This window comes from Ruditapes philippinarum, unplaced genomic scaffold (genome assembly GCF_026571515.1).
Source record: "Ruditapes philippinarum isolate M1 unplaced genomic scaffold, ASM2657151v2 ctg1157_1_1_1_1, whole genome shotgun sequence".
NCBI lineage: Eukaryota > Metazoa > Mollusca > Bivalvia > Venerida > Veneridae > Ruditapes > Ruditapes philippinarum.
The window spans coordinates 1-132,481 of NW_026851538.1; the positions used below are offsets into that span (position 1 = coordinate 1).

The 132,481-nt window shown below is 33.6% G+C and overlaps 5 protein-coding genes across 7 annotated transcripts; 4 read left to right on the plus strand and 1 right to left on the minus strand.

Moving 5' to 3' along the window:
- Positions 1–4,365: 4,365 nt before the first annotated feature.
- On the minus strand, positions 4,366–39,979 carry LOC132739949 (BRCA1-associated protein-like). Its single transcript, XM_060727832.1, has 16 exons — positions 39,774–39,979; positions 38,920–39,093; positions 38,059–38,392; positions 37,000–37,110; positions 36,493–36,571; positions 34,680–34,793; positions 33,551–33,616; positions 32,214–32,296; positions 31,356–31,431; positions 30,676–30,743; positions 27,576–27,756; positions 26,648–26,737; positions 25,833–25,946; positions 9,511–9,667; positions 8,071–8,099; positions 4,366–4,596 (listed from the first exon to the last, which is right to left on the minus strand). Exons 1-16 carry the CDS (start codon positions 39,847–39,849, stop codon positions 4,420–4,422), a joined length of 1,929 nt encoding a protein of 642 aa, XP_060583815.1. The 5' UTR covers positions 39,850–39,979; the 3' UTR covers positions 4,366–4,419.
- Positions 39,980–42,911: 2,932 nt separating this feature from the next.
- On the plus strand, positions 42,912–65,417 carry LOC132740046 (major vault protein-like). 3 transcript variants are annotated; one of them, XM_060727995.1, is made up of 14 exons: positions 42,912–43,064; positions 48,166–48,311; positions 51,712–51,907; positions 52,956–53,079; positions 53,499–53,851; positions 54,217–54,327; positions 56,668–56,787; positions 57,342–57,491; positions 58,214–58,449; positions 59,024–59,221; positions 59,849–59,993; positions 61,127–61,338; positions 61,744–61,963; positions 64,019–65,417. In XM_060727995.1, exons 2-14 carry the CDS (start codon positions 48,178–48,180, stop codon positions 64,397–64,399), a joined length of 2,580 nt encoding a protein of 859 aa, XP_060583978.1. In that variant the 5' UTR covers positions 42,912–43,064; positions 48,166–48,177; the 3' UTR covers positions 64,400–65,417. The 3 variants fall into 3 exon arrangements, with proteins under 3 accessions (XP_060583978.1, XP_060583917.1, XP_060584048.1); XM_060727934.1 differs by lacking the exon at positions 59,849–59,993 and adding an exon at positions 60,044–60,188; XM_060728065.1 differs by lacking the exons at positions 42,912–43,064; positions 59,849–59,993 and adding exons at positions 43,999–44,139; positions 60,044–60,188.
- An 8,692-nt stretch (positions 65,418–74,109) lies between these two features.
- LOC132740267 (beta-1,3-glucan-binding protein-like) lies at positions 74,110–90,835 on the plus strand. Its single transcript, XM_060728169.1, has 13 exons — positions 74,110–74,260; positions 74,591–74,745; positions 76,366–76,467; positions 77,465–77,590; positions 77,898–78,301; positions 78,654–78,728; positions 79,908–79,974; positions 84,345–84,527; positions 85,036–85,113; positions 85,698–85,815; positions 87,378–87,449; positions 88,199–88,331; positions 90,537–90,835. The coding sequence occupies exons 2-13, from the start codon at positions 74,601–74,603 to the stop codon at positions 90,756–90,758; spliced, it is 1,725 nt and encodes a 574-aa protein (XP_060584152.1). The 5' UTR covers positions 74,110–74,260; positions 74,591–74,600; the 3' UTR covers positions 90,759–90,835.
- Positions 90,836–94,555: 3,720 nt separating this feature from the next.
- LOC132740356 (kelch domain-containing protein 8A-like) lies at positions 94,556–101,867 on the plus strand. Its single transcript, XM_060728277.1, has 7 exons — positions 94,556–94,654; positions 95,984–96,210; positions 97,179–97,331; positions 98,092–98,256; positions 99,467–99,673; positions 100,409–100,501; positions 101,019–101,867. The coding sequence occupies exons 2-7, from the start codon at positions 95,985–95,987 to the stop codon at positions 101,273–101,275; spliced, it is 1,101 nt and encodes a 366-aa protein (XP_060584260.1). The 5' UTR covers positions 94,556–94,654; position 95,984; the 3' UTR covers positions 101,276–101,867.
- A 16,308-nt stretch (positions 101,868–118,175) lies between these two features.
- On the plus strand, positions 118,176–122,622 carry LOC132740439 (uncharacterized). Its single transcript, XM_060728379.1, has 4 exons — positions 118,176–118,335; positions 120,003–120,215; positions 120,705–120,857; positions 121,413–122,622. Exons 1-4 carry the CDS (start codon positions 118,209–118,211, stop codon positions 121,589–121,591), a joined length of 672 nt encoding a protein of 223 aa, XP_060584362.1. The 5' UTR covers positions 118,176–118,208; the 3' UTR covers positions 121,592–122,622.
- Positions 122,623–132,481: the final 9,859 nt, after the last annotated feature.

Genomic DNA, 132,481 nt, shown 5'->3' on the forward strand with positions numbered 1-132,481 from the left:
TAAGTTTTGGGGAAAAACAAAAAAAGTTCAAAAGTTTTATAATTTTCAAAAGGGAACTAAAATAATAATAAAATACAAAAAAATTTTTTAATAAATAAAATTGATCACAAACCTCTGCCCCTTTTTTTCGAAATCCCTTTAAAAAAGGTATTTGCACGGCCATGCATATAAATTTTTTACGTTTACGTCCCTTTTTAAATTATATGAACAAAAGGATAAGACCCCAAACCAAAAGTTTTTTGGGTTATTTATAGGCGTGTAAATGAAAAAATTGGGGGCCTTTTTTAAACTACAAAACAGTTTTTTATTTTTGTTTTTTGAAAAAATAGAATAATTTTAAAATTTGTGTTTGTTCATTACAAGAAATTTAAAATTTAACTCGTTGAATAAAAATAATAATATTGAGCCTCTTTAATAATTAATGCCAGCGGCCCGCAAAATATTATTTTATTCAACAAAGTTCAATAAATTCAGTATTAAAACTTCCACTCATTCAATATCCTCTATTTATCACATACCCGTGCCTCTTTCACGACTCCGTAAATTCTCAATTGCATGGCCTTGCATATAGTTTGACGTGACGTCATTTGCAATACTTGCAAACATAGCGTTAAGATGCTCTAAATGTTACCGTTACAGTACACTACATAGGCAAGTGAGTAAAAAAGGGATTCTTTTCACCATAAAAAACAGTTATTATGTTGGTTATGTGATATATAGAATATTATATATATGTAAATTCATTACTTAATTTATTGAACTCGTTGAACAAAATGATATTATACAACTTATTCAATAAATTCAGTATTGAATCAACACTCATTTAATATCCTCTATTTCTGTCTGCTTTTAATGCTTCATAATATTTATTATATAAGTTCATGTCACCAAGTTTCTAGCTTTTAAATGACAGAGAAATGTCAGCAGGTGCAATTAGATACAGCCACATATGTATGTCTCAATTTATTAAGTTCATATTCTTTGAATAATGTTCACAAAAAAAACTTGGGCATGGCTTCGACCGAATAACATTCTATAGGCAATAAAAAGAAAGAAAAAAAACAGTTACATGTATATATATTATTGAGAAAATATGGAAAGACTATAAAATGAATGTATAAGATATATATCTTATTAATAATAGGTTTGTGAAAAATATTTGCATCTACAAAATACCTTTCAAAAACACTGGATCCAAAGAAGGATACAAGAACGTGGAAAAAAACAATAAATTTGGAGAAAATAAACGTTCATACAGTGCTAAAGTATAAATACCCAAGTACTTTCGGCGTATTATGCCTTCATGAAGGCATAATACGCCGAAAGTACTTGGGTATTTATACTTTAGCACTGTATGAACGTTTATTTTCTCCAAATTTATCTTATTAATAATATATATACATGTAAAACAAAAACTAAAATAAAAAAATAAATGTCAATGTATCTTTAACATTTTGTGTTTGTCAATTTCATAATAAAATGTCATTGAGTACCAGTACAGGAATAATATCTTCACTCTATGAATAAAATGAATTTGGGTCCACATATGGTTTATTGCTTACAAAATTACACTTTTCTGTCACAAAAACAAATCAATAAAGTTAATAAGACTTGTCAAAAAAATGACCTTCTTGTAATGTATATCTGGGTAAGATATTTTGATAAGATAAAAAATAATCCTAAAAATTATCAAATGTGCATTGAAAGAAAAAAAAGGAGTGTTTTGTAAAATTTATTAAACAATAGCATGCAACGGTGCTAGTCACACTGGTTTGACCTAATATTTGTTTAATATTGTTATTTAAAGATCCTGTATGTTGTAATCAGGATGTAACAACACTTAAGTAAAATTTTATATATGTATATAAATTATGCTTCTAAAAGATTCAAAACAGTAAAGAATATGTTAAATATGTAATGCAAATGTTTATAAGCAATATAACTAATCATTAAAATATATGCATTCAGTTCTGATTGAAAGATTTGGCTTAGACTTTACCGAAATAAATTTCTAATTACCTCCCTTTATTACTTCGGCAATATATTTACAAATAATGCCTTTTGGAACTTACAATATTGATAAATCTCCATTTGAGTATCATATTTATGATATAAAAGCATAAAAAAAATTTAAGTTACAGGATCTTTAATATGTAATACCATGATCTTTAATATCATATACACATATTAAGAAAATTTAAAATCTGATTTACTTATTTTTGTCTGTACCAAGATACATTGTAGCAAAAACTTTTTTCTTCTTCTTCTATTAGTATAAGTTAATATAATACTCATCTAATTTCATGTAAGCACTAAAGCCTGTGGTGTAATTGTATCTAATGAAAACATAAATCTTATCTTCTCTATTTTGGTAAGGTTTTAGCATGGCAATGAATACAGTAATAGGCCATATGGCGAATATTTCACTTTTTTCTGGTGGAGGAAGGGAAGAAAGGCCTCAGGTGCCCCTCCATGTATCAAATTTCAGGGCATGAACGGGCCACCCAAGTAAACCACTGTAGAACCATCAACGTTTTTGATATGCTTAGCTGGATAGCTTTTTTCACTAAAAAGATTTTCCAAAGTTGTCTTGCAGGGTTTGAACCTAGAGTGGTAAAGGTCATGTGCTTTGAAGTCAACAACCTTAACTGCATGGCAACAGCGTGTTCTATATTCAATTTCAGAATATGGGAACACAGCTTTAAAATTTAGCTTCAACTACATATGTATGTCTTGGCTTTGGACTTACATCTATCAGTGAAACAATGGGATGGGTTTAAAACTATGCTAGCTGGCATCAGCATTTTTCGTACTGCATACATATGTCTCTAGCTGGTGATTAAAATCATTTATTTTCCAGAAATATACTGATTAATATCAGTTATTATTACTCATATAAAAGTTACTCAGTCCAAGTATGTATGGTATTTTTGAAATTGTTTGATAAGAAATAAAGATATGCATGTATTAAATAATCATCAATGCTTTTATTCACATCTGTTGAGAAATAGAGGATTTTCATACAGAAAATACTGTTTTACACTCAGCCGCCCACACTCCACATTCACCTAGAAACTAGTTTCCCTGTGGAAAAAACCTGGCAATAAATTAACAGGTTAAAGTGAAACAAGAGCCATGTCAACATGGCCATCCCCTGCCGAATGTGTTTGCTCGTTGGAAGAATGTATATGTAGTAGAGCAGAATAACTCCATTTTAAGAGGTCTTTTGGTAATGAAAACTGATGGCTATAGTGATTACAGATTTGAAACCTATGTGAATACTAATGGCTGAAAATAACAAAGGGCAATAACTGAAAAATAATGCAGAGTAGGTTATCATTCTTGTGTGCTGCATTCCTCCTCAGTAAAATCTATCCACCTATGAAGTTTCAAGTTGATACCTCAAATACTTTTTGAGAAAAAAATTGAATTGAAAAATTAAGTATGAAAAATAACAAAGGGCAATAACTCAAAAATAATACAGGGTAGAGTTATCATTCTTAAGCACTGCACTCCTCCTCAATGGGATCCATCCACCTTTGAAGTTTCAAGTTGATACCTCAAATACTTTTTGAGATAAGCTCTGGACAAAATAGCATGAAAAAAAACAAAGGGCAATAACTCAAAAATTGTATAGGAAAGAGTTATCATTCTTGCGCACAACATACCTCCTCAATAAGATCTATCCACCTATGACATTTCATGTTGATATCTCAAACACTTTTTGAGTTATGCTCCACTCAGGTGAAAAATTAGGTATGAAAAATAACAAAGGGCAATAACTCAAAAATTATGAAAGGTAGAGTTATCATTCTTGTGCACTGCACACCTCCTTAGTGAGATCTATGCACCTATGAAGTTTCATGTTAATATCTCATAGGCTTTTGGAGTTATGCTCTGGACAAAAATCAATTTTGAAAAATAACAAAGGGCAATAACTCAAAAATCATGCAAGATAGAGTTATCATTCTTGTGCACTGCACTCCTCCTCAATGAGGTCTATCCACCTATGAAGTTTCAAGTTGATAACTCAAATACTTTTAGAGATATGCTCCGGACAAAAATGTCGGATGGAAGGACGGACGGACGGAAGGTCGGACGGACGGACGCAGACTATTTCTATATCTTCCGCCGAAAATTTTCGGCGGGGGATAATAAAATCTTGAAATACCGTATGATGATAATTTACTAAAAAGAAATCTCCAGATCAAGGAAGAGGTATAGGTAAACTGAACATTTTTTACCAGTAAAATAAATTTCTAAGGTCACAAATTCCTTTTTACAAACAAAATTTTTCTGTCTTTCTTTCTTTCCAAAGATCATGCCCTCGCAAAAGTAGGGTAAATTGTTTTCTCTTTAGAGAAATGTGTAATGCTTTTTTTCATAAGACCCAACAAAATGATAAACACATTTAAACTTTCATCTTTGTTTTTTTCTCGTTTTACGATTTTGTGGTGACGTCTCCGAGGAGGCCCCGACCACAACTTGACTGCCTTGTATTTCCTCTTGTGACACGCCCTCGGCATTTTTAAGTTTTCCTTGTGCTTCAACATAAAACATGACATCACGTAGCTGCTCCCTCAATTCCTGAATCTCCTATAAATAAACATGAAATTTCTGGTTTTATTATAATTGGATTGACAAGAGTTTTTCAATTGGTATCTCTCTGTGACATTGACCTTTGACCTAATAGCCTACTAATTAAGTCCAATCCATGGGCCTTGGGCAATGTCCCTACCAAGTTTCAAATACTTATAACAGTATGCCTCCAGATTCAAACTTCTATTAGTGAAATTTTAAACAAGAACTGTCGGAGGACAGTACCGCTCGACTATTTGAACAGTTGTCACAAGGTTGTTTCATTGAGTATAACTAGAACTATCACTAAATGTGATTAATACCCCACAAGACTTGCTTCGGAAATGAGGATGTTACTAGTAACAGAATACCTTGTAAAATAATTAAAATATAGAGTTTATGGTTGTGGGCAATTAAAGATAGTTGTGGTTCTTATATGTTGCATTTCCTTTCAATGTGGGTTGGCCATTGATGAAGTTTAATTGAATTACTCTGTAATAAGTCCAGAAAGACAAAGAAAAGGAACAAAGGGCAATAACTCTATAAGTCTGTATTTTGTCAAATGGAGTTATTGTTCTTGTGCACTGCACTTCCTCTTAATATCCTTGACAACTGTATGAAGTTGTATTGAATTCCAAACAGTAGTTTTCAAGTTATGCTCTGGACAAAGAAAAGTAACAAAGGGCAATAACTCTGTAATTAGTCAAGATAGAGTTATGGTTCTTGTGCACTGCACTTTCTCTTCAATGTGCTTGACCATTGTTTGAAGTTATATTATTTCCAACCATTAGTCTTCAAGTATGGTCCAGACAAAAAAAGGCAATGGAAAAGTAACAAAGGGCAATAACTCTGTAATTACTTTTAGATAGAGTTATGGTATTTTGTGCACTGCACTTCCCCTTATTGTGTTTGACAATTGTATGAAGTTGTTTTGAATTCCAACTAGTTGTTTTCAAGTTTATGCCTCGGACAAGGAAAAGTAACAAAGGGCAATAACTCTGTATTAGTCAAGATAGAGTTATTGGTTCTTATGCACTTGCACTTCCTCTCAATGTGCTTGACCATTGTTATGTAGTTATATTGACATTCCAACCATTAGTCTTCAAGTTATGGTCCGGACAAAAAAGGAATAGGGAAAGTAACAAAGGGCAATAACTCTGTAATTACTTTAGATAGAAATTATGGTTCTTGTGCACTGCACTTCCCCTTTTGTTGTTTGACAATTGTGCGAAGTTTGTTTTGAAAATTCCTAACAGTAGTTTTCAAGTTATGCACCGGACGGAAAAAGTAACAAAGGGGGCAATTACTCTGTAATTAGTCAAGATAGAGTTATGGTTCTTGTGCACTGCACTTCCTCTCAATGTGCTTGACCATTGTATGTAGTTATATTGAATTCAAACCATTAGTCTTCAAGTTATGGTCCGGACAAAAAAGGCAATGGAAAGTCAAAAACTCTGTTTAATAACTTTAGATAAAGAGTTATGGTTCTTATGCACCTGCACTTCCCCTTATTGTGTTTGACCAATTGTAATGAAGTTGTTTTTTGAATTCCAACCAGTTAGTTTTCAAGTTTATGACCCGGACAAGGAAAAAGTAACAAAAGGCAATAACTCTTGTAATTAGTCAAGATAGAGTTATGGTTCTTGTGCACTGCAACTTCCTATCTATGTGCTTGACCATTGTATGTAGTTATATTGAATTCAAACTATTAGTCTTCAAGTTATGGTCCGGACAAAAAAAAGCAATTGGAAAAGCAACAAAAGAGCAATAACTCTGTAAATTTACTTTAGATAGAGTTATGGTATTTGTGCACTGCACTTCCCCTTATTGTGTTTGGGCAATTGTATGAAGTTGTTTTGTATTCCAACCAGTAGTTTTCAAAGTTATGCCCCGGACAAAGGTGGAAAAGTTAACAAAGGGCAATAACTCTGTAATTAGTCAAGATAGAGTTTTATGGTTCTTGTGCACTGCACTTTCCTCTCAATGTGCTTGACCATTGTATGTAGTTATATTGAATTCCAACCATTAGTCTTTCAAGTTATGGTCCGGACAAAACAAAAGCAATGGAAAAGCAACAAAAGGGCAATAACTTGTAATTACTTTAGATAGAGATATTTGGTTCTTGTGCACTCCACTTCCCTTATTGTGTTTGACAATTTGTATGAAACGTTTTGAATTCCAACCAGTTGTTTTCAAGTTATGCCCCGGACAAGGAAAAGTAACAAAAGGGCAATAACTCTGTAATTAGTCAAGATAGAGTTATGGTTCTTATGCACTGCACTTCCTCTCAATGTGCTTGACCATTGGTATGTAGTTATATTTGAATTCCAACCATTAGTCTTCAAAGTTATGCTTCCCGGACAAGGAAAATGCAAACGGACGTCTGGACCCGACCCCGACCGACCAAACCGACCGACCGACCACCGGGTGACTCCTATATACCCCCCCAAACTTCGTTTTTGGGGGTATAATAATGCTTACCTATATGAATACAATAAAAATTATTTTTAAAGGTTCAAAGGCTTGTTATTAAGATGCTTTATCGAGTAGATCACTGCTTTATTATTATGAATGCATAAAAAATTGTCCCAAAAAAGGCACAAAATTTTCAGTAGTTTATGGAAAATACCAGCTTACAAGCAAAAACCTTTACCAAGAATTTCTAAGCCGCAAAAAAGAGGCATAATTATGAAAAAAAATAAGGGTTATGGGACTTGTGCCAATCATGTTAAATAATCACTGAGAAACAAGTGTGTAAAATTCCAATCCATTCCCTTTCAGTATTTATGGAGATACCAGCTTACTCGCATAAACTTAACCAAGAAATTTTCTAAGTCGAAAAAGGGGCATACTTATGCAAAAAAGCAAATCAGAGTTATGAAACTTGTGTCAATCATGTTAGATAATCACAGAGAACAAGTGTGTGAAGTTTCAATCCATTCCCTTCAGCTAGTTATGGAGATACAACCTTACACGCAAAAAACTTAACCAAGAATTTCTAAGTCGAAAAAAGGGGCATAATTATGCAAAAAAAAGCAATTCAAAGTTATGGGACTTGCGCATATCATGTTAGATAATCACAGAGAACAAGTTTGGTGAAGATTCAATCTATTTCCTTCAGTAGTTATGGAAATACCACCATACACCGCATAAACTTAACAAAGAATTTCTAAGTCGAAAAAGGGGCATAATTATGCAAAATAGCAAAATCAGAGTTATGGGGACTTGTGCCAATCATGTTAGATAATCACAGAAAACAAGTGTGTGAAGTTTCAAATCCATTCCCTTCAGTAGGTAAAAAGAATACCAGCTTACACGCTTACATTTTTTTTCTCAAGTTTTTGCTTTTCTTGAAATATTTTGGCTCATCTGGAGGCTGCATATGCAGCTTTAAGTTTTCCTTCTTCAAGTAATTGAGCAAACATGAATTTTACACTAAGTTTCGCTGTGACCTTTACCTAATGATCATTAAATCAATAGAGGTCATCTCACTGGATAGACCAATCTCCCAGAGTGTAAACCTAGATGTTATAAAGTTATTCAGCAGAAATCAATGGGTTGCTGACAGATCAACAGATGTTATTTATATTATGTACTGATAGACAGATAAGAACAAAAAACCATTCAAGAGCCAATTTGCTTGACTAGAATTTATGGAAAGAGAAGGGGGGGCTAATTCCTTAAAAACTGCTTGCAGAAATTACCTGCCCTTGATAAATAAACAACTTAACCCCTTTCCCTCATGAGTTATATTGGTCGAAACAAGAGGGCCATGAAATGCCCTGAGGTCGCTCAACCTGTTTATAGGCCCAAGACGAAGACGGTTGAATCCACTAGGTCACCCTTGAGAATATTTCAGGGGAGGCTTATAAAAATGGCCTTTTTCATTGAAAAGCCCCCTGGGTTACAAGTTAAAACTGATTAATGAAAACTATTGAAAAAATTTGCCCTTAAATACTAATCAAAACTTGGGCACACCATGTTGAACTGGACCATTGCCTTTGTAAACGACTGCTTCAGTTTAAATTTCCGTTTACCAAAGCAACGAGGGGACGTCCTCAAAATACCTAAATTCCCATATTTTGCCTTCGGATTTTTTTCCATCAAGTGCTGAACTTCTAAGGGGTTTGAGATAGAGTCAAAGGCTTTTCAGCCCTTGGTTACACATTACCCTTTTTGATCGATCTGGGATCATTTTCAACCTCTCACAAGTACAAAATTTCTTTTTGGGCGATGGGAAAGGGGATTGCCCCCCCCCTTCAAACCCCCCAAACAGAAGGGGCACCACATCCCCCCTTCCTGGCAACCCCCTGATGTATCTTTTTTGGATGGGGGAACCGCTCCGGAAAAAATTGCTTCACTTTTCTTAAGCAACATATTCTCCAACGAAAACATATAATTTGGGGCCCCCCAAATAGGACATTTTCTCACTATTTGAGGCCTAAAAGGGGGGGGGGTCGAAAGTGTGTTTGTTTTCGCGTATATTATAGGTAAAGGGTTAAGTGAAATAGTGATCTTGATTTTGTTTGTTTTTATTGTTTTTTTTTTGTTTTTGTTTTTTTCAATAAAATTAGAAAAAAATAACAAGACCTGTCAAAAGGACAACAGGTTCCTCGTTTTTTTTTCAGTGCTGGGATAGTGTAATTTAAAATTCACAATATAAAAAGGGGACCATAATTTTGCAAAACTGCTTGGCAGACCCTTACCTAGCCTTAATAGTGAACTTGTTTTCAAGTTTTGAACATTAATTGTTCTTTTTATATAGATAAAGGCAAAACACTCTAAATAAAAAAACCGGAGATGGTTAACAAAATATTGCTTTCCAGGATTATCTTCCCTTTAGAAATGGCCATTTCAAAATTTTACCAGGTGAAAAAGAAGTAGAAGGCAAGAAATGAATGAAGAAGACTGTTTTTTATTTTTGCGACTTACTTATCTTTTTTGGAAGTTGTAAAATCTTTTGGAATTCTGGACTCCCAATGGTAGTAACTCGTTTCTGCCAACACTTTTTGATTGTCAAGTAACACTTATTCATCTCTTTCCTCTTTCTTGCAGATCGTGTAGTGCTTTTTTCAAGACGTGTCTGTAGCTAAAAAATTTAAATAAAGTTAATAGAAACATGATTTTCCCTGTTAGTTTCAGTCCCATTTATATATTTAGGAAAATACGTTGGGAGGACTGAAACAAGGTCGGATAAGACAAGGGAGTCGTTGAAAATCAGGGGGTGGCTAAGGCAGTCTTGACTGTAACTTGTAAATTTTTTCTTAATCAGCTAATAATTCACCCTTAACAGATAAACGAATAATTAGCTTTGCTTGATAGTAACACCAAGATCCTTGATAACAAAGAACTTTAAACAAATGGGTCATGATGGCCCTGAAATCACTCACATGAATTTTAAAAACTCTTCCATGACAAGGAACAAGTAAAATTGTAAACTATAAAACAAAAGCAGATATAAAATCTAAATCTTAAACTGATATCACAAAGTTCATATTTGGTATCACAGAAATAGTGCATGTGTAAAAACAATACTGGTTGCTATTGCAAAGGGAAAACAACAGTTGCCACAGATGTGTACAATAGGGAAAAATCAATGACCCCATGGGGCAAATTTTCACCAAAGAGCTTTTATTTAAACAACTTGGTAAACTCTTATGAGACAATGTATCATGCTTAATATCTAAGCTCTATCTATTTGGTTTCTTTAAAAGAAGATTATTTAAAGTTTTTACTATATACATATAAGGAAATCAATGACAGCCCAGGACAGGGCCAATATTGACCCAAGTCTTTTTATTTGAACAATTTACTTGGTAAATATTCACTAGAAAATGTTTCATTTTTAATATCAAAGCTCTAGCTATTTGGGTTTTCTCAAAACAAGATTTTATTTTTTTTTTCTATGTGCATATAACGAAAATCAACTACCCACTTAGGCAGGGCCAATTTTGACCCCAGAAAATTTATTTGAACAAACTTGGTAAACACTCACTAGAAAATGTTATATCCTTAATATCTAAGCTCTAGCTCTTTTTTAAAAGATTTTTTTTTTACTATATGATGATATACAAATTAGGAGAATAAATTACCCCCCCCCCCCCCCCTCCCCGGGGCAGTGCCAATTTTTTACCCTAGAGCTTTTATTAAATAAACTTGGTACAATAAATTTAGTAAATGTCTCAATTAGTGATTGCTCTAGCACCTAGCTCCTTTGGTTTAAAAAAATAAAATAAATAAATTTTACTATATACATATAAGGAAAATCAATGACTCCCAGGGCAGGGCCAATTTTGACCCAAGGCCTTTTATTTGAACAAACTTGGTAGACACTCACTTGAAAAAGTTTCATGCCTAATATCTAAGCTCTAGCTATTTGTGTATTTTTTCTGAAGAAGATTTTTTTTAGTTTTTCTTATATAACATAAAATAACATTAAGTATATTCAGTACTTTTGCATCATCACGAAATCCAGTCGGATGGATGGACAGAAGGTAAACCTAAAGTCCCCCTGGTTAATCTAGTAGGGGACCAATAAAAGCTAGTTGGGAGCATAATAAAAGGAAATAATTGCCTCAAGCTAATCATTAAGTGTAGTACTATACAATTGTTTTTCTGTTAAGGATAATATCATCTTGTGTAACATGATACTTCCTGGTTTAAAAATTAAATAAATCTATCGCTACAAGTTTACACAGGTTAAATACATAGCAGTGGATAGACGGGAAGTGACTTGTCAGATAAGAAACTAAAGACGGCAATATCTTTAATATTCTAGACAGCAGTATAAATACCTGGTGAGTCAATTTACTCAATATCTATGTTTAAAAATTAAATAAAACTTATCAAGTATTTATATTACTTTAAATTGATTTAAGTTTGCCCTACAGTTTAAATAACCTTGAGAGAATTTTTTTATACCCCACCCACACTTCAAACTAACTTTAAATGGTTAATATTTTATTTTGATTGGTTAATGTGACAACATGATCTGCATATTCTTAAAAAAGGAATAACCTGAACACGTCAGTCACTAAACTATTACAAAAAGGTCATCGTAATCCTGTATTTCTCACCTGAGATATATTGCTAGGAAAGGTCACATTTTTTATTTTCCAAGAATGACTTCCTATTTCATCTGCCTTTAATATTATTTACCCAAGCTGCATTATTCTTCAGATATTTGTAGATGTCTGCTATTAAATGCTTAATGACAAATATCTAAGCTATTGGCATTGTAGTTTTACAAAACAAGAGGGCCCTGTATCACTCACCTGAGAAACAGGTCAAAGTGGAGCCCGTTTTCACCGCAGAAGCACAATTTGAAAACAAGGGACAGCTTAACCTTAACAATTTTGACCCTAAAGCAATTATTTAAACAAAGATGGCAGACATCCACTAGAAGATGTTTCATGCCAAATATCTAATCTATAGTGCTTTTGGATTGTCATAAGAAGATTTCTTAAGTTTTTACTATATACATATAAGGAAAATCAGTGACCCCCTGGGGTGGACCAATTTTGACCCTAGGAATTTTATTTCAACAAACATGGTAGACATACACTAGAACATGTTTCATGACATTGTCCTCATGTGAGCTTAAAAAAAAGCAGATATTAAATCTAAATCTTAAACTGATCACAAAGTTCAAATTTGTATGTGAAATAGTGCATGTGTAAAAACATTACTGGGAGAACAACAGTTCCAACAGATGTGTACAATGACAACTTGGGGCGAGGCCAATTTTCACCCCAGGGCTTTTATTTGAACAAACATGGTAGACACCCATTAGAAGATGTTTCATGCTTAACATCTAAGCTCTAGCTATTTAAGTTTTTTAAAAGAATTTTTTTAAGTGTTTACTATTTTAAGTTTTTTCTTTTGGTTGCCATGGCAACCATGGCAACCAGAGTTCTGCAAGGAATTTAATTCTTTGAACAACTTTGGTAGATTTTGACCCCATGGGCATGATTTACTTCACTTTGTGTAATTCTACATACCAAATATCTAAGCTCTGGGCATTGTAATTTCAGGGAAGAAGATTTTTTAAGACATTTTGACTGTACAAATCTATGTAAACTAAGTTAACCTTATTGCTTGGCCATTTTTTACTCCAGGGGTATGACTTATACAACTAGTGTAGAGATCCATTGAGCCATTGCTTCCTGCCAAATATCTGAGCTCCTGGTAATCATATTGAAGACTCACAAAAAAGACATAAATGTATTTTCCTTTACAAGTCTACATAAAGTAAGTGACTCCAGGGAAGGAGGCAAGTTTGATCACAAATGAGTCAAAATGTGATCACCAGAGTGTTCACAAGGTTTTTCCATATTTGGGCGGCGTGACCTAGTTTTTGACCCCAGGTGACCCATATTTGTCCTTCACCTAGAAATTATCAAAACAAACTTTCAGAGCAATTTCAAGTACTTTTTATTAAAACAGTAGTCACTAGAGTGTTAACAAGATTTTATATTTTTAGCTCCTGTGACCTAGTTTTTTCATCCAAGATTACCCATGTTCGAACTCATTCGAGCAATAAAGCTAGACAAGCGTCCTAAAAATCCTGAAAAAGTTTAATGATGATTGAGGCAAAAATGTGACGTTAGAGTGTTAACGAACAAATGTGGACGGACGACAGTCGACGGACGACTGACATTTAACAATCCTAAAACCTCACCCTGAGCAAACTGTAAAATCTAAGCTTTGAGCATTATAGGTTGAAACAAGATGAAATAAATGTGTTTTCCTAGGATATAAGTCTACATAAACAAAAGGGCCCTGATTATGAAGGCTCAATCCCATATTATTTGGGCTGACCTGTGTGACCTAGTTTTTGACCCCAGATGATCCATATATACAATGTACTTGACCTCAAAATTTCATTTAAACAACCTTTCTGAACAATTTTCCTGGATATTTGGATCAAAAAACAAAAGCTTCTATAGTGTGTTTACAAGGTTTTTCCATAATATTGCTGTGTTGCCTTGGTTTTTAACACTAGTTGACCAATATTTGAGATTGACCTAGAAATCACCAATACAACCTGTCTGACTGATTCCTAGATATTTGAATCATAACAGTAGTATCTAGAGTGTAAACAAGGTTTTTCCAGATATTGGTCTGTGTGACCTACTTTCTGACAAAAAGTGACCCATATTTAAACTTGACCTAGAAATTATCATAACAACCTTTCTGACCAATTTCTAGGATATCTGGACTGGAACAGTAGCCCCTAGAGTGTTTACAAGGTTTTCCAATACTTATGCTGTGTGACCTAGTTTTTTGACCCAAGGTTGAACCCATGTTCTTACTTTGCCTAGAAATCACCATAACAACTTTATTGACCAATTTCCAGGATATTTGGTTCAAAACAATAGCCTCTAGACTAGCAAGGTTTTTTCATATCTGGGCAGTGTGACCTAGTTTTTGACTATCGATGACCTATATTCCAATTGAGATGGAAATGATATAAACAACCTTTCTGACCAATTTCAAGGATATTTGGATCAACATTGTAGCCTCTAGAGTGTAAACAAGGTTTTTCCATATTTGGACAGTGTAACCTAGTTTTTGACCCAAGGTAACCCATATTCAAACTTGACCTTGAAATTATCATACCATCCTTCCTGACCATTTTCCATGACATTCTATGATAGCCCCTAGACAAGTGTGTACAAAGTTTTATGTTGATATCTCTTATTGTTTCAGAGTAATGTCCCGGACAAAGTTCAAAGTGTAAAAAGGGAACCTTTGTTGCAATATACCTGTTAAGTTAAATCCAACACCTTATTAATGCTAACGCCAACACTAAATAAATATATTTCACTTTAATGTATGGTCATAATCAACAAAGTAACTTCATTATTCCAATCCTAACGTTGCTAAGCCAGTTGATGACGTCGTGACGTTATGACGTCATAATGACGTTATATAAAGTTTACTAAACAAAAATAAGATGAAATTAACATTAATTATACTTTCTTTCTTTTCTTCTTTTCTGTGATGTTTTGAGTCATTAAAAAAACTGATGTTTTGAGTCATTAAAAAAAATGTAAGATATAAAAATGTTAAAATTCTACAAGTCTATATAAAATCTTTTGAAATTGTTCCTTCTTGTATTACACACAGCAGATCATATCCGGATGCCCCACGCTTAGTCATACAGTCAGCCAAATGATGTTTCCCTGGGCACCATCGAATTTCTTTGACTTCATTTCTGGACAAGGATTCGCTGATTGCAGCTATATCTACACGAAGACGCTTGTCATCTACTAGCTTGGTTGAATTCACAGCTTCTATTACACTTCTATTGTCCACATAAGCAATTATTGGTATTGTGTGATTGGGTATCCTTAGAGCGTTTTCGATCATTTTGTCTGTAATAATATCCACATTCTAATCCTTCTTGTAAACTGAGAGCTTCAGCAGCAATTGTTGATCGTACTACCCTTTTTATTTTGTTGGTATGCCAGAAAAGTGGACAACATTTTCCAGAAGTGTCCATTAACCATACTATATAAGCCGCAGTGCTCCCTGTTCCAGAATTTATGTTGCACAAAGATGCATCTGTGAAGACTGCAATCTTCCAATCACCTACAAAGTTGCTCAATTGTGGGAATCTTATAAAAGACTTGAAGTTTTTCAATCTGTTCACTGCTTTGATCGCCTGAGATAGATCACTCATTGTAGCTTCCTTGAGTTTAGTGCTCAAGTCTATCAACTCAAATGCCATATCGGGCCTTGTTCCTTGCACTACCCAGTTAATCTGACCAATGATTTTCCTGAAAAGAGTCTGTTCTTCAGATGTTAATACTTCCTGTTTATTCTGGACTCTCTTTGTGTCAATCTGTCTGCTCTCTATGTTTTCCACATATCTAGATTGGTCCAGAATAATTGCATTGCTCTCCTGAGAAATCCTGAAACCAATATAATCAAACTGTCCTTTTTCAATTTTTCCTGCAACAAATCGTTTTCGTAATTTAGTCAGGACCTTCTCCAAACATTCATCACCAGCATGAAGAAAATCATCAACATGACAACAAATAATGCCGTTAAGCTTGTCTCCAGTGTGCAGAAAGAACATTGCTGGATCCATCTCTGATATATGACACCCTAATCTAATTAACTCGTCTTTCACACTTAGATAGAATTGTCTTGCTCCGTCTTTGAGGCCATAAAGTCCATGTTTAAGTTTCCAAATTATTCCAGCGATAGTGTCACTTTCCTTTGGAGGTTTAATGTAGACTTCCCTCCGAATTTCTTTTCCCTGTAGAAACGCCGACTTTATATCTGTGGTTTTTACAATCCAATTATTTACAGCTGCAAGTGCAAGAAATGTTCTAAGTGTTCCTTTTCCCACTGTTGGACTGTCACTTTGCATCACATATTCTTCCTCAAATCCGCGTACAACAAGTCGAGCCTTTGTTTGACCATTTTTTGTGAGTTATCACCCATCTTGTTGATAAAGTTACCTGACCATAATCTTGAACTTCTTCATATGTGCCAAAGTGTTGCAGCTTCTGAAGTTCACAAATTTTAGCAGATGTGACTTCATCATCAGCACAAGTCTGTTTCATTACCAAATTAACCTCATTTGTTAACATTTTCCATTGAACTGCCTCCAGATTAATACTCTTCTTCTCTTTGCTGATATCTTCCTCTATATTATACCAAAACTTGTTTCTGCCTGTTGCTTTTCCAGCCCTTCCTAGTATTTTTGCTTGTATCCACTGATCTGTATCCTGTGCTCTATATTGTATGTTGTCATTTGCCTTCAATGTCCTTTCTTCAGGTGGAATATTTTGAATGTTGTTTTCCAAACTAGCTGATGATCTATCTGACATGTTTGACTGCAAGTTCTTAAATGGATCTGAGGATGGTATGTCCTCGTTTATGGTCTGCATACTTGTCTGATCTGAGGTTTGCTGGTCAGCTAATGTGCCCTCATTAGCATTGCTTCTTTCTTCTTCCAGACTTTCATAACTGTTTGCCTCACGATTATCAGAACTCATATAATCATTTACCCTCTGCAGCCTATTAGGCGATACTCGCACAAACACTGCTCCATGTCTAACAAACACCACTTTTCCATCTTGAAATACCACCTTTCCAGGTCCAAGCCAACGCTCTTTTCCCTCTCGCTTGTAGAAAACATTATCACCATGTTCAAAAACTTGTTCAGAAGCCCTTACTTTATTACGTAGAGCTCTCCTTATTCTTTCGTCAGCTTCCGACTGAATGAATGCTCTCCGAGCAGCATGCAAAACATTCAAATGCCTTGCAAATTCCTCACTGCTGGTGGTCCCTTGTAATGCAGGCAAGTTTTCACTCATAATATTGGGAATATTGGGGTTCTGCCCAAAAACAAGCTGATGACTGCTAAAACCATTCCACATCTGTAAAGAATTTCTTGCCATATTCGCCCATGATAGTAACGTCTGCAAGTCTACTTTCCCACAATCTGCCTGTAACTTAATCAGCATCATATCTGTTATAGCATGCACTCTCTCACATAAACCATTCTGAAATGGACTTTGACCAGATGTTGTGCATAATTTAATGTTCAGTATTGACGTGATCTCTCTTACTTCATCTGAATTGAATTCACCACCGTTGTCAGTCATTAATGAGCCCATCATGCCAAACTTACCTACCCATTCCCTCATCAGTGCATCTATAATCTTTTCTGGCTTCTTTCTGTTGATAAACGTTGACACCGTATATCTGGACCACATGTCTATAATGTGTAAAATCCAGCAGCCGTTCCATTGCTTAAGATCCATCGCAACTTTTTCATTGAACTTGGAAGCCATAGGCATACCTACGACAGGCCTTGATGGAGTTTTTGCATACATCTTGCAAAGTTCACAATTGTTAGTAATGAGATCAAGAGTTTCCTCAAATTCTTCTCTCCAGATAACTGCATCTTTCATAAGTGCTGACAGCCGTTTCTTAGGTGGGTGTGCAAATTGCCTGTGCAATTTCACAAATGTTTTGTATCTCTCATTTTTGCTTAAATCATCAAAGTTTACAGCACAAACACTTTCTACAGGTACCTCTACCGTCTTATCTATCGGAATACAGTAATGACCTGATGTTGTCAAATTTAAAGCCACCTCTTTTCCCATAATGCTAGCTGTGTCGTTTTCTAGATCCATTTTTATAGCAGCCCTCTTCATTGCTGTCCGAGACAATAACAGGGGAATGTCCGACTCCACAACATCTGTTTTGATGAAAACATCTTTGCCAGCAATCACTGCAGGTATACAGTATTCTCCTTTTGATGTTAGGCATGTCCCACCACCAAACTTGAAAACTCTCTGACTATCTAACTGTGTTACTCTCTGTTTATCTCCTACATCTAATGACTGTATATAGTTATTTATCCAGTTTTTACCACACACTGTACTGCTGCAAGCACTATCAAGAACAGCACAATTTCGAGCATCTACACCCAAACGCTGAATCTCATCCTTATTGTAACCTGTAAACAATACTGCATGTTCCTCTTCAACAGCATTCACTTTCTTCATGTTTTCCCAGCTATGGGGGCATGCCTGTAGCAGATGCCTATATGAACCACAAGACTTGCAGGTAAGCGTTCTTCCATCTGGACCAATAGGATTGATGTTCTTTGCAAGACCTTTTCTGTGACTGTCTTGAGCAATGTCTGAACGCTGAAACTCTTTCATGCCTGATTTTCCTAATTTCCCCTTTTCCAGTTTCCTCTGCTGCCTCCATTATAATTCCCTTGTTGAATTCTTAATTTGGAGTAACCTGCAGCAAGTAGCGCCTCTTCATTTGCTGCAAGAAAAGCAGGTTCTAGTTTGATACTTGAGCTGCCACTTGACATATTCATGTCATTACCCTTAAACTTTTTCAGTGACTTCTTAGCCTGTTCGTACAATGTAGCTTTTTCATCATAATTCACCACCAGTCCCAAAGACTAGCACCGCCCTCCCCTTGGAAATGTTCCGCCCTCAGAAAGTAGTTTTAAAAGCCAAAAAATTCAGCAGGCAAATGTCCCTACTTTTCCCTTTTAATTTCCCTATCTTTTAATCAAAACGTACCATATTTATTTAAAAATTTGGGTTGGAGAAACTTAATAAAATCCTTTCCAAAAAAACCTAATTTTTTTAAATGTCCCGTTAAAAACCAAACCCCTTTTTGGAAAATGTGGTCCCCGAAATAAAGAAAGTCCCAAACCAAACATCATTTTTAAATCCCCGTTTGTATTGGTTTTAAAAAATTTCAGTATTTTAGATTCATCATCCCCTTGGGGAATGATAAAGCCCAAAATTAAAACCCCCTTTGTCTTTTTTAAAATTCTGGAATTTTCCCCCCATGCCAAAAAATTTCCCGTTTTTAAAAACCTTAAAACTTCCCTTCCCCTTTTTTTAGTTTTGGAGGATTTATCCCCGGTGCCCCTATTAAACCCCTTTAAATGTTAAAAAATACCCAAAATGTTAGAAAATAACAAATGTCTAACTTTTGTAAAAAAACCTGGAATAGTTTCCCCTCCCCTTGTTAATTTAAATAACATATTAATCTAGAACACCTAAAAAATATTTTTCATTAATGAGGTATAATAAAAGTAACTTCATTATTCCAATCCTAACGTTGCTAAGCCAGTTGATGACGTCGTGACGTTATGACGTCATAATGACGTTATATAAAGTTTACTAAATAAAAATAAGATGAAATTAACAATACCCCCATCACAGAAGTTTTTGACAGAGATGTGGGCATTATAAATAAGCATATAGGAAATATGCATTGGGCATCTGGAAAATATCTGGATATTTTATCATCTCTAGTGATTTTTTATCTGATTTTTCACCCCTATGTGTGACCTTGACCTTAGCCGCAGGGACCTAAATTTTGTGCGCGACACTCCGCTTTACAATGGTGAACATTTGTGCCCGGTTATATTGAAATCCCTCTATGCATGTAAATTTTTGCTCCGGACAAGCCGTTTTAACAATGATCCTAAAAAACACTTGAAAACTTCAAAGCATGCTTCAAACAACGACTAAAATCTAAAAGATAATTTGGTTTTCCTAATTGAATTAAGGGTGTCATAAAATAAAGGAAAGAGGCACTGATGGCAATTACGTATTAGCATTAAAATCTTAATGAGTAAAATACATAATAACCAGTATTGAACATTTATAAATAACTTTCTATTCTAGGTTACATTATGGCTGTGCCTGGTAAAAAGTCATCTCAGAAACTGTCATCTACACTATCTCAAGGTGGTGCTGAAGATTTTGACATTTTCTGTGAAATATGCAACCAAGATGACATCAGACTACCTGCCTTTGGTTACTGTGTCGATTGTGAGGAACATTTATGTCAAACTTGCTTTTACACTCACAGACGACCAAAACCACTACGTCATCACCAACTTCTAGATAAAGATCACATGCCACATAAACAAAACCTCCATAAGTCATTAAAATCTACTTCTGGTGGAAAGACAGCTGATTTGACAAAGTCTTGTCCTAAACATACAAATGAAATTATCAAGTTTTTTTGTCATGACCATAACGCACTTATATGCAGTGTTTGTGTGACCCTTCAACATACACCAACATCCTGTCAAGTGGACTACATACCTGATATATCAGGACAGATTTTAGACAGCATGGAGTTCAAAGAAACTCTAAAAGATATTGACAAATTAACAGACAAATGCTGCCAGATTACAAAAGATCTGAAACATAGAGTTGCTAAATCAACAACTTCTCTGAAAGATGCTATAGTAGAAATAGAAAACTTTAGAAAAGAGATAAACAAAAGATTAGATGAACTAGAAAAGGAAGTTAAAGATACTGCAACAAAAATCCAACATGACAACAACAACAAGTTGAAAACAACAGAAACAACATGTGATGACATCAACAAATCACTCCAAGCATCAGCTGATACTCTAAAACATCTCAACACCAACAAGAAAACTGACCAACTGTTTACTGAATTGAAAATAGCTCAGCAACTGATATTACACAATGAAAATATAATTACACAACTACCAACAACCAATGATGTTGATGAATACACTTTTGAACCAAATCAAGCAATCAAAAAACTCCTTCAGAATGAGAAATCATTAGGAACATTGAGAACAAAGGAACCAAAGAAACTACCTCCACCAATGGATAAGGCTGCATTACCAATGAAAATGTCTACCCCTAGAAATATCAATGTTAAAACTTCCTCAGATATTGATGAATGCTGGATTACTGGAATAACTGTCTCTCCTCGGAACAAATTATTTGCAGCAGATTACCAAAATGAATCAATTAAAATGATAGACATAAAAAGTGGAGCAATCAAACAATTACTGCTTGAATCAAACCCCTGGGATATCACCATGGTGACCAGAGATACACTTGCTGTTACATTACCAGTCATTAAAACAATACAGTTCATTTCCTTCTCCTCAAACTCTCTCTCATTGAAAAACAAACAGAAAGTAGATGGATCTTGCTACGGAATAAGCCATCATCAGGGGAAACTTGCAGTTACCTTTATATATCCTGGTGAACTCAAAATCATGGACTTGAGAGGTAATATTAAAACTACAGTTGAGAAATATTCCAATGGCGACAGTATTTTCAGTGGCCCTTCGCATGTCATCACAAACAGCAATTCAATCTATATAACTGATAGAGGCCAAAAGGAAGTTACATGGTTTAACTGGCAGGGAGAGATGATAGGAAGGAATGTAGACATTAAAAGTCCAAGGGGTATTTCACTGTTAGATGACGGGTCCCTCTTTGTGAGTGATGGCGGGAATAATTGTATATATAGAGTAAGTGGTGACTTTAAAGATAAGACAACTATACTGGAGGGTGTAGAGGATCCTCGAGTTGTATGTTGGTGTGCTGAGACCAGTACACTTTATTTTAGTACACACAGCAACACAGAGAGTGACAATATTATCAAAATATATAAAATGATGTAGAACCAAGCAATGGATATCAATGCAGACATAACAAAACATATACAATTGTAAAATGCTAAAAGCTTTAATACAGCAAATTTAAATACCATACTAATGCACATAGAAATATCTATTATTTAATGCACATTGAAATATCTATTATATAATGCAGTGTTAAAATTGTTTATTCTTGCTGCTACTTTGACCTTTCACTTAAGTAAAATGTTTGAGTTTCACACAAATGAACAAGATTTCATAATATTAATAATAACAAAGTTCATGTACTATGTTTATATAAAGCACTATAGTCTAGAATATCACTATAGTTATCACTGTGGTGAATCATCTAAGAGTCACATGTCATCATTTATAGAATCATTGTACATTTTCATTCACATTCATCATTTATAGAATGATGGGTATTATCTTGTTTATGTTGTTAGTTGTTATTGTTCAGTGAACTGTCATATGTTGTGTCCAGTGTTGTCAAGTGTTGTCTTGTATGTGTGTGGCAAGAGCATACATTTGGACAGGAAGATAATTATCATTGATTGACATTGAAGTTTATCATTTCTTACCTAACGAAGTCAGAGTTAGAACTTAGTTTGAGTTGAAATCTGCAGTCTATATAGTGATTAATTCTTTGCTTAATTTAATTATTTTATCTAATTTTATCCTTTTACAAAACATAATTTTTTGGGTTTTGGTTTTTTTTGTAGAACTTATTTGAGAAATTCAGAAATGTGCACCTGGTAAGATATTTTTGTAAACTTCAAAAGAAATACCTCATTTCCTTTTATTTGTTTGTAATATAAAATGTTGAGACAATATCCTATTCAAAAAATAATATCGGTCTGAGCGGTGTTTATCGGATATTTAACACCAGTTTGGAGTTTTGATGCATAAGAATTGACCACGAAGGCTGTAGGCCTGTGTGGTTAATTTTTTTTCATCAAAACGACAAAACCGATGTTAATTAGCCGATAAACACTGCTAAGACAGATATTATTTCGATTCTAATAAGACAAAATAAGGAAGTTCACCAATGTTATTTTTTCAAGTGGAGATTACTTCCGGTGCCGATTTTTGTATAACGCTGTTCGATTTCGCACTCTCCTGTTGCTAAGATATAGAAATTACTAAACAAAAGTTATTACACAAAAAAAAGTTATTTTATCAAGTTTTCAACAATTAAAACTTACGTCTCAGACTGTATTGTATTGAGTTTACATCAGTGTTTGATTAATCATTTGGCGTCATTCATGAGTTGTTTACAAACAATGACGTCATTATGCCGCAAACGGATTGGCACCGTTTTGTCAAAATATTTATTAACTGATATGGGTCAAATCTGTGACGTTAGTGTGTGTGAGATATTATTTCTGCATTATATGAAAAGAAATCATTATAAGAACAGAAAATATCAATAAAAATGTTTTTTTGTTGTTGCTTTAAAAGGCTTTGTAAACTATAAAATCGACGGAGAAAACATAACAGCCACATATACAAGTAGTCCCTAACCAGTGTTTATTGGCAGTTTAACACTGTTTTTTTCTTCTTTGTCTATAGTGATAAAATCAAGAAGAGAATTTATTATCTATTTTTTTATGTAATTTGTTCTATTGCTTTATATTTGTCAATAAAATTTGAACCCTGGATGTTGAGTTGTTCTCTTCACACAAGAACTGGTTGAACCGGGTGATGCTCCTAGTGAAAACAGAAAAGTATACCTCTTGAAGTGTCAGAGTTATATCCCTGACAAAGTTAAAAGTGTAAAAATGAACAAAGGGCAATAACTACAAAATTAAGCAAGGCAGACTTAAGGTTCTTTTGTGCTGCACTTCTATTTAATGATCTATCTACCTACAAACCTCTTATGGTTTCAGAGCTATGTCTCGGACAAAATTCAAAGTGAAAAAAATTACTAAAGGGCAATAACTCCAAAATTAGGCAAGACAGAGTTATGGCTCTTTTGCACTGCAGAGATCTATCTACCTACAAAGTTTCTTGTTCATATCTCTTATTGTGTCAGAGTTATGTCCCAGACAAAGTTCAAAATGTAAATTTAAACAAAGGGCAATAACTCCAAAATTAGGCAAGGCAGAGTAACCATTCTTGTTCACTGCACTTCTATCTAATGAGCTCTATCTACCTACAAAATTTCATTTTGATATCTCTTACAGTTTAAGAGTAATGTCCCAACAAAGTTCAAAGTGTAAAAATTAACAAAGGGCAATAACTCCAAAATTAAGCAAGGCAGAGTTACGGTTATTATGCACTGCACATCTACTCAATAAGATCTATCTACCTACAAAGTTTCATGTTGATACCTCTTGTTGGTTTAAAATTATGTCCCGGACAAGAATAGTGGACGGACGGACGTCTGACCCAATAGGGATAAAGGGCCATTTCTATTGTTATTTTCTTTTGTTATTTAGAAGGCCATGGTTCTTTATTCTATTGTTACTGAATGAATTCTATTGTTCTCTTTTGTTCTATTTACAGTTAGATAGCCCCCTTTCCCTATTTGGTAGTGCGGACAGACAAAAGGCTGGACGGTCAAAGTGGCGACTATATGCTCATCCTTTGGGGATCTTAAAAATCAATTACCACCCCAGGGCGGGGCCAATTATGACCCAAGGGCTTTAAACTTGGTAGACACTCACTAGAAGATGTTTCATGCTAAATATCTAAGCTCTAGCTCTTTGGGTTTTTTTTAAAAATAGCAACCAGAGTTCTGCATGGAATTTAATTCTGTGAACAAATTTTAAAGGTGTCCACCAAATGAACATTCTTGTGAAGTTAGGATGAAAATTGCTTAGTGGTTGATGAGGAGATATTGTTTAAAGTAAATGCTATCGCACGGGGACAGCTGGCTGGCGAGACGAAAAGCAATCACAAAAGCTCACCAACAAGTGAGCTTAAAAGGGCAATATTTATGTTGAAATCCATAATAGAGTTATGGGCCCCCAATAGTGACCTATCATGCTCTTAAATACAGTCAAACTTTGTTCGCTCGAACTCGTAGGGCCTGTGCAAATTTGTTCGAGAGATTGGTAATTCGAGCCAACCAAGTTTTAACTATTATCACATAGGACACAGACCTAAAGGTTTTTCAGTTTACATCGGTCTATGATAAATAAGTCAATTATATAATTGTTTGTTAGTATATCAATTCATCGAATACGTCAATTCTTTTAAATATTAAGTGTCCCAGTGGTGTCAAATGAGTATTAACTGTATGCTGTGTCAATCTATATCCATGCATATTGTTACTGGTTGAGTTCGATTGGGCAACCATTTTCACAACTTGTTGAACATTGTTCAAAATATATTTATATCTTTATTATGGGATAAATGACCAATTTTATTTTAAACAATGAATTAATAAAATATTTACAAAAAAACAGAAGCATTTGTAGTCATTTACGTAAATAAACACACATACAAGTATCATTCTATATAAAAAGATAACACTGTTACAATTCACGTTACATGCAACACCATGTGTTAAATAAAGGACATTTGACTTGACTTGACCACGGCTGTATTTAAAGATCATTTATTTATTTACTTTTGCACATTTAACCATTTCACAAGTTATTTTCTTTTTATCTAAAGACGGCAAACTCATAACAAACAAATTGGTAACAACAACTTTAATTTTGTATCAATTAACTTTAATTGCCTTTAAAAACATGTGTCCCTGGCTGTCACATATTTAGAACATATCTAACTGCAACTTTCGAGGGATGTTGCACGTATTCATTATCCCTCATGTACAGACTCAATTAAAAACAAGTCTGCAATTCTCGTGTAATTTTGTTGTTATTAATGCTTCCGAGGGATCACTTTGTTTCCAGTTTTTTGTTGTTGTTTTTTTGTTTAACCAAAAAGGTGTGATTTTCACAATATTTCTGCCGAAGGTACCAGAGATTAAGTTTGTGAGTTTGAGGGATCGGTGTTCGAGCGATTCCGAGGTAGAACAATATATATTATGAAGGAATTTTGGCGGGACAAGCGAGTGGGGTAGGGGTATTCAAGCTATCCGAGTTTGAGGAAACAAAGTTTAACTGTAAGTGTAGGAAGTTTCAACTCATTCCCCTCTGTAGTTTGGAGTTACAAACTTGCATACATAACTTAACCAAAGTGTCATGTAAATGCCATGGTAAGTACAATAGCTCTCCTTATTCTTTGAATACTTGAGCAAAAAATTAAATTATAATTGAAAAATATATTCATTTTTGTTGTAAAGAGTGCATTATTAGAAAAGGGGAGCTAATTTTGTTCATATTATACTCACATGGTTACATTTTTTCTCCATGAGTTGTTTCTCTTTGTTAGAAGCCTCCAATGTGACGTGTAAATGACTACATTGTTCTGCTAGATACAAGTTCTCTTCCTCCAGCAAGTGTACCTATGATGAAAGTATACATTCTGAACATGAAAAAGTAAGAAATCTTCTTAACTCATGAAAATTTATATATTTTTTAGTTAAAAATGTCTGTTACTTTGTCTTTTTCCTGTGATTTTGATTTGAAAATACATTTTTATTTGATTACGAAGATGTGCTAAACCTGGGATTGATCACTTGCAAAAAACTGACCTTGTGCTGACGTATTCAGTGGGAAAGCAGTTTAGCCTGTAAAAAGGTTGCATAACTAAGTGGTTAACAAATCAGACTAGTAATCAGAGGATTGCTAGCTGCGAGGGTTCAAACCCCATACGGGACAAGTTGTTGTTTCCTTGAGCAAGATACTTTACACATTGTTCAGTATTGCATGATTCCAGGAACAGCTATAAGCTTACGGCTTCCTACATAATCAAACTGAAATGTGAATTCTGTATAAACTAAGTAACTCAGTCAGTAACTATGTCCTGTACACTATAAATATACGAAGTAAAGGTCTTCATTTTTTTCCTTCAAATCAGATTCATTTTAGCCCCTGTTACAGTATAAAGTATATGTGAGACATACTGGTGAGCAGTAAATCAAGTTTTTTTTGTTGTTGTTGTTCTTTTTTCAATTTAGAGTTAATACAATCTTTCTCAAATCATTCTTTTGTGACAGAGCAAATTTGCAAGGAGAATATTATCATCTATGTTGTTATTTAATACCTTTCCTAAAACAGTTTTTTCAACTTCTTCCATCTTGTCCTCGAAATACAATCTCTGTGACTCCAGCTGATTTGTTAGCAAATATGTGTACTGAAAAAAAACAAAGTATTATCTAATTCCTAGAAAAAACTACAAAACACATGTTTCTAAAAAAAAATGAAAAATTTATATTTAACCTTTTAAAGCATTCACCATCTTATCAGATGTTAATTCTAATGGTGTTTAGAATTGAAGTAATATATGCTCAAAATATTGGGGAAATTATAGAAACAATAATATGGAATTATGAATTTTAAACAATTTTGTCATTTGGGAACAGGCCTAAATTTGACCTATATGCAAAAATGTGACAGCCATAACTATTACAATATAAGACTGTGAGCTGCTATCAGTATCTTGTCATAATACAAACATAAGGATATAAAAATCTATGGCCTGAGTAACATACCAGAAATGAGTGTAAAGTTTACAATGTATTGAATTTCATTGTTTCAAAGTATAGTTCCAAAAAGTTCCAAGAAAACAGGAGTGGTGCCAAAAAATAAAACAAATTGTGATGCCTACAATGAAAATCATAGACACAAATACTCGGCCAACTACAATAGCTCATTATCTCCATAAATCAAACTAAGAAGTGCTATAAAATTAACTCATAATTTTTATACATAGTAAATTTCACTACCACTTTAAGCCTCTCAAAAATAATTTTATGTTTAATTTGTTAAGTTGGGTTTTAAAGACACAATGGCACTGCAACAGACATGAGGCCCCTTTCAAGCTTAAGTGGTGGAGGACGGCCACAGACACACCTTCAAATATTTCAAGCACAACCAAACACCCGAGAAAATGATCAACCTTCAGTGAGCTAACCAGATAATACTTGAAAGAAACTTAAATCTCGCACAAAAAAATTTTAAATCACAAGTACCTCTAGATTAAGAGCATCCATTTTGTCATTTTCTACCGGATTTCCTCCCTCGTCAACTTGTACCAATTTACCGTCTGATTTATTTTGAACCAGTCGGTGGACGTAGTTATCACCTATATAATCCCACACTTTATTGTTACCTAGCTCCATAGCATACGTATGATGTGTCTCTTGAAAATGTCTAAAATAACATAATATGCAAATTATACTTTAAAGGGACTCCACTGAGATTTTTTTGACACTGGAAATATTATTAAAAGATTTGTGTACCATTTGATGAAGGTTTGGCCCAAATACTTGTGTGCAAACTTTCAGATTATTCACTCAATGAATAATCATTTTTGTAATGCAAAATGGCCAAAAAGTTGAAAAGTTTTTAACTCAAATCTGGCTTGCACAAAAATTAATTTAAACTTTATATACAAAGATATTTCTTTATAATCTTTTGTATATTTTACTATTTTAAGTGCCCCATTTAATCTACGTTAATTTAATGATTTAAGGCTTTTGACCTCAGTGGAGCTCCTTTAAGAATTTACAAAATAGAGTGTACCTTAAGGAGATAGAATTTAGAGGAGTAAACACTGGCCAACTTTTAACAGTGACAGACATTATCTTGTGTGATCAAAATATCCATTACTCCACCCTACATTTCATTGAGAAATGTACAACTTAATTTTTTAAAAAATGGATGAAAACAAAACATTTTTGTGTGGCTCATAAATTATTTGGATTATAAATCACATGGACGATATTTATTCCTGGATCTTGCTGCTGTTGACCCAAATCCTGCCATGAATACAGCATAAACTGCTACCTAAGGTCTTTAACTAGTGAACCTTGAAGGTTGCCATATGGCTTTTACAGTTCCCCTGTGACTAAAATCCCAAGCAAACAAAGATCTTTTTAAAAATTACACAATTTTTATGCCCCCACCATGTAATGGCCGGGGCATATAGTGTTACCCTGTTCCGTCATTCCGTCCTTCCGTCATTCTGTCATTCCGTCATCATCAGTTTCCGTTCATTATCTTAAGAACGGTTGCACACATTCAACTCAAATTTGACATATGAATATGTCATGACAAAATACAGGTCAAGTTCGAATTTGGTCATGGTTCGATGATTTTTGACAGAGTTATGCCCCTTTTACTTTGAAAATAATATGAAATTTTCAGTTTCTGTTCATTATCTCCCCAACGGTACAACACATTCAACTCAAACTTGACATATGGATATGTCATTAGAAAATACAGGCCAAGTTCGAATTTGGTCATGGTTCGATGATTTTTGGCAGAGTTATGCCCCTTTTACTTTGAAAATAATGTGAATTTTCAGTTTCCGTTCATTATCTCCCCAACGGTACAACACATTCAACTCAAACTTGACATATGGATATGTCATGACAAAATACAGGTCAAGTTCGAATTTGGTCATGGTTCGATGATTTTTGGCAGAGTTATGCCCCTTTTACTTTGAAAATAATGTGAAATTTTCAGTTTCCGTTCATTATCTCCCCAACGGTACAACACATTCAACTCAAACTTGACATATGGATATGTCATTAGAAAATACAGGCCAAGTTTGAATTTGGTCATGGTTCGATGATTTTTGGCAGAGTTATGCCCCTTTTACTTTGAAAATAATGTGAAATTTTCAGTTTCTGTTCATTATCTCCCCAACGGTACAACACATTCAACTCAAACTTGACATATGGATGCGTCAAAAGAATGTGCAGGTCATGTTCAAATTTGGTCATGGTTCAATGATTTTTGGCAGAGTTATGATCCTTTCACTTTGAAAGTAATATGAAATTTTCAGTTTCCGTTTATTATCTCCCCAAAAGTACAACACATTCAACTCAAATTTGACATATGGATATGTTTTTGGAATGCCCAGGCCAAGTTGGAATTTGGTCATGGTTCAATGATTTTTTGGCAGAGTTATGCCCTTTCACTTTGAAAATAATACGAAATTTACAGTTTCTGTTCATTATCTACCCAACAGTGTTACATATTCAACTTAAATTTGACATATGGATATGTCAAAGGAATGGGCAGGTCAAGTTGAAATTTGGTCATGGTTTGATGATTTTTTTTGCAGAGTTATGTCCCTTTCACTTTGAAAATAATATAGATACATCTTAGGAATAAAGCAGTTTAAGTATGAATTTGGTTGTGGTTCAATGATTTTAGACAAACTTATCTTTCCTGAATGTTGGAAAAATTTTGTACTTTCAGTTTCAGCACTCATACTTTTAGCCATTATTTTGGCTACAAATATGAAATATGTTATTTTTAAAAGGTTAAGACTGAATAATTTCAGTGTCTTGAACATTGTATGAAAATGGTTTGTGTTAACATTTTAAAGTTTTAAGGGCTTTGAACTTAAAATGAAAAAAATAATTAATGCACCATCTGAAATTTTGGCTGCATGCGGGGGCATCCGTGGCATGATGACACATTTCTAGTTTCCCTCTAAAACCAAACTTACTAGCTGCAAGAGTCAGACAACAAAATTTATTCTTTGACAAGTCAACAAACTTCAGGAATACAGTGAACAGCAAAAATTTGTTTATTAAGGAAATTATGTTTATGGATTTCCAAAAAAATGCACACTCTATGAAGCAACTAGAAACCATTCTTGCGTTATATTAAAAATTAATTGTTAAAGCGGCTTCAGCTTTTATTTTCTGTTGGAAAAACAATTCTGTGTAATTTCAAACTAAGTATTTCAGTAATTATATCTTGGAAAAGTACATCCTATCACTGTAAAGCCCTTTTCAAAACAGTGTCCAGAGAGTTATTTATAACACACCAGTGATGTTCGTTGCTTAAAATAGAAGATTGGGAAAGGAATCATCCACTTAACTAATTTAAATATAGAAAGCAGATCCATAGATTAGAGTTATCAAGGGCTTTTCTTATTGTTTATGTATTTTATCCTTGACAAATATCATTTTCCACCTTAATTCTTTTGATTTGAAAATTATATGAAATGATTTATCTAAAAATAACATATTTAATCTTTAGAAAAACTGAACGCCTCTTTATAAAGTATTGAAAATATCTCTTGTATTAAGCTAGTGTAATTTAACAAACCTGAAGGCATGTAAACCAACATAACGTCCACAACCAATGTTTCCGCAGATTAGACAGATCCATAAACTCTGTAATATATATAATATAATTATATGTATTACTATAAAAGTATGATGTGGTTAGTTTCACTCCGGATCATGGCAGTACCAAACACTGAATTTACCAGAGCACAGTTCAGTCTGCGCAGTACTAGTTGGCTTCACTTTTACTAGGAACTGATTACTTCTGTACATGCCAGAGCAGAGGTACAGTGCAAATGACCGTTGTAAGGATTTCAAGTGACCCGCACCATCTGGGAATCGAAACCCGGGTTGCCCTATTCACATTCTAACTCTTTACATGTAGCTATTGAGCTAACTGTAGGGCTACAGGTAGGTATTCTGATAAGTGGCCACAATACATATGACAATTTTAAAACAATGTTGTTGTTTTTTTTGTAGTTTTTTTCATATACTTCAAAATATATCATCTCAAATTGGTTCAATTTAAAATAGCAACAGAATATTTTGCTTAATTTTGTAACATTGGAACGTTTATAATTCAGATTCTTTTATTTGATGATTCTAGCATTTTTGACCTTATAAATACTGTGTGTTCAAACTCAAATGGTACAAAATATTAATAATATTATGCAAATATTATGTAATCAAAGATTAAATTTGTTTTCAAATCATACTAACCTCTTGTGAACCACATTTCATACATCTATTATCAGCGGCCTCTTCTGGTGTTTGACAGTATCTACACACCGGACAACTAAAAAATACACTTATATTTTGTTTTGTTTGTTTTTCTGTTGTTAATGCTAATTTTTAATCATGTTTTTGGTTATTATCTAGGGGCTCGGTTTACCTAACCAGCTTTGCGGGTTACCTTAACAGTAATTACCAGTTTCTCCACAATTAATCAACTACAAGTCCAACATGATTTCTGAATCAGCGGCCAAAGATAAAGGACAATTAGACTCAATGTCTAAAATAAGACGTCACTGAAAAATAACGCCTCGATCAAGGTTCGAACCAGAGACCCCTGTATTATTTATCTTATTCTTTCCTTATTGAGCTAAGCAGGCTAACGGTAGCCTTATAATATTAGTTCTATAAAACACACTGTATAACAAGAAATACATGAAGCAAATCCTATGTTATTTAACAGTAACCCTATAATAGCTAAATACAACACTATGTTGGCCTATTTTATGTTATATACAATAGACTCCACTTATGAGGATATGGTGGTTTAAAACGATATACTACTTATAACAGTGCTGCTAGTTGCTTCATGGATATAACAATATATTGATATTATAATAATGATATTCAGGTTGTGCCCTGAATATAAATATAAGGGAAGATTACTGTATGTGACTTTTAAGTGCTGTATGCTAACAAATATATATTTGTATATTGGTACATTAAAGGACTTAATATAATAAAATTGTGAATGCTGCTTAAAAAGCAAGGAAACAAGTATGATCTAAGTTATACAATATGTGCAGTGGTGTTATAAAGTAATGAGAAAATTTTAAAATTATCAACCTTGTATCTCCCCACTGGTCCAAACACTGCATATGGAATGCATGATTGCACAATATAGTTAAAATACCATCAACTGACTCATCCTGAAACGATCATGAAACAATCAACTCTTAACTTACTGGAAATTATTAAGCCATTGCCACCAGTATAGAGCCAGGCCAGCCTGCACATCCGTGCAGTCTGACCAGGCTCTATACTGTTGGCAGCTAAAGTATTTCTATTTTTGATGTTGAAATCAGTTTAATTTTCACTTTAACTTCTAATAAAATGTTCCAAAAAGTATGAAAAATCAATTAAATTAATACAGCAGGTGAAGTGTTATGTAAAGAAATTTCTTGACATCATATAAATGAGTAAGTGTTTGAAAAACAGTATCCATTATTCCACATAGACACAATCTAGACATGAGATGTAGACATGTTTTTGTTAATTAAATTGCTATTATTACATAGAGAAGACTTCATCTAAAGTTCAACACAATACAGTCAGGACTCAATACATCGGCATCCATTATACTGACAAATTCGAATAACGACAGTGAATTGGTGGGAACAAAATTTTTTCAACGTTATTATAATCCTTTATAACGGAAAATTCGTATTCCGACTCCGACACAATAAAATTGGAAACCAAACATGTTATTTTCTATACAATCAGTACCCGTTAAACTGACACTTGGTTAGTCAAGCGCGCGTATAAAACAAAAGAAACAGGTATTGTAGCTTGGTCAGTTGATTGTTACACCTTATTAAAATACCAAGTTGAACGTGTTGTTGTCAGTTGAATTTTGTTACACTTGCCAACTTATGACAACAAACAGTGTGCAATCAATTTTTAAAGGTTTAACTTTTAAAAGTCCTATCATTGTATGTGCTTTTTATTTTATAAGGTTTAATCATTTTCATAAAAATCTTTAACTATTTAAGTTGTTATTATTTTAATGAAGTAGTTGTATTATGTGTATGATATGTAATGTGTGTAATGAAATGAACACATAAACACAAAAATCTTTTTCATTAGATGTTTATTTTAGTGAATAAGCATATCATTACATGATGAATGATGAAATTCACTATACTGACAAATTCGATATACTGACATATCCTTTGGGAACCAACAGTGTCGTTGTAATGAGTCCTGACTGTATTCAAATATTGCTTGAAGACTTTTCACATATAATTTCTGTTAAAATCTTTTTAATATTTTTATCTATCATAATTATAATACCTTTAAGGGTTTTTTTCTTCTAAAAAGTTGATCATGACTTTGTAAATTTAATGTATATATAAAAATTGTAAGATTATTCAATTCTTTATGTATTATTACTAGGTTGTTACCATTCTTTCCAGACACACTGGACAATTCGGTAGCTCAGTCATCCCAGGAACTGGTAAACAAGCATTCTGTAACATAAGATAATCACTGCATCAATATATAACAGCTAAATAACAGGACATATTATGTAAGAGACACATCTAGTTTAGTGGACAACGGAAAATAAAACAATAATAGCACACTTACTTATTGGCAGCATAGGCCCCCTCACTCATGCATTTTTTTTGTATTTACAGTAATTTACTTATAAAACTAAAACAATATTCAGAATAAAAATCTAATTAAGCATTAATCACAAAAAAAATTACGAGAAAATAACTGACTCGGTTAGAGTATGTACATGAGGGATAATGAAAAGGGCAACATCCTAGTAACAGATTAAACGTATAGATACAGAATCACATGTACACTTGATTTTTTTCTGCCTTCAGCTACACTAAATTCTATCTTCCCTTCAGCTACACTAAATTCTATCTTCATAAATATGCTTTTCTGATAAGCTGTATCACTCAAGTAGATAATGTGGCTCCTAGCAACTGCACAAATGTGTTAAAAACATCATTATAGCATAAAATCGGCTATTTTCGTCCCTTTTGCCCATGTTTAAACGGGACTAAATCTGTGTTAACTGAGTCAAGCGCTTTTGTTTCAGCCCGGTTTTACATATGCGTTATACATTAAACAGGGCCTGGTAAAGCTTGCCGAGCCCTTCCTGCCCATATCAAGCGAGTCTGATAAAATTGATATGAAAAGACAGTAGCACCTTTTTCTATTTATCATGTAATACATAAAAACAATTCTTTTACTACTCTTTAAAAAAAACTTGTTTGCTTTTCATACCACATGATTTCAAAAATCATATTCCTCCTTCAAAATAAACAAATCATCACCTTAGAGCTGTAACGGGTTAACTACTTATATAATTTTAAAGGAGTTAACCCAATATTGCACTAAAAAGGTGAAATGTATATTCACTGAGTTATATTCACTGAGTTCCTTTAGAAGTCAGGTAATATATAAAATAAAGGCATGACAGATATGGTATTAATTCCTATACTAGTGTTTTCTGACAGAGTTACGGACATGTATAAAAAAAAAAAAGAGTTGTGACGACATATGAGAAAAACTGACCTCAGATTCTTTGAGCATTTCAACTCTACCAACATACACCAGATGACATATATCTGTCTCTATGCTGTTGAATGTTGTGTTGTTATATGCTGTGTAGTACTCATCTGCCAGTTTCTGCAACACGACAGTTAACATACAGAATATATATACATGTACTAGATACAAGATAAATGGAGCAAATTATGCCTCAACATATAATATATTATAGATATAATGCACATCACACATATAATCACCTGACAAAATTGCTCAGCTTTATTGTAAAGTAAGAAGCAACAAGTCCGTTCGATAAAAAGGTTAAATAAGTACCTATTGAAAACAACCTGCAGTTAAAAGGGGTATTTAACTTTTTTTATTGGCAGTTTTTCCAATGATGATAATAATCAAGGTGAAGGGTTTGATACTGAATGACTTTTTCATATATAGGATTGAACAAAGTATTGAATTACTTCATTGCTTAATTGTTAGAAAGGTATTTATATACCATCTAATGTAACACCTTTATAGTCTTTATACAAGCAAATTCGTTGAATTTATATCCCCCGCCGAGTACTGGTTATTATTAACACAACAACTGAAGACATAAGGCTTTATTCATATATTAATCATGGCATAAACAGTAATATTCTTTGAACTTGATAAATATTCAGGGCAATAACAGAGCCATACCTTTGTGTTAAATAGTAAAATCTGGAAATGCCAAAGAGATGTATGCATACTACATAACTACTCAAGGGCCATAAATCTGAGTTATAAGTATCTGACTGGAACAAGGCGACTATATGCACATCTCCTCTTAGTATCCCATAAAGTTTCATTGAATTCCAGCCAGTAGTAGCAGAGAAGTAGCGAGGAAACAAAAATTTTTCTATATGGATACTGCATAACTAATCAAGGGCCATAACTCTTAGTTAAAGTGTCTGACTGGAACAAGCCGACGATATGCGCATCTCCTCTTGGTATTGAAGGTTCCCATAAAGTTACGTTGAATTCAAGCCAGTAGTTGCAGAGAAGTAGTGCAGAAACAATTTTTACTCTATATGCATACTACATAACTAATCAAGGGCCATAAATCGGAGTTAAAGGGTCTGACCGGAACAAGCCGACGATATGCGCATCTCCTCTTGATATTGATGATTCCCATAAAGTTTCCTTGAATTCCAGCCAGTAGTTGCAGAGAACTACTCCGGAAACGATTTTTACTCCATATGCATATTGCATAACTAATCAAGGGCCATAACTCTGAGTTAAAGTGTCTGACCCTAACAAGCTGATGATATGTGCATCTCCTCTTGGTATTGAAGGTTCCCATAAAGTTTCGTTGAATTCCAGCCAGTAGTTGCAAAGAAGTAGCGCGGAAACGATTTTTACTCCATATGCATGCTGCATAACTAATCAAGGGCCATAACTCTGAGTTAAAGTGTCTGACCGGAACAAGCCGACGATATGCGCATCTTCTCTTGGTATTGATGATTCCCATAAAGTTTCGTTGAATTCCAGCCAGTAGTTGCAGAGAACTACTCCGGAAACGATTTTTACTCTATATGCATACTACATAACTAATCAAGGGCCATAACTCTGAGTTAAAGGGTCGGACCGGAACAAGCTGACGATATGCGCATCTCCTCTTGATATTAATGATTCCCATAAAGTTTCGTTGAATTCCAGCCAGTAGTTGCAGAGAACTACTCCGGAAACGAAATTTGGACAGACGGATGGACGGACGGACAACGCCAAAACTATATCCCCCTCCCGATTCCATCGGCGGGGGATAAAAACTAGCAACCCAGTTACAGTATGTATTTTCACAAACCTGATTTCTGAATTTGACTAGCACCATATATTGGTTAGGTGAACCATCTCTTATAATTCTCATATACTCTATGCCAGACCTGCAATGAACCAAACATGCATTTTTAGCTCAGTGTTTTTTTTTAACCTTAACTACCACAGACCTATCAAACGCCTCTTCTCAATGGAAATTTTCTTCAAAATCCTGCAGTTTTCCCTAAAATCTGAACTTACATTAGCCTTTTTACTTTCCAAATAAATCAATTTTAGCAATAATTTTTCCCAAACTGAAGAGGCTAGGGCATCTAAATTAAGTGAGAAAAACCACTATAAATAAACTGATGGAAACCTATCCAAGCATGTAAATGATAATACAGTGGTGAGTGTCAATCTGGTATCAGAGGCCTAAAACACTCAGCAATGGAGACTATCCATATCATGTACAGTACTTGAATCTTTTAAAGATTAATAATAAATAACTGATAAAAAAATATTAATAGACCTATTTGTTACCATCTTACAAACTTACAGGCATGGTCCATTAAACTTTAGTAGATCATGTATGGTGTATTTGGCAGGAACCGCTAGCATACAGATCAACTCACTCCTCTGGGTCTCCTCTGATAGGCTGGTTAAATGGCTAAAAATAAAATATTTTAATTAAATTGCTAAATATATCAATGGTTAAAAATAGAAAACATGCATAAAAAAAAATTTGGACAAAAAGCTAAATGATATTTTCTTGTTTCGACAGCTATAACAAAATTCATTAAAGTAAATGTTTGGGTTTTTTGGTGTGCTCACAAATCGATAAATGACATGAGCCGTGTCATGACAAAACCAACATAATGCGTTTGCGACCAGCATGGATGCAGACCAGCCTGCGCAGTCTGATCAGGATCCATGCTGTTCGCTATCAGCTTCTCTACTTGTAATAGGGTTTGTAAGTGAACAGCATGGATCCTGATCAGACTGCGCTTTGTACATGTAAATGACCAAAATGATGTGTATTCTGATCTTTTTTTTTTCAATCTAAGGCAACTTAAGTAAGGTTACAAAAATTAATTTAATGTAAGTTATACAGTACTCCTCTAATGTGTTGACACAGTAGCAGAATCTTTGTTTCTCTTATGAATTCAAATTCATAATCAATAAGTGAATTGAGATCTTACATATATAACTGATCTGGAAGCAAACTGCATATACATGTATGTCTCAGCCTCTTATATAATACAAGTATTAACATCACTGTTCTTTTTATGTAACATTAGAACCAACTTAACCCATCCAATATCTATCATTATTTACAATGCTGCATGTTTGTAATGTCACTTTTCATTGGATAATCATGATGTTTATATAGTTTTTATATATATGTCTGCTAACAATTTATGAAGAAATCTCACATTTTCTCTCACAAAAGACTTTCTCTCAAAAAAGATGCTTGCTGTATTATAAATCTGTTATAAAGATTTCTGACAGGTTATATGGCTGTACATGTATATGAAACGGCGGTTTGCAATACATACAAAAAGACCATATAATGTGTCAAGAATCTTTATAACTAATAATATTAGCCTTTACTTACTTATCCTTGTAGATATGCAGTATCCCTTTCACCTTTTCCACAGCAGGATTACCAGAGTAGAAATGGATTGCAGATAAACCTGCCTTGGGTGTTGGACTTTGTGATTTGGGTCTCACTCCACTATCTTGTATTACCTTTTCTGAAACATGCTCAGAGTCTGTTACTACCTTCTCTAGAAGTTCTTTCTGCTCCTTTTCATCTTTATCAATAGATTTAGCCTTTCTTACTGATAAATCCTTTTTCAATACACCAGCATCTGTTTCTGAAGCGAGGTAAGAGGTCATTGAACTATGACTCGCTTCTAAATACGCTTCAATTCCCAGAAGGTCAAAGTCTGCAAGAAATGAAAATAAAAAGGAAATTAAATAATAATTGAACAAAGCTTCACCTCTTACTTTAATAAATGCACTATTTCATATTATAATAACATAAGTGTTACCAAAATATTTCCTATGTGAGACATGATGTTATGCATCCCATCCTTGTTAACTTAGTAAATATTTTCTAATAATGTACTCCCTGAAGGTATGGCGTCCTTGTCAATATGTTATTGGTAATTAGAGCATGTGTTAATTTGCATTTGTAGCACCACCTTTGAACATTGTAGATGGATCATCTTCTTTCTATTATTGGCTTATACATTTAAGCCAGGGGCATGTATACTTAACTAAAATTAATACCAGTAAAATGCCAGATAAAGACAATTAGTTCGTTTATATAATAAAAGTACGGAAATAAAAAGTATCCCAGAGTCGTTAGTTTTGATGCCCTGCTGAGTGTAAAAACACATGACTGAGCAATACTGCTGTACCAAAGGACACCATCCTATTCAATATACCGGTATATGATGTAAAAATATACCTTCACAGTTGTAAGTCTCTATCTGTATTTCATGTGGTTTCCGACAACCACGATAATCACTTAGGCCAATGGATCTCTCTTCGTCAGGGGTTGGTGGGGGTGTTTCTTCTTGGACAATAGATGCGTAACTTGGTTTATTCACTGAACTGTCAACAGATACAACAAACCCCTTTGCTGAAATGAGGAACAATTAAAGACTATAAAAAATTAGTTAATCCCAATGAGTGTGATAATTTATATCATAATGTCACAGTTCAGAACTGTTCATTTTTTAGGGGAGAAGATTGTAAGCGGCCAGATAGCTTAGTCTGCAGAGCCACAGTACTGTATTCTGAGGGTCCCGGGTTCAAGTCCCGGTCAGGCTGCACATTTTTCTCACCCTGTGACATTTGGCCCCCGACGTTGGGCCTTGACTGAATATAGCTCAGAGTTTAATTCACATTGCTCTGTAAATTCAAGGACAAATTTCAATATAGCAGGGGAGTATGTCATGGTTAAGAACTGTTCACTATTTCAGAGAGACCATGTGTAAGCGGCCACAAAGCTCAGTTTGTAGAACTGTAGTACGGTATTCCGAGGGTCCTGGGTTTGAGTCCCAGTCAGTGACTCAGTCTGCACATTTTTCTCACCCTGTCACAGTAATTTTAACATAATTTCCTCATGTTTATCAGTTTATTAATTTGGCGATGTTATAAAGTGTATGAGAAGAATTAACATTTGAATAACATAGTTATAATTGTAAGGAAAAAATGAAAAATATTCAGTTTTTTTTATCAGAATAGATTAAATAGATCATGATTTTTGATAGATATTAAATAAAATTGACACTTCTGTCAGATAAGGAAACAATTTACCACTAAATTTTATGTCTGGAACTGAGTCAAATTGATTACAGATTTCAAAACGAATATTTAAGAGTGCGACAGTCATTTGTAAACCGCACAGATCATAAGAATTTTTGTCATAAACCAGTAGAGTTTAATAAACAACCACTTTCTTTTTTTATTTTCTCTCAGGCAACTAAAAAAGCCGTACAGTATCCGTACCTAAACCGTATACAATAACATAACGATTCGCCCAAATGACAATTCGCTCCTTTGAAGATTCGTCCCTATTTAGTGACGATTCGGCCCTTTTCAAACACATTTTCATTAATTTGTAAAATATTTTCCTTTTCGGTAAATTTTCCATAAATGTTTTTTTTTGATAAACAATATTTTATTGTGATTTGGAGATAAAGTTAGAAAATCATCAATTTAATAGAACCACAGATACATAAAACAATATATAGCTTATATTTAGCTCCATGATAGAACTGATAAATTGAAATTTTGCTAATTGCCATTTGTGTGATTTTTATTTAATTGCTACAGTAGTGTTATTAAAATAAAAAAAATGCTTGATATAAAGTCATACCTATTTATTTAATTTATTTAATAATTTTGTAAAGCATGGCCACATCAGCGTTGTTTGTGTCGTGTGGAGGCTGTAAAAAGTCGCCCCGTACATTCAATCAGGGATGTATATTTCCGATCCTTAAAGATAGTTCAGCACAACATAATTGTTGTGCTTGTGGTATTTAAGTTCTTTCTATGTTGGGTGGTTCCAGTATTCCTTACTTGAATACTGTTGAATCACCCTTAGGATATGTGGCCTGCTTTTTAAATTTGTCTTTTGACGTCATATCTGTGATATGCAGGCTTCATAACCTCAGATCCCCTTTCAAAATTCCATTTTATTTAGTTCCGCCCATTGTTTTCTCGTTTAGGGCGCAGGCATTTTTTTTACTTGGGGACCATATGCCGCTTTTCATGGAATGGTACTAACGTGTCACATTGTAGGTTCCATGATAACCTCCATATGAACACATCTGCGGATGTTTCAAAATTCTAAATTTTACCAGTTCATGTTAAATGTTGAATTCTGCTTAAGCCGGTGCTAGGGGCGTGGACGGTAGTTTGCACTTGACAGTACCGTCCATGAACAGGCTCAATCAAACCAAGCCTGCAACATTTTCAATTTTGCGGCGTTGGGATTTTTATTTCACTCTATTTTAATATTCTATATATATTATTTGTTGATAATTCTGGTAATTCCAGCATATATTTTGCAGTTAATTGAAGTATTTCTATAAGCGCAACAACCAATGTCCTTAACCATTACATTACATTCTTTTTGGGACATAATATAACGTTGCGCTTATTTTCAGGATTCTCCAAGATTCTTCTCATAGATAATTATAAGATGACAACAAAAATAAGACAACAACAAAACAACAAACAAAAAACAGTAGTCAGAGACCTGGTAAAGAATAAGGCCTTTTGTTTAACATATTTATTGCGTTTGTTCGTGTAGAGTGCAACAACTGAAGTCATCAACCAACAGCCAGATAAAATCATTCCAAGGTAATTAACACTTTCAACTAGACAGATAAATGTAAAAGTAAAACGAGAGAAAGTTTGTATTTTTCCAACACATTCAAAACAATATTTATGTATGTAATGCACCTGGGTTACTGAAAATATCAGAAATGCAGAATAAACTTATGTAAAAATACCGTTTTATATGTATTTATGTGAAAAATTAAAGTGTATGTGGGAAATACATTGTTAATAATGTTTGTCCAAATCTTTTTTTATTTTGGTCGATCTTATTTTGCACATTAGAATATTACCTAAATTATATCACTCGGTATATATAAACATTTATCTCCCTTTAAATCAACCTCTAATAATCCCCCAGAAGTAAACATATATGTATAATTTCTTATTTTGCATTTTCAAATCTTTATTGACAATTTCTATTCCTCTTGTCATTGTAACGGAGTAACAGAGAAAATGTTAAGTAAGAAGTTCCTGCTAGGGGTAGGGTTAATTGGTTAGTGAAAATCTATTTGTTTAAAAGCAAAGAATCGCTAAATTCCTCATCAAGGGATTGTTCGGCAATATCATTTTATTGATTAACCTGTCCATGCCCCTCCTGTTTTTGTTGGGTCCGCCTGGGCTCCTTGCCATTGGTTCTTGTTGCTGGGTCGTGTGGGGTTGCGTTCATTGAACGCCTTTCCTTGTTGATCTTGTTTATCATATTTGCTATACTTGATATACGTCTTGATGTACTTGATAAAAACGTTGCCAGACATTTTGCAAATCATAAAACTCTACATGAATGTTAATCGGATTCTGAATTATGTGATATTCAAGCACTGCATGAGGGTCTCATATATAGGTATTCAGTGACCAATCAGTCAGCCCGCAAGTTGGAGGATGAAGAAGGTTCAATGTTTTGGGCTGACTAGGAGGCCACAATAATATGACAATGGGTCTAAAGTACAATATGCTATATATATCATACCACCCTTTTCAAAAATAATTTGGTGAGGAAAAAATCATATCGTTTAAATATATAACAACATATCTAATAAAATGCACTGAATACTTTTGGAACTAGGCGCCTCTTTCTTTAGGTTACTCGCCGCAAATTAATTTTAATAGCGGTCAGACAAAAGGTAATAGTGCCCGTTTTCATTTTCATAGTCAAAATATGTATATATCAAATGCTATCTTACTCCATATCTATTCAGGATCAAAGAATTCATATCAATTCATTAATTATTGTACCTGAAGTAACAAAGGTCTGTCAAAATGTCGAAGAAATGTGAAATATAGAGGTCATTGTACATAGTTGAGAACAATAAGTACTGATTCTGTTCGACTCGTATACAGATACAAATCAAAACCTATGCGCTTTGTCTAATTAAGGTTTATATTCTCGTCCATTGTACTTTAACGATGTATAATAACCTTCATTGCAGAGACGTTAAAATACATGACTGTATCTGGTCATTGGTGGGAACCTGTTATAATGTACGTCATACTTTTGCGGTTACTGTAATATATATTACAAATCAAGGTAATTTACGCAAATTCACGCGGTTATTGTTGACCCATTTCGTCAGAACAGCTATGTTCGCAAATTAAACAAATCATTTCTAAAAATAAATTACTGGTCCCTCGCTTTTGGCGGGAAAAATTCTCCAATGCCGGTGTCTAGTAAGAGTGTCACTTCTATTTATAATCTGTGACGTCAAAGTCGTGTCTTTTCAGGAAGTGAATGTTTTAGTTTTGTGCAGGAGCCAGGAGCAACCGGTGAGAATTATCTTATTTTTGAAGTAAATATATAGAGTTTTATGTTCGGTGTGTGTTTTCTTGTATCAGTTTATTGAAGAGAAAGTATCTCTATGGTAAAACTCGACTGTCATTTCACTTTATTCTCGCCGTAGGTGTTTTAATGAGCTCGCTGATTCGCAAAGAGGCCCTGGAAGGGGATTTGTAATTTCTGGTGTACATGTCTTAATTAATTTAATTAGCTAATAGATAGAGCTGATAAGATCTATATGCTTTTTCTGTTTTATCAGGAGATAATTTAAACTTAAAATTTAATGCAAGTAGTATTTAATTTGAATTTTCTTGTCTTAAAATAAATAAAGTGAATAAAAAAGATATTTTATTTTTCTTAATTTATAACTTGGAAAGTTCTAAACAGTGATCTCTAAATCCAATGGGATGAATTAATCAATCAAATTTGTCCAAATGTACTGATTTTTTAACTTTCAAGTTTGTTTTTCATGCATGTTTGTATGAATATATTAACAGGTGATAAACAGCAGGTTTTAAGAAAAAACATTTTGTTAAAAAATCATTGCATTCAGTTATGTACAGGTTCTACTGATTACATGTATCATTATAGTCAAAAAGGTGTTCATTCATAAATAAATTATTAAATAGAATCTAATCCTATCATTTCAATGTATAAACTTAGTTTGAACTAATATCTGAAACATTACTTTTACCTGCTTTTATAGTGTACAAGGGTAGATCAAAGTGGATTTCACAATAATTTGCAAATTGTGAAATAAGATAAATCTTTCTTACTGTATGATATACATGTACCAACAAATAGTTCTGTCTATGCATGTCTATAAATAGATCCTTTATACTAACAAACGAAATACAAGCTTGAGGTTTCTATTTGGTTGTGAAATATTTGTTGTAATAGTAGAGGATTGATTTTCTCCTTGCTGACAGGGCAAAATCTATCGGGAATATATATTGATCAAATTTTTGCAATAATCTATTCCTATACTGTAATTTACAACCGGTCAAAATGTGGCAGTGAATATAGACTGAACTTCACTTCAATCTTTTTACATTTTTGTAACAGGTAAATTAAAAATATTTTATGTTTGATTGTATACATGTACCTGTACATGTAAACATAATATGCATTTGTGTATTAATAATTAATGAGTTAGTGATTAAATAATTTAGACTAAAGGCAAAATTATAATCAACAAAAACTGTTAATACTCGAGAAAATCATTTCAAATATTGTACATGTATACAGAATAACTTAGTTCTCTCAAGACGTGTAAAGGTTTTAGATAATTTTGACATATAAGGGTACATATGTAGCTTACAGTAAAGGGACTGTTTTATATATGTGAGGAAAATATATGTGCTTGTTACTTAAATGTATTATTATGATTATCATGAAAATTATAATTATCACAAATATGTTATTCAAAGTAAGGTAGTCATTCAAAACTGTTTTGAAAGTGTTGTCTCTTTTGAAATTATGTAGCTTTTATATATATTTGTAATATAATCTTGATTTATGTTTACAATGTATATGGGTGATTAAGTGGTGTGGTTTACTGGCATGTAAATTATTTGTGATAGATGTTGTATATGTTTATATACTAGATCATGTAAAAGTAGCGCAGAGTTTATGATAATTAACTTAATTCTAATTAATAACGATAAGTTACTCCATGTACTTAATTAATTAAGTACTTCTAAAATGTTGATTACTGCAAGTAAATAACAAACCAAAAACTGTAGCATACTGATCGTGACCTGACAGGAAATTGGTATCAAACCACAATGAACATGCGCTAAAGTAACATTGAATTTCTCTGGTATTAAAGGTGCATGGGCCTGCATGTATCTATCAGTTAAGTATAGATTAAAGTTTATTTGTGCCAATTTACAAATTTAAATTAAAGTGGTCAGGCATGGCACAGCTGCGAGACCAATTTAATTTTGTAAATACAAACTTATAAATGTTAACCAGCTAAGTGTTTAAAATTAATTTAAATTTATAAAGTTAAAACAGTTGATTTACTTAAGACTGATTATCAGTTTGCCGATTAACCAAAGTGTATGTGTTACGATTCATTTGAAATAGTGCAATCCTATTGGACAAAAAATAATTTCAACCAACTGTTGGTGTGACTTAAAACCTTACCAAAAAATTGATATTTAGTATTATTAATTGAGAGAGTACAGTATTTCAAAACCAAAACCATTCAGTTTTCAAAGACGTAATGACCTTGATATGTATTTGTACAGTCGTATTGCTGTATACAGTACATTGTAGTCTTATTGTAAAATCAATATGAATGCGGTCAATATTTACAGTATAGATTATAAATTATTTAGTTCAGTTGAGACTTGTCAAGGTAAAGTGCATGGTAAGTGGGGTAGAAATATCTTACTTACTTAATAATAATATATTCTGAAGGGAGATAATAGGGTTGGTGTATTTATTTAGAGCAATATTTAAACGCACAAGGTTGGATATAGACATTAGACGGCTTTTGATAGATATAACTGTAGATAACTTATTATTATTTGAATGGTTATTATTTATATATATGTGAACACTCGTAAGTAACATAATGTTCTGTTGTATGGGAATAAAATTTTGAAAGAATTAGATATTATATATCTATTATTTTTATATTTATTTGAAACAGATGTTTTATTATACTAGTAGAATTTTCAATTTTAAGAACCGTTTAGGATTGTCAAGAAAAGCTACATTATCATAATGTTAATTAGGGAGAAAAAAGATCAGCAAAAGAAGTTTTAACCATAACCCCTAGGGAAAAAAATAGATTCAAAACTTTTAACAGTTGATCAATACCAAATCAATATGTACATGCAGTATTACTATTATACACTTGGCTAATGAAGGGGAAACACATTGACTGATATATATATATAGTACAAGGATACAGTTATTGATTGTAAATTTTGAATAGGTTTATAACGTCATAACTTATATACATGTATACTTATTACTATAGAATTCTTTTTTACATTATCAGTATATAAACATTAGGATATAACGTATAATTAGATTCATTCATAAAGTTTTATAAACAGGTTGGTGAATTTCCATTTTGTACTGGTAGTGATAATTATAGGCTTTGCTACAACAACAAATGTATATAATTATATAGATAGGCCCTACTGGCATGTTGATATATAGTTTGACCTGAAGCTGTGACCTGATTTCTGCTTAATTTTATGAATTTAACTCTGACATCCCTCTTGTTTACAATGAACTAGTCCAAATAAAAAGCAGGACAAGTTCATTAACACAAATTTAGCAGGGTTGTAAGTTATAATATATAAGTGCTGGAATATTATTAATATATATAATATATTGATCACATAATGAAGAACATATGAAAAATTAGTGTAGAACACAACAGTGTTTTTCCCTGTATACATTCTTTGGCTACCAATGTACATCTGACATCACTGTTAAATCTACTGGAAACAAGTAAATAAAACTTAGCTGGCAGAAGCTTCATTTTTACATGATTTTTAGCTAGAAATCCAATATTTCTGTAACATTGGTCATTATTAAATATTAACTCCTTTCTGTAGTGTAGGTCAACAGAGATATTATACTTGATTTTTCTCCCAAGGATGAATAAGTTCTGACCAATGATGTTTTCATAATTGTGTGCTGATTCTTTTGTAGGCTAGAGATTATATTTAAAATATTTTGCAATAATGCCAATTGTTATAAAAACCTAACTAATACCTGCTTATTTAAGTCTAACCTGCCTCTATATACTGCCTGCTGCTGCTTTATTGTAATGTCTGAAATTCCTGAAACAACTAATGCACTGTTCCAAATTCAAATCGGGACAAGTCCACTTCATAAATTCAGGTGAGGTCAGTTAAAAAACCTTAAGTTGCTGAATTTCTGTACTGGATTTGTCCAGTTTTGAATTTGGAACAGTACATTTGAAATTTGAGGGATTTCAATATTTTTCAAAAATTAATAATTGAGCTACCAACAATATAGTGTCAGCCTGGTCAGGCTGCATGTATGTGTAGACTGGCCTGGTTTTGTACTGGGGGTTAAGGCTCTAAGGTAAGGTAAGGGGGTAAAAATTATCAGTTAAAATAAATAATAAGGTTGTCTTGCATTTTAAGTCAATGTAGTTTAAACAATTAATTTTTTTAAGAAAACCACCTCATATAAAGAAGAATTTTCCAAATTGTTTTTATATAATCAGAATAATAGATCAAGGTCGTGTATAGGTAAAAAAACAGCCACATAGTTTTGATAAAGTTTTCTTGTATAGTAATTATCCTAAATAGACGATTTATACCTGGACCAAGTACACACATTTTTAAGTAATAACCAGTTAACCTGTGTTTATAGTGGTGTATTGAAGTGTAGCTTTAGTGTAGAGTAGATTAAGTGGGATAGTTGGAAATAATTATGTTGATCTAGCTTTACCTACATTTATATACCTATATAAAACAGAACAGTTGATTAACCCAATAAAGCATTTTTCGGTCGGGTGTAACTGGTTGAAAAACTGGTCAGTACTGGTACAGAATCCAGGACCCTTGTTTCTTCAACTGTTAAAAAAAAAATGTTTGCTAGTTGTACTTTATTGACAAAGTGCCAAGCACAAATGAGCCGCGTCACGACAAAACCAACATAGAGTGTTTGCGACCAGCATGGATCCAGACCAGCCTGCGCATCCGCGCAGTCTGATCAGGATCCATGCTGTTTGCTTACCAACCCTATTACAAGTAGAGAAACTGATAGCAAACAGCATGGATCCTGATCAGACTGCGTGGATGAGCAGTCTGGTCTGGATCTATGCTGGTCGCAAACACATTATGTTGGTTTTGTTGTGACGCAGCTCAAATAATTTTGTAATTGATAATTAACACACAATATGGGTTAGTGAAACTACACATTCAGTTATTTATATTGTGAGTTTGCATGATTGTATTGTTTGAAAAAATATGAAAATTAAGAAATTGGAATGAAGTAGGTAAGACTTGAGAAAACAATGAAATTTTTTTTTTAAATTAGTAACATGTTGAAAGAAAACTAGAAAATGTTTTAATTGTCTATTTTCAGAACTGAGTAAACATGGCAACTAGGAAAGACAACGAGTCTTTGTTCAGAATTCCACCATATTATTATATTCATGTACTTGACCAGAACAAAAATGTTACGAGGTTGGAAGTTGGTCCACAGACGTACATCAGGCAGGACAATGAAAGGTGAATATATGAGCCGTGTCATGACAAAACCAACATAATGCGTTTGCGACCAGCATGGATCCAGACCAGCCTGCGCATCCGCGCAGTCTGATCAGGATCCATGCTGTTCGCTATCAGATTCTCTACTTGTAATAAGAGTTGGTAAGCGAACAGCATGGATCCTGATCAGACTGCGCAGATACGCAGGCTGGTCTGGTCACGCCAGTCGCAAACGCACTATGTTGGTTTTGTCATGATGCGGCTCATATATATATAGATCTATATACTGATTTGTTTGTTGTGTTTTTAAACGTTTTTGGTTTTGAATTTTTAGCTCACCTGTCACAAAGTGACAGGGTGAGCTTTTGTGATCGCTTTTCGTCCGGCGTCCGTCCGGCGTCCGTCCGTCCGTAAACTTTTACTTTAAATGACATCTCCTCATAAACCACTAAGCCAATTTCATCCAAACTTCACAGGAATGTTCCTTTGGTGGTCACCTTTAAAAATTGTTCAAAGATTTTAATTCTATGAAGAACTCTGGTTGCCATGGCAACCGAAAGAAAAAACTTTAAATATCTTCTTTTAAAAAACCATAAGAGCTAGAGCTTAGATATTTGGCATGAAACATCTTCTAGTGAGTGTCTACCAAGTTTAACAAATAAAAGCCCTGGGGTCAAAATTGGCCCCGCCCCGGGGGATCATTGATTTTCCCTATATACATATAGTAAAAAATTAAAAAATCTTCTTTTAAAGAACCATAAGAGCTAGAGCTAAGATATTTAGCATGAAACATGTTCTAATAGGTGTCTACCAAGTTTGTTCAAATAAAAGCCCTGGGGTCAAAATTGGCCCCGCCCCGGGGGGTCATTGATTTTCCCTATATACATATACTAAAAACTTAAAAAATCTTCTTTTAAAGAACCATAAAAGCTGGAGCTAAGATATTTAGCATGAAACATTTTCTAATGGGTGTCTACCAAGTTTGTTCAAATAAAAGCCCTGGGGTCAAAATTGGCCCCGCCCCGGGGGGTCATTGATTTTCCCTATATACATATAGTAAAAACTTAAAAAATCTTCTTTTAAAGAACCATAAGAGCTAGAGCTAAGATATTTAGCATGAAACATGTTCTAATGGGTGTCTACCAAGTTTGTTCAAATAAAAGCCCTGGGGTCAAAATTGGCCCCGCCCCGGGGGGTCATTGATTTTCCCTATATACATATAGTAAAAACTTAAAAAATCTTCTTTTAAAGAACCATAAAAGCTAGAGCTAAGATATTTAGCATGAAACATTTTCTAATGGGTGTCTACCAAGTTTGTTCAAATAAAAGCCCTGGGGTCAAAATTGGCCCCGCCCCGGGGGGTCATTGATTTTCCCTATATGCATATAGTAAAAACTTAAAAGATCTTCTTTTAAAGAACTCAAAGAGCTATGGCTAAGATATTTAGCATCAAACATGTTCTAATAGGTGTCTACCAAGTTTGTTCAAATAAAAGCCCTGGGGTCAAAATTGGCCCCGCCCCAGGGGGTCATTGATTTTCCCTATATGCATATAGTAAAAACTAAAAAAATCTTCTTTTAAAGAACCAAAAGAGTTAAAGCTAAGATATTTAGCATGAAACATGTTCTAATAAGTGTGTACCAAGTTTGTTTAAATAAAAGCCCTAGGGTCAAAATTGGCCCGACCCCCGGGGGGTCATTGATTTTCCCTATATGCATATAGTAAAAACTTAAAAAATCTTCTTTTAAAGAACCAAAAGAGCTAGAGCTAAGATTTTGAGCATGAAACATGTTCTAATAGGTGTCTACCAAGTTTGTTCAAATAAAAGCCCTGGGGTCAAAATTGGCCCCGCCCCTTGGGGTCATTGATTTTCCCTATATGCATATAGTAAAAACTTAAAAAATCTTCTTTTAAAGAACCAAAAGAGTTAAAGCTAAGATATTTAGCATGACACATGTTCTAATAAGTATCTACCAAGTTTGTTCAAATAAAAGCCCTTGGGTCAAAAATGGCCCCGCCCTGGAGGATCATTGATTTTCCCTATATGCATATAGTAAAAACTAAAAAAAATCTTCTTTTAAAGAACTCAAAGAGCTATGGCTAAGATATTTAGCATGAAACATGTTCTAATAAGTGTCTACTAAGTTTGTTCAAATAAAAGCCCTGGGGTCAAAATTGGCACCGCCCCGGGGGTCATTGATTTTCCTTATATGTGTATAGCAAAAACTTAAAAAATCTTCTTTGAAAAAACCCAAATAGCTAGAGTTAAGATATTAAGCATGAAACATCTTCTAGTAAGTGTCTACAAAGTTTGTTCAAATAAAAGCCCTGGGGTCAAAACTGGCCCGGCCCCAGGGGTGTCATTGTTTTTAACTATATGTGTAAAGTAAAAACGTTAAAAAATCTTCTTTCAAAAAGCCCAATGAGCTAGAGCTTAGATGTTTAGCATGAAACATCTTCTTATGGGTGTCTACCGAGTTTGTGCAAATAAAAGCCCTTGATTTAAATTGGCCCTGAAACGTTGGGGGGGAGGGGGGGTGAGGGGGGGCCTATATACAGGTGAGCGACCTCAGGGCCATCATGGCCCTCTTGTTTTATTTTTTTGGGTTTTTTTTTTGTGTTTGTGTGTTTTTTTAAGTGGCAAAATTTTATAAGGTGTACAGTCCCCAGAGCAACATCTTTTGGATTTTTGTTGATGCTAAGAGTGGTTGCTGTAGAATGCACAAGAGCTTGACATATAATTTCTTTTGATAATTGAAAAAAAATAGAAAAAAATTAAGAAATGCCGGCAAATATACCCCTCTATACAATATATTTATTGTATAGAGGGGTATATTTGCCGTTATTTCTTAATTATTTGCTTATATTTTTCATTTATTGATAGAATGTCAAGCTCCTGAGGTAGGAAGGTAAGATTTATTGTCCAGCCTTACCTGTTGAAGAGTACTGTTGTTGTAGAGAGGTGGTTGTTCTACAGAGGTTTGGTTGTCCAGTACAGGTTGCACTATATTTTATTATTGTCCATTTTTTTGATGACATAAAAGAAAGGATACTAAGTTGACTGTGGCTTGATGATTTAATTGTCTGTCTGTTAACACAGAAATATTTGGCTCAGATTCTGCTGGGGTCATGCAAATGTTTTGTCATATGACATCAGTTGGGTTTGTTCTGGGAAAAAAAAAATGTTTTTTTTAGAGTGGTACAAATTAGCACAGAGCTTAATAATTATAAGTCTCTAAAATAACCCACCCGGTTATATTCTTCGCAATTAAGCATTAAAACCAACAAAAGGAAATATTCTGTAGTATAATTAATTATATTTATACAGGTTTTTTTCTAGTTGATGATGATAAAAAAAAATGAACAGTTTCCCATTTAATTGAATATTTCTGTAAAATAACGAAGATTTGATCGATTTTAGGGTGGTTATTGGCCCAGAAAAGATGATCACAGTGCCACCCAGGCATTACTGTGTCATCGAGAATCCAGCCTTGAGAGATAAAGATAACAGTGTTCTCCTTGATAAGAGCGGTCAAGTCCGGCTTTTACACGCTGACCAAGAGATCAGACTTGCCCAGGATCCCTTCCCACTTTATCCTGGAGAGGTTCTTAAACAGGTTGGTCTGTTTATTCTTTCTTAAAAATTGAGCTGTGTCAGGACAAAACCAACACAGTGCGTTTCGACCAGCATGGATCCATACCAGCCTGCGCATCTGCGCAGTCTGATCAGGATCCATGCTGTTCACTATCAGTTTCTCTACTTGTAATATAGTTGGTAAGCAAACGGCATGGATCCATGCTGGTCGCAAACGCACTATGTTAGTTTTGTCGTGACGTGGCTCAAATAATATTAAGCTTTATTTGTTGTATTATAAGTGATGTATTAAGAAAATATTGATGAAATAAAATGCTTATTTTCATTTTCCTATTTTCACTTTAAAAATTTATTTTTCACTGCAGTGAAATATATTTTCCATATTTTCACTGGTGTCTTGAAAATTATCATATATATTTTCATACCACTTGATGAAATAAATCCTTTATTTATAGAAAAAAGTTGAATCTTGATTAAAAAAAAATTTTATCAAAATTTAAAATGTATCTAAATGGAAGGAATGATGTTTGTAAACTTATAATAAAACTAAAATTAGGTATCATTTAACCAGGGCTCAACTTGCAAAGCTGGTCATATTTAAGGAAGTTACCTTAAAATTTTTATTGTCAACAAGGATCATTTCAAGTGATATATTTTGTAATTGTATATTTTTATACTGTTTACTTCTTTAAGATTTTTATATACCTCAATCATGTATCTACTGATCATATTTAATTAAGGAAGTAACGTCAGAAATCCTATCTTCAACAAGTCTCATTGCAAGTTGCTGTGTCACATACACTCTTCCCTATAGGGTGCATGATACACAGTCTGTGAAACGTAATAAGGCTAAAAAGGAAGCAATGTTAAGATTAAACTACCTGCACAAAGATATAATTTATCTTGAATAACTTCCTTATTCTTTATAAAATTGATATTAGGTCAGTGGTCTTGTTAAAAACGATAAAAACATTCTAAACATGTTCAGTGTACATGTAATTGTAAATTAACTTTTTTGTAACAATGTGTCATTTACATAATTATATAAAAAGTTTTCAATAATTTTTCAGGCTGTAACTCCGCTGAAAGTTGTGGCCCCTAACTCGGCCTTAAGATTACGTGCAATATTAGACTTTGAAGATGATACAGGGGAAAAGAGGACCGCTGGTGACGAGTGGCTGTTTGAGGGACCAGGTAAGAATCCCAATCATCTTTGTTGGGTAGGACAGAAAGGTTAAATGAGTGCATCCCTTGGCTGGTTACTTTGGACAAGTTTGACTGTATTCACTAAATACCTACACAGGTGACAATATCTTAACAATGATGTGTATCTCACGTTAATGTGCAAGTAATTATATGAAGGTGTATACCATTCACCAAATTGGTCATTTTTACTTTGAAACAAAAAGCCAGCAACAGTCAGAAATAAAGAAAGCCGAAATTATAAACCCCTTGTCATTGCAAAAATCGTACATTAGCATTATGTACTTATATGTACTTATTGTACAAGTCCAGAGAATGGGATTGATTGGGATATTTGTAATGAATTTTTGGTGGGGACTTATTTTTCGGAAACTAAACAAATTGTTTCTTAAATTACTGCTTTCATTTAGGTACCTATATACCAAGGAAAGAGGTCGTGGTAGAGGAAACGGTTCGAGCCACTATCATCAAGCCTAACCAGGCCATCCGGTTACGTGCACGTAAAGAATGCATTGATAGAGAGGGTAACGCACGTGTAACAGGTGAGGAATGGGAAGTGAAGAAGACAGGAGCTTACCTGCCAGGAGCGTATGAAGAAGTTGTAGATATTGTTAATGCATATGTGCTAACGGAGAAGAAGGCGCTCCATATGAGGTCGTTGAGGACATTCAAGGATGATTTCGGTGTTACACGTAAAAACGGTGAAGAATGGCTTATCACCATGGACATGACAGAAACACATATCCCGAATGTGTACGAAGAGGTCAGTTTCTTTTTGAAATACATACATTCTCAGGATGCATATTCTCATGATCTATTAATGTAGTATATAATAAAGTAATCTGACGAAAATTATAAACAATATCAATGAAGAATAATGGTATCGGTAATGGTTGTGGTATAATGTATTCTTTTCTGTTTTGTTGATTGAATTTTTACTACTTTTCTTTGGAAGTTTGTTCCTAACTAAGTTACTTAGTGCAACATATTATTTTTGAACATTGATTAAAAAAGAAAGACAGAAATACAAAAAGATGATTTTAAAAAAAAACAACAACACCAAAAACTCAAACCTTATTTAAATTTAGATTCTTTAATTTATTTTGTCATACAAATTTATACCTGTAGGTTGTTGGAGTTGTCAACATCACATCTCTCAGTAACAGACACTACTGTGTCATCTTAGACCCTGTAGATGAGAAGGGCAGACCACAGATGGGAAGGAAAAAGCTGGTCAAGGTATGTATAGTCTGAAAAGATATTTAATTAAATACAGTGTATCCTTAAGAAACAGAATGAAGTCTAACTGATTGCTAAGCTCAATATGGAGAGTATTTGAAAAGTAATCTAGGAGACGCTGGTTGGTTCCTCGGGCAAGGCGTAATTTCTCCATGACCAATTGGTCTTGGACATTGATTCTAATGTTCATTTATTTCTCACTGCTGATTTAGTAATGATATTAGTAGTTGGTCACTTGTGGGGAAATTAATTTATTGGTTAGTTTTCAAGGAAAGCTTGTTATGCCCCCACAATGTGGGAGCATATAGCGTTGCACTTGTCCATCCTTCCGTCTGTCAGTCCGTACGTCCCGAAATCTTGTGAACGCAACTCCTCTTAAACCGGATGGCAGATTTTGCTTAAACTTACAGGGATGAACAACCTTAATGTGTAGATGGTAGTAAAGGAAGGAATTTTCGCTGCGACCAAATTTAACAGAATTATGGCCCTTTGTTGATTTTTTCACTTTATACTATGTAGAAATTTTGTGAACGCAACTCCTCTTAAACCGGATGGCAGATTTTGCTTAAACTTCCAGGTATGAACAAACTTAATGTATAGATGGTAGTAAAGGAAGGAATTTTTGCTGCGACCAAATTTAACAGAATTATGGCCCTTTGTTGATTTTTTCACTATATACTATGTAGAAATTTTGTGAACGCAACTCCTCTTAAACCGGCTGGCATATTTTGCTTAAACTTACAGGGATGAACAACCTTAATGTGTAGATGGTAGCAAAGGAAGGAATTTTTGCTGCGACCAAATTTAACAGAATTATGGCCCTTTGTTGATTTTTTCACTATATACTATGTAGAAATTTTGTGAACGCAACTCCTCTTAAACCGGATGGCAGATTTTGCTTAAACTTCCAGGGATGAACAACCTTAATATGTAGATGGCAGTAAAGGAAGGAATTTTCGCTGCGACCAAATTTAACAGAATTATGGCCCTTTGTTGATTTTTTCACTATATACTATGTAGAAATTTTGTGAATGCAACTCCTCTTAAACCGGATGGCAGATTTTGCTTAAACTTCCAGGGATGAACAACCTTAATGTGTAGATGGTACCAAAGGAAGGAATTTTTGCTGCGACTAAATTTAACAGAATTATGGCCCTTTGTTGATTTTTTCACTATATACTATGTAGAAATTTTGTGAACGCAACTCCTCTTAAACCGGAGGGCAGATTTTGCGTAAACTTCCAGGGATGAACAACCTTAATATGTAGATGGCAGTTAAGGAAGGAATTTTCGCTGCGACCAAATTTAACAGAATTATGGCCCTTTGTTGATTTTTTCACTATATACTATGTAGAAATTTTGTGAATGCAACTCTTCTTAAACCGGATGGCAGATTTTGCTTAAACTTCCAGGGATGAACAACCTTAATGTGTAGATGGCAGTAAAGGAAGGAATTTTTGCTGCAACCAAATTTAACAGAATTATGGCCCTTTGTTGATTTTTTCACTATATACTATGTAGAAATTTTGTGAACGCAACTCCTCTTAAACCGGATGGCAGATTTTGCTTAAACTTCCAGGGATTAACAACCTTAATGTGTAGATGGTAGTAAAGGAAGGAATTTTTGCTGGGACCAAATTTAACAGAATTATGGTCCTTTGTTGATTTTTAGTTTTCAACTTGTGGCACATGTAGTCCAAAAATATTTGACCTAGAGTCATAAGATTGACAGAACAGTGGCGTGTGGGGGCATCAGTGTCCTATGGACACATTTCTAGTTTAAGTGGGTCTTCTAAAGAGTTATTAAAGAAAACATGTGTTGCAAAAATGATTTATAAACAAAATCAAAATAAGTCATATGCCAGAAATTTAGACATTCATGATGCATGGTTTGAAAATTTTGATGAAATTATTATTTGTTTTACTTCATTGCATTTCTCACCACAATTTAATCCTTAAATGGAATCAGAATAGCTTTTTTTTCACCACTTCAGAGCTTGGTAAGACTTGGCCCTATACTGTAGGCTGAGCAACTTGAGAACTGTCATTAAGATATCCAAAATTGATAATAACTTTCCTATGAATCAAAACAGGATAGTTTATTTAAAAAAAATATGGTATGTGTTGATTCAAATACTTAAAATGTTGAGGACTAAATACTGCTAAAACATGTGCTAGGGAGGTGAAAGATGTAGCATCTTCCCTTATATGTCATGGCTAAATACAACCAAGTGAGCAATTTTTGACAATCCTTTTTTTGTTTTCATTGATATGCCCTTTATTAGAATGTTCAGGAATAAATTTTAAAATGTGACCATGAATATATTTTTTGATTTACAGGGAGAAAAGACATTTTTCTTGATGCCCGGTGAGCGACTTGAGAGAGGAATTCAAAATGTATATATCCTAGGTGAAGACGAGGGTCTCATCCTGAGAGCTAACGAGAGTTTCAAAGATGGCGTAAGTAATTTGAATTATTTCAGAAATATTCTATATATATAAATTACGTGCTTAATGCCAATAAGTAATGCAGTAATGAAAGCAGCGAAAAGCAGCTCCTGAAAAATGGAGGATTTTGAGTTTAATTTTTAAACATTTAAACTTTCTAAGCTGAATGGGCTTCTAATTGTATGTTTTCACTAGATAGACAACTTTCAAAGTTAGTAGAAATATAAAAACTATATTTTTGAATATTGAATGTGAGGAACGTATCCAGCTACCTTATTGAACTGGGTGGTTCTACTTGGGTGCCAGCTTGTGTCTGAAATAATGCAGAGAGGGAGAGCCAAAGTTTTCCTCCAATAGTCAAGCTGGAAAGTCTTAGGCATGACTTTCACACTGTTGATGTGACTTAAAATCCAACAAAAATAAATGCATGAACAAGTACATCCAACAATTTTACTATGAGATAATGATACGTGTTCATTTAGATTTCCATGATTTTTATTACACAGACTATATTGTGATCATTTTACATGTAGAATGTTAAAATAACTTTCCTAAACATTATAAAGGAGGTGGATCGTAAGCCAGGAGATAGATGGATGATCAGAGGCCCTAAAGAATATGTTCCCCCCGTAGAGGTAGAGGTGGTGATGAAACGACAGGCCATTCCCCTTGATGAGAACGAGGGTATATATGTCAGAGATGTTAAAACTGGCAAGGTATACTTGATTATTTTACATTAATGCTGCATGCCTCCAGATGAGTCGAAATATTTCACGAAAATCAGAGTTGAGAAAAAATGTACTGAAATTTTATGAAAAGTAAAATGATTGAAAATTTTGGTAATAGTTTCCATGTTATGGGCTGTAATGACTGAATTTGTAGTAGTTTTCACCATAATTCTACTGTGTGACAAATACAGTTAGGGCTATATTAGCATATTTTGACCTCATTTTAGTAATAAACACAGATTGTAAGTTCTGTTTGTAATGTGGAAATAACTTTCTTTGTTCACTTCACAATATAGTGCTTTTCAAAACATTTTTCAAAATTTTCATGAAAATTAACATGAATCTGGAGGCATGCTGCTTTAAGTTTGAGAATTTTCAGTAATTTTCTACAGAAACATATATATATAGTTGATCTATGCTTAAAGTTAACCGTCAAGATTTCAATACTTCTGACACACATTTACACCCATTAATCAGCAATACTTGATGCTTTATCTAGGTGTAGCCAATAAATTTTATTGCTCTTGTTACATCAAATCATATCTTTTATAGTACATATATGAGGGATTTCTTTTTAATGATAAACTGGAAATCTTTTTCGGCTGTACTACTGGAACTGTTTTCAATCCTGTAGATGAAAAAAGATTATTTTTAGAAAAGTTTATGATATACACATAAGGATGTTAGTAAATGTTTATTATTACATTTAGGTAAGAGCAGTTACAGGGGAGACCTACATGCTAAATCATGATGAGGAACTCTGGTCAAAGGAACTTCCTCCCGCAGTCGAGAACCTGCTAATGGCAGCTAAAGACCCGCTAGCTGACCGCAATACGAAAGGTGCACCAGAAGCCGGAAAGGCTCGTGACAAGACACGGGTTATCACATTTAGAGTGCCACACAATGCCGCTGTACAGATTTATGATTATAAGGAGAAAAAAGCTAGGTAAGAATGGTAAATATGGCGGGAAAATTGGTTGAAAGAAAGTCGTCTGCTGCAATATTGTTATATTCTTTTTAATTTTCTGTTTACATGACATATAATATTGTGGTATCATATAATATAGTGGTATGATAGTGTTTGTTGCGAAACCTCCGGTGTCCATAGCCAAGTGATTATGGTTGTTGACTTCTGACCACTTTCCCATCACTTCTGTGGGCTCGAGACTTCCTTGAGATTTTTTTTCTTTCATGTGAGGAAGCCAGTCAGCTAGCTAACATTACATTTGTGGTTCTATTTGGGTGCCCCTTCATGTTTGTGCGAAGGGACACCTGAGGTCTTCGATCTTCCTCGTCATATGACCTCTACTAGGATGGTGCAATGTAAAAAAACAACCAAAACAACAAAAGAAACCTGTTATGTAATAATGTAGACACTAAAATTTATGTACTTGTATGTATGAAAACTTGTATTTTTGCACAATTGATATGTGCATTTGTACAATAAAGAATATTATGTCATGTATTTATCATGTCAAGTTCATTTTTCTGTAAAACAAAAAATTTTGCCACTTTTTCAGAGTTATTTTTGGACCAGAATTAGTTATGCTTGGCCCAGATGAACAATTCACACAGCTCAGTATTTCTGGTGGTAAACCAAAGAAACCAAACATGATCAAATCACTTTGTCTTCTTCTCGGACCAGATTTCTGCACAGATATCATTGTAGTCGAGACATCTGACCACGCAAGGCTCTCACTTCAACTGTCATACAATTGGTAAGTAGACTGAACAGCACATTTAGAATGTGATGCTAAGAAAAAATTATAAATATATATATGTCATGAATTTTTTTTTTTGGAATTTGAAATTCAATTAAAATTAAATTTTATTCCCAAGTTTAATGATAAAGATTCCATAAGTTTCAGAACGGTTAGAGTTTAAGGAATGATAAATTTAGTTTATACGAATTTATTTTAGTTTGATTGTGTTGGAAGCTATAAACTTATTGAAACACTCTCGAATCTGTTCCTGGAATTAACCAGTACTTGGCAACGAGTGTAAAATTTCTTGCTCAAGGAAACAACGGCTTTCCGCTAACTGGGTTTGAATATTTGCGGCCAGCAGTCCTTAGATTACTAGTCTGACGTGTTGACCACTCGGCCACGCCGCCACACATATTGTAATAGATACAACGTACATGTTTTGTTTGTTTTAATAACATCATAGTTTGCTTTACGTTTTATGTGACTTGATAAAGGTTTTCAGGACGACAGCTAGATAGATAGATTCTCTTGTACATCTGTTTTCCTAAAATATTTATAATGAACATATCTACTATAATCCCTTTTAACACTGTTGATAATCTTGCTTGGTAGTGCTTCTAACATTCTAGCATTTTGCAGGCATTTTGAAGTTAAAAGCAAAGACGACACCGTTGAGTCTGCCAAACTATTCAGTGTTCCTGATTTTGTAGGCGATTCTTGTAAAGCTATCGCATCTCGTGTGAGAGGTGCTGTTGCCCAAGTCGCCTTTGATGATTTTCATAAGGTATGTTCAAAATGATTGTTGTAAGTATTTAAAACATTTTGACTTTTCAGGCACTTTGGCATAGAGAATAAGAAAGATGGCGTGGATGCTGCTAAATTGTTCAGCGTGCCAGATTTCGTTGGTGATGCTTGCAAAGCTATCGCCTCTCGTGTCAGAGGGGCCGTAGCTCAAGTGGCTTTCGATGATTTCCACAAGGTATCGCTTTTAGAAAAAAGAATGTGTGTGGTTTTGCAAATTCCCTTAAACCATTGATTTGATACAAAAAAATTAATATAAAGAGAAAATTTCTTAATACATGTACACCTGCCTGCTGTGCTATGTTATGAAATTTCGATCCAATTCCTCTAAGTTGTCAAAAATCTACTCACCAGTGCTGAACCCAAGAGTAAATTAATAATTCTATTCAAATCCTTCAGAATCCATTTAATTTTATAGTAAACACGAAAAATGTATCTTATAAACCTTAAACTTTTAACACTTTTTAACTTTATTACCAAAACTTGTTTAACATCAAACGTATTTCCAATGGTTTTTGGAATGAAAAAAAATGTTTGTTTTAATACCCCCCCCCCCCACCCAGCCTTCGGAAAATGTTAGTTAGGGGCATTTTATAGAAATAATACGTTGCTATATGTTGCTCATTTGAGTAGGGATTATACCTTTTAGCAATGATGATGTGCATGGGCCATTTGTTCCTAGGGAAACATAATATTTTTTTTCTTACACATTAAGGAAGTTTTTTTTTTCAAAATTCAAAAAGTAATTTTCATAGCTATGGGTAGCTGATATATAGCTTTACACACTTAAAAAGATACAGAACAAATGTAGTTAAAAAACATTATTATAAAAAATTATGTACATACTCTGTACAAGTTCAAAGTTTCAACATCTCATTTGTAAATTTTAAATGGTTGGTATTATAGTTAAAGTGTCTGCCTCTGAAATCAGAGGTTGTTGGTTAAATCCCTACTTTGATGACCACCATGTTTCCTAATATTGTTTATTGGAGCCGGGATAAAGATTGGTTAAAATGAGCTCTTTTCCAATTTAATCGTATTCGAGCTGAAATATGTATATTTAACTAGCACCATGGGTAGACTTTTTACTGATGACATGTTTTTTGCTTGTTACAGAATTCAGCTAGAGTTATCCGATCGTCTGTGTTTGGTTTTGATGAGAAGGACAAAGTTCGAGATGTGTTTGTTTTCAAGCAGAATAATCTATACATCACAAGTATTGATATCCAGTCCGTGGAACCTGTCGATCAGCGTACACGTGACTCGCTACAGAAATCTGTCCAACTGGCCATTGAAATCACCACCAACTCCCAGGAAGCTGCAGCCAGGTAATGTCATGTCTTGTTATTTTACAGGCTCGAAATCTTTAACTCTAATGTGCTGAAGTATTATTTAGAAGTAACATTTCTACAGTTTTGTTATAAAAAATTATCATATTTTTGTCATTTTAGATGTATTTTAAAGCTATCCTTGTAGTTTTGGTGGTTTTACTCCGGTGCCCATTTGTTCCTGAAATATCGACAGAGGGGCTCTTGAGGTCTGCCTCGGTTAGCTGGAAAATCAACATATGACCTATACTGTATTGGTGCAACGTAAAACCTAACAAAACCAAAAACATCAAATAAAAGTTCACTTTTAAGTGTATACATTTTGTACATGTACATTGAAGTTTTCTGTTGAAAAAACAGTTTAGCAGATATTTGAAGAATGACAATTTCTTTTTATTTTCACAGACATGAAGCTGAACGATTAGAACAAGAGGCCAAGGGTCGTCTTGAACGTCAGAAAATCAGCGATGAGGCAGAAGCAGAAAAGGCCCGCAAGGACCTGCTGGAGCTACAGGCTAACAGCGCAGCTGTAGAGTCCACTGGTCAAGCTAAGGCCGAGGCACAGTCCAGGGCCGAGGCTTCAAGAATTGAGGGCGAGGCTGCTGTTGAACAAGCCAAATTGAAGGTATGTTACTAAATGTGTTACTTACATAAGGTAACGGATATTTATCACAAAAACCTAGGTGAAGGAGTGTAATAAGGTCATAAAATAAAAACGATATTTCAGTGTAATAATACTTCAATGTGATGTCATTTGCAATATATTTAAATAAGACGTTAAAGCGCATCGAATAAAAAAGTACTCTATTTATAAGTAAACCATTTTTAGTTTGGATATTTGATAAATAGTATATTATATTTGTGTAGATTCAATGCTAGATTTGTTGAACTCATTATATAAAACAATGTTATGCTTGTCTGAGGCTTGCATAATATGATTTTATTCAACATGTACAAAGATTTAGTGTCAGTTACTCTGATAGTCCTTACTTTACCTTAACGTCCTTACTTAACCTTAACCCACTGAATTTATGTATTTTGGTTTGTCAAGCATTTATTTGGAACACCCCATTAAAATTAAAGGGATGTCATTTAAAGCACAAAAAAATGAGCAACCAATACTTTAGAGCCTGACAAATGGTGCATAAATTTATTGACTGGCCTGGCCTTATTCTTGTGGCAAAGGTTGATTACCTTTGGTTCCAGGCTAAGGGAACCGTAAACATTATTTTCACTTACAGCTTTAAAATATGATATTTTTCATGCAATTAAAGGGAGACCACTGAGTTTTTTTCACATGAGCTGAACTAGAAAACGTTTTTAGCTCGACTATTCGAAGAAAATGAGAGCTATTGTAGTCGCCCCGGCGTCGGCGTCAGCGTCCGCGTCGGCGTCTGCGTTGGTTAAAGTTTTTTGTAAAGTCAAATATCTTAAATATTGCTTGAGATATTCAATTGAAACTTACAATACTTATTTATAGTAACAAGGTACATCAGATTGACAAGTTGGATAACTCTATCTACAATATTGCCAGAATTATGCCCCTTTTTAACTTAGAAATTTTGGTTAAAGTTTTTTATAAAGACAAATATCTCAATTATTGTTTGAGATATTCAATTGAAACTTACAATACTTATTTATAGTAACAAGGTACATCAGATTGACAAGTTGGATAACTCTGCGTACAATATTGACAGAAATATGCCCCTTTGAAACTTAGAAATTTTGGTTAAAGTTTTTTTGTAAAGTCAAATATCTCAACTATTGCTTGAGATATTCATTTGAAATTTACAATACTTTTTTATAGTAACAATGTACATCATTTTGCTAAATTGCATATCTCTGTCTGCAATATTTGCAGAATTATTTGCCCCTTTGAAACTTAGAGATTTTGGTTAAAGGTTAAAGATCTTCAAAGATATTTACTTGAAACTTTACACATGTACTTTGGGTTATAATATGAGGGTCATAATTGTATGTCACTGACCAAGTTCCATAACTCTATCTTGCATTAAGGCTGATTCATATCCCCTTTTCTACTTAGTCTCTTGGATAATGTTTACATGCAAGCTTTACATATCTCAATAACTATTAAAGATATTTATTTAAAACTTCACATATGCATTTAGGGTCAGAATTGTAGGTCACTGACAAAGATCCATAATTCTATCTTGCATTTAGGCTGATTTTTCTTCCTTTTTTCAACTTTAAAAATTCATGGTAAAGTTTTGCTTGTAAGCTGTTATCTCCATAACTACTGAAGGGTTTGTGCCTTTTTTGGGACAATTTTATGCATTCGTAATAATAAAGCAGTGATTTACTTGATAAAACAGCTTAATAACAAGCCTTTGTACCTTTTCTGTCAATTTTATGTATTCATAGGTAATTAGTATTATTATACTCAATAAAGCACCCTTGTGACATTACCTTCCAAATAGTCAAGCCAATACTGTATAATTAGACTCTCTCTAAGACCTATAACATGAATTTATAAAAAAAAATTAGCCCTTTTGTGAACTTAAAAAATTTAACATTATCAAGGCTCTTTTACTATCAAGCAATTAGAATAGTCGAGCGTGCTGTCCTACCGACAGCTCTTGTTTCTTAAGCAAATCTGGACTGCTATAAATTATATGGTTAATGTTTTACATAATTAATGCTCATGGTTTTCATTATATAGGCACAAGCCATGAAGATTGAGGCGGAGTCTGAACTTGAGAGGTTGACCAGTGCCAGAGAGGCGGAGCTTAAGTTTGTAAAGGAACAGAATGAAATGGAATTGGCCAAATCCAGAGAGACTGCCGAGATCGAGACAGTTAAGTTCAAGCAAATGGTGGACGCTATTGGTTCGAGCACCCTTCAGGCCATTGCCACGGCTGGTCCGGATCTTCAGGTCCGCATGCTCCAGGCTCTTGGTATGAAATCAACTGTGATCACCGACGGCACCACACCGGTCAATTTGTTTAACACGGCCCAAGGACTAATTGGGGGAATTGGAGGTGGACATATGGTCCCTTCAAAACGTGCACGAAGAAATGACGATGATGAGGATGATGATTAGACACAAAAAAACGCCATGTTACGCCACCGAATATCAAACGGTCTAAAACAAAAACAAGATTCTTGATAAAATTTTGTGAAGATTGCACTGTAAACCTTGATTTTGTGTTTTACATATTGTGGTAGGGGGTTGGGTATGTAGTTACTGCAGATATAATGTACATGTATACATCATAAATGAACAATTACTCAACAAGTATAAAACCATTATATAAATGTATTGTTTGTACAAAATACATACATAGGCCCAAATATTTGTTTAAATATGTATTCTGTTTTTGTTTACTCGAACTTTAATATATATTTATGTTGATAAAGACATTTTATTGCCTGGCTTAGGTCCATGTATCACTTGAAAGATAAAATATTTTGTTGCATAAAATCAAATCCATACCTGAAATGCCTCATTGTGTGTTGTAACATATGAACTTTGACCTATTTTTCTGTGATAGTTATGTATTGTTTATTTTCAACTATAAAGCATTGATTTGTTTTGAACATGTTAGTATGTTGATTTATCACAAGATGTTTTTGTTTTTTTATTTTTTTTTTCTTCTTATTGTTAACAAGTCATATGACAAATTTTCACATTTGAATGCATTCGTTACGGATTTTTCATTCATATTTTATAATTGTAGATAGAATATATATGAAATGAATATATTTCATTTTTTTCTATATTACCTTTTTTTTAAGGTTACTGCTAAATTCTATTTTATTTCATTACGCCTAATAATGATACTGCTGCTTTCCTTATCAGTGTTAGAAAAATTTTCAAATCTGTTAAGACATAAGTGTAATATATATGTAAATCATGGACAAAATATATTGACATAAATATAATGCTATGTTGCAAGGGACACAACCTGTGTATATTTGTGTAGTATTGTTGGATATTTTTTATAAAAAAAATATTTGATTTTTATGTTCATATATAACACATATATTTATGTATAAAGTGAAAATCTGGTGTTAACATGTATTTTGAAATAGATGTTACAATTTCGTATTGTCTGTATCAGGTACGTATATTAACGATCGGCAGTCTGGATGGATTATCTGCCACGACAGCATAATTTACCGTTATTGATTTACTGTATAGAGTTGCGGATACCGTTAATATACGTACCTGTCTGTATGAAGAAAAACAAACAAAAAAAAACAACAGCAAAATTCTTCATAAAGTGTGCAATGGTTTACAGTAGGGTGAGAAAATGGCACAAATCCAGTTAAGAATTAACACAAAAAATACGTTTTTCAATTTATTTAGGAGTATATTTCTACATTATCATTTGCATATCATAGTGTTATAGGGATTTAAACCGCAGTGGAGTTCCTTTAAGACAAGGTCAGTGGTGACCCTTGATTGGACTAATTATGTGCGGGCTGTGAGGTGGCAATCTTAAGGTTTAATGGCTTGAGGGTACAGTGCAGACAAGCTTTCTACTAACAAAATGTTTGGGATACAGATTAATATGTTTTGTAATGTTTTCAAATTATTGTTAACATTTTTTTTTCTTGTTCTTTTGTCATGAGGTTTCATTTTGTAAACGGAATGATGTTGTGCTTAAATATATTTTTTCTACACTTTGTTTTCTAAATTGTTTTTTTTTATATTTCTTACACTATGTGATAAGTCAATCACCTCTAAAACAAAATCGCCTTTTGTTGTTTATTTCTTTAATATATTATTTATAGATGCGTACAAATAAATATTTGACATAAAAAATGATGTTTGTTGTTTATGTGAATTTAAGTGTGTAAATGATTATTTATACCATGACTTTTTAGCTCACCTGTCACAAAGTGACAGGGTGAGCTTTTGTGATCGCTTTTCGTCCGGCGTCCGTCCGTCCGTCGTCCGTCCGTAAACTTTTGCTTTAAATGACATCTCCTCATAAACCACTGAGCCAATTTCATCCAAACTTCACAGGAATGTTCCTTTGGTGGTCACCTTTAAAAATTGTTCAAAGAATTTAATTCCATGCAGAACTCTGGTTGCCATGGCAACCAAAAGAAAAATCTTTAAATATCTTCTTTTAAACAACCCTAAGAGCTAGAGCTTAGATATTTGGCATGAAACATCTTCTAGTGAGTGTCTACCAAGTTTGTTCAAATAAAAGCCCTGGGGTCAAAAATGGCCCCGCCCCAGGGGGTCATTGATTTTCCCTATATGCATATAGTAAAAACTTAAAAAATCTTCTTTTAAAGAACCCAAAGAGCTAGAGCTAAGATATTTGGCATGAAACATCTTCTAGTGAGTGTCTACCAAGTTTGTTCAAATAAAAGCCCTGGGGTCAAAATTGGCCCCGTCCGGGGGGTCATTGATTTTCCCTATATGCATATAGTAAAAACTTAAAAATCTTCTTTTAAAGAACCGTAAGAGCTAGAGCTTAGATATTAAGCATGAAACATCTTCTAGTGAATGTCTACCAAGTTTGTTCAAATAAAAGCCCTGGGGTCAAAATTGGCCCCGCCCCAGGGGGTCATTGATTTTCCCTATATGCATATAGTAAAAACTTAAAAAATCTTCTTTTAAAGAACCCAAAGAGCTAGAGCTAAGATATTAAGCATGAAACATCTTCTAGTGAGTGTCTACCAAGTTTGTTCAAATTAAAGCCCTGTGGTCAAAATTGGCCCCACCCCGGGGGGTCATTGATTTTCCCTATATGCATATACTAAAATCTTAAAAAATCTTCTTTTAAAGAACCATAAGAGCTAGAGCTTAGATATTTGGCATGAAACATCTTCTAGTGAATGTCTACCAAGTTTGTTCAAATAAAAGCCCTGGGGTCAAAATTGACCCCGCCCCAGGGGGTCATAGATTTTCCCTATATGCATATAGTAAAAACTTAAAAAATCTTCTTTTAAAGAACCCAAAGAGCTAGAGCTAAGATATTTAGCATGAAACATCTTCTAATGAGTGTCTACCAAGTTTGTTCAAATAAAAGCCCTGGGGTCAAAATTGGCCCCGCCCAAGGGGGTCATTGATTTTCCCTATATGCATATAGTAAAAACTTAAAAAATCTTCTTTTAACGAACTCAAAGAGCTAGAGCTAAGATATTTAGCATGAAACATGTTCTAATGGGTGTCTACCAAGTATGTTCAAATAAAAGCCCTGGGGTCAAAATTGACCCCGCCCCGGGGGTCATTGATTTTCCTTATATGTGTATAGCAAAAAACTTAAACTCTTCTTTGAAAAAGCCCAAATAGCTAGAGTTTAGATATTAAGCATGAAACATCTTCTAGTAAGTGTCTACAAAGTTTGTTCAAATAAAAGCCATGGGGTCAAAACTGGCCCCGCCCCAGGGGTGTCATTGTTTTTAACTATATGTGTATAGCAAAAACTTAAAAAAATCTTCTTTTAAAAAGCCCAATGAGCTAGAGCTTAGATGTTTAGCATGAAACATCTTCTTATGGGTGTCTACCAAGTTTGTTCAAATAAAAGCCCTGGGGTCAAAATTAGCCCCACACCAGGGGGTCATTGATTGTCCCTATATGCATATAGTAAAAACTTAAAAAATCTTCTTTTAAAGAACTCAAAGAGCTAGAGCTAAGATATCTAGCATCAATCATGTTCTAATAGGTGTCTACCAACTTTGTTCAAATAAAAGCCCTGGGGTCAAAATTGGCCCTGCCCAGGGGGTCATTGATTTTCGTTATATGTGTATAGCAAAAACTTAAAATCTTCTTTGAAAAAACCCAAATAGCTAGAGTTTAGATATTAAGCATGAAACATCTTCTAGTGAGTGTCTACAAAGTTTGTTCAAATACAAGCCCTGGGGTCAAAATTGGCCCCGTCCCGTCGTTCATTGATTTTCCTTATATGTGTATAGCAAAAACTTAAAATTTTCTTTGAAAAAACTCAAATAGCTAGTGTTTAGATCTTTAAGCATGAAACATCTTCTAGTAAGTGTCTACAAAGTTTGTTCAAATAAAAGCCCTGGGGTCAAAACTGGCCCCGCCCCAGGGGTGTCATTGTTTTTAACTTTATGTGTATAGTAAAAACTTAAAAAAAATTTCTTTTAAAAAGCCCAATGAGCTAGAGCTAAGATGTTTAGCATGAAACATCTTCTTATGGTGGTGGGGGGGGGGGGGTGCTATATACAGGTGAGCGACCTCAGGGCCATCATGGCCCTCTTGTTTTATTATACAGTAGGAAAAAATCGGGGCCTCCTTGGCTGAGTGGTTACAGTTGTTGACTTCAAACTACAGTTCCTCACGCTTGTGGGTTTGAATCCCGCCAGTTCAAGGGAGGAGACTTTCCAACTAGCTTACGAAGTGTTGGTGATTCTAGTCAAGTACCTGTTCGTGCCTGAAATATTGCACGGAGTGGCACCTGAGGTTGTCCTCCAGCACTAAAGCTTGTAAGTCGCCATATGACATTTACCGTGTAAGTGCAACATGAAAAACCAAAAAAGTAAGAAACAATTATTTCATAATGGCCCCTAAGCAGTCATTATTATAGCACCAGTACAAGTTTTTCATATTGGCAATTATTTAATGGGCCCATAGAGGTAATTTATCAAGATACAGGTATTTAAAAGGTCTACATTGATAATCATAGAAAAAGAAACTAGGTACATTGGCCATTATTTAATCGGTCTTCTGTGGAAATTATAAATTCTGATTTGCCAGTATTAACTTGGTCAACAGCCGTTATTATAGAAAGAATAAGTACAATACATGTATATCATTTTGGCCTTTACATAGCTTAGCATAGGAAAAGAACAAGTTTTTCAGTCATTATTTAAAAAAAGAACAAGTTTTTTCTTGCAAGCCAATATAAAAGAGGACAAGGTTTTCATGCAAGCCATTATTAAGGGATTCATATAAGCACGGACCTTCATTGACAATTAAGGTCCGTGATATCGGCTATCATAGAAAAATGAGGAAAAAAAACATTCATGCAAAAGAAAACAAAATATACTGAAAATACTTAAAAAGGTTTTACTTGTTTAATTAAGGTCTTGTTTACCTAAATATGGAAACCATCGGACATGGCATTCAGGGCTCGCTGGTTGGATCTTCGGGCTAGGCGAAATTTCTCCGTGAAATTTAATCTCGGACAGTGAGTCTTATATATGGTCATTTTATGTCATTCAGAAATCATGTGGTAGTCGGTAGTATCAGTCCTGAATGTTCCAGTTTAAATTTACATTTTCTATGTTTCTACTTAATGTAAATTCCGTTATCTGAGCACCTTCTTTCCTCAGTTCCTGCCTCTGCTTTTCTATACCACTTATGGCAGTGGCACATGCTGCAATATTTATATCATCAGACTCAGGTGATGTCTCTGTGTCATTTATGTTACATTCTGATTCAGACAACTTTCGCTTAACTCGTTTTGCTTTCTTGACAATTTCTTTCTCTTGCTTGATTTTCTCTTTTTCCTGTTTTATTTTCAGCCTTATTTCTTGCTTCTTACGTACTGCATCTCATCATTTTCGCCTATAATGATACCTTCCCTTCTATCCTTTTAAGCTTGTTATTTCTGGACTTTTCTTCCTTTACCTGTTTATGCTATCTTTTTCAGTCAGTTCTTCTTCGATTTCATTGGTCGTTAGAACCCGCGCTTTCTTTTCCACTTTACTACCGGGGGCAGTTTTGCACTTAGCATCAAATGTTGGCGTGACCAAGACATTTGGAAGATCTTCTGAAATTAGCAAAGCTGTCACAAGTGGGTTCAATTTAATCGTCTCTTGGGGGCGATTTCTGCTGTATATATGACTTGTCCTTTCAGAGAAAACTCTTTCTTGTTTCCTAGCGAAAAGTAGGCCTATTTCATTTTCTTGATCAATTGGTTCAAGGGCAACAACCTTTTCCTTCAAGACGTTCCACGTTTGATACGTTCTGTCATCTGGCAAGTCAATATTAAAGTTCGAACATTCATGGTAACACCTCTTTTTCTTTGCGCAAGTGTCATCTCCATTATAGCTGCCAAAGCCAGTTCGGGGGGGGGGGGGTTCTGTACTATTAAATCAGCTATCTCACCATCATTGATGACTGGTTGAGGCATCAGTCTACACTAGCAAGTATCGTTTACCCGTCTTCACCTACTACAAAGGGGATGTCATCAAACATAAAACCGTGGATGTCTGTAGGACTAGAGCATGTAGAGAGCACACTGTTGAAATCAAATGCTACATCTTTGCTACCACTGGGAAACCTTGTAGGTGTTGCTGTCATAGGATGTGTGTTACCAATGCACCAATAAATAGATTCAGACTTAACGTTGGAATTGTCAAATTTAATGTTGGTTTGTTAAAGCCTATGATAATATAGACATATAACAACAAAGAAATGTAGCTTTATAGTGCCTTTTCATTTATATCATAGTTACTGTTAATTAGGTTACTGTGAAGAATAAATTAAAAAAAAGTATAGAAATTGTGGTAACGGTAACTCGTCAATAGGGTCCCGGAGTCGTCAATGACTCTCTATGTCAAAAGCTACGCATAAGAGCATTTTTTTAATCAAAAGGAGCTCACTGCTAAAAGGTTAAGGTTTAGGTTTATTTGAATAAGTCAGGGCCCATATGGGCGGGTGACAACATAAAACAGTACATACATACAAAATAACACAAAATGGCAAATAATATGTAAAAACATATACTACAAAATGGCAAATTAAAATATAATATTTCAGAACATCAACACTTGTTTACTTTGATAATCAATCGTCTGCATGGTACAGAATACCACTTCGCCACAGACCCCTGAATTTGAGTGTTGTCGTCGACAAAGTAGGAGAAAAACTTGTTTTTTGGGATGAATTTTTATTGTCATATGCGAGGATGTTGTGTACTTAATGGATATAACATACAAACCATATAAATATAAATAAACTGTTAACCTTTCAAAAAATGCCCGCTCGAAAACTTTTGGCTCACGTGATCGAAAGGGAGACAACAAAATGACAAATTACGGACTCTGACGAGTTACGGTTCTTTTACGTTAGTCGGTCATTTGCGGGAAAAAAACTAGTAATTAATATACATGTAATTAGTTATCAACGAAAACCAGTTAGGTGTCCAGACAGTCCACTGTGATATAACAAAACATGCATTATATATTATCGCAAACAAACAACGCTCAAGGTTGGACTGATCAGTCTATCAGTGTATATGGAATTTGATGCAGGTTGGCACTTTGACAACAAGCAAAGGTCCAGAAGTAGTCCATGAACTTGACGTCTTTTTCCTAAAAGAGAAGAGCGCTTATTAAGGATTTCAGACTCTAATTGGCATGTTTGAGAATATATAAAATTTCACATAGTCGTTATTAAATCCAAATTAGTGCCATCGATAGGTTTTTGCATTCGTAAATAAATAAATAAATTTAATTAATCAATTTACCTACCTACATATCCTATCTGACCTCTAACCTAACATAACCTTATTTATTTTTTTATCTATTTTTTATTTATTTATTTATTTAATTATTTTTATTTATTTATTTATTTTTCTATTTTGCTAAAACTTTTATCAGCATATTCATTTTTAATAACAGACCATTCAAATTCTAAACAAGCCTCAAAAACACACGACGAACGTCAAGCTATATATTTTTTACAAATCATTCATCAAACGCATGAAATTAAATAAACCTAACACATGTACGTATATCTTGTAACTGGCATACGGTAACGCATAAAATATTCTTTGTGCTTAGCAAACTGACCGAGTTTATCTTATTGATGGTATGCTTCTATATATAAATGTATAATGTAAGTACATACATTATAAAGGACATATGCACTTGAATGAAAGGTGCTCCACTAACTTATGAAACACAATTTGAAAATTAACTGGGAGGGGGGAGACTTAAAGCCTTATGCCTCCAGATGAGCCAATAAATTTCAAGAAAACTTGCGAAAAGTAACCGAGATTTTAAGGAAAGTAAACAGGGTCAATACAGAAGTAATATATTCCATGTTGTGTGCCATTTATGTAGTGTATGACAGAGTTTGTAGTATTTTTCACTACATCACTACTCCGTGACTAACGCGGAAAGGGCTATTTTGCATATTTCGACGTTTTTGTACTTTACATGGGTTGTAAGTGCCGTTGTATGATAATTAGCATGAATCTGGAGGGGTGGTGCTTTAAAACGGAAAAATATAAAAAAAAAAGAAAAAGAAATATACTTTGTATTAGATTAGAAAATAAAAATCTATATTAAGTGCGATTTTTAAACCAAGTTGAGTAAAAAAAAAAACAACTGTTCAAGTCACCTATTTACTAATATATTAAAGGGAAGATTTTTTTTATATATGAGAGAACTCGAAATATTTTTTCCGAGTCTTTTGCACCATCTGATGTAAGAGTGGACAATTGTATGCGAAAAAGATCGCTCCATTTATCCAGAATTTTATTTTATATTGTTCAAAATTACCTAAAACTGAAAATCGTTGGACGCTTTTATGAAAAAAAAAAAACAACTCCTCTAAAGAATTTTTTTCTTTAATATTTTGTTCTTCATTTTAAAACATTATGCCTTCTTATTCTGAAATGCATTTTTGTCAAGTCGTCGATGGTATTTTGATCATGTTTCAATTTTCATTGAGACAGAGCATCTACTTTTGGTCATTTAAAAAAAAAAGTACAAGGTTTCTGTCTGCTCGACAACAGCGGACAAATGCCCCTTGGTAATAACACATTTTATACTTTGACATGTAACCTCTATTTCAAACATGTCGATACATTGTCAAACATTCTACAGTACTTTAGAAACACAACTGTGTAATCACGTGATACTTTTTAGACATGATATACTTATCTTTTGTAAGTGTCAAAAGGACATCCGTGATAGTTGTCAAGGCCATCATAAGTTTGGCGATTTTTTGTATATTTCTCGGCCCTTTCCGTCAAACTTCAGATAGTGACACGAACATAACGGAAACGGTAGTTTAGTTTATACCCTACAAAATATTAACTTACGTAAAGCAAGTAAATACTTCGGCTTGCAGAAAATGATAAAGTAAACATCATTATTATTTTTTTTTTTTGCAAATTATTACTTTTTGTACAAATAGCATGCCAGTTAACGATGGAATGTATGTCTAGGGGTATACTAAAATTGAATACATTTTTCAATAATATTTTACCAAAAGACCATGTACACTTCAGATGACAATTGATGTATTCTTACTTATAATGCAAAAATTAAACCCATACCAAAAATCACGTGGTAAAAACTTCTTCCCGTTTGTATTATTTCCCAAAACGGCGAAGTGCTCTTTATAATTATTCGTTATTGGCGAAGTGTCCAAATAATTATTAGAAATTGCCACAGAGGTTCCCCTGATCGGGGTAGACGAATCAATAAGTTCGGACAATTCCGGTATATTTCGCCACTTTCCGTAACAGTAATTTTCGATACGACCATAAGCATCAAACAGCAAAGATGAACATAATCTCAGAAGTATTTGAATTGACAAATATAATTAGAATATCAGCATTTCAGAGCCGAATGGTTGTACAGATCACGAAAACATGTAGACCCAGTCACAAATCGTCTAAAATTTGACACACATTCCCTCTGTCCACTCACTTAAGACATGTTCATAATATAAGCACACGGTAATACTAAAATTGAACATGTATTAGGAAATCACGCTTAAGTAAAATGAAAGAATACAGCAAAAACTTTATTTGATTATTTGTTTTGTTTGTACATAATTGCGTTGTATATTGATAATCATTTAGTATTTATTTAAGCGTTTGCAAATTTTCAGGTTGCTAGGTATATATAGTTTCATAAGTATAAAAGTTTGATCAGTTTAGGGCAAGCAGTCTAAACTGTGACGATTTGTTGTTGGAATTGATCGCGGATTGGTGGTAATACATCAGCCGGCAAGGTAATTAGATATTTGCTGTAATAATCATGGAAGAGTCCGTTTTTTTAAAAAAATGTTTTACAAGGATATTTGGGATGATATATGTTATTTAATAAATTTTATAGTCTGTTATACACTAAGATATGAAGGAAGGAGACTTTTTAAAAAAATATATATAAAAAAAAAAAATTAAAAAAAATGATATAGTAAATAAAAAAATCAAATTAAAAAAATCAAATACCGGTAATAATAATAAAAAATGATAAAAATGAAAATTAAAAATAGATAAATAAATCGAATACTCGCCTGAACAAGAGATATTTATGTTCTTGACCCTCGCTCATTTTACAGTATAACTAAAATGGCGGTTTCGTACCGATGTCTTTTACTGGCGTTGCTATGCTGCCAAGTGAACCTAATGGAATGTTTTATGCTAGCAAGTAGGTCACTTCCAGCGGTTAAATTGAGCATGTTAAAACCACAAGGGATCAGATTTTCATTTCCAGGTAATGTATATTAATAGTTAATATCAATAGATAAGTAAAATGAGCCGCGTCACGACAAAACCAACATAATGGGTCTGCGACCAGCACGGATCCAGACCAGCCTGCGCATCCCCTCTGATGCGCAGGCTGGTCTGGACCCATGCTGGTCGCAAACGCACTATGTTGGTTTTGTCGTGACGCGGCTCAAATTTATAGTATCATAGAAACGAGTTAGTTACGAGCGTATTTAAGTCATGTTTCGATTTTCATTGAGGGACTTTTGGTCATTTTTTAAAACAACGTCGAGGGTTTCTGTCCTACATATTCTGTTCGACAACAGTGGACAAATGCCCCTCTGTTATAAAAAATATCGAGGCCAAAAGGTCAAGACGATCTTTTTTTTTATCAGAAACAACCCAAGATGTCGCCCGAGCAAGTATTATATCCCCGTTACTAACGAGTGTCATATATTATAACTGTTTTATCGCAATTTCATTATTCAGGAATCAGGAAAAGAATTGCTGTCTTCGGTGCTTTCTTCTCTCTAGTACCCTGCCTTAATTGTTACAAAATGAAAACCCTAGAAAAAAAATGAAATTCCAACTTATGCTGTCGTTAGCAACCATACAGCTATATATAATATGTCAGTCAAGTGCATGCGCATTGTTCAGTTGTGTTTGATGTCGCATTTTTTTAAATCTCCTATTTTAGGACGTAGGTAATGTATTACCCTTTTTCAGTGGTAATATTTTTATCAGTTGATGCACCCTTTTCAGTTTTCGGACTTGTATATTGGTATTACTTTTTTCAGTGGTAATAACTCTTTTAGTTGACGTACCCTTCAACTGTATATAGCAGTTGAGATGATATTCCTATATGAATCAAGGAGAAAGAAAAATAACAGCACTGTTAAATATCAATACATTTTTCAAATCCTCATTTTAAGTGTACTGAATATAAAAGGTTAGAAAGAACAATGAAAAAATCCAAACCAGGCGATAAGCTTATTGAAACACGCTCGAATTCTGTTCATGGAACTGACCACTACTAAGCAATAAATGTAAAATTTCTTGTTCACGGACACAAATGCTTGTCCCTGACGAGGTCTTTCATTACTAGTCCAAAGTGTTAACCACTCAGCCAAAGCCATCATTCTTAAGCCAGGAACTTGACTTTGTGACAAGCAAAGATTTGTTAACAACTTTGCTTTTTGTTGTGATCAGTAAAATCCCCGCCGCCTGGAATCCGAAACACCTTCCTATGCAATTCCTCGCATGTCTCCGGGAATGAAGGCCAGCGGCCAGAGTTACAAATGACGGGAACTTAACGGGTTCTTCAATATGTACATGCACCAAGCATTTGTAATTTAGTACATTGGTATTACAATTTACATTTTGTCATATAGAATGCCTTAGCAAGATTTTTTATTAACCGTACATTAGTTATTTTGTGTGCATATGTTTCATTTAGTATGCCGCAAGACTGGAATAAGATTATTATTACAAATTTGTCATGATAATGCGATAATTTCAGTTAACTGAATAAAACGAAAAGAAACAAAACAAAAAAAACCCCGAAAAGCAGAGACTTTTTATAACGAGTAATACTATCTTTTTGTATGTATGTATGTATATATTTCAGATGTAAATGGCGTTTCCCTGGTGTCATACCACTATAGCATCAATTCACCACTGCCGGACTTATCTGCTGGGCAGGTAGGAGTTGACGTCAACACAAAAACTGGTAATTTTACGAATGCGGCCATTGGTCATTTACATAACTTAATATGTGCAATAAAGTATCAAAAAGTAAACAATATCACGGATAAAGCAATATCACGTTTTAATCATTGAAAGTGTAAAAAAGCACTTAGATAATAGGACATTGACTTACAATTTTAGTGCGTCAATAGGACATTGTCTTACAATTTAAGTTCGGTACTAAGATATTGCCTTACAATTAAGGTTCATTAATAGGATATTGTCTTACAATAAGAGTTCATTAATAGGATATTGCCTTACAATTACAGTTCATTAATAGGATATTGTCTTACAATTAAGGTTCATTAATAGGATATTGTCTTACAATTAAGGTTCATTAATAGGATATTGTCTTACAATTACAGTTCATTAATAGCTCATTGTATTACAATTATGGTGAGAAAATAGGACATGGTCTTACAATGAGAGTTCATTAATAGGATATTGCCTTACAATTACAGGGCGTTAATAGGACATCGTCTTTCAATTATAGTTTGTTAATAGGACAAGATCTTACAATTTGAGGTCATTAATATGATATTGGGCGTTTATTGGACATTGTCTTACAATTAGAGTTCATTAATAGGACATTTCATTGTCTTACAATCATAGTGTGTTAATAGGACTTGGTCTTACAATTAGTGGTCGTTAATAGGACATTGTCTTATGCCAGAGGCCCGTATACTATAATTTTATTCAATTCGTTCAATAAATTTAGTATTAAATCTATACACTCATTCAATATCCTCTATATTTGTGCTATCAATGCTAAACATTTTGTATTAGACGAAACAAAGACGGTCCATCGCCTGCAACATTAATATGCAGCGGGTTTGTGTGTATTGAACAGCTATCCAATGAAAATGGACGTTACAAACATGCAGTGTTATCACATTGCTCACATGAGTTTTTTTCAAAATGAAAATGAGTAACTAAAGTATTTAAATTCCAATTGCACCAAGTGGTTTTATGTATTGCAGGTAACGAATGGGTACATGAAAATTCGAATGTGGTTGTGAACCCTGGGGATACAGTTAACTATTGGTACAACGTCATACAAAATGGTGAAGGTCACGTGGTCAAAGGCCAGTCATGGACGGCGTCAAGTGAGTTCCCACCAGCGTTTAAAAAGAAAATTCCTTTAGAATTATTAGTGAAAAAACATGTTCATGTACTTTTCTTTTATTTTGTTTAGTAATTGAACTGAATATGCGAACTGAAAAATAATACACGCATATTTATAGTTTGTAAATCAATCTTTTTTGTACTGACCTGTCACGATATTATAAAGAAATTTATCTCCGTCGATATTCTAGAAATTTGAAAATCAAAAGTTTTTTTCGTGTAACAACAATCAAATACACTTTTAAGACTAACAGCATTTCATAATTATTAATTTCCTTTTTTTTAAAGATCCAACAAACCCGACTACAACAACCACAACGACAAGAAGACCAACAACGCATGCCCAAACACAGACGCCTGCTAAAACTACAAAATCTATCTTTAGCAACATGCAGGCGTATTACAACAGTTTGAATGGTTCTGGAACTACAAACACAGGTTCAGGAACAGTAACTTCCGGTACCCAGTCAGGGACTTCCGGTACACAAAATACCCAGAATACCCAGAATGTTGTATCCGGAACCTCGAGTCAATCTACTTCAGGTGGATCATGCGGTTGCCAAGGCAAATCAATACGCCCACCAGGATCAGAATTATCCTGCACGACTTTTCCATGTATGATATTCGAAGATAATTTTGATTTCCTAAACTTGGATGTTTGGGAGCACGAAATTACAGCGGGAGGAGGCGGAGTAATATTTCTTTTTAGTAACTGCAATGTTAAAATAATTTGTAGAGAACTGTTTTCTTTGGTGATTTGCATGGTTTGATCAGTTTGTTTTAAGTTCCTAATGAGTTGCCAGTTCAGCAATTCCAGAATACAAGCTGATATGTATAAGTGACCCACACAAAGTTTCACAAACACACAATTTTAGATAATGAAGCATGCAACAGTTAATCAACAAAAATGATGATTTTATTTCTTACATTTTATCAAACACTATATTTTCCCCCGTCCAAAATGGTCAGCAATTGTAAGGCAATCATCTTATATCTGTACTTGCATGTTTTCTAATTTATAAAACACGTTCTTATATATTTCAGAACTGGGAATTTCAGTATTATACAAACAATCGTACCAACAGCTATGTAAAGGATGGGAAATTGTTCATTAAACCGGTAAGAATGAACTTAAACAAGATATTCGGACCACAGGTGTATTTTGATATTTGATACATGTTTTTAATTCAAATTCCGTTATTTTTCACAACAACAAAAAAAAAACAATAAAAAACAATACATGTATACTTAATAAAGGTATACAACTCGCCGCTCATTTTTCAGCACTCATCTTAATATGAGCTCCTTAACTCCAACATTTTTTCACCAATTTACAAATGGTAGGAAAGTGAAAATAAAGCTGTCATTACAGTCATTTCAAGTTATAAGAAGATAGGTCATCACGATGTCACCGCAAGTCTATGTCGACAGGGTTTTGAAAATTGAAAATTACCCGGCTAAATGGCGGTTTATTCGAAACGAATGGATTGTTTATATTGCTTATATAAATATAATAAAATTATATTATTATTTGCAATAACTGTTTAACCAAAACATCATATAAAACAATAACGAACCTACTTTGTTCTGATTTGTCACTTCTCAATCCAAAATGAAAGTTCGGAATCAGCAGAGTAAAAAATCTTCCCTTAATTTTTGTATGAAGTATTTTCATTGGTTATGTGAAAACCTCAGACCAAAAAAAATACACTTCAAGAAATAATGGGGGAGAGCACTTAGCTTCACCCGTTGCTTGTATTACGATTTGGAATTTGACATATCGGAAAAACGGTATATATACGGTTGTGAATGATTACAAAATATATAGTCAAACAGATTTTTAACAAGTAAAAAGGACACCTTAAATAGAAGAAAAATCATCACTATCGATATGCTATAATTTAATTTCAATGTTTACAAAATAGATATTTTCTTAAAAGCTACAAGAAATAATTATCAGATTGCTACCATATTTACTTTTTGTATTGAACACTTTAAAATAACATACGTTTGCATGTTAAACAGGTACACTTCGACCGAGTATCTTTTTAAAAGATGCTTCCCGTTTGTGCGTTAATTAAGTTGACAAAGTCGCTGACTTCGGATTACCTTTACTGCTGTGAAGGGGGGGGGGGGGGGGGGTGGTTAATCCTACAATCTGGATTTTCAAAATAAGGAAGCTATTCATTATCCTCAAAGAGGGTCGTTGTTTTTAATAAAGAACCTATCGACCTGAGGTCTTCCTCTATTAACCAGCCAAATAAAATTGTATATGCGCTGTTCTTTTTCTGTTTTCAGACATTCACCATCGAGTCAATAAATGACGGTCCAGACAGTTTGACGAAAGGATCTTTAGATATATGGGGTATGTAAAATATAAACATTTTGGGTTGCAAGACAAAAAAAAAGTTATTTCGAGGGAAGAAAGAATGACAGAAGCGGTAGCTGATAGTGATATGTCTTCAGTATCGTCTGTAACGTAGCCGAGTTGTTAAGATTGTTGCCTTCAAACTTCTGGCCATTCACGACTGTGTGTTCGAATCCCGCCAGGGACTATGGCTTCTTTCATGTGAGGAAGCTATCCCGCTAGCAAACGGAAATATCGGTGATTCTACACAGTGCCCGTTCGTGCCTGAAATAATGACACGGAGGGGCACCTGAGGTTCCACACCCAACATCATCCCCCCCCCATAAAAAATGCAGTAACTACCTTTATGAGCAATAAGTTGAAACCATGGTTTATGGAACAGAATTAATGCATTTATTCTATCTTGCTTGATGACATTGGAACTTGCATTATGCTTAATTCCATCTTGCTTGATGACATTGGAACTTGCATTATGCTTGATTCCATCTTGCCTGATGACATTGGAACTTGCATTATGCTTAATTCCATCTTGCTACATGACATTAGAACTTGCATTATGATTGATTCCATCTTGCTTTATGATATTTAAAAGTTGCATTATTCTGGATTCCATTTTTCATTATTTCATTCAAACATTTCGTAGTGACCTTTTCTTTCATTGAGTGATAACTATTAAAGTGGAACAAGCCATTTGGAATACTAAAATGTTAACGTCTTATACCTTTATGTATAAGCTACCTTTCTTCATGCTCTATACAAACCATTTACGGTTTAGTTTTTTTTTGTATTACTTTTATGTAGAAGTCATTCAAAATTGACTATTTTTTGTTCCCTGGTGGATTTTGTTAAAATGGGACTTATTTGATTTACAGCTCGCATGGCGTGATTACCATTAGCTTTCGCTTATATCCATTATTCAGTGTTTATGATTAATAAAGCTCGGTGTCTGAGGCTTTGTGGATTATGGTTGAACTTCTTACATTATGATAAACAATTTAAACAATGTCTAGCGATTTGTGAACTGTTAAGGGGCGAGAACTCTGTTATCGATATCAACGGATTTTTTCCATGATCCGCCTATCATCGGAATTTTCCGTAGATGTATATATTACGGAATACCGTTAGGGCCATCGTGGTTATACGTTAAAATACAGAGGGCGACAATGCTATAAATACGTACCAAGCGCTTAATACATTAATTGCAGTGGAAAGAATATAAATACAAGTAGTAAGGATTATGCAATATAATTTTATACATGTATATGTATACAGTCCAATAGAAAAAATATGCTCGTAAACAGTTACTGAATGGGGCAGTTATACGTACAGTGGCGGATTCAGGCCTTGGCTTAAGGGCTGCACCTACCCCCAAAGATACGTTGATGAACTGGGATGGAATATATACGTGTAAGTTTCATGCAATAGTGGTCATAGTGTACTCCCTTATCAAAACATAAAATTATAATGCTGTCATCCAGTTGTTAAGCACCTGCCTACGATTGCGAAGGTCTTTATCTAATGACTTGGACATTGAAAAGCAAAACTTATTAATTGGCCTTTTAACTTAATAAATGTCTCAGTCACTAATAGTGGCGAATAGGTATGTAACACATTAAAATATACATGTATAATAAGGAAAGAAGGAAGTTGTTTATTTTTGTGACATGTGCATAGTCAATTACAAATGTTGGGCATATGTGTATCTGATTATAGATCAGACATCCCGCACACACCACCACATTCACATACATTTGTGCTTAAAGATATACTATGCACATCTTTCAGTAATATATTTTTATCACAGAAATTTATTGAAATCTATAAAATTCTTACTAAATATGTTTTATTTAAATAAAAACACATACACATAATGTATAGGAATCTGCTTTCCTTATTACGGGCAAGTAAAGTTGTGCCTGTCTTTAAAAGAAACTTCCATATATATTTTTGTAATAACACTATACATGAATATTCATACTGCCCAATTACAGTGTAAAGTATTTAAAGCACAATGTTTGTGTGAAGCCAAATTATATTTATTTTATTTTACAAAAACAAAATCAAGTTTGTACTTTACTAAGTCGTGGCCACGAGTTACTAAGTGACATGTGTGTGTTTTTATTTATCTCTTTAGTTATAGCCCTTTGTTGGGACAATTCTATGATAGAATTTGTCATTTTGTACGTACAAAGGCCTGTTAAGTAATAGAAAGAGCACCGAAACACGAGGTTATCTGATTTGTACGAGGGGGCGTAGCCCCCGAGTATTAATCAGATTACCGAGTGTTTTGGTGTTCTTTCTCTTTTGTATCATAGTCAAACATAAAAACACGTTCCCTGTTGTTACAATATGAAACCCCGGCAAAAATGAACCAATGAACGAGCATCTAAAATTGACATTTCTGTCGATTTCACTTTCACTGCCGTCACAATATGTAAACCCCAGCAAAAATGAGCCAATCAATGGGCATGCTCTAGAGTGCGGGTAACTAATACCCGCACTCCAGTTAACGCACTGTGCATGTATATGTATACGATTTAACCCTGACACATTTTCAAAAGAAAGGTCTCCAAACTATGATACAACATTGTTTATACCATAACTTGAGAGGGACTTAGTCCTGGTTTATTTTATTGGGAAGGGACATTGCTCATGGACAGTAGATATCCTATAAGGATGTTTGAGGTCAGAGGTCAGATAAACATGACACTTCATGCAAAATCCTTGTCTGATGAATGATTTAGAAAGAATAAGCCGTAGTTTATATAACCTAAAAAGATCAGTAGATGACACCAAATAATTTTTAGGCAATTTGGTCAGAAATCAGGGTCACAATGACGCTAAATCTTTGACCAATCAATAACTTGTATAAATGGCACTTTTACGGACAAATGAAGTAGGTGCATCCTTGTTAGGAAAATTCATATAAATAGTGTAATTTGATGGGTTATTTATCTCGTTCGCACGACTTAACTTTTTCTTGGCCACGACTAAACTTTCTCGTGGCCACGACATAGTAACTTGTTCCAACGACATATTTATCTCGTGGCCACGACTTAGTAACTCGTGGCCACGACTAAGTTATCTCGTTCCCACGACTTAATTACCTCGTGGCCACGATTTTAGTAACTCGTGGCCCACAACATAGTATCTCGTTCCCACGACATAACTATCTCGTGGCACGACTTAGTAACCCGTAGCCACGACACAGTATCTCGTGCGCACGAGATAAATAAAAACACACACGTCCACCTTCGTGCCACCTTAAGTTTGATAAAAATTCAATTTCACTTATCACACCACGCTCAAAAAGAAGTGTAAACAATTGTATAAGAGGTGAGTTGCCACTTGTAGGATGAGTTATTAGAGACATATATAACTTTTTTTCCACATGCTGGGGGAATCTTCAAAAACACGCACTTTTCGTCTGTCGCATCGTGTTCTCCTTTTTTTTTAGTAAATTAACATGTCAGTCCCCAACTAACACTGTTCTGTATACGCCCCTAATAAGTGGACGTAACTTTGTTTACTCCACGTGCCAAAATACGGGATCATCCGGAAAAATAACGGGATGTATCGACAAAGCGACACCTGCTGTTCATAATATGAAACACAAATTATTGCAACTCGCATTTATGCTTACTGCCAACTGCTGAGTGCGTAACTGTCACATGCGACTATAATATCGCTATCGTTGTCATCTTCGTTGTCGATGCGCACTGATCATGCATTGCATTATATTTGTAATCAGTGAATATATTTGAAGCATATGAATGCTAAGAAACATCAAATCAGCCAATTATTGATCTAAAATGAATAGTTTAAATTTGACATTAATGTCGACAATATAAGTGGCGGCAGATTTATAGCAAAAATTAAAGAATACAACTACCATGTTACATTTTTATAGTTAATAAAGAATGTTATGCTGAACACCAAACATAATACGTTGTCCCTTAAAAAAGATGCAATTAAACATATAGCATATTAAAATATGTGAGTTTGATGGTTTAGTAGGGAACACACAAGGTTGCAATTACATGAAAGTGCATTCAGTAATAATAAAGGCATGATTGAATTCAGCAAAACGCAGGTTTTCATTGTCATAAAGAAGTATAGAAGCAAGCATAATGTAAGTTCCGATATCATAAAGCAAGATGGAATAAATGCATTAATTCTGTTCCATAATGGTTCAAGGTTAAAATACTAGCGTAGTACAAAGTAAACATCAAAATGAGGTTATGAAAACGTGTGTACAGTTTATTTCTAATCAACGTTATCGAAAAGCTGTTGTAAGAATGACACATAACAAAACAAAAATCCCAAACAAAAACAAATTAATCTTCAATATGAATATTTTCTGTCAGGTTCTCAGCCCGGTGATGTATGCACTGCAAACAATTTCTGGGGATGCAAACGAGACGGTACGCCAGATCACATCATCAACCCCATCCAATCAGCACGACTCCGTAGCTCACGTGGGTTTAATTTTAAATATGGCAAAGTCGAAGTTCGCGCCAAAATGCCTACAGGAGATTGGATCTGGCCGGGTAAAACAAATTATAAATAATTTCTCTTTCTTGACGTTTCATGTACTTTCTTAATAGATAATGCTTAAAATCCAAAATTGTCACGAATCCGTCACACATAAATAAACTTATTATGCGTTTCGGCGCAAAGTTATGATATACATGTTTGTATATATGCTTTGGATATATAAGTGATGTAAGAATAGAAGTCACATGAGACATCTTTGAGGTTCAAAGATCCCATCAGATTTTTCAACGTAAACATTGCATTTTCAATGAGACAGGAAATGACCTCTTGACACGAAAAAATATAATAAATAAATAAATGCAATGTATACAATTTATAATTATGTACAGTACATGTAGTAAAGTATGATACAATAAGCTTTAGTCAGCATAAATCAATATATATCCAAATACAGAACGGTATTTCAAAGTATTTACAAAGTGGAATTCGTTTTCTTCATTTAATTTACAAGTCAACTGTATTTTTCATTCAATTCATATTAAATTTGAACATTTTTTCCAGCTATTTGGATGTTACCGTTGAGAAATGCATATGGAAGATGGCCAGCTTCTGGAGAGATCGACATTGTTGAGGCCAGAGGTTATTTGGCTTTATAATTATTGCAATGTGCTTCAATTTTCATAACTGTTATTAATTTATGGATTTGATTTATTCTTGGACAAAAGAACATTAATGACAAAACTGATGTGGTGAATAATTCAAATGTGATCTTGACCTTTGAATGACCTCGACTGTCAAGGTCAAATATGAAATTTATTTGTTTAAAAAAATATGTTTTGTAGTAGTACCCTTTACTGTATCCTTCCTGTTGTGACTTTAGAACTATGAAAAGTTCGAGCGTGACCCCCGCTATGAGATGGCTTTTGTTGGAAATTTCCATGATAAATTTTGGAGTTATCAAACTTAATTTTTAAGTTACTAGTTACAAAGTTAGCCAAAAGTACAGGGTCAAGTCGGATGGCACGGCTTTGAAACATCTCTATATACTCGTGGCAATGACTTGTTTAAACTACTAGTACCCTGTAAAAGTTTGGTGGCTCTCAAATACGTGGGCCCATTAAAAGCCTTGACAATTTCCCATCAAAAAAGTTGTAATAAAACAAAAGTCTACTTACCTAACTCATTACAGTTATTAGGAAAATTTGTTATTTCTTTGTTGCTAGGAAACCGTGTTTACCATGATGACAAAGGTCATTCGCAGGGAATTGATAACGCTGGAAGTACACTTCATTTTGGATCCGATTTCTGGCACAACAAATGGCCAAAAGCCCATGGAGAGAAGTAATGATTTATTGTATTAAATAATATATCTTTAGTGAAAATACATGCATACCCTTATGACAATCATGAATAATGTAGTGACAAGGCCGCATATATTTGTAAAACAATTTTGTGCATTTTTATTGACATTGGGTGTAAATTAATGCTTGCAAACATCTATCCTTGTTTTCTCCTTTAAAAAGCAACTCTTCTCCTGGCGTCGTATCTTTCTTATTCAGGCCATGCCCCCCCCCCCCCCCCCGCCTATCCCGTCAGCAACTTGAATAACTAATAATATATGAGCTGCGTCACGACAAACCCAACATAATGGGTTTGCGAGCAGCATGGATCCAGACAAAAACATAATATTGCGTTTGCGACCAGCATGGATCCAGACTAGCCTGCGCATCCGCGCAGTCTGATCAGGATCCATGCTGTTCGCTATCAGTTTCTCAACTTGTTAAAGGGTTTGTAAGCGAACAGCATGGATCCTGATCAGACTGTGCGGATGCGCAGGCTGGTCTGGATCCATGCTGCTCGCAAACGCAATATTATGGTTTTGTCGTGACGCGGCTCATATGATAATTGATTTAGAAATATATAATATCATATCGATACCTACACTCCGTGCATTGGTTTGCTTTACTTTATATTCAAATATTCTACTATGTTCAGATTGATTCAAGCAAACAGAGTCTGCAATTTTCATGTTATTTTGTTGTGACTAATTAATGCTTCCGAGGAGTGACATTTTTTCCAGTTTTAATTTTCTTACGGAGTATATCAGAGCTCTTCTTGCATATGTCGACCCCCTATAGATAACATTAGAGTTGCTTGCGGTTGCTCTGGACATACAATAATATATTTTTTCTTTTTAAAATACTGAAATTAGATGGAAAATAGACGCATGCTTTTGTAAAGTCATTTCCATTTCTTTGCATTTGGTTGTTCATATAATCTTATTTTCTCAATTTTTATTTGCTTGATGACTTGCCGACTTGATTGTGTTTTGTTTTTTCGTTTGTTTGTTTGCTAGTTAGTTAGTTAATAAGTTAGTAAGTTGGTTGGTTGGTTACTTACTAGTAGTTAGTTGGTTGGTTGTTTCGTTACTAAGTTAGTATGTTACTTGGTTGGTTAGTTAGTTAGTTAGTTGGTTGATTGATTGATTTGTTAGTTACTAGTAGTTAGTTGGTTGGTTGGTTGGTTGGTTAGTTGGTTGATTTGTTAGTAAATTAGTTACTAGTATTAGATAGTTAGTTGGTTGGTTAGTAAGTTAGTTAGTTAGTTGGTTGGTTGTTTGGTTACTAAGTTAGTAAGTTACTTGTTTGGTTAGTTAGTTGGTTGATTGATTGATTTGTTAGTTACTAGTAGTTAGTTCGTTGGTTGGTAGGTTAGTTGGTTGATTAGTTAGTAAATTAGTTACTAGTATTAATTAGTTAGTTGGTTGGTTGGTTGGTTAGTAAGATAGTTACTAGTTGTTAGTTAGTTAGTTAGTTAGTTAGTTAGTTAGTTAGTTAGTTAGTTAGTTAGTTAGTTAGTTAGTTAGTTTAAATAATAGAATATTTACCTTATGACTTTTACAGACTGGCATCGTCAGGAAACTACGGAGATTCCTTCCACAAGTACGTTCTTATCTGGGACGAGGATCATATCAGGTATATGTAAAAAAAGAATTGTTTTTTCTTCAAAGAGACTGTTAAAATCTTATCTAATTACATTCTGTTCTTTAAAAGCTTGTTGTATTACAATTATAAACTATATGAACAGAATTACTTGCACACGTTATATCCGTTTGTTTTTTCTATGTCATTAAAGCTGCATGCCCTCAGATTAGTCAAAATATTTCAATAAAATAAAACTTAAAAAATGTACTAATTAGATGTATGGAAAAGTAAAAGTTTTAAGATTCAAGTAATATTTTACACATTATGTGCGATAAATGACTGATGTTTTCAATGTTTACAACTATATTCCTACTGCGTTACTAACGTAGTTAAGGCTATTTATTCTTATGCTGACCTTTTTTGTAATTTACGTGGTTGTTAGTGCCATTGATAATGTGTAAACTGCTTCCTTTTGGTTACTTCACAATATTACACATTCAAATACATTTCAAAATTTTCATGAAAATTAGCATGAATCTGGATGCTTGCTACTTAAATTAACTATTAAAACCATTGCTATGTTCTTTTTGTGTCATCTTTGGTTGTGGTCAATATAGTGAGTGTGTCGTTAAGTTTGCAATTTTTGAAAACTAATTCGTGTGTGATGCCTCTTTATAACAATCCCAGGGCTAAATCTGTCTTTTAACCAGCTTTTTTTTTTAAAGAATTCATATTTCACACACTCTGTGAGAAGAATTTTTTTTCATTGTTTTGATGACATCCTTTTTTTAAATTTTTAGTATTTCAATCGACGATACAGAAGTGTTGAATGTGACACCACAGACAAACATGTGGCAATTCGGAGAGCTCGATAAAGATGGTGTAGAAAATCCATGGGCTGCTGGAACCAAAATGGCTCCTTTTGATCAAGAGGTAAAATAAATGCTAAACTCTCGATTCTCCTTATCAGTACTACATGTATCAGTCGCAACTTTTCGGCCCTTTCCGTCAGTCTTCGAATATGAATAATAGCAGAGGACGTTCCGATTGGTACATCAAAACCGGAAAACATTTCAACACAAGGCAATTTCTCATCCACTTCTATACCGTCAAAGTCAGTGGCGTAGCTTCCTATAGGCACTGTAGGCACGTGCCTACACTTTTTCCTCAAAAATGAAAAATTAAATTATTACAAAAATGCGATAAAAATTTAAGGGTAAGGGCGGTAGATTTGTAGGTCCTAATATTAGAACATTAATGCCACCAATCGAGTTTTATACTCTTTATATCGAGTTTTATTTCATAACTAAAGTGTTGCCGTGTTATAAAGTTGTTCTGTGGTAAAACCTATCAGAGACGGATGAAGTTTTTGACAATATAAAAGTTTTTGAGCGCTTCGATTCAAAATATAAATATTACAAGTATGCACGACAATGATCGGCCATGTATCCAAATATCGGTAGTGCTAGCTTTATATAACTGATGAGGAAGCTAAGCGATATCTTTCGAATGAAGCCTAGACATTTATGATTTAATTATTTGTACATTATTCTGTTCAAACTGCATCTCCGTCAAATCTTGAACACAAGTCGATTTGAAGTAAATGTGAAACATAATCTGTGTTATTACATATTTTTTTAACTGTATTTTAATTATATATAATAGATCTATATACAAGTAATGTGTTCGAATACACATCAAAATCTGCATTTATTAGCGTAGTTGTGGAGAGTTTGCTTATAAAGCTGGCGATGCAATTCTCTTTTTTAATTTATACTTTAATGAAACTTTATTTATTCATTAAATTGCACATAAAGTAACATTTACAAACATTTCACAACAATGTAATTCAGATTGCATTGGAAAATATGTAAAATAAAGATACAAAATGTTGCGGATAGATGTAATTATAAGCTCTTTAAATGTACAGCGAAAAAAATAAGAGAATAATTGATTGTTGAATTATCACTACAGTATAGAGAGACTAAGGGAACTTATAGAGAAATATTAGAAGAAAGGAAGAATGTAAGGAAAAACATGATTGAAAATATCCGATTTTTTAGTTCTTAAAATAAACATGTAAATAAATATGACCGTTCTGACGTGCCAAGTTCATTCGCACTGACAGTAATTCATACAAAATTTGTAAAAAAAAAGATTTCTGAACATTCTGACACTACTTCGCGCGAAATAGTTCATTGAAGTTACAAAAATGTTGATAATAAAAGTTCTTCTTACTGCAGGTAACGTACTGGAAGTGTAAGTTTGCTTTGTCTTTACTCTCTCTATATGTTTGACTTCCGTAAACAGTCTATTCTATGTTCTATACATGTATATGTTTCACTAAGGCTTTCATTCATTAATTATGGGTGCATAAAATCTTATTGAGAAAATGTATTCGATGCTGTTTGTGTGACATTACATATGTCATCATCAATTGGTATTTAAATACCGATTGTAACGTGTAAAGGGGTGCATTTAGTTAATGGGGTTTGATCTTGTTGATCTTTCTTTTAATTATTTTCTAATTATATATTTAGACAACCTTATTTTGAATTTAAAATTTTGATGATTGCTTAAAAATTTGCATAAATTTGTTCTTTTTAAATGTATAGTTTTGGATTCATATATTGTTACCCAAAACTATGTACCGAAAAAAGCTCTTTTTGCCAAAATATCACAGTAGCTTTGCGTTGAGTAAGTGATATAAGTATGGTCATCTTTAAATTGATGGAAAAAAATGTAACCAAAACTCAGCAAAATTATGAATACTCTTCCTTCAGAACATGCCTTAACATACCCCAGAATGCAGCTATGGCAATGTAGATTTTCAAAATTTTCCGGGGGAGCATGCCCCCGTACCCCCCTAACACAAGTGCCTACACATTGGTTTCTTTCAAGCTACGCCCCTGAAAGTTTATTTATAAACGTCCCATTTACAATTAAATTTGTCTGCTCTCTGCTAAAGTGATGTGTGAGGTTTGGTTTCCAGGATTTAAATGATATTTCATGTATTATTCACTATTAGATCTAATACTAAAATTGTTTTGCTTTTATTTATTCAATATAGCATACGCTTGTAAAAAACTGATTCCACTTTCATAAACATAAATATCCCCATTATTTGGTATGTTTCAGTTTTTCCTTATCATGAATGTGGCTATAGGAGGAACGGGTTTCTTCCCCGATAAATTTGTCAGTCCTACGGGAAAACCATGGCAAGATAAATCTGAATTCACAGCACGTGATTTCTGGAACGCACGTGGTCAATGGTACCCAACATGGAACGCGGACAAAAATAACGGAGAAGATGCCGCTATGCAAGTTGATTACATCCGAGTTTGGAAGCTTAAACCATAAAATGAACATTAGAATATTCTTTATAAATAGATCTTCATACAAAATGTTACAATTTTAAATAAAAGGTACATACCGATTGTTGCTTTCTTATACTTTAATATACACGCCAAATTGATGGCATTTCCAACGGATAAGCTAAGCCATATAAAGAGAACATTCAAATATTCTTTACAAATACATTTACATATAAAATGTTCAAATATCCGGTAAAAGGTACACATTGCCCTCGAGCAAATAACATGGAAACAATCCCCTCCCTTTAAAAGATTTAATTTAACATTTGTAAACACCATTTTTGGGGAAAATTACTCACTGAACACAACATTTACCAGGAACATTACTCAATGTACACAGCATTTACCAGGAACATTACTCACTGAACACAACATTTACCAGGAACATTACTCACTGAACACAACATTTACCAGGAACATTACTCACTGAACACAACATTTACCAGGAACATTACTCACTGAACACCACATTTACCAGGAACATTACTCACCGAACACAACATTTACCAGGAACATTACTCACTGAACACAACATTTACCAGGAACATTACTCACTGAACACCACATTTACCAGGAACATTACTCAATGAACACAACATTTACGCGGAACATTACTCACTGAACGCAACATTTACCATGAACATTACGCAATGAACACAACATTTACCATGATCATTACTCACTGAACACAACATTTACCAGGGACATTACTCACTGAACACAACATTTACCAGGGACATTACTCACTGAAAACAACATTTACTAGAAAATTTACTCACTGAACACATTAACCAGGAAAATTACTCACTGATCATTAACTCGAATCGTGACAGTTACAAACTGATCACAATTCAGATCTAAATACCACTCACACTCTGAGCATCATGTCTCGTATTATAAACTGAGCACCTCTCACGTCCGAGGATCAGTTCCATTGTTGATTATAATCCTCTCGCTAGGAATATTTATGAAAAAAATACTTTGACCATGGTTGTTCATTATCAGCTGCGGACGTCACAAGGTGGGATCATCGGATCATTGCGTTGAAACCAGTTTGGTTAACACCTTTGGTCAGTGTTAGGACGTGTAAATCTGATAAATAATAATCTTAGCTGTTCAAAAAAAAAGTTAACAACATGTTTCAAAGGTCTTTTTGGAACTTTTGATCAGTATATAATGAAAAAGATAATAATTTTCTTCACTTACTAATGGAAATGTATTTGGATAAATCGTGTAACCAATGCAGTAAGGTGCGTTTTGTATAGAGTGCGGGCATAAATAAGACAACTGTTTGTAGACAAAACATTTTTATATTGTGTGGAAGTTACGTAGAAAATTTAAAGTAGAATTTAAGACGGTAACATATCTTTTTACTTCTTTTTTTTTGTGAAAGAAAATTATTTTAATTTTAATAAAAGCCTCAAGAGTACGAATAATATCTACGGCTGTAAGATTTATGGTGTTTGTGCACCAGTAGAAAATATTAAGATTGAGAAGATGAAGAGAAAAACCTAATAAGCAACACAAAAACAAGGTACATTATATATATATATATATATATATATATTTATATATATTTTTGTAAAAGTTGTAAATTGCTTTTACAACTCTTTAGTTACTTAACTTTGGTGTATTTACGAATGCTCTACAACGGTGGCATTAAGAGGGCAAATGAAACCTATGCAATCGATAGGTTTTAACATAGCCACGCAATATATATTATTTGCGCGAGCGATAGCAATGCATGGTCACGTGATTGCTATTACATAAACACTTAAAACCATTGTACGTGGCCATACGATAGGTTTCTCGTGCGCACGCGTGGCCACGTTATGATTTTCACGTGCGTATATAGCCAGAAACTTTTAAAAAACTTAAAATTATAAGGTACTTTGCTGTCGCGCGTGCTTAAAGCATGTATGCAATCGTACTCTACAGACTGAAAGAAAGAAAGTGTTTTTTTCTTGTCCCATAATCATTATAAATCAAAGGCATTCAGAATTGGATTGGATGCTTTTTTATTTTGGCAAACGATAATCATTTTATGTCCGAAATTGTACGTATTTATATTACCTTATAAAGCCTCTATATAATTATGTACATGCATTACAAAACCGTCACAAAGTTTGCCGTGTCTGTGGACTTAGGCCTACATATTTTAAGTCCCAGGTCTGTGTATAACATAAATTGTCTTGGCACTGGCACAAATGGAATAACATACTAAAATTATGTGAACCAGTTGTACCAAAAATTTATTAATCATAATGTTGCCAGTCAAATGGTATTTTCAGTAAATATATTGATACCATTCAAATCAAATCAAATCAAAATTTATTTATTGTCGGTATACATATATAACATTTTACAAAACATAAGCTATGTATAGCTTTTGACCGACATACATGCATAATGATATAAACATAAAACTCATAAAAGAAGCACATTAAGATATGAAACTTTGAAAGACAAATGGTAAAAGATAAGTTAAATTACTATAATATGGGATGTAGACACTAAATGTTATAATTTAAAATAAAATAATAATAATTAATAAATAGTAATGTTATGCTAAGGATATGCTTAAAAGTTCTATACTGTATCATACATGAATAAAATAATATATATCTAGATAAAATGCGGAATATATTAGCACATACATAAAATAAGATTACATAAAAAGTGGGTGGATACTGCTGATCTTGACCCTGGTCCCAGGCCTAGCCTGGACTGCTATAAAAGAAAGGAAATACGATATTGAAAATGAAAAGGATCACAAAACTGTTACCACTAATTAGGTTTTATAAATAAAAATCCCCAATTCAAAATTTGCAAGAAGTGATCAGCAGCCTCCTTCAATAAGCAAACTTCGCAAAAGCTGACAATAAGCAAACAAAATTCAAGCATACTGGAAAATAATGCATGTACATAATCATTTTATGTTGAGAATATTAACAAATTTAAGCCAAATGTGAAATAAACAGATACATGTAAGTAAGCAGCAAAACAAAAGAAAGCAGGCAAGAAACAATACTGAAGATGGAGCTAAACTATAATGCAGGTTTATTGACAGAAAGTACATGAGCAACTCTCTCCATTCCATGCACCAATTAGACTTTTTAAATTGGTCATAATTCACTTCCATTCTGAGGTGTTGAGGAAGTGAATTCCATAGTTTAGGTGCATTGGAACGAAAAGAGTTGCTGCCATAACTGGTGGTGTTCTTACCTGAGGGATAATGGCTACATTTTTTATACCTAAATTAAAAGAATGAGATTTTATATTAACAAGATCATGTAAGTATGTTGGTCCTTGTTTATGAATAATTTTATGACTTTCGAGGGCTATAGTTCTGATTCGTCTTAATTTTAAATTTGGTACTTTAGATTTTATTAAAAGTGAGTCATAGTCTGATTGATAGTCATCATAAATGAATCTTAATGCTCTTTCTTGAATTTTCTCTAGTTTTTTTGTGTACTTTTCTCCACAGAAGTGCCAGGTGACAGGGCAGTAATTAAAGTTTGATAGTATAAAAGAGTATATGTTCAATTTCCCCAATTTACATAAATATTTACCTAATCTCTTTAGCACGTTTAGTTGGGAATTAACCTGTTAACTTTTTTGTATTTTATCAATTCAATTCAATTCTTTTATTCATTAAAACACATTTTTATACGAATATTAGCAAAAGAATAACAAGAACTTTGATATCAAAATCTAACAATTACGAGTACAATAGGAAAAGATTAATAACGAGTTTTTTTAGCAATTTTCACGATTTTATATCTTCACGGGACACCTGTCATTAGGAGCCGGATATAAACAAACATAAACAAACTGTTTCTAAAGAATTTATCATCTAATTTAATCTCTTTTGCACAGAAGGTATTTCGTCTCAAAATGATAATTTAACAGTTATGGAAATTGTTTTGTCTTTCTTTTCATACAGCATTAACTCAAGGACCTGTCAAGTATCACTGTATTCGGATATATCATTATCAGATAGTCGAAATAGTAAAAAGCTAAATGCAACTGTAGCCTGCTATTTAACATGTACTTTTCCTTTAATAGAAAAGCCTCTACTGTACAGCTTCCAATAGATGTGTGGCGTTGGTTAGTGAGTGAAAACTTGGTTGGTTTTGCTTTAAGTTACAATAGAAAAATTAATCAATTAGTTCCTAATGATCAAGCTTTCTACAGTTCTAGTTAATTCCTGACAGCCATTTACAAAGGTCATGTTGACAATTTTCACAGGAGAGCTTTTTTCCAGCTTGTCATTTTTGAATGGGAGGGTTTTTATCAGGGAAGGGTTTTGTCCATTTTTCGGACAAACTAGAGATCTTTTTTTGATAAATCTTAAAATATGTACAAATTAGCAACAGGATAAACTGTGATCAGACAGATGGATGTGGCTGTTGATCTTGGTCTACACATTTACCACTATCAGATAAAGTGCTAAGTAATTCATTAGAAGAGTCACAGTATTAATATTATTCACCATGTCACCATTTCATTTTTGAATTTTGTGTAAACCTAGTTACTGACTCAGGATTGAACTTGAGACCTCTTGTTTACTAGGCGGATACTTAAGCATGTTGCTTAAGCGTTGACCACTGTTGATATTTTAATTGCTACTAAACTAGAATAAGCTTAAAAATATATTATAAGTATTTGAAATCTTACACAGGCTGCCAGTACTGAATATCCTAGCAAGACTGCATCTGTTTACAGTAGTAATGAAGCTTCCTTTAAGTTTCTGTTTAAGATTTTACACACAGCTTGAAAATGAGATGACAGCCAAAATGCAAAGTTTTTTCCTTATAAGAGGAGTTCTTTCTTGCACCATTGTCAACAAAATGCAAAAAAATAAGATATTACTATCTTTTAAATAATTGATATTTCTCTTGAACAAAATCTTATTCTTAACCCACTTACTGTCATAATTCTCTGTTCAGATTATTGAGATTCTGTCACTGATTTAAATGAAGTAGATTTGAGACATGCCATGACAAAACCAACATAATGGGTTTGCGACCAGCATGGATCCAGATCAGCCTGTGCATCCGCGCAATCTGACCAGGATCCATGCTGTTCGCTTACAACCCTATTTCAAGTAGAGAAACTGATGCGCAGGCTGGTCTGGATCCATGCTGGTCGCAAAGGCATTACGTTGGTTTTGTCATGATGCAGCTCATTTATCGTATTTCATTACAGGATGGCTAGTAACGATGTGAATTGTGTGTTCAAGTCCGACTCTCTCAAGAAGATGGTCTACCCTCGTGTGTTCTCCAGCCCTGTTGTACATGAGAATAACATTTATGTAGTTGGTGGGTGTGATCAGATGGGTCAGCCTGTCGACAGCTTTGAAATGTACGACATCACAAAGAAAAAATGGACCACTTTACAAAATATGCCAACAAAGAGGGCAGCACCTGCTGTTGGTAGGTGTTTATTGTAAACAATCATGGCATATAAAATGATAATAACCTAAAGCTAAAATTTAGAAAATAAACAGGTAAGTTATTTAAATTCTTCCTGTTGAAGATTTTGTTTTGACTGTCCTAGTAGTATGGACTGAAATTACAAAATACAAGGTCTTTTTTTATCGAAAACTGCTGGTTCATCTTCATAGTACTAAAAGAAGGAGTTGCAACCATTTTGTAAGAAATTAACTTACTACATGTAAGAAATATGAATTTTTCTTTATTCATACCTTGTGAAGTAATTTGTAGGCTATATTTGAGTATTGGTAATACATTGTACACCCAGGGCCTTTTCTCCTACAATAGAAGAGGATACATAAGGTAAGATTCCCTTTAACAAAATTTCTTTCCCTCTAAATTTTCTTCTCTGCTAAGTAATATTCCCCTCTTTATGGGTCCTGCATCCATCTTCTAGTAAACAAAAAATCGCTGAATGTTTATCTATAGCTACCACTGGAACACTATTTAGGCAGCTCACTCCAGAAAACACTATGTAACTTCATGCTACTTTAGGATAATGGTATGGATACAGACATAGACATAGAGCCATGGTTTTTGCGAATAGGGACAGTTATTGTTTTTGTGTCATATGTTGAAACTTCACACTCTTGTTCTCTGTGATTATCTAACATAATAGGCACATGTCGCATAACTCTGTGTTACCTTTTTACTGTTATATATCCCTTTTCTTACTGTCAAGCACTGTGAATAATTGAGCGTACAGTCTTATGGACAGCTCCTGTAAAGTTGCTATCGTTATTAACAACTTGTGAAATTAAAGTGGTAGTGGTTTGGAATCAAACTTCCGTTACCACTGACTTTTTAGTTAAATACTGTTACATGTACCTCGAGACCTTTGGGCTTCTTTAATACTTAACAGAAGTAAAGCAACACCTAAGATATTTATAGAATGTAATGTATTTCAGGGGTGGTTGGAGACAAGATAGTGGCTGTGGGAGGTGTTGGAGATTGTCAGCAACCTGTAGATGCTATAGAAATGTACAGTATAAAAGATAAAAAGTGGGAGAAAATGGACAACCTTCCTAGTGGACTTCTAGGCCTTTCATCAGTCTTGAAAGGTAAATTTGAGCCGTGCCATGATAAAACCAACGTAATGCGTTTGCAACCAGCATGGATCCAGACCAGCCTGTGCATCCGCGCAGTCTGATCAGGATCCATGCTGTTAGCTTACAAACCCTATTACAAGTAGAGAAACTGATAGCGAACAGCATGGATCCTGATCAGACTGCGTGGATGCGCAAACTGGTCTGGATCCATGCTGGTGGCAAACGTATTATGTTGGTTTTGTCGTGATGCGGCTCATTTTATTGATTTTCTTTCAATACATAGGATTTTTTTTTATAAAACTTTAAACAATTGTTTCTGTATTCATAAAATTAATTCTTACTTAGTGATGTTAACTCATTTTGTATGACTCTGCATTAAAAGTGTATAACTTTTTAATATAAAACCCTTGTGACACATACATGTAGAATGTCAGAACCCATAATTTTACGGGTGAAATGGAATGTCAAGTTGTAATTGTAAATTTAAATAAAATACTGGCCTTACATAATAGTTAAAGGTTGTCTGTCTCATTGTAGGACAAGTTTGATTGTTCAATCTCTTATCCTCATGAATTGGTTGAAAAGATATACTCTGCTTTGAATTTAGCCTTGAAAAGCATAGAACCTGGTCAAACTGCATGGATATACAGGCTGGCCTTGGGCTATAATGGTGGCAAAAGCCTTTCCACTTTCTACATGTTCTTACCGATTAAGGGCTTAATTAATTATACCATGTAAAACATATAATAAAGGTGAAATGCATTATTAACAGATGACAAGGTTCTGGTAATGGGAGGTATGGGTGTTGACACAAATCCGAATGATAGTTTCATGATGATAGATCTGGATGAAAATAAATGGAAGGGACTAAAACCTATGCCTACTGCCAGATATGCTACATTCTCTTTCATCATCAATGACAAACTATATGTTATTGGTAAGTTCCTTTGTGTTTTCTGCAAAGACCATCAAAACAAGAATGCTATTTCAATGTTGCAAACCAATTCATACCATATACAGCCTTGTTTTCATTTCCACATCAAAAAATTTTCACATTTATTTCACTATGAATACTCTGTATTTCACTTGAAAAATATAAAGTTAAATAAAATAAACATACACAAATTTTATCAATGTTTTCAAAATTCATTATTTTCAAAATGTTCCCAGGAATGGTAGACTTAACAACAGTTTTTTTCAAACGACTTGAACAGCCTTTTAAGAACGTTCTATCGGAAACTCTTATGCGAAAACAAATTTAACCACCAAACATATAGTCCAACTTTATTATTTTCTTGATGAGAATGGAAATCGATATCAATTCTTCGTGCATTGTAGCCTTTGAAACTCGAACCATGCATTTTTCTACAACAATGCACTCAGAGTTAATATCTATTTCCTAATTAAAGTGACATTATGCCCATTTAAGTTTAAATGGTGAGTGTACAGATGCAAGTCAAAATAACATTTTGCCATTATTGCTTTCAGTTTATAATTTACTCAAGGAATAATGATAAATATCGTTAGAATGTTTTAGTAACGTTCAGTTTATAAAAAGAGTTGGGAATTCTTTTAATATTTTATGCAGGTTTTTTATCCTGAACATTTATCATCGTTGATCAATCACTTTTAAAATTTGTAGCTGATAAAGCTCAAATTTTTGTGAAAGTGACATTATGTCCATCAAGTGATATATTGTGCGTAAACAGGTGAAAGTCAAAAAAGTTTACATTTTGTCATAATGCATTAATTTAACAATTCACTTTGCATGAACGATATACAACTTGCAATCCCCAAGGACATTTCTGTAAATATCTATTGAAATTTCAATTTATTAAAAGTGTGAGGCAATCTTTTTATATTTTAGGCAGATATGTATGTTATACTAAATATTTTCCAATATCAACTATTGGTCTATCGCCATTAAAATAATAAGTCCATCTTTTGAAATACAATGTATATAGTCAATTCAGCTCAACTTGACAATGAAAAAATGAGCATAATGCCATTTTAATAAAAAAACAGAGCATAAATTGTCCCTTGAATTAAAAGGGTATCGTAGATCTCATGGTTGCATACTATTACATAAACATTGAAGATATAAATGTATTTAGATCAGTGAGATTTCTAGGATCTATTTATTTCAGGTGGAAGAGTGGGAAAATTACCTTGTCTCGCATTTGAGGTGTATGATTTTTCGGAGGATTCATGGTGTAAGTTACCTGACGTGCCGTCAAAACGTGTGTTTGCAATGTACGCGGCAACAGATAAGTACATCTTCAGCATCGGAGGTTTGATACAACCAGGAAAGAAAGGTTTCTCAAATGTTTGTGAAGTCTTTGACCTGGAAAAGGGTAATTTAAAACGTTTTCTTCAAGATTTTGAATTTAAGGTGACATTGTGTCCAGCTTTGGGTGAAAGGAACTGTTGGTTGTTATTTTATTTGCTTGGGAATTAAGCAAGACTGACAATTTTATAGCCTGATGTTAGTTTCCGATTTTCTTGAGGAAATAGTCCAAAGGATGTTATCTGAACTTTAAAATTTTGGTAATTCTTAGATATATTTCAGACAAAGACCATGTAATTATTTAATTAATATAGTTACCTGCAGTGAAAATGTGAAACACAAAAATTCGAATATATAATATTATATTTTGCGTTGTTTTTATGGTTCGGTTACAGAGGTTTGATATTTGATTACATGTTTGTTAACATAGTTTAACAGATTATGTTTTGAACGGAGACCACTGAGGTTTTTTGATAAGACGCGACTGGAATTTTGTTTTTGTAAATTTGTGTTTCATTTTATGTAGATCAGGACCATTAACATTTGTGCAAATTTTCAGACCATTTAGAAACTCCCTTTCTGTAAAATAATCAATTTAGTTGTGCAGAGTGACCTGGAAATGAAAAGATTGTCGACGTTTTTACTAAACATAGGTTAAGAATTGCACAGTGGATCTCCTTAGTTAATTAATTATATTTTTTTTCTTAATTAAACAGAGATATTTTCATATATAATTTAATTTTTTTTTATTTCAACAGGGCAATTTTGATATTTAATACTAAGGTTGTTTTTTTTTTCACAGAGGAATGGAAGATTGGTAAAAACTTGAGCTCCCCTCGTGGCGACTTTGCTATCGGTGTAATAGAGGACAAGGTTATTTGTGCCGGAGGATTAGGTATGCTTATTGCCTTTCTTTAGTCTTTAAAAAAAAAAACCCAGAGTGTTTATTTGTCAAGTTAATTGAGCTTAAGAGTAAACTGACTCAAATAATTTGAATATCTTAGCTTAAGTTAAATCCTGGCTTGAATTATTTTCAATCTGTTAACTTTTATAGTTAACAGATATTAAATTATATTTTAAGTAATTTATTTGAGTTCCCAATACATTGTGCTAGCTTAAATTATTTTATTAATTCATTTGAAAATATTTTAACTATTTGAAATACTTTCTAGATTTCCGAGTGTATAAAATGATGAAATTAGCTCAAGATACACAACTTTTGATGGATACATAACCTAAAGACAATATAAACTTAAGTTTTACAAGTTTTAATGTATATATAACCTAAAGTCAATATAAACTTAAGTTTTGCATGTTTTGATGAATATATAATCTAAAGTCAATATAAACTTAAGTTTTGCATGTTTTGATGTATGTATTACCTAGCCAATATAACCTTATAACTGTTACAGGTAATGATGGAAAACCTTTTGACACAGTGGAAATTTATAATCCAGAGACGGACACGTGGTCATTTGGTAAAAACATGTCATTGTCACATTGTTCTTGCGCGTACATAACACACCACGGGAAATTATATGTGATCGGGGGTCTCTCAGCTCAAGGTCCAACAAACTGTGTGGAATGTATAAGTTATGGGCCTTTAGACGATGATAGCAAAAGCAGGAAGACACAACCTGCTCGGGGAAAAAATAAAAAGCAATCTTAGTCATTTTTATATTAAGTAGATTTTTTTTTAAATTTGATATTGTATAGTGTAAAAGTTCTGCAGCACACCCTGCTCCACACAGCATTGCCCATTCAGTGAGAATAGAAATATTTTAAATTTCCCATCTGGTTTAGAAAAATGAACAATTTTGTATTGAATAACCTAAGTAAAATTGTTTTTACAAAAATTGTATTTTTACCCCACAGCCACTTGGACAGTGATAGACTATCAGTGATAGTTGGCTAAATCACTGCTCTTCAATCCAAAATATTTCTAAAAAAAAGTTTGTAAGTGATAAAAAAATATATTTTGATTATAGTTAGAAGGAATTCAGTAGTCTCAGAGAAAATCATGTAAGTTGGAAATTTATTGCAATATTGAAAGCATTTTGAATTAATTTTGGATTAACTTCTTGAGATACATAGTTACTACATACATATAATTTTTGGAAATTACTTATTCTTTACAAAACCCCTGTAAACGGCGCATGGGTGGATACCTGATTACTTTAATACTTGGATTATAAACATGTTTATACAGTATGTTTTCTTTGCACACATTTACATTTTGATATTTGTTAAGGTGACAACAGACACTTTCCGTGGTACTCACATAAATGTCATTTAAACCAACTTATTTTAGTAATAATTGTTATTTATTTAATCTTTGTGCATAAAATGTCGTTGATTATCATAAAAAATAACATATTTGAAAAAAAATGCCTTTGTAAATGATTAATTTTTAATAAAAATCCTAAAATTTTAAGTCGTCATATCAAAGTCATTTTTTATTTTTTTGTCATCAAACTTTTGGAAAATAAACATACTTATAATATCTGGGGAACCGTGTCTCAAATTTTTTCTATCTTTTCTCAAAAAAATATTACGTAACGTCAAACATTTTATGCGACTTTTTTCACCAAACATATTACGTAATTAAAGATAATTAAGCCGCTGATTGAGCAAACAAAAATCCCCGACACGGTTCCCTCCGTAAATAAATTCCCTTTCATGTGCTTTTAACCGCATGTTAATTGCTTGATTATTAAAAAAGTTATGCCGATTCAAAGTTAGTCCGACCCGCATCAAACGAAGTGTCATAAATCGGCTGTTCTCTCTCGGACCTCTACGTTTCACGCTAAATAATTGCATAATACACAAATATCGCACCATAGAGGGTCACAAGTTGCGGTACATACTCTAACAACATTTTATGACCCAGTGACATCTGACCAATTTAAAAGATGCTGATTAATATCAGTTTATTACAGAAATTTCTTCAAATCTTAATGTCATTGTGATTTACCGTCCGTCTGGTATCGGTCGCACATGTCACGTGACTTTCGATAAAATTTGAGGCTCTCGATGGGGGGAAATGGAACTTATTTGCGCACTGCTAGCGGGGTATTTAATTGTTTCACTTTTGAAGTTTATTATTATTATCATCAACATTATTATTATATTATACCAGTGTCACTCTGTGTATTCGTTTATGAAATTCCGTTAAAATATAAATTAAATTAAAAAAATGAGCTTCTGACGGTCTTTTAAAGTCCATGGTATATATACAAATAAGAACGGGATATTAAATATTTTTTCCCTCCAAATTGATATAAATGCTTAACATATTTTAATAGAAATAAAAGGTATCACTCGATCATTATGATCTGACCTTCTTAACTTCTATTATCATGAATATCATCTATGCATCTCAGCACGGCATAGAGATCCAGTTTTAATTGGGATATACAATAAATTCCATACTTTGTCCCAGGTTTATTAGTACTGTGTGTTCGATTTATTCAAACCATTCACTGATAATATATTTTATTATCTTTTTTTTTTATTGATTCATAGAGAAATAATCATCCTTAGACAACCTAAAATGGTTTAGAAATTTGTCAGGGACACCTTACCACAAGTCATATAGGCGTTCACATTAAAAATGTTGTCTGTTTTTGTTGTTGTTTTACTTGACATTGTTAGAAAACGAGGTTTAATGTAAAACAAGCCCTTGAATCCGTACAAAGTCCATCAGATAAACGGGACAGACAAATTATTTTCACACATTATGAATATTTTAGCAACTATATTTTTAATCAACCCCGTGGTCGTGCGATTTGCCGCTATGCTTAATTATTTATGTTTCATACATTGTGTTACGTACATTGGCCGACAATTTCTTATTTTGTAAAAAAGGCTAAATAAAAGGTAGACGATATTCGGTATATGTACGATACATGAATTACGAGTAATATGGACCAGTATGGACCGGTAATTCACGCATATATGGAACTACCGATTTCCCTCATTGATGCCTCAACAGGGGGCGGAGCGTTATCGATAATTGACAGGTTACGCGAATAGCAGATAAAAATGGTACAGGTACCGTTTTAAAACATTTAAAAACACATTTTTTGGACTAACTGCTTCCAAAATTAAATCATGAATGTGTTCAGAAAAGGTGGATAAATCTACTAAGCAAAAAATCTCATTTTAGGTATTTTCAGTGATAATTGTCTCCGTTGTCACCTTAAAGAGGGAATTTCAAGCCAAAGTATTAACATGTGTATTATTCTTTGCCAAACAAAATAATTTGCATAAATTCTGTATGTTAAAGGAACTCCACTGAGGGTCAAAAGCCATAAAACATCTTATGTAGTTGAGCTACGGAAAGATATGCAAAAAAAAATTTAAAGAATATACTCAGAAATAAATGACAATCATATTTTTGTGCAATTTGCAGCCAATTTGAGTGAAAAGTGTTTTCAATTTTCATAATTTATCATAATTCAAATAAGTAGTATGGGAAAAACAGACTGAGTGAATGATCTGAAAATTTGCACGCAAGTAGCTGGTCTAGACCTACATCAAATTGGACATATATCTCGAAAAAATATTTTATGTCCTATCATGGTGAAAAATGTTGGTGGAGTCCCTTTAACCAGGTGTATTCCAAGTATTTATATATCTGTTACTGTATATCTAGAATATTACCATTAGTGTTAAAGCTGCACGTCTCCAGATGAGCCAAAATAATTCAAGAAAATCAATATTGATAAAAATATACTAAAATTTTAAGAAAGGTAAAATCATTGAAGATCCAAGTTACATTTTACATGTTATGTGCGGTTTATGACAGATTTTGCAGTATTTTATCACCATATTTCTACTGCGTTTCTAACACAGTAAGGGCTGTTTTTGCATAAGTTGACCAAGTTCTGGTGATTTTCTTGGATTGTAAGTGCCGTGGGCAATATGTAAATAACTTTATTTGTTTGCCTCACATTATTTTACTTTTAAATGCATTTCCAAAATTTTTAAAGAAAATTAACATGAATCTGGAGGCATGCTGCCTTAACTTCAAAATTACCTGATGATGTAAGATCTGATAATGTAAGAGTCAACCCTTCATTTGCACAATGGATTCGCAGTGCTTTGAAATTGGAACAGCCCTGGGAATTCAATCCCAAATTACAAAAAAGTGAGCTACCACCAGTATAGAGCCTGGTCAGACTGCATAGATGGCACAAATGGCCTGTCTCTGTACTGGTGGCAAAGGCTCATCATTTCTTTGTCTCTAGTAGGTTACGGGTTAAATACTCTTGTAAAAGTGTACATTTTTTTCACTGCTAAAATTTGACAAAATTATACTGGTGGTGTCACCCAAAAATGTTTTTGACCTTGTTGCTGAAAAATATTTGCTATTTTAAAGATTCTTTTTATCTGAGTGAGGGTAATTGTTTTTGTTGAAGAAAATATATATATATTTATTTATCACTTGTAAACTGCTGCTATGTGTATGTTACTAAAATAATTATTGTGTTAGTTTAGTTATATTTTACCATTAATTTATATTATAAGAATAATAGCTGTTATATGATTCACTTATTTTCATTTGTATTGAATACTATGCACCATTTTTAGCTCGACTATTCGAAGAATATGAGAGCTATTGTAGTCGCCCCGGTGTCGGCGTCGGCGTCAGCGTCGGCGTCGGCGTCTGCGTTGGTTAAAGTTTTTTGTAAAGTCAAATATCTCAATTATTACTTGAGATATTCAATTGAAACTTACAATACTTATTTATAGTAACAAGGTACATCAGATTGACAAGTTGGATAACTCTGCCTACAATATTGACAGAATTATGCCCCTTTTTAACTTAGAAATTTTGGTTAAAGTTTTTTGTAAAGTCAAATATCTCAACTATTGCTTGAGATATTCAATTGAAACTTACAATACTTATTTATAGTAACAAGGTACATCAGATTGACAAGTTGGATAACTCTGCCTACAATATTGACAGAATTATGCCCCTTTTTAACTTAGAAATTTTGGTTAAAGTTTTTTTATAAAGTCAAATATCTCAATTATTGCTTGAGATATTCAATTGAAACTTACAATACTTTATTTATAGTAACAAGGTACATCAGATTGACAAGTTGGATAACTCTGCCTACAATATTGACAGAATTATGCCCCTTTTTAACTTAGAAATTTTGGTTAAAGTTTTTTTGTAAAGTCAAATATCTCAATTATTGCTTGAGATATTCAATTGAAACTTACAATACTTATTTATAGTAACAAGGTACATCAGATTGACAAGTTGGATAACTCTGCCTACAATATTGACAGAATTATTGCCCCTTTGGAACTTAGAAATTTTGGTTAAAGTTTTTTTATAAAGTCAAATATCTCAATTATTGCTTGAGATATTCAATTGAAATTTAAAATACTTTTTTTATAGTAACAATGTACATCAGTTTGCAAAATTGCATAACTCTGTCTGCAAAATTTGCAGAATTATTTGCCCCTTTGAAAGTTAGAAATTTTGGTTAAAGGTTAAAGGTCTTCAAAGATATTTACTTGAAACTTTACACATGCACTTAGGGTCATAATTGGAGGGTCATAATTGTATGTCACTGACCAAGTTCCATAACTCTATCTTGCATTAAGGCTGATTCATATCCCCTTTTCTACTTAGTCTCTTGGTTAATGTTTACATGCAAGTTTTACATATCTCAATAACTATTAAAGATATTTATTTAAAACTTCACATATGCATTTAGGGTCATAATTGTAGGTCACTGACAAAGATCCATAATTCTATCTTGCATTTAGGCTGATTTTTCTCCCCTTTTTCAACTTAGAAATTCATGGTAAAGTTTTGCTTGTAAGCTGTTATCTCAATAACTACTGAAGGGTTTGTGCCTTTTTTGGGACAATTTTATGCATTCATAATAATAAAGCAGTGATTTACTTGATAAAACATCTTAATAACAAGCCTTTGTACCTTTTCTGTCAAATTTATGTAGGGTCATAATTGTAGGTCACTGACAAAGATCCATAATTCTATCTTGCATTTAGGCTGATTTTTCTCCCCTTTTTCAACTTAGAAATTCATGGTAAAGTTTTGCTTGTAAGCTGTTATCTCAATAACTACTGAAGGGTTTGTGCCTTTTTTGGGACAATTTTATGCATTCATAATAATAAAGCAGTGATTTACTTGATAAAACATCTTAATAACAAGCCTTTGTACCTTTTCTGTCAAATTTATGTATTCATAGGTAATTAGTATTATTATACTCAATAAAACACCCTTGTGACATTACCTTCCGAATAGTCAAGCCAATACTGTATAATTGGCCTATAACATGAATTTATAAAAAAAATTGGCCCTTTAGTGAACTTAAAAAATTTAACATCATGAAGGCTCTTTTACTATCAAGCACTTAGAATAGTCGAGCATGCTGTCCTACTGACAGCTCTTGTTATAAAAACAATAGTAAATTTCTTAATTTTCTAAATTTTCTTGTTTTATTTTTTTCATATTAGGTAATAGTTTTCACTTAACTTCAATAAGTAATACACATTGTTTATTATTATTTTGTTTTATTATGTGGTTAATGCAAAATATGACTACAGTTTTTTTTATGTCTGTGAAAATAAAAGAACATACATATTCTTAATCAGGGCCTCTGTGGATGAGTGGTTAATGTTGCACACTTTAAAGCACTTGTGCCATACCACTGTGGGTTTGAATCCTGTTGGGGGAATTTAGAATCTTTCATGTGAGGAAGCTATCCAGCCAGCTTATGGAAGGTAAATGGTTCTACTTGGGTACATTTAAATGCCTGATATAATTCAAGAAGTGGCTGCTGTGGTCTTGATACTTGAAAGTTACTGTATGACCTTTACATTGCAGATGTTGTGACCTTTACATAGCAGATGTCATGACCTTTACATTGCAGATTTCATGACCTTTACATTGTAGATGTCATGACCTTTACTTTGTAGATGTCATGACCTTTACACTGTATATGTCATGACCTTTACTTTGTAGATGTCATGACCTTTACACTGTAGATGTCATGACCTTTACATTGCAGATGTCGTGACCTTTACATTGTAGATGTCATGACCTTTCCATTGTAGATGTCATGACCTTTACATTGCAGATGTCATGACCTTTGTAACATAGCATATTTCATAACCTTTACATTGTAGATGTCATGACCTTTACATTGCAGATGTCATGACCTTTGTAACCTAGCATATTTCTTAACCTTTACACTGTAGATGTCATGACCTTTACACTGTGGATGTTGTGACCTTTGTAACATAGCATATTTCATAACCTTTACATTGCAGATGTCATGACCTTTACATTGCATACTTTAGTTAATATTTCAATGTGAGATTATTTGCATTTAATTTATTTGGTTTAAAAATCCTTTGTATCATAATTTCAAATCTTTAAATGCCTTAAGTCTCTATAAGTGGTAAAGACTCAAACCCTCACCCATAACCACTCTCCCCCACATACCCTGCCCCTTTCACTTCCGATACAGCTCAAGCTCCGTCCACCAAAAATAAAAAGAAAAAAAACACGCAAGAGTTTAACACTTTCCTCAATTAGTAATCTTGGTTCTGGTCAGATTTCACGTATAAACAGGCAATAATGGCTGTGTTATGTCCCCCATGACCAGCCTTAATCCTGTTCATGCTTGAAATGTAAATTTTTTGAATCCCTTCATTAGTTATTGTTTATTTTCCACTTACATAATTTAAATTACAAAACGTTTGTCATTCCATGTTTATGAAAACAATATCTCAGCAATAATCCATGTAAAAAAACTTACTAATTTTACTGTGCCATAGATTGTTATAATATTTTTTTTTTAGTTCATCTAAGCACATGGTACTCAAGGTGAGCTATCAACCTGTGTTTGTCCTGCTGTATGTGTGTCAATAAGACATCAAAACATTTTCTTTAAAGGCCCATTATACCACAGAAATGCTTTTATTTTTATTTCTCAAAGGTTGTTTATTTTTGGTGTAATTGAAAAGTTTCCAAAAAGTTACTCCCTGGCCAGTTACCTGAACCATCATTTTTAGAAATGAGTACAGTTATACTATAGTGGTGTAGTATTTTGTATGGATGTCAAAAATCCTATTTTGTTTACATTTTGCTACTTTTATGACAAATTGCTTCACATTCAATGCTACTTTCTTTGTGCAAGAAGCAAGTAACATTCTCTATAAGTATTACCTATATTTGCCCTTTCTAAAGAATGAAAAATATATTCATTTTTGAGGGATCATGTGCCTTTAAACATATCTTCTTCTACACTGCATGCTAGACAAATATTTCCGAAACTCAGCCTGAATATTCCTGGCATGAAGCTTTTCAAGAAATTCCATTCTGTGTGAAACACCTGTTGCCATGGAAACTGGAAGAAAAAAACTTCACACCTTTGTTAAATTTACTGTCTTGGGGTGAAGATTATTTTTCTTAAATTACTCCTTTTTAAAATTAAGACTTTCTACATGTTCTTGCATGCCATTTAATTTTGAATATTGGCCTATTTTTTAGCTCACCTGTCACAAAGTGACAGGGTGAGCTTTTGTGATCGCTTTTCGTCCGGCATCCGTCCGGCATCCGTCGGTCCGTCCGTAAACTTTTACTTTAAATGACATCTCCTCATAAACCACTAGGCCAATTTCATCCAAACTTCAGAGGAATGTTCCTTTGGTGGTCACCTTTAAAAAATGTTCAAAGAATTTAATTCCATGCAGAACTCTGGTTACCATGGCAACCGAAAGAAAAAACTTTAAATATCTTCTTTTAAAAAACCCAAAGAGCTAGAGCTTAGATTTTTGGCATGAAACATCTTCTAGTGAGTGTCTACCAAGTTTGTTCAAATAAAAGCCCTGGGGTCAAAATTGGCCCCGCCCCAGGGGGTCATTGATTTTCCCTATATGCATATAGTAAAAACTTAAAAAATCTTCTTTTAAAGAACCTAAAGAGCTAGAGCTAAGATATTTAGAATGAAACATCTTCTAATGAGTGTCTACCAAGTTTGTTCAAATAAAAGCCCTGGGGTATAAATTGGCCCCACCCCAGGGGGTCATTGATTTTCCCTATATGCATATAGTAAAAAATCTTCTTTTAAAGAACGCAAAGAGGTAGAGCTAAGATATTTAGCATGAAACATGTTCTAATGGGTGTCTACAAAGTTTGTTCAAATAAAAGCCCTGGGGTCAAAATGGGCCCCGCCCCTGGGGGTCATTGATTTTCCTTATATGTGTATAGCAAAAACTTAAAAAATCTTCTATGAAAAAACCCAAATAGCTAGCGTTAAGATATTAAGCATGAAACATCTTCTAGTGAGTGTCTACAAAGTTTGTTCAAATAAAAGCCCTGGGGTCAAAATTGGCCCCGCTCTGGGGGTCATTGATTTTCCTTATATGTGTATGGCAAAAACTTAAAAATCTTCTTTGAAAAAACCCAAATAGCTAGAATTTAGATATTAAGCATGAAACATCTTCTAGTAAGTATCTACAAAGTTTGCTCAAATAAAAGACCTGGGGTCAAAACTGGCCCCGCCCCAGAGGTGTCATTGTTTTTAATTATATGTGTATAGTAAAAACTTAAATAATCTTCTTTTAAAAAACCCAATGAGCTAGAGGTAAGATGTTTAACATGAAACATCTTCTTGTGGGTGTCTTCCAAGTTTGTTCAAATAAAAGCCCTTGGGTTAAAATTGGCCCTGCTGGGGGGGCCTTTATACAGGTGAGCGACCTTAGGGCCCTCTTGTTTATTATGTTGGGAGCATTAAAATTTGGACCTTTTGAACAATATGACATGGCACTGAGTTTTGATAAAAGTTGACCTTGTGACCTCCATTTTGCATTTTAATTTCTCCAAGAAAAAAACTGATGTATCAATTTGAGAACATTTTGATAATTAAAATAGGTAACAGGTACCATGTCAACAAAATGTATATAATAAAATACTTAATTTACATTACAAAAATCAATGTTCAATGCATTCATGTGTTCCAAAAATATAAGTCAACCTATGAAAAATATGTTGTAAGTAAAACATAAAGTTACATTTTAACAAGTCAGAGACTAAAGTAAGTTTACAAAATTTCATGTCCTATAGATTTTAGAAAAAGAGTTGAAATATAAAATAAAGTTTAACATGAGTTAAAATATAAAATAAAGTTTAACATACCTGTAGAAATACACATAGACAGAATAAGTCAAAATATATCCTTTATTGACAGTCCAAGAAATAAATTATGACTGTCTAACCTTAAACTGTCTCTTTTATAGGTATGTTTTGGAATTGTTTGAAAAGTAAAATTAATTTATTAATGGGTTTTCACTTTGAAGTTATAAATGTCAAACACTACGAAGGAAACAAAGCTGTAATATTTTACACAACTATTATTCTGTATTGGTTTGTATTTACTCTATAAAAAACAGTCCATCTGTGAAACAAAGAAAAGTGCTAAAAAGACCTACAGTGCTTCCTAGGCTTAAGCAAAATGTGTTAATTTAACAATATCTTAAGTATGTTTGACATGTAAAGAATGATGGTTTCTATCCCAAAGTTTGAAGAAGTTATTACTGTTAAAATACATGGTATTTTAAGGTTTAAATTTGAAAATACAAACAAGTAAAATATAGATACAAAAATGTACAAAATTATGCATTATGTAATATAAAAAAATAACTCATATTTGGGGTTCCTTATAATGTATTTAATTGTATTTAAAAGTAATTTATTGTGAAATTAACAAATAAAGCTATTTACATATTGCAAACGGAACTTATAATCCAAGAAAATTACCAAAAAGTGGTCAACATATGCAAAGAGAGCCCTTACTGTGTTGGTAACGCTGTAGAAATATGGTGATAAAATACTGCAAAAGCAGTTGAACCACATATATGTATAACATTTTAAATATCACTTGGATCTTGAATGATTTTACTTTTCTAAAATTTTAGTACAATTTTCTCAATATTGTTTTTCTTGAAATATTTTGGCTCTCCTGCAGGCGTGCAGCTTTAAATGAGCCGTTTGCAACCAGCATGGATCCAGACCAGCCTGCGCATCCGCGCAGTCTGGATCAGGATCCATGCTGTTCGCTTACCGCGCAGTCTGATCAGGATCCATGCTGTTCGCTTACAAACCCTATAACAAGTAGAGAAACTGATAGCGAACAGCATGGATCCTGATCAGACTGCGCGGATGCGCAGGCTGGTCTGGATCAATGCTGGTCGCAAACCCATAATGTTGGTTTTGTCCTGACACGGCTCAAATAACTGTGGTAGTAAAGATGACAAAAGGTGGATTTGGTGCTAGGATTTGACTGTGTTAAATATAACTTTACAGTGAGTAAGGAACAGTTATAACATATAAGTAATTATATGGTATACAATGTTTCATACACATGAGAACTTTATGGGACAGACATTACAAACACATGATAACTGTTGTGCACAGACCGTTTTGAGCACATATATACAAATGTAGTAACTTTTTGGTACAGAACATTTCAAACACATAGTTTCTGTGTTTGACAAAACATTTTGAACACATAGAAATTGTGTTGGAAAAAAGATTTAAAACAGATAGTTAAGTTAGTGTTTTGGACAAAACATTTTGAACACATAGTAACTGTGGGGAACAAAACATTTTGAACACATGGTTACTGTGTGGAACAAAACATTTTGAACACATGTAATTGTGTGGAATAAAACATTTTGAATACATAGTTACTGTGTTGGACAAAACATTTAAACACAGCATTTTGAACACATAGTAACTTTGTGGAACAAAACATTTTGAAATCAAAGTAACTGTGTGGAAAAAATATTTTAAACACGAAGTAACTTTGTTGGACAAAACACGTTTTGAACACATAATAACTGTGTGAAACAAAACAATTTGAACACATAATTATTGTGTGGAACAAAAATTTGAACACATAGTAACTTTGTGGACAAAACATTCTGAACACATAGTAATTATGTTGGACAACACATTTTGAACACATAGTAACTGTGTGGAACAGAACATTTTGAACACATAGTAACTTTGTTGGACAAAACACCTTTTGAACACTTAGTAACCTATTGGACAAACCATTTGAAACACCTAGTTACTGTACAGAACAAAACATTTTGAACACATAGTTACTGTGCAGAACAAAATATTTTGAACACATAGTGACTGTATGGGACAAAACATGTAGTTATGTTGGGGACACATTTTAAAGATATGTCTGATACAGGACAGTGAAAACACATAGGAACTGTGTAGAATAGAATTCTTTGAACACAGACTAACTGTTTTGTAGAGATTTTTTGAACACATAGTGTATATGTAGTATAGAACCTTTTGAACTCATAGTAACTGTATTGATAACCTTTTAAACTCACTTATAGTAACTATTAAAAGCAAATTGTTACTATGTGGTTCAGAACATATCGAAGAGTCTTGAACACATAGAAACTGGTATAAAGTTTGCAGTTCATAAGCAAGAACGTTTTAAAGAAACGAAGAAAAAATGGTTGGTTGCTGTAAACACAAGCAGTAACTTTATTTTATTTTATATACATATATATCCTTTCCTTCCTTTAAATGCTCAAATATTATCTTCTTATTTTTAGCTCACCTGTCACAAAGTGACATGGTGAGCTTTTGTGATCGCTTTTCGTCCGGCGTCCATCCGTCCGTAGACTTTTACTTTAAATGACATCTCCTCATAAACCACATAGCTAATTTCATCCAAACTTCACAGGAATGTTCTTTTGGTAGTCAACTTTAAAAATTGTTCAAAGAATTTAATTCCAAGCAGAACTCTGGTTGCCATGGCAACCGAAAGAAAAAACTTAAAATATCTTCTTTTAGAAAACTGCAAGAGCTAGAGCTAAAATATTTGGCATGAAACATCACCTAGTCATAGTCTACCAAGTTTGTTCAAATAAATGCCCTGGGTTCAAAATTGGCCCCGCCCCAGGGGGTCATTGATTTTCCTTATTTGTATATAGGAAAAACTTAAAAAATCTTCTTCTAAAAATCCCCAAATAGCTAGAGCTTAAATATTCAGCATGAAACATCTTCTAGTAGGTGTCTACCAAGTTTGTTCAAATAAATGCCCTGGGGTCAAAATTGGCCCCGCCCCAGGGGGTCATTGATTTTCCTTATTTGCATGAAGTAAAAACTTAAAATATTTTCTCTTAGAAAACCGCAAGAGCTAGAGGTTAAATATTTAGCATGAAACATCAACTTTTCAGTGTCTACCAAGTTTGTTCAAATAAATGCCCTGGGGTCAAAATTGGTCCCGCCGGGGGGGGGGGGGGTCATTGGTTTTCCTTATTTTATATATAGTAAAAACTTAAAAAATCTTCTTTTAAAAACCCCATATAGCTAGAGCTTAAATATTAAGCATGAAACATCTTTCAGTGGGTGTCTACCAAGTTTGTTCAAATAAATGCCCTGGGGTGAAAATTGGCCCAACCCTGGGGGGTCATTGATTTTCCTTATTTGCATATAGTAAAAACTTAAAATATTTTCTTTTAGAAAAACGCAAGAGCTTAGATATTTGGCATGAAACATCACATAGTCAATGTCTACCAAGTTTGTTGAAATAAATGCCCTGGGATCAAAATTGACCCCACCCTGAGGCGTTATTTTCTAGTTAGCGTCTTCCAAGTTTGTTTAAATAAAAGCCCTGGGGTCAAAATTGGCCCCTCGAGTGGGGGTCATTGTTTTTTCCTATATGTGTGTAGTAAAAACTTTAAAAAAAATCTTCTTTTTAAAACCCCAAAGAGTTAGATATTTATCATGAAACATCTTCTAATCGCTGTCTACCAAGTTTGTTCAAACAAAAGTCCCTGGTTTAAAATTGGCATTGGCTCAGGGGGCTATATACAGGTGAGCGATTTCAGGGCCATCATGACCCTCTTGTTTTTTATTCTTTGCTTGGTACTAAGTATTTGAAAAAAATATGTATTTTGATTAAAAATTGCCAAAACCAGAATAGTGTTTTTATTTTAAAAAAAAATGACTTAATTTGTGGCCAATGAGAATCAGTGCTTATGTTAATAATACAACATTGCAGGTCAGTGCTCCAATATTGAACCTATTGTTAAGACAGTTTATTGAACTGCAGGCGATTTACGTCATTTAATCTGCAGACTAATGGTCGCATATTTGAGAAAAACGAGGCAGTCTATTAAGCGTCTGCAGATTTTTGTTTGTTTGTTTGTTTGTTTGGATTTTTACTGCACGTCAACACATACCTGGCCATATCGTGCCGAATGCTATAATTCGGCACAAAAAAAATCTGCAGACGCTAAAAAGACTGCCTAATTGCAGACGCTAGTCGTTTTTCTCGAGATATACGAAAGAGGTAAGACCATAAGTTTGGTTCTCTGACTACCGGAAGTACATCGGGCCAAGAACTTTTTAATCAATCCTCGTATGGTAAAAATACTACAGAATACACACGCTTGGTAGACTGAATAATTGCAGACGGATGTCGTCCTTCCATAGATATATATGCTAATAAGACTGACGAATTGCAGACGAATGTCGTCCCTGTATAGATATATATATATGCTAATAAGACTGACAAACTTTTTTCAGCCGATAAGACGCTAAACAATTATCCACGAGCTCTTGAAAATCGACCGGCATCTTGTCAAACACCAGGAACACATTGGAACCATTTGGACGACATTACTTTCGAATCCCACGAGGTTGTTTGGAGGAAACTATCCAGCTAACTTACGAACGTTGGTGTGTTGTATTCAGGTGCCCGCTCGTGCCTGAACGGGAAACTAAGGTCTCCCTCCGTCAGTAATGCTGGAAAGTCGTCTGATAATCTTTACAATGTCGTTGTAAAAAATATAAGACAAATTAATGAGACCTAGCATATTTTTTTCTTATTGCACAGCAAGATTATCATGTCTTAATGACATGCACTGTATGATGGTAAAACAGCTTGTCAAAACAGGTAAAATGTACGTGTTAAAAGTAAGGAAAATAAATTGATATTTAATATCCATGGGACATTTTGTGTGGTTTATTCGGAATTATTTTCCTCCTTATATTTCTTTACAAACTAATGAAATAAGGGCGTGTATTTGTATAATTTGATACAGTTGAGGATATTGACTGTGCTAGTTTAAAGGCCCATTTAGTCTTAAAAATCACCTTTTAACTTCTTCAAAAAGGTCAATCGAGTTTTATATTTTTCAGTAAAGAATAAAGAGCAGAAAAATAAAGAGCATGATATATGTTAAATAAGACTGGAGGAAGTAGCACTGAACGTGCGATAAAATGTCTTAAAGGTAGCAAAATGTTAACAAAGTAGTATTTTGATTTACAAAAAAACACTATATCAGTAAAATTATACCTATTCCTAAAGAGGAAAAAGTTCATTTGTATAATAATCTTGTTTATAAATTTGCACAATTTAATATTTTGAAATCTGTGTTTTCCAAACAGAGTATGTTCTGTTCTGGGGCGTCCGTGGCCGAGTGGTTAAGGTCGTTCACTTCAAACCACTTGCCATTCACCGCTGTGGGTTCGAATCCCTACAGGGACTTTGAATTTTTTCATGTAACCTTACGGAACGTCGGTGGTTCTACTCAGGTGCCTGTTCGTGTCTGAGATCTTCCTCCACCAGCAAAGCTGGAACGTCGACATATGCCATGTAATCTGTCGGTGTGACGTAAAATCCATTCAAACAAACAAACAAACAAAATATTCTGTTCAGTTATGTATGACCGATGAGTAACTTTTGGAAAAAGTAACCAGATCACCGACATATATTTTTTTCATATAAAAATGATAAAATTTTGACGGTTGTCAATTTGTTTCTTTGTCAAAATTGCACATTTCAAAAAAAGATATAAATAAACAAATAAATAAAATTAAAAGCTTTGATTTGACAGCGTGGCAAATACTTATTTACACGTAACCGTCGAAATATCATTATTGGATATACGTACTAACAAACAATCGGTGAATAACATTGAAAATGTCAAGTGTTTTACTTATGTTATCATGTTAAAGGCGACGAACATGTAATGTTCATATGCTGAATAAATAATTGAATTGACTAATGAATATAAACAAAGACCATTGTTGCAAAAAATAACAAAGACAACAAAAACCACAAACTCAAAGCAGAAAGTCAAGAGACACTTGTCTTGTTATTTCAATAATCACGTGTTATTGTATTGTTAATACAACTTTGTTGCTCAGTTTAACGTCATGTGAGTTATCTTAAGTCACGTGACTGTACATGTATATTTGTGAATATAGTTTTAATTGTCTTATGAACGTTAACTTTGAAAAATATTACAAACAAAATATGCCAGAAACATTACGTATAAAATCTTTTTTTTTATTCAAAACAACCAATTCGGTTGTTTTTGTACTTCGCTAAAATGATGTTTACACTTTGTGACGTTTACACTGTATGATGTTTACACTGTATGGTGTTTACACTGTATGGTGTTTACACTGTATGTGTCAAATATAGTTTTTTTTTCGCAAAAGTAATCAAAGTTTAGCCGACTTATCTTTTTTAACTGTCGGCTTGGCCATAATTGAATGCTAAAATGACGCCCTCTTGTACATGTTTATCCTATAAGATTTGCATTAATTAGTGTACTTGTTTACAAATACTTGAGTTCATGATGATCAAATGTACACGTTTTTTTACATAAAAGTAAGTATTGTAAAGTTTCACGTCTAATAAAATTATGTCATCGAACGTACATAAAATGATTATGACCTTAATCATGAATGACGTAAAAGAAAAATTTACGCGTTTTCATTTTTCAGTTGTTTTGTGCACTTCGCCATTAATTAAATACCCCCCCCCCCAAAAAAAAAAAAACAAAAAAAAAACAAAAAAAAACAAATAAAAAAAATCACTATTGCAACTGTTCCACCTACTTCATAAAACATTTTTTCATTTAAAAAAAAACATGTCAACAGAAAACGTAAAAATTTGATTTTACTGTTGCCCCCTTTATTTCACCATTTTATAACACTGCACGTTTGTAACGTCGCTTTTCATTGGATAATCGTGACGTTTATATAGTTTTATATACACGGCTGCTGTCGATTCATGAAGAAATCTTACTTTTTCTCTAAAAATGATGATTGCTGTATTATAAATTCGTTATAAAGATTGTTGACAGGTTATATGACCGTATATATATAAACGGCTGTTTGCCATATAACCCTCGCCTAGCGGCTCAGGTCATATTTACAAATAGCCGTTTATATAGGGCCATATAACCTGTCAACAATCTTTATAACCAATATTATACACACTCAATACTTATAAGGCAACATCATTTTGGTTGTAGCTAAGAGATACCGCTCTAGAGATGTTACACGTATCTTGTACTCTTACCATTCAGCAGATTTTATAGTGCTGATAAAAAGGTGACCGCTGTGCGAAGGTTGCACTGTATTAAATTGAAAGTATTAACGAACAGAAAATTGCATATACATGTATGAAAGTTATCATACATCCGGTAAGAAAAGCTATTCATTTTCAGTAAAACAACAATTGTCCTTCATAAGTGTTTCGTATCATGTGCCTATGTTATCATTAAGCGAAACTTTTTTGCATTGTTTTCTTCCGCGTGTACACACTCAAACGGTTAATATTAATGTTGAAATCACTTGGACACTGTATTTCAAAAGTTATAGACATTGTACTTATATAGGTATGTTGTTTTTAGAAATTATATATTCATATATTTATTTCGATTTTTGCTTAGCATATTATCAATACTGATTTCTTTTTATTGTAATTACTTTGCCTACGAATGGGTCCTGTTTGGGCCATTTGAAATGTCGCCTTTGACATGCGATACTAGTATATACAGTTAATCTTTTGTGGTGACCTCGCGAGGATATAATTTTATTGTTGCGAGAATCCGCCTTTGACATGTGATACTTCGACTAGTAGTAAATCTCATTTGGTGACCTCGCGAGAGTATAATTTTATTGTATTGCGAGAATCTAAGTTAAACTTGCGAGAAATTAAACGTTTAGAATCGTAAGAATGTAACAAATAATTTAATTAAAAGGTCGACGTAAGAGATTTAGTCAAAATCGCGAATGTTGGTTTAAACATATTTATTTAAGCTCGATTACGAAATAAGTTATTGCAACTTAATTTAATCACTTTCGAGTCTGCTTCCTGGAAACAACCAGTACTGGTGTCATATGAAGAAACATGGTCGTGACCCGATTAGGGTTCGAACCAATGATCTCTGGGTTGAGAGGTAGATACCTTAACCAATAGGCCACCGCTCCCCTTTGCGAATGTCAACAGGCGACATTTGAATGGCGTCAACTGGACACCGTATCTTTGTGACGTGAGTCTGCAATAAACGCAGGTTCCGTTTATCTTTTTAAAATGGCAAAGTTTTCGTAAAAACTATATTCAGTTGAACATAAAAAATTACTATCCATCACCTGTTTTCTATACATGTATATATTCTATAGTTATTCAGCACAGTAGATGACTTATATCAAACTAAATTGTAGAACAGATTTCGTGTTTGTATGGATATTTTGACAGTAGAATTCTTTTATCCTATTGCGGGACATGCCAAAATTAATAACAAAAATACAAACTAACTTATCATAAAATTTATATAATCTAGCTAACTATATAACATTCATACAATCTAGCTAATTATAACATTTATAATATCTAGCTAATAATATAACATTTATACAACCTAACTAATTATAACATTTATACAACCTAAATATTAATAACATTTATATAACTTAGTAGAATATCTACCTTCCTAGTCATAACATTTACACAACCTAATTATTTAAAACATTTGTACAACCTAAATAACTATAACATTTATGCAACCCAACTAATTATATCATTAATGCAGGCTAGCTAATATAATAACATTTATACACCCTAACTTTTCATAACCTTTAAACAACCTAACTATTCATAACAGTTATACAATCTAACTAATTATTACATTTATACATCTTAATTTATCATAACATTTACACAACCTAACTAGTATATCATGTTTAACAACCTAACTAATTATATAACATGTACACAATCTTTCTTATTATAAAAATTATACTATCTAGCGTAGTATAATATTTATACAAGCTAACTAGTTATACAGTATTACATTTATACAACCTAACGCTTTATAACATTTATACAACTCAACTAATTATAACATTTATGGAACCTAACTAATTACATTGTATAACATTAAAATTTTATACAATCCATTTATACAATCTAATTAATTCTAACATTTATACAACCTAACTAATTATAACATTTATAAACGTGCTTTATTCTTATGACTGACCGAGTATATATATTTTTTAGACTGTTTGGAAATGAACAAGTTTTTAGTTGCTGGTTTAGTGGTATGTGTACTTGCTACTATTGTATGTATACTCAGTACTTCCATACCATACTGGCTATATGGACATTCCAAATCATATGGGATAGAAACGTCGGTAGCGTCTGGCCTCTGGCAGGTTTGTGTTAGAAGTAAAATCCAGAGTTCAACAGAAACATCGTGTTTCAAAAACAGTGGTGAGTTAAAGACACCGATCATCGTAATTTTTGACAATTGTATTGATAATGACGGTTAGTTGTCTATAACCACATTAAACACTTTCAACAAATTATTTTTAAATTATTAAAATAAAAAATATATAAATTAAAAATCCAACAATGTATAATCGCTCTGACGGCTGAAGTCAAAGCCTAAGTATCAACCAATAGTAGTTATGATGCAAAAATGTCCTTTAAAATGTTATTGAACACTTTTTTCAATGTAACTAGATCTACGTCAAAAAGTTTGTTTCGGTTTTCCCTGCGAGCTGAACGGCTTTGTGCTATAACGGACGCCATCATAAACAATATTCATTTTACGAAATAATTTTACCAATGGCTAATCAGTGCATGGAAATACTAAGTTTAGATTTAGAATGAACAAAACTAACACACCTGTATCATTTTCATAATAATTTATATATTATTCATTATTATATAATAATTCATATACTATTTATCTCGTAGATTTGGCATCATGGATGAAAGCGGTGCGAGCTATGATGATTCTTGGTATACTTTTTATGGCAATGAGCGCTGCTATTGCGTGCTTATATCTTGTGAAATTCTACACGAATAATCATGTCTATATCTGCACGGTTTTCACGGCAGCTCTAGGAGGTTTGTATTGGTTTATTTCTCTCTTAATAATGCTGCATTTTTGTTACGTCAATTTTCATTGGATAATCGTAAAGTTTATATTTTTCTTTGTACATGTTTATGCACAAAGAATCTTAAAGTGTAGCTTTATAATTTCATTGGTTTATATATATATGTTTGCTCCCCATATAACTCTCGTCATTGGCGTTATATAACCTATATAACCATCGCTAAGGGCGTTATATAACCCTCGCCAAATACGTTTTAAAACATACATAGCCCTAGCAAAGTGGCGTTATTAACCCAAATAACCCTCGCTAAGTGGCGTTATATAACCCATATAACACTAGCAACTGGCGTTATATAACCTATATAACCCTCGTCAAAGACGTTATATAACCATGAAAACTTGAAAATTAACATTTTGAATAATGTAAACAGTATTGCTTCATATTTTCATTTCCTCATCGGACATTGCCAATAAATGTACAAAATAAGTGAACGATATGTTTAGCAGTTCGTAAACTTTTCATTTTTTTCTTACATAAACTATATTCTTATTTTTTTCCAAATCAGGTGTGTTCGTGATTGTCGGGTTCGTTGTTTATGCCAGTGAATTTAACAAGGAAAATCAAACTGCAGTCCATTTAAGTGGCGCATTTTATTTGGCTGTCTTATCAGCTGTCCTGGCGTTCGTTGCGGCAAGCCTGTTTGTCATTTCGAGAAGGTCCGCTGGAGGGTATAACACAATTTAGAGTCCGCATACCGTAAAATTTCAGTTGAAATACTTGTAGAGATGACGTCATTTCATTTTTGGTTTTATTAATGGTGACAACATATTACTTTCTAATATTTGCATTTTATTGGATCTTTCACGAAAACAAAATAAATACCTAGTGTTTTATGTGGCCCCTTAACCTTATATAAACTTTGAAGCTACTTTCCCACTCACAACAAGCCTAAAAACATCAAACAGTTTCCAGTTTCACTTGACACAGAAATAAACACCCATATTTATCACACCCACTATTTTAACATGTAGCGAGGACAGCTTGATGCAGGTAAAACTTCAATATAAATGAGCCGCGTCACGACAAAACCAACATAATGCGTTTGCTTCCAGCATGGATCCAGACCAGCCTGCGCATCCGCGCAGTCTGATCAGGATTCATGCTGTTCGCTGTCAGTTTCTCTACTTGTTATAGGGTTTGTAAGCGAACAGCATGGATCCTGATCAGATGGCTGGTCTGGACCCATGCTGGTCGCAAACCCATTATGTTGATTTTGTCGTGACGCAGCTCAAATGTCAGTTTTAAACCGAATTTCTAAGATATGTTCTTTTTTTGTCTGTTTTTATAGACATAATTTTCTATCATATATTCTGCAGCAATCGATTGCTGAATAAAAAACTTACCCAGCGCCAAATTGTTCTACCCGTAACCAAACTTATTTACTTGCAACAAGTTAACGGGTGTGATTACAACTTTAGTCGTTGCAACGGTTTAAAAATACAGCAGAAATATTTTACTTTGATGTTTTTTTTCGTCGGACAAGATCATGTATTTTTTCGTCGGACAAGATCATGTATTAATCCCCAAGCTACATGTAAATGTAAGAGCCTGTGGTGCAATTTTACTAGTATCTTTTGATGTCATTTTACATGTATTTCAAAAATGCCCAAACTACATTGTGTGGGATAGTAGCTTCAATCATCAATGTTGCGTTTGTAACGATAAAACTATTTTGTAATTATATATATTATGATGAATAAAGTTTTGAGAGGAAATTGCTTTTTTGATTTTCTGTTCATGATAAATGAATGAAAACAAAATACATCATATACCGTTTATAAATAAGTCAAACACAGAAATGTCTTCCCGTCTGTGCGTGGCGTGTACGGCACATGGGCATCGGCTGAATATTTGCGGCTTGGCGGATAGAAAACTTTTATACTAAACTGCCAGTTCTCGGATTTCTTCTTCGATCAGCTGACGATGTCCCGACTGAAGCCGAGGGGAGTGGCACTACAATGTAGGCGGAGACGACGAGGAAAGTGTGCTAGGGTGCGCAAGCACATATATTGACGGCTTAAAAGGCAGGACCTTTGCTGGCACAACAACCCTTTTCAGTGCTATTTCCTTTTCATATTGTCTCAGTTAACTGTACATTTAAGTTCTCATTGACCACTGTATAGGGACCTACTTTAGGCTGAAAATTCATATATTTGGCTTATACTTATAGGAAATTGTATGGAGGTAAATTATCACCACTGTGTGCTTCAAAATTAACTCTTTAGGGGCATGGCTGCTGACATATTCCGGATCCGTATACTCGACAGCAAAAGCTACATTTAGTCTCTAATAGGACAGATGGACACACATCATCATTATCATCAAATATTAAATATAGCTGTCATATTCACCGTGGGTAAGCAACTTTGGTCATGTGACCACAGAAATCAACGTACACGGCCAAAATAGCTCGGTTGAGGTAAGTTTTTTAGTGGTTATGTTTCTGTCCAGCCGATTTAAATTATGCTACATAGCCTACCGACCGCGGCAGTTCCGATGCTTTCTAAAAATGTATTTAGTTTCGTCTAACGTTTTGTATTTTATGAGAACATTTAAACAATATTTGCAAATTGTCGATCACAACGTACACACTATTGTGTTTTAGTGTTGATGAAAATTTAATAAACGATACGCATGTCAGTTCTAAGTAAAATTTCAGGTCTTAAAATATATAAGAGAATGTTTTAATGAAAAAAAGAACTGGTTTCCTGTTGTCTTTTTTTGTATTTATTAAAAAATTGACCAACTTACAGAAATGTCAACGTACACACTCACAATTTAGTTTGATAGTGGTCTGAACATGAGGCTGCAACTTCGAAATAGGTGGCTTTTTCCAACAAAAAATTAGCTTTTAATTTAGATTGCCCTCGCAAGCTGTATATAATTACTTTTTTTTACAAAGGAAATAGTTTAGAGTGCATTCATTTCATCGCAAATAAGCTTAAACAACCTTTAACTTTTTATGTTATTTATTTGTACTTTTGTTTTTTAGAAGACAAATTTCCAGTTACCCATTACTGCTTAATGATTAGTTGAAACAGCCGTTTTTATATTTTATACTGTATTAATATAGTTCGTATTACAATATAGATCGTAATTACAGTAATCTTAATATAATAACGTAAACAACCAGGATAATGGTCTGTTGCTTCACCAACTAGTGCCTTCGTAGCAGCAAAAGGGTCCAAAGTTGACGATGACGCCGAGTAACAATTCAATATTATCGGTTTTTCAGCATTTGCGTCACTTGATCCCTATGATGTTCTATTAACATTATATTTTCAAGAATATATCTACTTGCACTTGCTATGTAAAAATATCTTATAAACAATTCACCATTTTATATGTTGGTTAAGGCAACCAAATACCCTTTGTTAAATGGTTAGTTACTGGTACCAAGTTTCTAGAAAATGCTTTTACTACTCAAGAAATCAGTTACTGGAAAATGGTTACTAGTAATAAATTTACCGGAAAATCGTTTCTAGTAATAATTATATTTACCTATCTTATTTTGTGCGCAATGTATGAGCTATAGATATGAATATCAATGACATTGTTAAAATATTTAAACATGATGTAATCATAGGGTTAAAGTGACATAACTGCTGAAATACCGGTACTACCTATAAAATAGTCACTTGGCGTCATTGTCAACTATGGCAACTTTTGTTGCTACAGAAGGCACTAGGTTGGTTAAGCAAGAGACGCTTATCCTGGCTGTTTAGGTTATCAAATGACTGTAAAATGATCTTATTTGATACAGTTTACAATTGCTGTTTCAGCAAATCATTAAGCAGCCTGAGTAACTTTTTTTTCTTTCTAAATGAAAACCACAAAAGAACAAATACATAACATAATAAAACAGTTAAAGGTTGTTTAAGCTTATTTGTGATGATATGAATGCACTTGCAACTGTTTTCCTTAAACCTGTACTTATATACAGTTTGAGAGGGCAATCTAAATAGAAAGCCAACTAGCTTTTTGTTAGAAAATGCCACCTACTCCGAAGTTGCAGACCACTATCAATCTGAATTGTGAGTGTGTACGTTGACATTTTCTAGACTGTATGTGTACCTTGACCAGTTCTTTTTTCATTAAAACATTCTCTTATATATCTTAAGACTTGAAATTTTACTTACAACTGATATGCGTATCGTTTATTAAGTTTTCATCAACACTTTCACACAATAGTGTGTACGTTGTCATCGACAATTTGAAAAATTGTTTGAATGTTCTCATAAAATACAAAACGTTAGACGAAACTAAATACTTTTTTAGAAAGCATCGGAACTGCCGCGGTCGGTAGGTTATGTAGCATAATTTAAATCGGCTGGACAGAAAAATAATCACTAAAAAAACTTACCTCAGCCGAGCTATTTTGGCCGTGTACGTTAACTTTTGTGGTCACATGACCAAAGTTGCTTACCCACGGTGATATTTGGGGCGTTTATATCACCACCGTTACTGCACTTAATAATACTTAAAAATAATGCATATTTTATTTGAGTAACAACTGTTCATATACATATATATTGAATATGATGAGTGTTAATCTAAATTATGTGAAAAAAATACATGTAGATATACGACATCACTATTGTGCTTGTGGTATTTTTGTTCTACCTATTCGGAATCTTTCGTGTTAGGTGGTTCCAGTATTCCACACTTGAATACTGTTGAATCACCCTTAGGATATGAGGCCTGCTTTTTAAATTTGTCTTTTGACGTAATATCTGTGATATGCAGGCTTCATAACCTCAGATCCCCTTTCAAAATTCCATTTTATTTAGTTCCGCCCATTGTTTTCTCGTTTAGGGCACACGCTTTTTTTTACTTGGGGACCATATGCCGCTTTTCATGGAATGGCACTAACGTGTGACATTGAAGGTTCCATGATAACCGCCATATGAACACATCTACGGATGTTTCAAAATTCTAAATTTTACCAGTTCATGTTAAATTCAGCTTCAGCCGGTGCTGGCGGGCGTGGACGGTAGTTTGCAATTGACAGCACCGTCCATGAACAGGCTCAATCAAACCGAGCCTGCAACATTTTCAATTTTGCCGTGCTGGGCTTTCTTTAGGGATTCTTATTTCACTCTATTGTATATTTCAACGATATAACATGGATTAAAGTATCTATATATAAATGTAATATGCATTTTGCTGATAAACCTTAAATAAGGGTGGCTGATTTGTGACATGTATTTTTGTTTCGCGGGGCCCCAGTCAAAAACACGAGATTAATTATTGTGGCTGATTTGTGCTATGTTGTACTTTCGCTCTGCAGGGCGCCAAGCGAAAAATTATATGCAGCCACCATAACACCTTAATGTATCCTTTTTCATATTATTAGCCGGTGAATGAATTATAAATCAAATGAAAAGTTTGTGCAGATTGATTGCATCAATTAAAACTCCAAGGACTTTGAAAACATGGAAAGATTTTTATTGGACAAAATGTAATTTCAACCACTAAGTAATGATAAAATAGAAACCGTTTACTATTTAGCAGAACCAACAAAAAGATTTATACTATTTAATAAAGAATACGACAATAAATAAATGCTTTTTTCATTAAAGGCACATTATTCCTAAAAATAACATTTTGCTTTTTAGGAAACGGCAAATATGAGTTTTATAATGTTAATAAAATGTACGATTTTTATTGGACAAAATGTAATTTCAACCACTAAGTAATGTTAAAATAGAAACTGTTTACTATTTAGCAGAATCAACAAAAAGATTTATACTATTTAATAAAGAATACGACAATAAATAAATTCTTTTTTCATTAAAGGCACATTATACCTAAAAATAATATTTTGCTTCTTAAGAAAGAGCAGACATGAGTTTTATAATGATAATAAAATGTAAGATGCTTATTACCTGACGAAAGTAGTGATCATGAGTGATGAATGTGAACTTATTTGTCATCAATGTAGCAATATGTAAAAAATAAATTATTATGGCTTCCATTCACTATAATTTTACTAACTACGGAATTCCATTAACGACAGCATCCGCGCAGTCTGATCAGGATCAATGCTGTCCGCTATCCGTTTCTCTACTTAAAATAGGGTTTGAAAGCAAACAGCATGGATCCTGATCAGACTGCGCGGATGCGCAGGCTGGTCTGGATCCATGCTAGTCGCAAACCCACTATGTTGGTTTTGTCATGACGCGGCACATATATACTTCTCGTTCAACGCAGCAGAAAGATGAGTAAACATAAAGTGTTCGCTTGTCAAACTGGTGCACTTTCATATAGCATGTAGATTTCCCACAGTGAATGTAGAAAACTACCACCATATATCACTGTTGTACAGCGTCCACCGGATATAGCCTCTAAAAACACAGAAAACGAAAGTAGAAAGCTGCACAACGAGTACACCATTTAATTTGCAAACAAAAGCAAATATTGCTCTAAAACTAGAAACATTTAGCTTCACAAAATTGTTTAGTTTGGAAAAATCGATGAAGTTATGATGAAGAAATAAGTTAAAACATTACCTCGGGTGTACTCGGTGTGCAGCTTTCTACTTTCGTTTTCTGTGTTTTTAGGGGCTATAACTGGTGGACGCTGTACAACAGTGTATATGACGTAATTGGCAATTTGTATAAAGTATAGTACCAGCGTATTTAGGACGGATGCCTTATATGCCATTAAACGTTGCTGTTGTTGCTGTTTGTACATTAAATATACTTTGGTCATTTGTAAGTTTGGGTTTTGAAAATAATACTAGAAAATAAAGTTATCTGTACAAATATTCTAGAGCATGGTTTGTCAAACCATATACAGTCAATCTTGTATTAAGAGACCGCTCAAGGGTGAGGTCAAAAGTGGTCTCTTAATAAAACGGTCTCTAATGCAAAACTAGGTTTTCCAACCAAATTTCACGGGTCATAGCATGTACAAATATCAATTAAACATAAGCAGGAAATGAAACAGTTTAATAGTTTAATATTTTTATTATCATATATTCCAACATTCCTTCAAAATTCAGACATTTACATATAATAGATATGATATGAATTACTAAATTTATTACTTTATTTTAATAACCTATTTTACTGAGTCAACATCAAACAATAAAGCTACAATAATAAGTTGGTTTTTTTTTCTACAAGAATAACATTTTCTACAATGTTTTGGTTGGTCATTTCAACACATTGGCATTGTGATTAATGTAGCACTATCCTATGTTTCTAACTTTTAACACATTTCATGGTAACCACCTCTTTACCTGAAAAAAGTCACTAATCTTTGATTACTTTGTATCAACCTCAGCTCTAAAACTCACAAAACTGTCCCGTAAAGTCATTATGCTTTCAAGCCATTTGTCTTGACCTTTGCTCAATGCTAATTCTTTCAATTTATACAACATCTCATTTGCATCACTCATACTAAAAATGTCCCAGTAACAGTGTTCAAGTCAAATGTTGGAACTGCTTTATCAAATATGTACATATATAACAAAAACTTTGAAAACTGATTTCCATGCTTCATACATTCGTTGATTTTCAGACAAAACTATCAATGACTTCTTGAAAATTTTCAGTTCTGTAGTCCCACAGACTTACTCCAACTGGGAGATAAGTAAGAAGAGTGCACACTCTTCTAGGTCCAAATCATATAATTATGAGCCGCGTCACGACAAAACCAACACAGTGCGTTTGCGATCAGCATGGATCCAGACCAGCCTGCGCATCCGCGCAGTCTGATCAGGATCCATGCTGTTCGTTATCAGTTTCTCTACTTGTAATAGGGTTGGTAAGCGAACAGCAATGGAGCCATACCACGAGATAAGAAAACATACTTACTAATCACTGTATTACTGAGCGTCCGGTTTTGTTACATCGTTCTCTTGAGAAGTATTGTACCCAAGAAGAGTGTTAAAGTAAAGCTTGTTAAGTTGTTTTGAAGAATTATCTTCAGTGACCTTGTCTGAAATTGGAGCTTTAGATGTATTTTCAGAAATTTCTTTGGAACTGATGATTTTGCATAATCTTCGTCTCCCTAATACTTTCTCTTCACGATCCAATGGATGCGTAACTTGATGGAATTATATACCCCCTTTTCAATGTGGAAAATGTTGAATATGTTACCAATATGGCCATGTTACAGCATTTAAGAAACAGACTTTCCTTTCCACATATAAATAACCATCATTTAGGTTTACAATAATGATGACTTGTTATTTTGTTTCCCCTTAAGATCTCTATAACGCCCTCTAATATTACGTCACATAAAATTGTGTTCAGGTGAGCTAGACATAAACCAAATTAAAAGAAAATTATGATATTTGATATTTATAAAACTTTTATTATATACAATAAAAAAACAAACAACGTACAGTTGTTTTTACACGCATAAAAAATATGCTTTGTTCCAATAATGAGACATTTTAAACTAATGAGGACATAATTGAGCCGTGTCACGACAAAACCAACATAATGGGGTTGCAACCGGGATGGATTCAGACCAGCCTGCGCATCCGCGCAGTCTGATCAGAATCCATGCTGTTCGCTTAAGACCCTATAACAAGTAAAGAAACTAATAGCGAAAAGCATGGATCCTGATCAGACTGCACGGATGCGCAGGCTGGTCTGGATCCATGCTGGTCGCAAACCCATTATGTTGATTTTGTCGTGACACGGCTCATATATTTAAGATATTAATATCTTATTTTATTAACCATAATTTGAAATATCTGGTTTAGAGGAAAGCAATTTATACACTGTCGAAAAATTTATAAGATATTATAAAATAATATCGTATTTTGCTAATGATTTTAGAACAGTTTCTTATTCTCACTAATTAATGTAGTACTTTGCCTCATCATTTCCTACTGAAGAGTGGTCATTTAGTTGCAAAATAAGCATAATGTGTCGAAGAACACTGCATCAAATGACTTTGGCAATGACCAGGCTTCTGTTGACTTAGATCAGTTTAATTTTAATAGTGTTGATGAAATAGAGAATGAACACTTTGATAGCATGATAACTATTGATGAGGTACTGAAATGTATTTTACATGCAAAGTCTGGTAAAGCACCGGGTTATGACAATATACCATGTGAACTACTAAAAATGATTCTGCGTTAGCTTTGCTACATAGTCTTTTTAATAGATGTTTTTTAAGTGGTTCTGTTACTACTGCATGGTCTGAGAGTATAATTTCACCAGTTCCCAAGTCTTCAACCACAGACCCACGGGATCCTTTGTCATACAGGGGTATTTCTTTGGCTCCATCCATGTATAAAATATACTGCTCTGTTTTAAATAATAGATTAGTAAAATGGACAGCTAGTAATAATATTATAAGTGATGAGCAAAATGGTTTTATAAAAGGTAAAAGTACAATTGACCAAGTACAGTCCCTAACAAATATTATTGAAACACGTAAACTTAAAAAGTTACAAACATTTACTGCTTTTATAGATTTCAGGAAGGCGTATGACCTTATAGACCGTACATCACTGTGGCAAAAGTTGCACCAGCAGGTGGGGATAGGGGGCAGACTGTTTCAGGCAATTTCATCATTATATAAAGATGTTTAAGTGCTGTATACGCTTAAATGGATTTGATACACCTTGGTTTGATGTAAAATGTGGATTGAAACAAGGCTGCCCCCTGTCTCCAATGCTGTTTAACTTGTATATTAATGATTTAGTAATGTATATGAATAATTTAGACAAAGGTGTTTATATTGGTGAAAGAAAAATATGTATTTTGCTATATGCTGATGACATAGTTTTGTTGGCAGAAAAGGCCAAAGATCTTCAATCCATGTTAGATGCTTTAGCTTTATGGTGTTGTCAAAATAAAATGACTGTCAATTGTGATAAATCCAATATTGTTCACTTTAGAGCCGACAGTATTTCTAAAACTGAACATGTTTTTGAATTCAATTCAGAAAAACTGGAAATTGTTCATAGTTATAAGTATCTTGGTGTCGTACTAAATGAATTTTTGGATTATAATGAAATTGCAAAGACAGTTGCAATGTCTGCCTCTAGAGCACTTGGTCTTGTTATATCCAAAAGTAAGGCATTTGGTGGTTTTCAGTACTCAACATTTACAAAACTTTATGATTCAATGGTATGGCCCATAATTAATTACAGTGCCCCGATTTGGGGTGATAGATCTTACTCGTGCATTAATGCAGTTCATCATAGGGCAATGCGTTACTACTTGGGTGTTGGAAGATACACCCCGAATGTGGCTGTAAGTGGAGAGATGGGTTGGAAACCACCAATTGTTAGACAGTGGGTGTCTGTATTTAGACAGTATTTTAGAGTTATGAATATGGATGATAATAGAATTAATAAATCTGTATTTATGTGGTCTAAAGCAAGTAATGTCAAGAATGGTTTTTACCGACTTAAGAAACTTTTAAAAGATATTAATAGTAGTCACATACTAGAGGCTAATATCGGAAATGCCAAACCTACCATATCAATGCTAGAATCTAAACTTATGGAAATAGCAACAAATAAATGGAAGTTATTACTTCAGAGAGAAAATGCCATTAGAGGAAATGGCGGGAATAAATTAAGGACTTACAGGAAGTTTAAATCTCAGTTCTGCACTGAAAAGTACCTTACGTCTAAGTTGCCATTTATGTATAGATCAGCCTTTACAAAATTCAGATGTGGTATAGCACCACTAAGAATAGAAACAGGTCGTAATGAAAATATTAATGTAATAAATAGAAAATGTTTTAATTGTCCGGACACTGCAGAAGATGAGAAACATGTATTACTTTACTGTCCATTATATAATGATGTAAGGAAAGAGTTGGTCTCTGCGTTAGATGATGTATTAAGAAATAGAGATACTAGTATTGTATCTGATGATGACAAAATGGTTAAAATTTTAGTAGTAAAAACCTAGTATATTTATCTGCCAAAGCCTGCCACCATATTCTGTTTGAGAGAAAAAGAAAATTGTACTGTAAATCATGATTCTTTTATATGTTTTTATGGAGTACCGTTTTAACCAATATGTAAATAATGGTAAGTAACATTTTAGATAGATTTTATGGTTTTAGAAACATATTCAAGAAGTAGGTTCCAATAAGTAGACGTGATAAAAATTCCTTATTTAAGATTTTTGTATTTTCTTTTTTTATATATTGATATAGGATATCGCTCTAATGCGCAATATTGAGCTTTGCCTTTATTTTAGTCATGAGTATTTGGTTGGAGGCTGCTTCTTGAATTGAACCATTGCAACAGATACAGTTGTATTAACATACAAATGGGTCTTATGATACTATAGGACTGCGATGTCTAGTCATGAATAAATCACACTTTCTTGTTTATTGCTTTACACCCAATATTATTACTATTTAGGTAAAACACACATACACATTATATCAAGGGTATAGTGTTTGGATGAACATTCGGATGTGTGTAGGATCTGCATATATCTGGACGTTTCTCGGAACACTGTAAACTTGTACACTGCTGTAACATTCAAATCTTACAACCAGCAATAACAACACAAACTACACAGAATTTCAACTAAAATAAATACAGTCTGGTTGTCTCAACTCTTCACATTATTT

Excerpts from the sequence above, each read along its gene's own strand:
- LOC132740267 (XM_060728169.1), top strand. The coding sequence starts at position 74,601 with ATGGCGGTTTCGTACCGATGTCTTTTACTGGCGTTGCTATGCTGCCAA. Across the intron at positions 79,975-84,344 it reads AGGATCTTTAGATATATGGG|GTTCTCAGCCCGGTGATGTA; the intron begins GTATGTAAAATA and ends ATTTTCTGTCAG. Across the intron at positions 85,114-85,697 it reads CGACATTGTTGAGGCCAGAG|GAAACCGTGTTTACCATGAT; the intron begins GTTATTTGGCTT and ends CTTTGTTGCTAG.
- LOC132740046 (XM_060727995.1), top strand. The coding sequence starts at position 48,178 with ATGGCAACTAGGAAAGACAACGAGTCTTTGTTCAGAATTCCACCATAT. Across the intron at positions 57,492-58,213 it reads GAGATGTTAAAACTGGCAAG|GTAAGAGCAGTTACAGGGGA; the intron begins GTATACTTGATT and ends TATTACATTTAG. Across the intron at positions 61,964-64,018 it reads TTGAACAAGCCAAATTGAAG|GCACAAGCCATGAAGATTGA; the intron begins GTATGTTACTAA and ends TTCATTATATAG.
- LOC132740439 (XM_060728379.1), top strand. The coding sequence starts at position 118,209 with ATGTTATCATTAAGCGAAACTTTTTTGCATTGTTTTCTTCCGCGTGTA. Across the intron at positions 118,336-120,002 it reads TAGACATTGTACTTATATAG|ACTGTTTGGAAATGAACAAG; the intron begins GTATGTTGTTTT and ends TATATTTTTTAG. Across the intron at positions 120,858-121,412 it reads TTTCACGGCAGCTCTAGGAG|GTGTGTTCGTGATTGTCGGG; the intron begins GTTTGTATTGGT and ends TTTCCAAATCAG.
- LOC132739949 (XM_060727832.1), bottom strand. The coding sequence starts at position 39,849 with ATGACTGTCGCACTCTTAAATATTCGTTTTGAAATCTGTAATCAATTT. Across the intron at positions 30,744-31,355 it reads TGAAATGTGGTTCACAAGAG|AGTTTATGGATCTGTCTAAT; the intron begins GTTAGTATGATT and ends TATATATTACAG. Across the intron at positions 27,757-30,675 it reads GTTGGTTTACATGCCTTCAG|ACATTTTCAAGAGACACATC; the intron begins GTTTGTTAAATT and ends ATGTTATTTTAG.
- LOC132740356 (XM_060728277.1), top strand. The coding sequence starts at position 95,985 with ATGGCTAGTAACGATGTGAATTGTGTGTTCAAGTCCGACTCTCTCAAG. Across the intron at positions 96,211-97,178 it reads GAGGGCAGCACCTGCTGTTG|GGGTGGTTGGAGACAAGATA; the intron begins GTAGGTGTTTAT and ends AATGTATTTCAG. Across the intron at positions 100,502-101,018 it reads TATTTGTGCCGGAGGATTAG|GTAATGATGGAAAACCTTTT; the intron begins GTATGCTTATTG and ends TAACTGTTACAG.